The following is a 136,635-nucleotide window of genomic DNA, read 5'->3' on the forward strand; positions in this document are numbered from 1 at the left end:
GCCGAGAGCAACACAGGAGCCGGGAGACTGGGCGTGGGCCTGCGGCCCGGCGACGAAAAGGAAAAGGAGGGCGGGCGGCGGGGCCGGGGCCTCGGCGCGCGGCAGCCGCGCCCAGCCACCGCCGCCTGCCACCGCCCCCTTCCCGGCCCGCGGCCCGGGGCGAGCGGCGGCGACCGAGGCGAGGTCCCGAGCCCTCGCGGCGCCCGGCCGGCGGCCTAGCCCAGTAGAATCACCGCACTGGGGGAGAAGTCCCCGATGAGGGCAGGCAGTGTGGGGACTCTCCCAGTCTCTCCGTTAGAGGTGCGCTGTAGTCCCGGGCACCCTGGGACAGACCCGCGAGGTGCCCGGGGATCGGGGCGCGAAGCGGTCTGGCCCCTGCACCACTCCGCCCGCCCCCAACTGAGGTCCTCGACCTCCGCCCGGCTGCGGCCCCCAGTTCTCTTTGCCCGACCAATTGCCACACTTACCCCCTCCAGACCCACTGGGCAGCGGAGGGAGGGGGGCGCAGCCTCTGCGAGTCCATCCCAAGTGCCGCACGCCGAGGCCGAGCACCTCTCCAGGGCCGACCCAGGCAGCGGACCCTCGAGATTCGGCTGCCCTTCCCAGCGCAGAGCCTGCGACCCCTAGGGCGTCCCCCACCCAAGACCTGCCTTAAAACAAACAGCGTTTCCACCCAAGTGCTGTAAAACCTACCCCTAGTGGCACACATAACCTACAGTAGCAGACTCTGAAGGAGCCAAACCCCAACTTTTGTTGTGTAAAATGTATCTGAGTTTTAAATCTAGACCACGTTTATCCGTATTCAAGTTCATATTTTAAAATGTTTTTCCCTTGGACTGGTAAAATTGATATTTCAGGAAGAGGCAACATATTTATCCTAGAAAACTGGCCTTGATTCCTAATGAGGACAGAGTGTGACTAAGATGTGTTTGAGGGTTTATTTAGAGAGAGAGCCCGCCTAGTAGAGGTAACTTAATTTTTTACCTTAATGAAATGGCATTTTTATACTGTCACCATTAGAACCTCTGACTGTAGCTTGTTTCATGGTTTATCTAGACAAGTTCAGGTGCTTTGACAGTTCTCTTAGGAAAGAATGTGACCTCCCACTAATCCAGTTTGAGAGCTTGGCCCTCACTTAAGACGCTATCTGGAGAGGTAGAGAGGCAGAGGCTGACTGACTTACAAACTTTTCCTTTGCCCTTTGCAGTGGGACCCCTGGCCCAGGCCTACATTGGGGAAATGAGACTTGGTCCACCCCCTGGCCCCTGGCCCCTCGCCCCCTGAACCGGTACCCAGGGGACTCTCCAGCCTTTTTTTAGCCCCAGACTTGCCTGATTTTCCAGTTCCCAGCAACCCCTCCAGCCCTTAATTTCTTTGCCCCAGGCTGAGCTTTATTAGCATATCATATCTTTCTACCCCTTTGTTTCTCCCCCTTCCTCTGCCTTCCAATTCCTAAGTCCCCTCTGTCTGTCTTGAGTGCCCTCCCCAGATTCCCTTTTCCAGCAGGGTTCCAGTGTCTCCTCTTTGGGCCCCAGCTAAACTTTGGGTACCCCTCTTCTCCCTCCCCATCTCTGTCCTACTTGGCTCCCCTCCTTTAGTTTCTGAACCCTTGGGCAGTTTTCCTAGACTTTCCCAAGCCCTCACCAGACTTTTTAAATGATTCCTCAGAGAACTGAAGACCAGTTAACTTTCTTTTAAGATAGCAGTGGGAGGGAAAGTTTGGGGCAGAAGCTGAATAGATAAGGCCTGAAAAATAAAGATAAGAGGGTGTACCCCTCCCCCAGGAGACAAAGGAGAAGGTGGATGGAGAAAGGGAAACTGGGCCTCAGGCAGCATTAGAATGATGCTACCAGTTTAGAAACACACACACACACACACACACACTCTCTCTCTCTCTCTCTCTCTCTCTCTCTCTCTCTCTCTCTCTCTCTCTCTCTCTCTCTCTCTGCCTGTTTTGGACCAAGAGATTTTGATCACTGTGACCCATCCCCCACCACCCTGGGCTGGCATGGCCACGCCCACAGTGCCCCAAGCTGCCCGCCTTGTTGTGACTCACTTCCTCTGTATGGGCTGCTGAGGTGTCCGGAGGTGAGGCTGAGGACACAACTAGGCCTTTGGCCTGGGATTTAGGTATCTGGGACAGGCAAAGACATGGACCCCAGTTGTGGAAAGTGGATCTTGGTCTTCCCAGGTCAGGCTGGCTTGTGCAACACAGAAACCTATTTGGATAAAAGAGTAGAGCTTGGCTAGTACGTGAGCAGAGGGATTGAGGTGCCAGGAATTCTGGGGAGAAAAAGTTTTATAACAAGAGGAAATATGGCCAGGAGGAGTTTCTATGTATTCTGAAACCATGCAATGCAAAGTATTTGCAGAAAAGCAATATGGACTTAGAGTTGAACAAGTTTTCATGAGTCAACAGCTAAGACTCTGTATGTTACTGCTTATCCTCCTGCATTCCACTAAGAGGGACCCCAAGTCAGCCATGCCCTTGTGAACGAAAAAATGTTGCCTGCCATATCAGTAAACAAAGGATGTTGCAGCCAGCAAGACATCATATTACAGGGACTTCCCTGGTGGTCCAGTGGCTAAGACTCTGAGCTCCCAATGCAGGCGGCCTGGGTTCGATCCCTGGCCAGGGAACTGGATCCCACCTACCGCAACGAAGATTCCGCATGCCTCAACTAAGACCCGACACAGCCAAATAAATAAATAAATATTTTTTTAAAAAGAAAAGGCATCACATTACAGCTGCCCTGACAGTGAATCCTAAGAGAACTCAGGATGGAAATGGGATGCCCACCATCAAGCTATCAGCCACTGCAGCCACACACACACCCCCAACAATGCACCCTGAGGAGACTCAGGATGGGAAAACACAGGATACTGGCCCCAGATAGCTGAGGATATCAAAGGAATGATTTCAGTGAGCCTAGACTTTTGCATCTTTCCATACATAGAAAAGCACTGAATTCGTTAACTTGACGTGTCTTATTTTCTTTAATGAGCAGTAATCTTTTGATATTCTTTTTTTATATATATATATTTATTTATTTATTTGTCTGCGTTGGGTCATCGTTGCGGTGCGCAGGCTTCTCGTTGCGGTGGCTTCTCTTGTTGCAGAGCGCAGGCTCTAGGCACGTGGGCTTCAGTAGTTGTGGCATGTGGGCTTCAGTAGTTGTGGCACGTGGGCTCAGTAGCTGTGGCTCGCGGGCTCTAGAGTGCAGGCTCAGTAGTTGTGGCACACGGGCTTAGTTGCTCCGCGGCATGTGGGATCTTCCCAGACCAGGGCTCAAACCCATGTCCCCTGCATTGGCAGGCGGATTCTTAACCACTGCGCCACCAGGGAAGTCCCTCTTTTGATATCCTGACTGCCTGGTTCTTGTTACAAAACTCCTATATATCCTGCTCCTCCCTCACCTCTTCAGAGCAGTCCCTCAGAGCTGTCTGAGAGACTGCGTCCCAGGCTTAAGCCCTCAGTATTGTCTGCCAAATAAAACATAATTCTCAACTTTTACGTTGTGTGTTTTTTTTTCAGTCGACACCCTCATCTGAGTGATGAGGAAAACACTGAGACGTTAGGAGACCTGGATTCTGGTTCTAACACTACGGCCTCTGGAAGTCACTCAGCCTCCTTGAGTCAGTAACAAGAGGGTGGTAGACCAGGTCATCCCTAAGATCTCCTCCAACTCTGAAATTCTAAAATTTAGAACATGGGGTTGGAGGGTGATTTAGTAAATCTGAAAACAACCTCAATCTGGCCCTGGAGTTGAACAAAACAAAACCCAGGGACAAAAGGAGTGAGATTCCACCAGCTTCAGGCAAGCGTTTGTAAACACATCACACACACACTCCTAGGCAACCAGGACCACTCTTCTGCCTCCAAATTCAGGATTCAGCCTTGCAGGTCAGCCAGCAGTACCTTGCAGAGGTTTGCACTGGGGAAACAGGAGCCCTCTCTCACCCTTCATTTCCCCCTAAGCCTGCTTGGAACGTGTGCCCAAAAGAGATTCTGAAGGGTACAGAAAACCAAAGGCACAGGGACCCTGGCTGTGGAGCTGCTGTACTACAGTAACGCAGCTTAGAAGTCTCCTGCATGTGTCCTGAGGTCTGTCTCAGCAGGGTCGCTTGCGTAGATGTCTACCTGAGGCTCTTCCCCGACTCTGCCTGCCCACCAAGTTCACCTAGGAACCTGATGTCCTCGGGAGACTGTGCTTCCCAACAAGTGGGCCAAGAGAGCCCCTGGATATCTGTGGCTGGAGCCAGAGCCTCAGAGACCTCAAGTGGCCGCCAGGGGTCTCGAGGCTCTCTCTCAGTGGGTTTCGATGGCCTCTTGTGGCCAGATTGGGGATTGGCAAGAAAGAAGTTACAGAAGAGAGCCAAGGTTGGAATTCTTAGGGAGATGCTAATAACAGTTATCGTTATAAAATAACATAACAATATTAATTATTACATATTAGTTAACATTTTGACATGTGTACTTACCATTCTGTGCCCAGCTCTCTTCTAAAGTGCTTTACATGTATTAATTTATTTCTCACAATAGCCTATAATATAAACACTTATTATCTCCATTTTGACAAGGAGGAAACTGAGCACAGAAAGGTTAAGGTGGTTGCCAAGGTCACACAGCAGACCAGAATTCTAAGTCTAAGGAATCTGGCTTCAGAACCTTTGCTTTTAATCACCATGCTGAAACTGCATCCCATTTTTCAGGTTGCGAGGTAAAATACAGGATGTTCAGTTAAATTACAATTTCAGACAAACAGCAAATAATTTATTAGTATAGTATCTCCTACGAAATATATGGGTCATACTTAATACTAACAAATTATGTGCTGTATTTACTAAATCCGGCAACCCTAATTTACAAGGCACTTTTCTCTGCCAAGTGCCATCACACATATTACCTCATTTAATCCTCCCAGGAAGTCTATTCTCAGGTGCCCCAGGATTCCCCCTCCCCACCCCACCCCCACACACAGTTCATCTTCTCCCAATATTCCCTTTTTTTTTTTTTTTTTTTTTCAGGTAAAGAAAACAGAGGGACTTTACTGGCGATCCAATGGTTAAGACTCTGCAAACCCAACGCAGGGGGCACAGATTCGATCCCTGGTCAGGGAAGATCCCGCATGCCGCATGGCATGGCCAAAAAAGAGAAAAAGAAACAGAGACATGATGGAGACCTGAAGTGACTAGCTGAGGTTGCAGAACATAACAAGTGGCAGAGCTGGGACTGAACCCACATTCTCCAGCAAAAATTGGTGCGTGTTTTCCACTTTAACAGGAGAGAAAAGTGAGAAGCAGTGATTGCCACCATGGAAGTCTCCCTTTATAGCATCTCCTTAGGCCTGGTCTGCTCTGAGGAAGAGCTGCTGGTCCCTCCTCAGAAAGCCAGTGAGGACCTTCCCAGGGTGGGAGAGTGGCAGAGGATCTCTGGCTTCTGTGCCCAGCCCCCAGCAGACCTGTCTAGGGCAGCAGGAAGGAGACTGCTCTCAGACCCTAGGGAGTTGGCTGTGAGATTCGAGTAATTGTCTGCTCAGGGGCCCCTGAGGCTCCCCAAGACTGATTACCTGCTGCTCTGTGCACAGACAGCCTCCAGCCCAGCTGCTGGGGTTGTATCACCTGCAGCTAAAACAGCCCTGGCGGCCAAAAGGCAACACAAGGAATCTAAGACACAGGGACCCTGGGAGCCTCTTTCATCTCCCTGTTGCCTTTTGGAAGCACGGTGCTTCTGCCCACAGGGAACACCCTGTGCGTTTTTCTCTCTTGACTCTGATCTGCTCCTATCCCCGGAATACCTGTGCCCTTCCTTCCCTAAAGATTTACACAGTCCCGTTCCCCCCGCCCCCCACTCACTCTACTACTCTCTTCCAATCACTCCCACTCGCTACTGCTCTAATACCCCTCTGGGATGCAGGCTGGGGTGCCCTGCTGGTATGTGCCCCAACAGGTTTTTCCGTACCAGCCTCCAAATAAGCCTGGAGCCTTGTCTGACCTGCCCGCACCCCCACCCCCACCCCCTCAGGGAGCTGGAGTCAGAGGCAGAGCCAGGTCAGAAGCTGGACTTAGAGACTGGGCTTCTGTGGTCCCACCTGGCCCCGCCGGGACGGCAGTGCACAAAGCCTCCTGTGTCGGGGCTGAGCTGCTGAGAGGCCAGCGGAGTTCTCCGCATGGGTTAAGGCCAGTTTCTGGGAGGAGAGATGCTGGGTAGGGAGGTGTTGGCATGTGGGACCCGGTACAGCCTGGTCCTCTCCCACATTTGGGAGGGGCCAGAGCCTGAGAGGATAGCTGGGCTGGTCTGCTGGAGAGGTCATCTGACTGGCTGTTCAGCTTGGGCTGCACACGCACCCTCTCCTGTACCAGGCCACACAGGAGCTGGTGCCCATACACGGTACGCCACCAGGCTCTGAGGACACCCACTTCGCCCCCAGCGCCTCCGGGTAAGCACTGGACCTGGGCTCTCATGCTGCGGCTGGGGGTGGATGGAGGAATTTGTTGATCACTTGGGGGAGGGAGAAAGGAGTTTTCCTTTTCTAACATGAGTGCCTGCTTCCTTCTCCAGGCACCCATGTACCCACAAGAACACATACTCATGTCAGCTCAGAGATTGCACCTGCTGACCTAAAGATCCCAGCTGGAGACTCCGAGGGTGAAAGGCGCACAGTGGTGGAAGCTCTGTGGGCAGGGCGTGGGGCTTACTTGGAGGCTGGGGCTGAAGGTGGGGGAAAATGCGGTTATCTCCCGCCCCACATACTTAATCCTGCTGCCTCGCCTCGCCTCCCTTACACTGCCCCAGGAACACCCAGCCAGGCCATGGAAGGAAGGGAGGTGACCGCAGAAGGGGATCATCCACCTCAGACCAAGGGCTGGGGAGCCTTGGGACCAACCCTAGAGTCTGGGAGGGTTTGTTTGGTGCTAGTTCTAGCAGCATCCCTGATCAAACTTGCTTCCGGAAGGATGGTGAGTGGTGGGGAAAGTGGAGGCTCGCCTCTTACCCTCCATTTGGGCTCCCAAACCTGCCAAGCAGGTTGTTCTTTTTTTCTGCAACAAAGGAGAGGAATGGGTAAAGGGAATCCAGGCTCCGGACCTGGGGTCATAAAGCGACCCAGAAAGGCTAGGACGTTCCCCTGAATTGGCTCCTGTGTCCCTCCCCCAAGGGCATCCAGTCGCACCATGTCTGTGACCAGCGGGAAGATGGGACTATCCCTGGCTCAGGAGATCCTCAGCCACCTGGGCCTTGCCAACAAGGTAGGCGCTGCTGGGATTGTAGGAATCTTTTTTTTTTTTTTTACATCAACACAGGGGCTGGGGGGTGGGACGGGGAATAGGAAAGGGAGAGCTGGCCCTGAGGCCATGCCCAGGGCCTGGCCGGGCAGACTCTGGTACCCCCGTGCTCTTACAGACCGCAGCTTGGGGCATCCTCAGAACCTTCTTGAGCTTCAGTATAGACAAGGATGTGCAGAGGCTGCCAAGGGCCATTGCAGGCCAAGGTGAGCCCCTTCCCTCTGCACTTGGGCATATTACCTTTTAGAAACCAGTCTGTAGACCGAGAAGGAGCCCGGAAGGAGGAACTGACGATACTCCATAGAGTATCTCCTGGGCAAGAGAGAGGAGGTTTCACGCTCCTGCTAATGTAACAATCTCATATTATTTTGTAAACATAGAGCAGCTCTCTTTTCCTAGGTTTACAAACTGTCTTGTCAAGAGTAGAGGAGTGAGCTGTGGTTAGAGATAGGTTAGTTGACCCACCAGGGCACCAAAGCTAAAATTTTTGGCCCAATTAATGTCTAGGTGGCCAAATACAGATATGGATTCAGTTGCCAGAATGAGGATGGTGATAACACTAGAAAAAATAGCAAAAGAGCCACCATTTCTTAGGGGCTCCTTGTGTGCCAGGGCCTATGCCAAGCACATTACACATTTCAGTGAATCCTCACATCCTTGTTTTATAGATGAAAAAACTGAAGTACAGAGAGGTTAAATACCTTGCCCAAGGTCACACAGCTATTAAGTCACCTAGTCTCCTACAATACACATAATGATCCTATAAGACATATAACTGCCACGTATCAACTCCTGGTCTATATCATAGGTGTTGGTCTATCCTATAAGCTATAGCATACTCTTGGCACCCAAGACCACCTTTCTCCACACTGGTCAGACTTTGTTCCGTATTATCCGAACTTAAATTGGCGATCTTGGTTTGAGGAATTTCATAAACAGAATCCGGTCATTGTGCTCGTTGAGCTAGGTCTCCTAGTACAACTGTCCCCCAAAACTTATAAATAAAAAAGCTCACCAAAAATTTGAAGATGGCATAGCTTTTTGTATACTGGTCGAGAAACCATCATGCCTATTAACAGCTATTCAAGACAGTACATAGAAGCATTTATTTTATCATCCAGAGATTTCCATTTTGACAGTAGATTACTGTACTCATCCAATAAAGCCTGTACTTTTATAATGAGTGAACCCTAAGATTCATTTGAAGAGTTGTGGTTATCTAGATTCCTGTCAGAAAAACAAACTTATACCACAGCAATAAATGATTGTAAAGGATTTGGATTACAGAGTCCTGTAATCCAAATCCTTTACAATCATTTATTGCTGGTAGACTTTTGGATGTAAATGCCAGATTTATCTTAGAAGTACAAGTCAAAAAATAATACAGGCCTATTTTTCTGAAAAAAATTTTAAAAAAGGAAAAACTCAATCAAGACACTTCCAAACTATTCTTTTATGAGAGAAATGTGAAAACATAATTGTGATGAATATTTATTCAGAAAAATGACCTTTAAATGACAGCTAATTCAGGACAAATTCAGACCAATCTGAACCATAAAATGAAGGTTCATTATAAAGATCCTAGGGCAGTATGAGATGCCAAATATATTCTCAAGTAACAAGACAAGAATTATGTTTGATATAGGTTTGGTATAGAGGGTACTTGTACACCATTGGGAATATTCAGTTAATGAGTGACTCCTACCCCAATTCTATAACTACGGAGTAACAAGAGTTGGAAGAATGGATACTGGGAAGCATTTGGCAGTCTTCCTCACAACATAAAACCAATGATACATGGAATTCAAAAGAGTAGCCATCAGGGAATTCCCTGGCTGTCCAGTGGTTAGGGATCCTTGCTCTCACTGCTGAGGGCCTGGGTTCCATCCCTAGTCAGGGAACTAAAATCCCACAAGCCACAGCCAAAAACTAAATAAATAAATTTAATTTAATTTAAAGTGCAAAAAAAACAAAACAAAGAGTAGCCATCAGGCCCACTGACAATTAGGTAATGAATGAATCCAAATAAAATATTCACTTCATCATTTTTTTGTTTGTTTCTTTGTGGGAGTTTATGATCTGTGGGGTTGCCCTAAGTGTAGGTTTCAGGCAGTTCTGGGAAGGGTCTTAGGAGTCAAGTGACTGAGATAACTCTGAAAAAGAGGATAATAGGAAATGATGACAGCACCAGTGCACAGCTCATGACACAAACAGGTTTTTTGCAACCAAAAAAAAATTTTTTTTAACATTTCTTTCCGTTTTTTTTAAAATATTTATTTATTTATTTGGCTGCACTGGGTCTTAGCTGCAGCATGCAGGATATAGTTCCCTGACCAGGGATCGAACCTGGGCCCCCTGCATTGGGATTGTAGAGTCTTAACCACTGGACCACCAGGGAAGTCCCCCAAATATTTTATTATAATCAGTTATAGCTCATGATTTGAATATGTACTATATCTCTATTATTTCTAAACTGAACCCTCCATTACCATCTTTAACCAAAAGGCAAGAGGCCTGGTGCAGGTATGAGAGAAGGACAGTGATGCTGAACCCCAGGGGTCCAACCAGGAGAAACTGAGGTATAAAGATGAGGATAACAAGACGACCCTGGTAGGTCAGGATCAGAACGGGAAGTCACATGACCCTGCTCCCTATCAGAGCCCCATCAACTCAGTTTAGGGACAGGGTGGGTGTATCCTCCTTGGACTTTCTCGAACTTGTAAGTTAAAAACAGTCTTTCTGGATTTCATGCTGTAAATCTTTTTTTTTTTTTTTTAAGATTTCTTTTTTAAGATTTTTTTTTTTTTTGGCTGCATTGAGTGTTGCTGCACGCAGTCTTTCTCTGGTTGTGGAGAGCGGGGGCTACTCTTCATTGTGGAGCGCGGGCTTCTCATTGCGGTGGCTTCTCTTGTTGCAGAGCACGGGCTCTAGGTGTGCGGGCTTCAGTAGTTGTGACATGTGGGCTCAGTAGTTGTGGCGCATGGGCTTAGTTGCTCCGCAGCACGTGGGATCTTCCCGGACCAGGGCTTGAACCCGTGTCCCCTGCACTGGCAGGCAGATTCTTAACCACTGTGCCACTAGGGAAGTCCCTCATGCTGTAAGTCTTTATAGGTGGCAAGTCTCCTCTATCTTTTCTTGAGTACCTGCCCTTGGAGCGAGGTACTCAAGAGCGAGGCTCTAAGCTAGTGGCAGGGCCAGGAAAGACGTGGATGGAACAAGTAATTGTCCAGTAATATTCCCCACAGCAATCGATCTTTCCTGCCACTTCATTACCCTTACATAATGCATATTTCTTTTCCTCGACTCTCTCTTCACCAACACTCCCTAGAATAATTCACCATGCGGCCCAATCCCTAGTCTGTGAGAATGTCACTACCACCACATCCACATTCTGTTTCTTCCTCTACCAGCAAACTGAGACAATTACCAAGTTCTGATGCGTATCCTTATTTCTTGAAGTGAGACTGATCTTCTAAGTATCCGAGCTGAGTTCAAAAGAAATTTGGGAAGTCCCTCTACTCTTCCCTCCAGGTGAGACTTCGCTGGTTCTTAACCTGGAGCCCTGGAGCTTCACCCCTAACCTCCACACTGCACACAGTGGAGCATAGTCATGTCCTGGAGAACTCATGGGTCTTTGGTGAATTTAGTGCAGGACTCCAGGCACCACACAATCTCTGGGCCAGCACGAGGGAGAGGACAGAGTGCCTAAGCCATAGTAGTGGTGGGTCTTTCTAATACTTGACTTTCTTGTCTGCAGAACGCAGTGAAAGGGAACTGCCGGTCAGCCCTACTAGCCCTGTGCAGGGCTGATGACCTCTGAGACCTCATCCCCATATGACCTTCAAGAATCTGAGATTCCCATGTATGGGTGAGCCTGCAGACCAGCTGGGCCTCCAAATAAGATAACCCCTCACTTGAGCACCACATGTTCCAGCTTCTTGTGGAGTCTGGAACTCCAAGTTCCTCTTAAATCCCTTAATTTCCCTCATTTCAAAGTGATATGTGCACCTGGGTCCCCTAGCTCTGTCTTGGGTATGCGATAATGGGATCTCTTTGATAGTTTCTGCTCTACTCATTCTTTCCGTATTCTGGCCAGCACATCTCACTGATATTTGAATTCTTTTGGCAAACTTCACTGTCATTTGTGTTCCCTGATTGAAGTTTGGGTGGAGCAGGACATGGGCTGGGAGGAGGCCTTGAAGCTGGAGGTGCCTTTCATGTTGGATATTCAACAGGAGTCCTGTTTGAGGCTCTAGACAGCAGTTGTCAACAACCCCCCTCCCCTCGGTGTCTTCCCTCCCCCCCATTAATCTCTCTTCACCAGGAAATTTCAGGTAAAATAATTGAGAACCAGGAACCAGGAACAATGAGGTCAGAAATGGTTAGAGGTAGCAAGGGACCATCTGTATGACCTGAGAAGCAAGCAGAGAATCAAGCTACCCCTCCCCTGCACGGGAAGATTGGGTTATCAGGGTGCACAATCCCCAAATTCATCTGTCCAAAGCAGGAACTTGGAAACCCAGCTCACAAATTATAGTACTACTTCCAAAAGAAGACCTACCGAAAACAGATAAAAAACAAAAAAGGAAAAAGCAGGCTTTGGCTCCCCCTGCTGCTTGTATTAGAAATGACAGGCCACCCCCTCACACCTTTTTACCTCCCCCTCCCCCTTTTTGCATTCCTCAATTGAGGCAACTACTTAACCCCATAGCTGCAGGGTAAGGCAAACAACAGACCTCAGGAAAGAAGTTTTATTTCCAATCCCCTAGGAAGGCATTACAAATAATGGAGATAGAAACCCAAATTAAACCCTGAAACAAACGGATGGATACGGGTGGGCCTGCAGGAGCAGAAAGTAGGGGAGATGGGTTCTAGACAGGAACCTCACCCTGGAGCCTGAGTCTGTATATTAATGTGACTATTCTGGCGAAAGGGAGTTGGGAATCAGAAATCTTCACCCGACCAACCCCAACGTTGCCCAGGATGGCTGGGAGGAAGAGGAGGCAGCACGTGAGGGCAAAGACGTCACCAACTCTGACCTTGGCATTTACTGCCTGCTCTGATCCCCAACATTCCATAAATAAGTTACCCTGCATATCTCAAGTTGAGCCAGGGAGCAAGCAAAATAGCCCCAGCCTCACTGAGCGGGGCTACAGGAGGACACAGTCGGACTCTTGCTTCGGCCTCTGCCGACGCTCGGCAGCCGGGCGTCCAAATGCAGCTCCTCTCCCCTGTATAAGATTTAACAATCGGTCACCCATCAACTGTGGAAGAGTCCAGGACAGAGACTCTAGATGGAAGCAGGGTCAGGATTGGGAGAGGCAGTGGGGAGAGAAAGACAGGAAGGGACCCAGGGGAGAGGGACAGACAGGAGAAAGGCCCCGAGGGAAACCTTGAAGGGACGTGGCAGGAATAACAAGTGTCTGGACCAGGGGAAGCAGGAGTGGCACACTGAGGATGTGGGAACGCTGGAGGGGCAGCGCTAAGGGCAGGGGGAGCAGACCTACCTGTGGTAACAGGGCACGTGCTGCCACGGGCTGGGCGGCTTGGTGCTGTTGGTACTCCTCTTGCTGAAGTTGCTGGGCCAGCTCCAGGTCGCTAAGACCCAATGTGCCTTGCGACGGCTGCTGCTGCAGGGACAAGGCGATCAGGTAGTCCTGGAGAGAGGGGAAAGAACGGGGATGGTGAGGGAGGCTGGGGAGGGGGGATGTCCAGGCTGTGTTTAGGTTTCCAAACCAGCCTTTCCTGGGAGTTCCCTGGCAGTCCAGTGGTTAGGACTCTGAGCTTCCACTGGCAGGGGGCACGGGTTCAATCCCTGGTCGGGGAACTAAGATCCCACAAGCTGTGTGGCCAAAAAAATAAATAAATAAATAACGACAACAAAAAAAGCAGCCTTTCCTCATCCTTCCAATTCTCCAGCTCCTTCTCCAGAGCAACACATATAACCAAGTTTTTTGTTTGTTTGTTCTTTTGTGGTACATGGGCCTCTCACTGTTGTGGCCTCTCCCGTTGCGGAGCACAGGCTCCGGACATGCAGGCTCAGTGGCCATGGCTTATGGGCCCAGCCACTCCGCGGCATGTGGGATCTTCCCGGACCGGGGCACGAACCCGTGTCCCCTGCATCAGCAGGCGGACTCTCAACCACTGCGCCACCAGGGAAGCCCCAGCCAAGTATTTTACCTCTGGTGCCAGAGAATACACACCAAGTGCTGAGATGGTCCGAAAGGTAACAGAGGAGAAGGGCATGGCTGTCATATGTCACAGTCTCTAGATAATAAGATGCAGGCAGCTCGCACCTATGGCAAGAAGCTCTCTGAGGCGGACATGCTCTCTGAACCCTCCCCAGAGACCCCACACACCTGGTCCACCTGCCGCTGCTTTTCTGGGGAGCCACTCCCACCTTCTGCTCCAGGTCCCTTGCCTAGGGAGTGACTTAGGTGAAAGTCAGAGTCACAGAAACAGCTGTCTCCGTCCACGTTGTGCAGGCTCTCCCACACCACTTGCTCCTCCTGTAGAAAGCCCTGGTCGGTGACCAGTAGGTACAAGTGACCCTGCAAAGAGGAGGACAAAGTGCATTGGTGGGACAGGTGACAGAGGCACCTATCTGAGATGTACAGAGACCATTGGAATCAATCGGTGTGCTAGCTGGAACGTGTCAGTGTGAGCATGTGGATCTTTTATAAATATGCGCGGCTGTGGGGAGAAGGAAGGGCTGTCTGAGTCGTGGTCAGCTGGGTGTGAGTATGGTGGCCACTGTGGTCAAACATGGAGTCCTCGGGCTAAAGTCCCGCATACAACCCTGCTTCCTACCCTACTTCCCATGGTTCTCTGGGCTCGCCTGATGGTTATAAGGATAAATCCTTTGAGAACCAACGACCTTTCCCTCTTCTACTCCATTCCTAGAGAGCTCAGACAATTTTTAGCTTTGGAAAACTATAGTATTGTTCAAAAATTCCACTGCCCCTTCCTGGGAGAGGATTTACACTTTCTTGTCCCACTGATAGCAGGCTTACTCCTTATGGCTTGCTCTGGCCAGTGAGATGTTAGCAGAACTGACATTGTCACTTCCAGGCAGAAGCACTAAAAGCACGCATGCAGTGTGTTCCCCACCCCTCCTATGTTCCAGATAAAGGCTGTTTTGTCAGCCTGGGCCCCAAAGTGAAGATGATGTGGGACAGAGCTGCAGCCAGTCTGCAGTGGACGTGCAACATGTGTGAGAAATAAACCTTTGGGGACTTCCCTGGTGGTCCAGTGGGTAAGACTCCGTGCTCCCAATGCAGGAGCTCGGGTTTGATCCCTGGTCGGGGAACTAGATCCCGAATGCATGCCTCAACTAAGAGTCCGCATACCGCAAGTAAGAAGTCTGCATGCCACAACGAAGATCCCGTGTGCCGCAACTAAGACGGCACAGCCAAAATAAATAAATAAATAGATAAATATTTTTTTGAAAAAAGAAATAAACCTTTGTTGTGGTAAACCACTGGGGTTCAGGGGTCATTTGTTATCACAGCTTAATCTACCTTATCCTGACTGAAACACTGACCCAGAAGAAAAAGGCATGAGGGAATGACAGCATTCCAAACCCCCACCTCCTAAACCCTCATCACCTTGTGCTTAGTCATAGTGCTAAAGTGGTTGTTCCGGAAAAAGACGCTAAGTTCGCCCTCCTTGGCAGCTGTTGTTAGCTCACACAGCCCATGGTAGGTCAGCTGTGCAGCGGTGGTCTCCAGGAACTGCTCTGCAATCAGGCCTGGCAGCAGGGCACAAGAAAGTGGGGGGGGGGGGGGTGGCTTAAATGCAAAGTCCACGGTAGGATCATCCAGAAAGCCCCTGTCAAAGCCCTAGGGGTCAGTCCCACCTTGTGAAATCGCTTCCTTGAAGCCTGGCTGTATTCATTCATTCAACAGATTCTAACTGAGAAGCTACTTTTTGCCAGGCGTCGCACTAGGTACCGGGGGATACGTCAGTGAACTAAATAGACAGTTCCCCAAACTCCCTCTCATGGAGCTCACATTCTAGTGGGACATGGTGGTGGGGAGACAGACAATAAACACTAAACCTAAGTAGCCATCATTCCCTCCACATAAGATCCACAGAAGAGAAGGGAGGGAGGTCACCTTCTGTCACGAGGTTGGTGTCACTGGAGTGCTTGCAGGTGATGATCTTCTCTACCAGTTGGTTATAACTCAGTTTCCCAACGGCACTCACAGCCTCAGGACTCTGCATGAGCAGCGGGGTGGGGTGGTACCAAAAAAATGGAGATCTTTTACAGGAAGGAAGTGAAGCAAGCCCACAAAGACTGCAAACCCTACGACCAAAGCTTCCTGAAACTTTTGATGTCTGAAGAATTTACCTGTTTCCATGTTGTTTGCTTGTATTTGAATTTACCCCCCAGAAAGGTGAAAATTAAAGGAATTCTGCACTGGATCCAGCCTCTAAACCCTAATCCCCTCCCAAGCCAATCTACTCCCTACCTCCCTAAACCCCTCCACACAAAATTTTGCTTCTCTCTCAGCTTGAGCTGACTGAGTCTCACTTGCGCCCCCGACCCTCACCTGTGGATCAACAAGCCAGCCATGGTACAGAGGTATGCCTAGTAGGTCAAAGATGCTGCACTCAGGTGTATACTCAAAATCAGAGACACCTGTGAATCGCACATTGACATCCAGACCTGTGGCCAGTTTAGGCAGCACTGTCATTGCATCGTCCACATTCTGGGGTAGAGAAGAAAATAATGGATAGATCAAATCAACACATGTATATTTTAAACTTACACAGTGCTATAGGTAAACAAGGATATATGTATAGCACATGGAATTATACCTAGTATCTTAAAATAACCTATTATGGAATATAATGTGCAAAATACTGAATCACTACTCTGTACACCTGAAACTAACACAATATTATAAATCAACTATACTTCAATTTAAAAAATAAAATAAAATGGAAAAAAAGAACCTGACACAGTGTTATATGTCAATTAAATCTCAATAAAACTGGGGGAAAAAAAAGAAAATGATGGCTATTCTAGCCTCCCCTCCCCTGCCTCTACTCCCACCTCCAGAAAAAAAAAAATTTAATCTTGTTGCTTTTCTTCCCTGGTGTTCTCTTACAATGGAAATTCCTCCCTTGTCTCAACCCTTCTTTATCTTATGTAAATGAACATATTTTCTAGGACAGAGATACACCCTCCCCCTCCTGCAGAAAGAAATTATGGTTCAAGGAACCCTCCTGAGAAGCATCAGAAAGGCCTCTCTTAATAGCCTGGGTGTCTCCTTATAAGCCTGCAAACCCCCATGTCCACAGACCTTTCGCCTCACCTGCTGAAAATTAAGCTGAAGTCCTTCTGACTTCTCCTGGGGCTTGATGGATAGAAGGCAGTCTCCTACAAGACAGGATTCCTTATCAGCTTACCCCGCCAACAGTCCCAAAAGCTGCTTCCTCTTCTCCAGGAGAATGGAGGTAATGTCACAGAACCACAGATTTTCACAGTTGCAAAGGGCCTTAGTTTCTCAGAGGAAGAAATGGGCCCACAAAGGTGAAGGGTACACGCAAGGTTCCATGTGAAAGCTAAGGGAAGAATTGGGGTGACGACCCAGGACTCCTGACACCTTCACTTTTCCTTTTCATTCCCCAGCCTTGCAGAGAAACCCCACAGATTTTTACCTTCCCTGCCACATAAGATCCCCGCATGGGAGTCCCTCAACACTCTGGATTTCTGGCTCAGTAGATAGCACTGGAAGCGTTTGGGTAATTCCCCTTCAAGGCCCAGTCACTCACCAAGATGGGCCATGAGCTCATCTGATGCGATCACTTCCTTCTGAGGTGGCAGCTTCACCTGGAGGCAAGGAATGACAAAGTGTTAGCCAGGTGTGTGCTTTCCTTCATGGAGCACTGAAGGAGGAACCCATAGAAAGGCAGGGGGAGGGCAGGGGTTGTCCAGCAGTCAGGTGTGGTGGAAAAGAAAAGCTTGCAACTGGAGCAAGGGAATGAATGTGGAAAACTGCAAGGCATTCCCATTTGCTAGACAGTAGAAGACAGAGGAGTAGGACAGATCATTGTTTTGTTTCATTTTTAACGAATATCTTATCTCATTTGTTCAAGCTGGAGAAATAGGAAGAATAATCTGGAAAGTTTGGCTTGAGAAAATCAGAATGATCAAGGTTTTCTGAGCCCCCATCCAAGCTCTCTCTTACCTTCCACTGAAGAAAAAGGATGTTCATGATGGCGATGAGAGGGCAAGGGCCGTTAGTGCTCTGGGTGATGATGGGTGTCCGTTCTCCCTTCCAGGGGATCCACTTTACACAGTAGAAGTCTAGCTCAGGTTGTCGGGCCCTGGGGGACTGGGGAAGTTCTTGGGGCCAGGAGCAGGCCCCCACTGTCTCTACCTCAGGCTGTGTCCCCTGGGCTGGCCCTTCTTGGCTTGAGCTAGCATCAGGTGGAGGGGACTCGAGGTTATCCTGGCCCTGGGCTGGCAGCAAAGCTTCATCTACTGGCTCCTGTTCTCCAGCTGCCCCATCAGCCTCTTCGGCATCCTTGTCCTGAGGGGGCTCACTGGGTTCTGACAGGACCTCATGGTTTTCAGGGCTGACCACTTCCGCAGTCCTGGCCTCACCACGGACTGGATGCTCAGGCTGATGGTGTTCCATGGTCAGGAGGGGTCAACTGAGGGGCACCAAAGGACTTTATTGTCCTCAGGGACTGGGCTTAATCAAGGCTTGATATGCAAAAGAGAGAACGATCCAATAAGAAGGAAATCATTGGGCTGGAACGCAAATAGAGCCAGAAAAATCTTGGAAAAGGAATGTAGTGCAGAAGGCTCGGTTAGCGTCTGTTGGCCACTCCTGGCTACAGGTAGTACAACTTTGGGGTCAACAGAAGGGCCCCAGGCCGGGCTCTTCCACCTCTAACTTGCTGTGACCAGATAGGACCAACGAGGGTACAGGACTTTCAGGCTTGGGGGGGATGATTCCGGTGGGATTGAAGACATTGGGTGGCGTCAGCTTCCCTGAAACAGGAAGGACAAGGAATGGAGACAAGACAGAAAGGGCGGGTAAAAGGAGAAAGAAGAAAAAGAGATGGAGAAAGAAATGTTAAAACTGTACTAATGATTATTAATACAGTGATCTTTAGCTCACCCTGTAATAGGCATCATGTCAGTAAACCCCACCATAGCCAGAATGAGAGTAATTCCTCTGCCCTACCCGAACCCTGTCCCTTGGCTCTTCAGGAAACACCCTGAGCACACATGGCTTATATCTTTAGGGCCATCTTCTCTCTGCCTCATCCCAAGGGCAAAAAGATGAACAGTCATATAGTGCTTGGGGTGAAGAATAAAGAGAGTCAATACCATGCACCTAAAGGCGAAACACTGGTGAGAAAGAAGTCCTTCTCCTCAAAGGACTCCACCTTCACAACTCCAGATTTACACAATCGCAAACCACAACAAAAAGATCCTGGGAGGAGCTTCCTGTAGGCTGGAGAGGGGAAATGCAGGCCCTGGGGACTTGAATCAGAGATCAGTTCTGATAAGTAATTTCAGATTAGACGTACAAAACACACACACACACACACACACACACACACACACACACACACACACACACACACCACCCGACCCCATTCTTCCAGTAAGCTTCTCTTGACAGCTAGAGCTGGGATAGCGACGTCTCCTCAGTTCCTCTATGCTCCGAAAACTGCCGAAACCCAGAGACAGTCTCTTGCCCACAACATGGAATATAAAAATACTGATTATTGATTTCTGTAAAACAAAAAAATGCTCTGTCTCCACTCCTCTACCCGTGCATATGTTCTTTCCATCTATTCCCATCTAGGTCATTTTAGATGTCAACTCTGGACCTGTTTAACCCGCTCTCTACCAGCACTAAGCATAGACATTTAATTAACACCATGGATCGTAGACAATAAAAAGCCACAAACCCTGCCCCCTGGAAAACATTTCCCTTCAACCTCCTTACTCCCCTCACCCCCTTGATCAGGGTGAGAAAGGGGGAGAAATTAAACTTGAGAAAAGTTTAAAATTTTTTTTTAAATTTTTAAAATTTTTAAAAATTTTTTAAACTTTTTTAATTCAAGTAAAATTAAACTTGAGAAAAGAAATCTTTTCTCTTGCTTCCGCCTAACCCGAGACTATGCTTCCTTTTGTAATCCGGCAGGAATTTAGGGCTAGGGTAAAGCCTGGGGGGTGAAGTTGAGGAACAGAAAAGTTACCGAAATAAGCCTAGTCACCCAGATTGATCATCCTCCCGATTCAAATATAATTTATGCTAGCTGCATCTCATTTACATGTTGTTGATTTCGAATCATAGCAGCAAAAATTGCCTGCAGGCCTTAGGCTTTTTTTTTCCCTCTCTCTCCTTTTTTCCTCCCTTCCCAAATGACACTTAGGATGAGCCTTAGAAGCAGAAACCAGAGCCTGGGACACTTTTTTAAAAGCTTGGAGAAAAACAGCGCTTATTTCTTAGCTTTTCTGTCCAATGCCAGAAATGATCAATAATTAAGCAGGGGTTGGGCCACTAGCTGGCCAGGCCAGTGGTATCCAGGAGCTGGATACCAGAGGGAGCTGGGTCTCAGAGAATCTGGGCAAAAAGCTAAGTGGGCTAAGTCTTCAGAAGAGGGGCCAGAAGTGTGATGGAGGAGTTCCACTCTACAGGGGGCATGCCTGGTGGGTTGGGCATAATGGAGTATTTCAGAGCAGGAGAGACTCTGAGACTCATAGGTTCTCAAACAAATCAGGATTTCATGCTTTTCCTCTTTTCTTAACTCAAGTCCTACACTTTCTCTCCAGCTGGAATTATCCTCTGGTGGCGGGTAAGGGAGTCAAAAGAGCCCTGGACCCTCCCTATAGCCAGAGGCAGTAAATAGCCAAAAGTTGGAAGAAGCATATAAAAGTTGGAAGAAGCATATAAACCGGGTATGTAGCTTCAAGAAGACACCCGTGTCCCCTGCCCTGGCTCCCCAGGAACTTTACTCTCCCCTCAAGTGCCTGACTGTCCCACTCTAATCTCCCTCTCAGTCTGACCCAAATCTTCATGCAACTAATGATTTAGATTTTCCCCTCAGAATAAGGCAACCACAGTGCGCTGTCTACTTGCTAGCAAGGGAGAGGGGGAAGGTGTCATTAAAAGGAGGAAGTGTAGGGACCAAGCAGCATCTCTTTTACGTACTCCTTCTGCCTGAGCTCCTCTCGAAATCCAGACTTATAGAGACCCAAGGTGGAAGGACAGCCAGTGTCACCTCGCCAGAGCTGGAGAGGAAAAAGAGCAGTGGGGGTTAGGAGAAAAGGCGAAGGAAATGGTTAAAACAGTTTTTACCTTACAGAAGTGGGTGCTGTTCCAGGACCTAGAAGGGGGGTTCAACTCTGGCAATGCGATGGCGGAGGTGGGTACAGGGAGGGGCGCCGCCACAGTCCCAGCTGCCTTCCAGCTGTCAACGCCAGAGCTTATACAGGTTTACCCAGGTTTACGAGCGGCGGTCCTGGCTGGATTGTGGCTACTTCCGGACTCACGCCCACGACCGGGGGGCACTGGAGGAGGGTGCAGGCAGACAGGGGTGCAGCCCAGGTGCTCCCAGGTCGCTCAGAGCGTCTTCGGGATTTCTGAGTCGCCGAGTCCAGGGCGTGCGCTCCAGGCCCTGTCTACAAGCTGGTTTTCAAAGGAAGTTTGTGGGTTTTCTTTTTTCTTCTTTCTCTCTCTCTCTTTTTTCCCATCAGGACAAAGAAAAATCAGTCAAGGACAAGCTCCCCAAAGGAGGAGGAGCCTGCTCAGCACTGGAGGATTTCCATTAGGGCTTTCTGACCTGGTCAGCAGCTTGGTGATCAGCAGTGAGGGAGAGAAACAGGGAGAGAAAAACAACAGACCCTTTCTCTTCCCTCCGCCTGCCGCTGGAAGGGACGGAGCACTTGTGCCTCTCTGGTGAGAATAAGGAAGAGCAAGGGCCCTTGCTAAGTGGGGAGGAGCAGGGCTGGACAGCAGCAGCTTGTTGGATCTCTCCGGGCATGGCAGTCCTTTGCCCTGGATCCAAAGAAGCAGAGCCAAAGAGCGTGATATTTCCATATTTATTCATTTAAAGTGAAAAAATCCCGATCCTTTCCAAGTCCTTAATGAATCATTTTTTTAGTCTAGAAATGAAACCGGTTGGGCTGTGCCTGGGTAGTGCAGAAGAAGGTGTGGAAGAAGCCCCAGGCTCTGGGAAGAGTGCAGCAGGGAGAAAACCAGCTGAGCAAGCAGGAGATCCAATACCCCTGTGCTCTAGTCCTTGTTCCCACCACGGGCCACAGCTTCTCATCTGTCACCTCCTCTCAATTCCTAGCTTGGGGAGCAGGGAAAGCTGGTGTGAGGCTGGTGGTAGGAAATAAAGGGATGGATTAATAAAGAGGAGAACATTTGATGATGAGAATACCTTTATTTGCAGTACTCTGCACTACCCTGGGGCTGGAAGGTGGCAGTTAAAGGAGGTTGGAACCCTACTCTACGTTCTGAAGGGCCCTCCAAGCTCTACTTGGCTGCCGCAGGATGAAACTTCAAGCAACTCCGAAGGCTGAAAGAGCAGTTGGAACAATGAGGGAGGCAAGGAGCAAAGAACCCAGGTTACAACAGTCCAGGAAAAGAATGAGACATTTGCCGACGCTGTAGAAAAAAAACAGGCTACAGTAAAGAAGCAGCAGGAGTTGGCGAGAGACCGTAGGTATTAAGTAAAGAAGAGCGGTCAAGACTACTCTAATGTTTTTATAACATGTATAATCATGCAATTGGTGGCAGTTTGTCAGTTTGGTAAGGAAGAGAATTCGAGAGAGAGATGAGGAGCTGTTTTTGCCCAGTGTAATTTAAGATGTCAACCAGATGGGCGGTGTAATATATGGAAAGATGCTATACTTAGCCTGACTCAAGAGGGAAAGTTCAGATGCCACAAAGATAGGTTATGTGACACATATACACTGTGATCTCAGAAAATTCTCCTTCCCTCAATTCTTGGGGCCATTTTGGCGCTTCGAGACTACACTTCCCAGGACGCCCTGCACCACGCCCCATTTCGCGCCTCCGGCCCCCACTTCGCTCCTCCCGTGAGTCCCTGGGCGCAGAACTCGGCCTCCGCCGCTGGGGGCGGGGCGACGTCGGACTCCCGGGGCCCTTGCTTACGCACTTCCTCCCGGGGTCGGGGCCGAGTCGCGGTGTGGTGGGTTCGAGTCCCACCTCCCGACTCGTCGCAAGCCCCTGAACCCGGGGCGGGGCTCATTCGCCAGTTAACCTCTCCGCGGCGAGGGGCAGTGGCACATCTTGAGCTTCACCATGGAGGACTATCTGCAGGGTTGTCGAGTTGCTCTGCAGGTAACGGACCCCTGTCTGTAATCGTAAGGAATGGATCCTGGGGTCCCGGAAGGACAAAGATGTGGGACCTGGGGAGCCCCGAGGGTCTATGTGGAGGGAACGCGGAATTGTGGGGTGGGAGCTTGGGATCTGATCAGGCTTGGGGCCTGAGGAGTGAGGAACGAGAACCTATCCCTTGAGAGTGGGAATGCTGCTCAGTCACCCCACTCCTGAGCTGGGGGCTCCTGCCTTTGGGGTCTGCCCGAGAGCGAGGAGGCGGAATTGTGGGTCTGGGTCCTGCCGCTGAGCCGCTGCTCGCAGTTTCTGGGTCAGTTCCGTCAAAAGGATCGGAGCTGTGCCTGCCGCGAGGTGTGTTTGTTCCTTTCTCCCCGCCCCTCTTTCAGTTCTCCGCTCACGAGGCCTCCCGGGTCCACTGGCCTCCAGGTGAACCCCGCGGGTACGAGTGAAGCTGTGCCCACGGCTTTGTTGCCTCTGAACGGCGGTTTCTGTCTGGCGGGCCTAATTCATTCTGAATTAAAAGTGGTGGTAGCCGACATGTCTGTTGACTACAACCTGCATTCCTTTGCCTCCAGTTTTCTTCATTGGCCTTAACACACACAAATTACATAAAAATCCGCGGCCTGGACTGGATAAGCACAAAGTGTGTTTGGCATCAAAACTATAAGCATGACTCCTGAATGCTTTGTGGCTTATTTTTGGTACTCCCTGAGCGAGTTGGAATCTCCCAGCCTTGCTGACTGGTCATGCAGCCTTAAGCCGCTATCCCCTGTTAGCAGCAAAAAGCTGGCCAGAGAGAGGCTCCAGGAGGCCACCTGGCCCCCCCCCCTACTTCAAGTTACACTGCCCTTGGAGAAACCTAGACAGATGGTTGACTTTGTTTCCTTTTTAAATATCTTAAACTCTACAAACTCCCCTGGGTGATAAGATTCTGGTCTTTAACAAATCCTGAAAGTCACTGAATTCCTCCTGCAGACTCAGCTCCTGTGGTAAATGAATACCCTCACCTGAAGAATAGGAGTGAAGTTCAATTTTAACACCAATTACACCAAATTTTTCCTTGTGAAATACAGATTTGGGGAAAGTTGTTTTAATGCATAAGGCAATTTGGGACCAATTCATTTTGGTTAACTCTGATTTCCACCACAGGGAACTCATTGGAGGACTAATATAGAGTCTTTGTGGCACATTCCAAGGGCCAAGAAGTTGGATTTTGTTTCCCCCCGATAACCCAAATGACCAGTCTGTTTTCCACCATTTGGTAGAGTCCTTGAACCTGAAACCTCACCAGATAGCATTTCATTGCATGCATCTAGACTACAGCATCTGAGTATATCTTCCTCAGGAATATGAAGCTGAAAAATACTGGATTTTTTTCAGTATTACTGATATCCTGACCTTTGTCTGTCTGCATTCATCCCCCAAGGAGCAAGATCTATATCTTCCTTTTTCCAAACTTGTGAACTTGTGAAGGTGAGGTCATATCTTAGCGCTCTTATCACACAACCTGGCCGGGGCCAGGAGAAATGAGAAAATTAGACTCTAGCAATGTTAGTGGGTGAACTGGTGGCAGGACTTACAGGTGGACACCAACAATTTAGATTGCTTTTAATTATAGAAGTAGTAAATGTACATAGGGAAAACTGTTAATACAAAAAGGATATGAAATTAGAAAAAGAAAAAGATCCTTTTTCTTCTCCCTATCCAATTCCCCAGAGGCCACACTGTTGTTTCTTGTGTAAAGAAAGACATGATTTAGACAGAGACGCTATTAAGTTTGAGTGTTGCTATTAAACCACATATAACTTTTAGGAAATTGTGAATGCTTGCCTTTTACACGAGACAAACAGCTGATAACCCAGCCACCTCTCCTGCTGGTACCATATTTTCAGCATTTGATACCAGAGAAATTTTCTACAGTCTCTGCCACAATGATAGTAGGTTGTTCCATTTAAAAGAAATCCTGTTTGGGCTTCCCTGGTGGCGCAGTGGTTGAGAGTCCGCCTGCCAATGCAGGAGACATGGGTTCGTGACCCGGTCCAGGAAGATCCCACATGCTGAGGAGCAGCTGGGCCCATGAGCCATGGCCCCTGCCCCTGCCGCTGAGCCTCCTCCTCGTACCGCAAAGAAAAAAAAAAAAAAAGAAATCCTGTTTAAGTTAATGTCCTATTCATGGTGAGTCATCTTTCACTTTTAGTGGGGAAAAAAAAAATCTTTGCTTCAGGGTGGGGCTGCATTCAAGTTTAGGTGTTCATCCAGAAGCTTTGGATAATCTGTGTTGTCTACACTTCTCAGGAATGAGGCAGGAATCAGGAGTGGCTGACTATCCTTAGAAATTTGCAGTCCTTGCATCAGTATCAGTCAGTCCCATTTTCCCTGCTGGGAAGGCTTCTCTATCTCAGGCTCCTTGTCTCCTTTTTTCATTTCTCCCTCATTAACTAATTTGTAGAGTAGGCATAAGACCATATGCAGCCTTGGAAGGGAAGTAGTTGACTTTGCCAGCCCTGAAACCCATCCCCTCTCCCCCCCAACTCCATGTTGAGGCCGCAAAGAACATCAGGATACAGTCATTTCAGCTAGTGGGTTTTTGTTTTTTGGGTTGTTTTGTTTTGTTTTGGCTGCGTAGGGTCTTTGTTGCTGCGTGCGGGCTTTCTCTAGTTGTGAGCGGGAGCTGTGCGGGCTTCTCATTGCAGTGGCTTCTCTTGTTGTGAAGCACGGGCTCTAGGTGCATAGGCTTCAGTAGTTGTGGCACGCAAGCTCAGTAGTTGTGGCTCGCAGGCTCTAGAGCGCAGGCTCAGTAGTTGTGGCGCATGGGCTTAGTTGCTCCGCGGCATGTGGGACCTTGTTCGAGCCGGACCAGGGCTCGAACCCATGTCCCCTGCATTGGCAGGCGGCTTCTTAACCACTGCGCCACCAGGGAAGGCCTAGGTTTTTTTAAAGAAGAAAAAAAGTTTATATCTACTAGTGGCTCTCAGATTGTATTTCTTCCATTGGCAGCTCAGGTTTCCTCATGCTCTAAGTATAGCTATATTTGCCCTGAACTCTTCCTCTGATGGTTAGAAAACTGAGGCTTGTGCTTTCAGCCAGTGGGGGATGGGGTGGGGGATAAGAGTTAACATGTTTTTCCTAAACAAAGAGGAGAATGGTACCTTGTAAGTTAGGCATCCATATACCCGACTTGCCCAGGACAGTCAGTTTATTGAGACATAATCATTAATTGCACCCCTTTTCATTCTCAAAAGTGTACTGGTTTGGGCTTCCCAGGTGGCGCAATGGTTGAGAGTCCGCCTGCCGATGCAGGGGACACGGGTTTGTGCCCCGGTCCGGGAAGATCCCACATGCTGCGGAGCGGCTAGGCCTGTGAACCATGGCCGCTGAGCCTGTGCTCCGCAACGCGAGAGGCCACAACAGTGAGAGGCCCGCTTACCACAAAAAGAAAAAAAAAAGTGTACTGGTTTGAACAACAAAGTATATAGTCACCTAACTTGTATGCTACGTTAAGGATTTGTGATACATGCCCATGAAAAGATAGCGAGTTCCTTAAGGTAGTAGTTAAGTTCTGTATGAGAATGCCAAGTGCCAGAAGCTGGAAGTGCAGGGGAAGGGACTGCTGTGGCCCAGGTGCAGGGAAGGCTTCACAGAGAGAAGGGGCTTGCGGTTGGGCTTGACGACAGCAAGGGCTAGAGAAAGGAGAAGACGGAAAGGAGCTCATCTGTACTACTTGAGAGTAGGCTCTTGTGTGCGATCTCATTTAATCCTCATAACAACTTCATGAAATTGGTTACAGTAGTCTCCTTATTTTTATATGAGGAAAAAGAGGCTTAGCGAGGCCAAAGTCCCACAAGAAACAGAGCTGAGATTCAGCTCCAGTCTGTGGTCTTTTCAAATGGCAGTTCTGCTGATTTCAGACAGAGAAGAACAAATAGTGCAAAGGACAGCGCTGGGAATGTGCACATCATGTATTGTGGGTGGCGAATGGACCAGTCATGGTGGGGTAGTGGTGGGTGCTGACAGGGGAAAGGAATGCCACCACCTCCCTTGGTTGTTCCTGTTCCAAGATTGGCTGAAAGTCCCAGAGTATTCCTTTTGTGTTAGCTCCTTTTGTTTGCTGTCTGAGCTTGACTGAGCACAAGGGGTTAGTCATTCACCTTCCTCTGGGGGTCATTTCTCCTCCCCTCAGAGCCGTGAAGTTGCATTTGGTCCCTACTTTCTGCTTTTCTGCTTAATCTTCTCTTGGTGCTGGGGATCTGACTGATCCTGATTCGGCTGCCACTTGGAATGAAACAGCACTAACATGAGTTTTGGAAAGATTCTCCGAGGGCCTCTTCAAGCCCAGCAATAGGCCTCTCCCCCTTGCTCTGCCTTTTCTCTGTTCCTCTTCCCTTTATTCTCCAGAGTCAGGGCCATATGGCCTCTCATGTTTGTATAGTTCCCTCTCTAGAGAACATGGTGCCCTCCCTTACTGCTTCACTGATCAAGTTATCTCAGCAGCCACTTATCTCAAGTGCTTTGTTGCCACTTTGGTCCACAGCCATCTGGGCAGTTCTTGGTATCCAGGAAACAGAGGGGCCTTCTCTGGTATCAGGAGGACGAATTGCAAGTCAGAGGAGTTAATATAGGCCTTGGGTCTTGGGTACAGAATTCTCATATTGTGTTGGCAAAGAGTTTAATATTGAAAAGAATCTTCCCACTCCCATGCTGTTCAGTATGAATGGGTCTTGGCTGCCACCCTCTTGAAATAGGCTTAGAGAAATGGGCACAGGGGAGAACCCAAGGGCAGACTTTCCCCAGAGGCCCTTTGCCCAAAACCTTGACAGATAACCTCTGTCTTTTGTCCTTCTCTCTAGGGATGGGAGTAGGAGATGGAGAAGAGGGTGGTTTAAAAATAAAAACCTTTCTAGTTACGAGATAGGACAATTTATGCCACCAGAAGTCTTCTAAAATTGTCCCTTTCTGGCTTTGGCTTTCTGGGCAAGTGAGGGGAGTGGGTAACAGCCAATACAAGGAAGATGATTCTAGGTTCTCTTTTTTCCTAAAGTTACATTACTTGATAAACTTCCTTGTTAGGTTTTATTCCTCTGAACACCTTTCCCACTTTTCTAAACTCTTCTATCTAGCAAATCTTCCCTGATTGAAGAAGCCAGAGTGGATTTTCACCTTTCTGGAACCCAGTAGTTCTCAACTGGGGGTGATTTTGCCCCGCAGGGAATATTTGGCAAAGTCTGGAGACATTTTTGATTGTCATGACTGGAGGGGCTGCTGGCATCTAGTGGGTGGAGTTTGGGGGATGCTGCCAAACACCCTGCAATGCACAGGACAGCAGCCCAGTGCTGAAATCAAGAAACTAGTGTGTTGCTTTTGTCTCATTCCTTCCTCTCTTTCAGAAGTAGGCTGAGATAGAAATTCAAAAGTAAACTGGTAAGATAGAATCCTTGTGCCTAAGCTGAGCCATGGACTGTATAGTCTCATTCCACCTGGCCAAATGCTTCTACTCGGAATGAAATAATAATTCTTACAGTGCCTACCCCTTGGGTTGTTTTGAGGATTAAATGATCAACTAATGCATGTAAAAAGATTAGAACAGTACATGGGGGACTTCCCTGGTGGTGCAGTGGTTAAGAATCCGCCTGCCAATGCAGGGGACACGGGTTCAATCCCTGGTCTGGGAAGACCCCACATGCCGCAGAGCAGCAAAGCCGGTGCACCACAACTACTGAGCCTGCGTTCTAGAGCCCGTGAGCCACAACTACTGAGCCCGTGCGCCTAGAGCCCATGCTCCATAACAAGAGAAGCCACCACAATAAGAAGCCCAAGCACCACAATGAAGAGTAGCCCCCACTCGCCGCAACTAGAGGTAGCCCTCACACAGCAACAAAGACCCAACACAGCCAAAAAAAAATTTTTTAAATACATGGCACACTCAATAGATATTTTGAAACAAAACCCCTCTCTTTGCTATTGTGGGCACCTTTAGGTGTTTTTGTTGTTGTTGTTGTTGTTTTGTGGTACGTGGGCCTCTCACTGCTGTGGCCTCTCCCGTCATGGAGCACAGGCTCCGGACGCACAGGCCCAGCGGCCATGGCTCACGGGCCCAGCCGCTCCGCAGCACGTGGGACCCTCCCGGACCATGGCACGAATCCCCATCCGCTGCATCAGCAGGCGGACTCTCAACCACTGCGCCACCAGGGAAGCCCAACACCTTTAGGTTTTAATGAATTTTATTTAAAATTCTGGTAGGGAGATGCAAGGGAACAAGATTAATAATAACGACAGATATGCCTCCCTCCTCAGAGTTATCAGCAGAAACTTTTCAAAGCTTTAAAAATAAAAGTTCCAGCAGCAGCAGCAACTGTTCTTGCTTTAATCTGAACCTGCTGGGGAAAGTGTCTGTTTCTTGCGTGTGAGAGTGTTGTTTATATCTGGTTATGGTTGAAGCTCCTCTGGGTAGGGGGAGTTTTCATGGACTAGATATCTAAATAATGAACTAGATCTTATTTTTACCTTTATTTTCAAAGTCTGTTCACCTATTCTCGTGATTTAGAAATGCAAGGATTCTTTTCCCTATTTTAAAAATGGGAAAAAAGTACAAACCAGGGTTGATATGGTTTGAATACATCAGCTACCCCAGATGCTTTACTTTTGACTTCTCCTCAAGTGCCCAGAGAAGCACAAGAATCAGAGAATGATTTACTGCTGTTCTGAAAGTTAACATTCAAGGAGACAGTGTAGTAGAGAGGAAGGAGCACTTTTCCACTAACTATAGATATGTGTGGAATGCTTAAAGCTTAGCTAAAACACTTATGCCCTCTTAACTAATATCCTTATCCATGAACTGAGGACCCATAAGATTATATGACCTACCTCCTCTGTGAAGATCAGTGAGAGGATGTGTGTGCAGCCCTACATGAGAATAAGGTAACTAGAAATGGATGGAGATGCTTTTGTTAATTTCCCACTCTCCTGCCTCTCTAGGAGTCCCGACCCATACATGTTGTGCTGGGAAATGAAGCCTGTGACTTGGACTCCATGGTGTCAGCTCTCGCCCTGGCTTTTTATCTGGCAAAGGTGAGTACCTAGGAACAGAGTGCCTTAAAATGAAAAGATTTGGATTCAAGACCCAGCTCTGCTACTGAACAGCATTTAGCCTTGGGTAAGTCAGATCTCTTAACTTTGCTGAGTCTCCTGTCACCAACTATAAAATCTGAAATGATAATATTTTGCAGTGTTGCTGTGAGGATCAAATGAACAAATGTATTTTGAAGAATTTGTAAACTATAAAGCAGTATTCAAACAGTTAACTATTGAATTCCTTATGGGTATCAGTGATCTGTGTATGTTCCTCATGCCCATGTCAGCTCTGGAGGACTGATATTGCCTTCTCTCCAGCATCTAGAAGTAGGTCTTTTCCGTGAGTTGTCTTGTTGACCTTCATGCTATTGCCAAGAAGGAGAGAGGGGAAGGGTCATGCTTTTATTTTGATAAGACTGGGTAACTGCGGCTTTGAGGAAGGCAGTGACTTACCCAAGATCATGTCTCCCTTGGTCCCAATAGTCTTGTGACTGACTTTTCCTATCCTGTTACAGAACATAGCCATACCTTCTTTTCACTTTCCTCTCTAGACAACTGAGGCTGAAGAAGTCTTTGTGCCAGTTTTAAATATAAAACGTTCTGAGCTACCTCTACGAGGTGACAATGTCTTCTTCCTTCAGAAGACTCACATTCCAGAGTCCCTCTTGATTTTCCGGGATGAGATTGACCTCCATACATTGCAGCAGGCTGGCCAGCTCACCCTCATCCTTGTTGACCATCATGTCTTACCCAAGTAAGTGGAAGAAAGTTAAGCTGATACTTACCATGTGCCATGGGCTGTGATGAGTAAGGTTTTTAAAGAGTAGAAGAAAGAATGTTTTCTCATAGGATCTCACAGGCTAAGCATAGTTGATGGGTGATATCAGATATAGAAAGACAATAAAAAAATATTGTCAGTTCTCTAGTTATACAAGTAATAAAAAGAAATAGAAACACGGAGAGTTCAAACTAAAGGATAACTCAGAAATATTGTAAATCTACCTTTGGTATCATTGTTTTAAGATATCATGGCAGATTTATTACAATAGAAACCTTTGAATAATGGTTACAACGGCATTTTTAACTTTAAAAAGTTAGCAACATCATTTCCTCCATAAAGCAATATTTCTTTAATGCTATTTAACAAACATACACACCTATAATAATCCCATCCCTAATTTAGGACTGGAAAAAAACTGCCAACAAAGCAATACGAGTACAAGACCTTCCCAAGTGTGTCTAGCTCCTGCTAATAGTAATATGAATATTTTTTCCTTAAGCACACTGGTTATAGCAGGACATTGACAGAGGACAGCCTAAGGGTACTAATCCATCTATCCACTCACTCATTAATAAACTTCTATTTAGAGGACGAAGGTGAGGTAGAATCTCTGTTCTCAAGAAGTTGTCAGTCAGAGGAGGGAACTAGGTAAACAGGTCATTGTAATGGGTGTTAGAGGTAAGTGGTGACCGTCACTCTAGGGGACAGTAGTTACATGAAGGATGGAGTGGTTAAATATGCAAGAGGGGAGTAGAGAGGAGTGTCAGGAAAGGTTTCCTAATGGAGTTGATCCTTGATCTCAGTCTTGAAAGACTAGGTATTTGCTTGGTGAATGAGGAGTTGAGGTAGTTAGCAAAACGCAGGCAGGTATGAAATAGCATGGTGAGTTGGGAGAACTGAGGTTTGTTTTGCATAACTGGAACATAAAATATGAGGGAGGAGTAGGACATAAAAAAGATAAGACTAGAGAGGTAGGCAGGGGCCAGATCATGGAGATCTTGTAGGCCTTGCCAAGGAGATTAGACTTTATTTTGAGCAGTGGGGAACTATTGTTAATTCTATTTATTCCAGATCCTAGCAGAACCAAATTTGCATTTTTCAAATGCTCTTTCAGGTAGTCTTATAGAGGACAGTTTCGGAGGGCACTGGAAGCAGGTGTTTGGTTAAGGAACTATTGGAGTAGTTCAGATGAGAGAGATTGAGGGCCAAGAATAAGGCAGTAGCAGAGGGTTGGAAAGGAGGGAATGGATGGGAATTGAGCCAGAAGCCACAGGTGACCTGCATGAAATTTGGATATTAAGTGAATTGAGGGAACAGGAGAGATTTAGATGTTGGGTGTCCAGGTGTCAATTGGAAAGACAACCCTAAAGGATATCAGATATGTGGGTGAGATACTGGTAGCAGATACTTCGTCAAATTCACCTATACGTGTTTAAAGATGGCTTTAGTTATAATATTTAAGAGAAGAACTGAGAGGAGTGAGGCAGAGGTAGAAGTGATCAAAGGTCTAAGTGTCTGCCTATGATGTCTGTTTTCTTCATGAGTGAGGTGCAGCTGGAGTGCCCCTACCTATCTTTCTTTCTCTTTTCCCCCACACACCTCCCCCATTTCCCACACAGGAGTGACGCAGCCTTAGAGGAGGCAGTAGCAGAGGTGCTAGACCATCGGCCCATCGATCAGAAACACTGCCCTCGCTGCCATGTTTCAGTTGAGCTGGTGGGGTCCTGCGCTACCCTGGTGGCCGAGAGAATCCTGCAGGGGGCACCAGAGATCTTGGACAGGCAAACTGCAGCCCTTCTTCATGGTGAGGGTGGCTTGGGGGTTGGGACCTGATTAGTTCCTTTATTCCCATGCCAGAGAAGGGAAAGTGGAGAAGTCTAGACTCTTCCAGCCTGACCACACCCTCTCAAAGCCATTTAGTAGATATGAAGGCGGGGATTCTTTCAGGGGGCAATTAGGCATTAAAAAGGCTGTGGGATACTTTGTCCTTTGAAGGCCTGTGGAATACTTTGTTGGAGAAAGCAGAAAGGAAGCTCAGAACAACAGACCTAGAAGCTGCCTATTAGTAGCATTGCATAATGGAAAGAGGACTAGCCAAAGAAGCAGGAAATGAATTCTAATACCATTTCTGCCCAGGAAGTAGTTATATGACCTTGAGCAAATCTCTTAACCTTTTTTGTTCTTATTTTCTCCATTTGTTAAAAAAAAAAGAGAGAGAGAGAGAATTGGATTAGACTATCTCTTCTAACTGGAATTTGGCCTGTGGAAGAGAGATCATCTCTCTCTGACTAGGTTTCAAAATCTCCAAGAATTGAGATATTTACACTTCCTTTCTACCTTTTCCCCATTTCCCTGACTACATTTTAGTTTGGATTTGGGATGTCTTACTCAGGACATTGTCCTAGTTTGTTTTGTCTTCAGTGAGTTGCCGTACAGTCTCCTTTGGTATTGTGTCCATTTGGTTTGAGGGTTATGTGTGTTCTAGTTGTCAGGAATGGAGGGCCACAGGATTTGAGTTCTGCCATCCTCCTTCTCTGCAGGAGCAATCATCCTGGACTGTGTGAACATGGACCCTAAAATTGGAAAGGCAACCCTAAAGGACAACCAATATGTGGAGAATCTAGAGGCCCTCTTCCCAAATCTGCCCAAGAGAAATGATATCTTTGATTCTCTGCAAAAGGCAAAGTTTGATGTATCAGGTATGAAATGTTAAACTGGTGGACAAAAGCCTTGTTCATTATGTTCTTGAATACCGTCAAAACAATTTCAGAGCGTGCATAATGATTTAAGCTTTATACCAGAAAGAAGCTAGGTAGTGTGTGAGTCTGATCATGAATTAATCAGTCATTTACTGGATTGTTCTATCCTGGCTATTGGGTGGATGAGAAGGAATATATTAAGAGTGTCAGAGGTTTCTAGTCTAATTAGAGAATACAGACATATAAATAAAGTATGCTGAGGGAATACAGTCATCCCTTGGTGTCTGCAGGGAATTGGTTCCAGTATCCCCCACAGATACCAAAATCCTCGGATACTCAAGTCCCTTACGTAAAATGGCATAGTATAATGAATACAGTCGGCCCTCCTTATCCGCAAATGTGAAGCCCGTGGTACAGAGGGCCAACCCTACTGAATTATCAGAGTGAGATCTAGATAAATGGTTAGGGAAGCAGAAGAAACATTTAGGGTGAATATACAAAGGACGAAGGAAGAGAACAAAAAAACTTCCATGATTTGTTACCCAGCTACCGCCTGTTGACATTAAAAAAAAAGAAAGAGGGCTTCCCTGGTGGCGCAGTGGTTGAGAGTCCGCCTGCCGATACAGGGGACATGGGTTCGTGCCCCGGTCTGGGAAGATCCCACATGCCGCAGAGCCGCTGGGCCCATGAGCCACGGCCGCTGAGCCTGAGCGTCCAGAGCCTGTGCTCCACGACGGGAGAGGCCACAACAGTGAGAGGCCTGCATACCGCAAAAAAAAAAGAAAGAGAGGTCCCGCTTGTACTTTTAGAAAAGTAAAACAACACAGAATGGGGAAAATCAGGAGTAAAAGCCTCTCTTCTTCCATTTACCCTTCTCCCCAGAGTCCCTTGCTCTAAAGGTACCTATTGTGACCCAGTAATCGAAAGTAATTTTTTATTTAGAGTAAATTTCTATTGGGACTTCCCTGGTGGTTCAGTGGGTAAGACTCCGTGCTCCCAATGCAGGAGGCCCGGGTTCGATCCCTGGTCGGGGAACTAGATCCCACATGCATGCCACAATGAAGATCCTGCATGCCACAACTAAGACCCGGTGCAGCCAAAATAAATAAATATTATTTTAAGTGAATAAATAAATTTCTATTATATAATTACATCCTGAGTTACTAGCCCTGTTCATTGCCCCAAAGAGAGGCTGTGTTTTTCCTCTTCCTTGACCTGTCTTGGTGTCTTCACCTTCCTGGTCTTGGGACCCTGGGTTCTCTTGGTTGTCTTGTTTCACCCTTAGTCTCACATCCACTTTCTAGGACTGACCACAGAGCAGATGCTGAGAAAGGACCAGAAGACCATCTCCAGACAAGGCACCAAGGTGGCCATTAGTGCAATATATATGGATTTGGAGGTAAGAGCAAGATGTAGGTGTGGGTGGGAGAGGAAACCTTTAGTTTTGTATGTAACCTTGCCACTCACTCCTGGCTCACCTCCAAAATGTATCTTACCCCTCCTTTTCTCCATCTCTACTCCACAGTCCATCATCTCTCACTGCACTACTGTAATGGCCCCCATGCTGGTTTCCCTGCCTCCACTTTTGACCCCTGAAAACTGTTCTCCCCACAGCAGCCAGAGTGATCTCTTTAAGACATGTCAGATCCAGGGGAGTAACCTGGTGGTCTAGTGTTTAGGACTCAGCGCTTTCACTGCTGTGGTCTGGGTTCAGTCCCTGGTCGGGGAACTGAGATAAAAAAAAAAAAAGATATGTCAGATCCTATTGGCCCCCTCCCTTTACTGCCTTTTCATTGTACTTCTAATAAAATCTAAAGGCCTTACAGTGGTTTATAGGGCCCTCCTTTATCAGGCCTTTGTCCTTTTCTCTGACTTCTTCATTCCAGCCCCATTCCTACACTCACAGTACTGTAGCCACCCCAGTTTTCTTTCTGTTTTTCAGAACCATTAAGTTTACTCTTAGCTCTCAACTCAGAGCCTTTGCACTCCTTTTGCAGAGCTGGCTCCTTCTTTTCATTCAGGACTTAGCTCAGGTGTCTTCTCTTTCAGGAGGTTTTTCCTGACCACCCTAACTAAAGTAATATCCTCCATGCTCAAAAATCTCTAAATATTACTTTTTTTTTTTTGTACATGCAGCTTGTGGGATCTTAGTTCCCTGACCAGGAATTGAACCTAGGCGCCCTGCAGTGGAAGTATGGAGTCCTAACCACTGGACTGCCAGGGAATTCCCATTTTGTTTTCTTCATAGCACGTAGCACACTGAAATAATCATGTTTCATGGTTTCCTTGTTTATTGTCTGTATTCCTCTGCTAGTTTATCAGCTCCACCAGAGCAGAGACCCTATTTCTTTTGTTTCTGCTGTATCTCCAGCACCTTTGACAATGCCTGGCGCATAGTGGATGCTCGATGAATTTTGTCGAATGGGTGAAGGAATATAACTCTGATAGTGGTATTTTAATACCTGGCTCCATATCTTATTGGTTTAAATCACTCATCTGATCTGAACATGTACTCTCATAGACTGCACAGCTTTCTCCTAAATAACATGTAAAAATTTTTACTAAATAATTAACTGAAACAGAATAGCATGGCCTCTTCCCTTGCTACTTATAACCTAGTTTTGTAACCAAACATAAGAACACAAAAGGCTTGCCAGAGTACCATAATCATAGTACAAATTGACACATTAGAAATGCTAAGGATAAAGAAAAGCCTGATCTAAAGCAGCTGGTGGTATTATTCATTGGAGGAAATACTGCGTGAGATTTTGGAGAAGAATATAGATAGATAGACAAAGAATGAAGAGCCAAGGACGGAGTTGTCATGTGTCTGTACTTATTTGTATGCGCCATTGTTCTGTTTTAGAATAAAAATATCCTCAAGGCAAAGACCTTGCTTGATTGATTGTAAGAGCAGGATAGCCTTGGACATACCAGGCACATTACGTACATTACCTTTTTTTTTTTTTTTTTTTGCATTACACGGGCCTCTCACTGTTGTGGCCTCTCCCGTTGCTCCGGACGTGCAGGCCCAGCGGCCATGGCTCACGGGCCCAGCTGCTCCACGGCATGTGGGATCTTCCCGGACCGGGGCACGAACCCGTGTACCCTGCATCAGCAGGCGGACTCTCAACCACTGTGCCACCAGAGAAGCCCCATTATCATTTTTTAATTCTTAAAACAATCAAGTTTGGTAAATGATTTATCCTCATTTTACAGATGAGGAAACTTAAGTCCAGGGATCCTTGATCATATAGCTGATAGGTAACACAGCTGATTTTCAAACCAATTCTGTCTAAACCCAAAGCCTCATTCTGTGAGGCTCATAGAATGACCTCATAGAAAGGCTCATTCTCCTCATTCTATATATTGCCTTCCAGCACATAAACAGCACAGAGTAAACATTAGATACCTTTTTTATGGAGTACAAGTCCCAGGTTAACATGCAAAGAAACCCTTCATAAGCATCTTCTGTTGAGGGTGATAATGAGGATCCAGCGGCAGCCCTCATCCCTGTCCATTTCTTCTGTTTTAGGCCTTTCTGCAGAGGTCTGGCCTCATTGCAGATCTCCATGCCTTCTGCCAGGCTCACAGCTATGATGCCCTGGTCGCCATGACTATCTTTTTCAACACTTGCAATGAGCCGGTGCGGCAGTTGGCAGTTTTCTGTCCCCACACAGCACTCCGAGTGACGGTGAGTCCCTGTCCCTTCTCCAGCCTGAGGACCCTACAGAGTTCTGCCTGTACGCACTGTCCTGTGCTATAAAGACCTCTCCTTCATTCTTGTATTTATCCAGAGGTCCTTGATCTGTTTCCAGAATCTCCACTACCCGCTTTTTTCCATTCTCTCTATGTGTGAATATCCTTAATCATACTCTTGTTGAGAAAGGGAGATTCCAAAGAGAATTGGAGACACAATTCCTGCTTAAAAGAAATTAAAATCAGGTTAAAAGGACGTGTTGTAAATCTGGAGTTAAAACTAGATTCTTGGTTTAAGCATTAATTCCTCACCCCTGAAAATCAATTCCTTTCTTTTTACCTTATTGCCTTGAAAATTGGAAACAGATGAGAAACCTTTTCTACTACTTAAGCAGTTTGTGCTAACTCTGTAGAGAAGTGGTCTAGGAGCAGGTTTGGTTTTTTTCCCTGATCTTCCATTTAGCCACCTTTCCCACCTCCTCCCTTTCTTTTCCTCTGTTGGTTACTGATAAGCCCAGGGAAGAATTTAAAAGTGGACTTAAGGCAGTCCAGGGATTCTTCGGATTTCTTAGCAGCGAGGACTGCTGAAGACTGGTCTGAATACAGCTGGATAATCTTTTTTGTGCATGAAAGGCATGTCTGCCCCTTCCCACCTCTCTTTGTCTTTATCTTCTCCTCCAGGAAGCAAATGTAATTTCATTCAGTGGAAAGTAGTTTGGCATTGTGGAAAGAACTACAGCCTATATAAAGGCAGATATATAGGCTTTTCTGTCCCGGATTTGCCACTTACTTGCTCTTTGACCAAAGGCAAGTCAGTTGACTTCTGATTCTGTAAATGTCATATTACCACCTACTAATTAGTGTGATGTAATCATTAAACATAATATTATATGTAAGGTTCATTGCTGGGCACAATGCTCTCTTACTAATCATGTCATGAAGGAAAGGGTGCTTTGACCATACGAAGTACCTCTCCCCACCTTCCTAAATCTCCCCTTCTTCTCCCTGCCATGGTCCCTCTGGAACTCTGTAGGTATCTGATAACTCTACCATTGCCCAGGCTTCCTCTGTGCTGGAAAATGGTAGTCCTCTTTTCACGGTCTGCCCTACCATTTCCTCTCTTCCTCCTGTGTTAGAAATAGTATAATATAGTAATTTAGAACACCAGCTCTGATAACAGACCTGAGTTCAAGTATCAGCTTTGTTTCATTCAAACTTGACCTTTGGCGACACATAGTAATCAAACTGACAACAATTAAAGACAAACTATTAAATGCAACAAGGGAAAAATGACAAATAACATACAAGGGAACTCCCGTAAGCTTAACAGCTGATTTCTCAGCAGAAACTCCACAAGCCACAGGGGAGTGGCACGATGTATTTAAAATGATGGAAGGGAAGAACATACAACCAAGATTACTCTATCCGGCAAGGATCTCATTCAGATTTGATGGAGAAATCAAAAGCTTTACAGACAAGCAAAAGCTAAGAGAATTCAGCACCACCAAACCAGCTCTACAACAAATGCCAAAGGAATTTCTCTAAGTGGGGAACACAAGAGAAGAAAAGGACCTACAGAAACAAACCCAAAACAATTAAGAAAATGGTAATAGGAACATACATATAGATAATTACCTTAAATGTGAATGGATTAAATGCTCCAACCAAAAGACACAGGCTCGCTGAATTGATACAAAAACAAGACCCATATATATGCTGTCTACAAGAGACCCATTTCAGACCTAGGGACATATACAGACTGAAAGTGAGGGGATGGAAAAAAGATACTCCATGCAAATGGAAATCAAAGGAAAGCTGGAGTAGCAATACTCATATCAGATAAAATAGACTTTAAAATAAAGACTGTTACAAGAGACAAGGAAGGACACTACATAATGATCAAGGGATCAATCTAAGACGAAGATATAACAATTATAAATATATATGCACCCGACATAGGAGCACCTAAATACATAAGGCAAATGCTAACAGCTATAAAAGAGAAAATCTACAGTAACACAATAATAGTGGGCGACTTTAACACCTTCCTTACACCAGTGGACAGATCATCCAGACAGAAAATTAATAAGGGGGCTTCCCTGGTGGCCCAGTGGTTGAGAGTCCGCCTGCCGATGCAGGGGACACGGGTTCGTGCCCCGGTCTGGGAAGATACCACATGCCACGGAGCGGCTGGGCCCGTGAGCCATGGCCGCTGAGCCTGCGCGTCCAGAGCCTCTGCTCCACAACGGGAGAGGCCACAACAGTGAGAGGCCCGCGTACAGCAAAAAAAAAAAAAAAAGAAAGAAAATTAATAAGGAAACACAGCTTTAAATGACACAATAGACCAGACAGATTTAATTGATATTTATAGGACATTCCATCTGAAAACAGGAAGATTACACTTTCTTCTCAAGTGCACACAGAACATTCTCCAGGATAGATCACACCTTGGGTTACAAATCAAGCCTCGGTAAATTTAAGAAAATTGAAATCATATCAAGCATCTTTTCCGACCACAACACTATATGACATTAGAAATGTTACAGGGAAAAAAACATAAAAAACACAAACACATGGAGGCTTAACAATACGTTACTAAATAACCAAGAGATCACTGAAGAAATCAAGGAGGAAATCAAAAAATACCTAGAGACAAATGACAATGAAAACATGACGATCCAAAACCTGTGGGATGCAGCAAAAGCAGTTCTAAGAGGGAAGTTTATAGCAATACAATCCTACCTCAAGAAACAAGAAAAATCTCAAGTAAACAATCTAAACTTACACATAAAGGAGAGAAAGAAGAACAAACAAAACCCAAAGTTAGTAGAAGGAAAGAAAAAGATCAGAGCAGAAATAAATGAAATAGAAACAAAGAAAACAATAGCAAAGGTCAATAAAACTAAAAGCTGGTTCTTTGAGAAAATAAACAAAATTGATAAGCCTTTAGCCAGACTCATCAAGAAAAGAGGGAGAGGACTCAATAAAATTAGAAATGAGGGACTTCCCTGGTGGAGCAGTGGTTAAGAATCCACCTGCCATAAATGCCCATTGACAGATGAATGGATAAAGAAGATGTGGTACATATATACAATGGAATATTGCTCAGCCATAAAAAGGAATGAAATCGGGTCATTTGTAGAGACGTAGGTGCATCTGGAGACTGTCATACAGAGTGAAGTAAGTCAGAAAGAGAAAAACAAATATCGTATATTAACGCACATATGTGGAACCTAGAAAATGGTACAGATGAACTGGTTTGCAGAGCAGAAATTGAGACACAGAAGTAGAGAAAAAACGTGTGGACACCAAGGGGGGAAAGCAGTGGGGGGTGGGAGTTGTGATGTGGTGAATTGGGAAATTGGGATCAACATGTATACACTGATGTGTATAAAATGGATGACTAATAAGAAAAAATAAGTAAATAAAAAAAGAATCCATCTGCCAGTGCAGGGTTTGATCCCTGCTCCGGGAAGATCCCACATGCCACAGAGCAGCTAAGCCCGTGCACCACAACTGCTGAGCCTGTGCTCTAGAGGCCACAAGCCACAACTACTGAACCCATGTGCCACAACTACTGAAGCCAACACGCCTAGAGCCTGTGCTCTGCCACAAGAGAAGCCACCACAATGAGAAGCCCGTGCACCACAACGAAGAGTAGCCCCCACGTGCCACATCTAGAGAAAGCCCACATGCAGCAATGAAGACCCAACGCAGCCAAAAGACAATATGGTACTGGCACAAAAACAAATATAGATCAATGGAACAGGATAGAAATCCCAGAGATAAACCTGAGCACTTACAGTCAACTAATCTATGACAAAGGGGGCACAGATATACAATGGAGAAAAGACAGTCTCTTCAATAAGTGGTGCTGGGAAAACTGGACAGCTACATGTAAAACAATGAAATTAGAACACTTCCTAGCACGATACACAAAAATAAACTCCAAATGTATTAAAGACCTGAATGTAAGACTGGACACTATAAAACTCTTAGAGTAAAACATAGGAAAAACACTCTTACACATAAATCACAGCAAGATCTTTTTTGACCCACCTCCTAGAGTAATGGAAATAAAAACAAAAATAAAGAAATAGGACCTAATGAAACTTAAAAGCTTTTGCACAGCAAAGGAAACTATAAACAAGATGAAAAGACAACCCTCAGAATGGGAGAAAATATTTGCAAACGAATCAATGGACAAAGGATTAATCTCCAAAATATATAAACAGCTCGTGCAGCTCAATATTAAAAAAAACAACCAACCCAATCCAAAAACGGGCAGAAGACCTAAATAGACATTTCTCCAGAGAAGACATACAGATGGCCAAGAGGCACATGAAAAGCTGCTCGACATCACTAATCGTTAGAGAAATGCAAATCAAAACTACAATGAGGTATCACCTCACACCGGTTAGAATGGGCATCATCAGAAAATCTACAAACAATAAATGCTGGAGAGGGTGTGGAGAAAAGGGAACCCTCCTACACTGTTGGTAGGAATGTAAATTGATACAGCCACTATGGAGAACAGTATGGAGATTCCTTAAAAAACTAAAAACAGAATTACCATATGACCCAGCAATCCCACTACTGGGCATATACCCAGAGAAAAACATAATTCAAAAAGACACATGCACCCCAGTGTTCATTGCAGCACTATTTACAATAGCCAGGTCATGGAAGCAACCTAAATGTCCATCGACAGATGAATGGATACAGAAGATGTGATACATATATACAATGGAATATTACTCAGCCATAAAAAGGAACAAAACTGGGTCATTTGTAGAGACGTGGATGGACCTAGAGACTGTCATACAGAGTGAAGTAAGTCAGAAAGAGAAAAACGAATATCGTATGTTAACACATATATGTGTAATCTAGAAAAATGGTACAGATGAACTGGTTTGCAAGGCAGAAATAGAGACACAGATGTAGAGAACAAACGTATGGACACCAAGAGGGGACAGCAGGGGCGGGGTGGTGGTGGGATGAATTGGGAGATTGGGATTGACATATAGACACTAATATGTATAAAATAGATAATTAATAAGAACCTGCTGTATAAAAAATAAATAAACTTTTAAAAAAACAGAAACAAAATAAACTTGACCTTCGGCAAGTTACCTAATCTAAGCCTCAGTTTCCCTACCTGTAAATGAGGGTAACAGTAATACCAACCTGTAAGGTAGTTGTGAGGATTAAATGAGGAAATTAATATTTGAAAATGGCCAGACATGGCGCGATGCTTGGCATACTTCCCACCCCAACTTGATCTATTTATTCTTTCTGCCTGTATTCTTCTCCTGACCTCAATATAGTAGATGCTTGTCCCATCTCAGCTAAGGATAGAGTTCAAGTTTTTGAGCACAGGAATACCCTTGCAAATAACAATATTCGAGGAGGTGGGAGTCCCAGGTTCTGGTTCAGACTCTACCATCATCTACATTCAAGGCACATAATCTCTCTGGGCTTTGGTTTACTTATGAATAAAATGGAATATATCATCTCAAGTGTTTCTTCTGTTTCTAAAATACTGTGTGTATTAGTTGATGTGCCTCTGTTGCAAGCAATAAAACAACCCTAGATGACTTAATTTTAAAAATATATTTTTTATCCTCTATAAGAGAAGTCTCTCAGAAGTCTCAGCTTTTTGCTTCACCACCTTATATACCACCTCCCCATCTTGTCTCCTTTTTAGGTCTGTGGAGTCCTGGAACGCTCCCACGCTCCGTCCCTGAAGCTGACCCCTGCCCCAAGCATCCACCCTAACCTCCAAACCTATCTTCAAGGCAACACCCAGGTCTCTCGAAAGAAACTTTTGCCTCTGCTCCAGGAAGCCCTGTCAGCATATTTTGACTCCACGAACATCCCTTCAGGACAGCCTGAGACAGAGGGTGTGTCCAGGGAGCAGGTAGACAAGGAATTGGACAGGGCAGGTAACTCCCTGATTCCTGGACTGAGTCAAGATGAGGAGGAGCCTCCACTGCCCCCCACACCCATGAACAGCCTGGTGGACGAGTGCCCTCTGGATCAGGGGCTGCCGAAATTCTCAGCCGAGGTCATCTTTGAGAAATGTAGTCAGATCTCACTGTCAGAATCTACCACTGCCTCCCGGTCCAAGAAATGACTGTTGGGAGGGGAGGGGGAAGTGAAAGAGGTTGCTTGAACCACCCTGAATGCATGTTTTGAGATGTTTCAGCAATTTTGTCTTCAGTTTTCCAGGATCTGGTATACTGTTCTCATAAACCTAGAAGGAGAAAGAAGTAAAAGAAAGCTGAGCTGGCATTCTCCCTTTTCCCCACAATCTCTACCAATCAAACAAATTTTATTATTTAATTTAACTCCTTAAATCTGCACTGACTCTCCTCTATTTCATTTGCCAGGGTCATGATGTGATAACATACACAGTTCCAGCAGAGTGGCACAGAAAGAATGTGTACCCCAAAAGTGCCCTAAGTCAGGCTTTTTAACAGAACCAGTATTTCTTATGGAACCAAACATTCATTGTCTCCAGTGTTCATTTATTCTCTTATTAATTCAAGTATTTATTGAACACAATACCTACTTTTAGCTTCTTCCAGTTTTTAGCCTTTAGTTGATTTTCACCTCCATCACTCCTCTTTCTGCCCCCAATTAGGTGATGGTGTCTCATTCCCAGTTTGCTAAATTTCTACTCTGAGCTTATTGTGACTGTTTCGGGATAGTTTGGGAGCAGATTGGAGGCAATTATCTTCTGTCCTGATCAGCTGGCCTGACTCTCAGTTTCTTTGGATCCCTCTGACTCAGAGCCACAGGGACCCTGAAGAGACCCAGAAGACCCCCCTGGTTCTTGAGAGTTCAGGAGACACCTGGGAAAGCCTTAAGACCTCATGGGCACTCTTCGCAAAAGACAGTAGAACTACAATGAGACCCCTGGCTCTGTCGATTTCTTATCCATCTGATTTTCTCCTTGGGCATTGTAGAAGGAAACACGGAGTTCATACCAACTGCCATCAACTGTGTGTCTTTTGTCCAGACACTCACTCCTCTAGATCTCATTTCCCCGTCTGCAAAACTGATGTTTCCTGGTTTCTGTGATCTGCCTGTTGCCACACCGTCCTTTCTTGCCTCTGCTTCTCTGGTTTTTTGTTTGTTTCTTTTTCCCTGGGAGTGCTCAGGGTCACTGAATTGTCTGTTTATTTGTGATTGTACCAAGGTACTCAGCCTCATGTAGCATGTACAGGGGTATGATTCATACCATAGTGACCCAGCAAAGAGCTCCCTTCCACTGACTTGTTCTGCATGTGTAGAGTCTCCCTTTTCTCTTCAGACCAACCTGTTCCCCCTTTTCCTACCCCACAGCTCTGCTCCCTGTAAGTTTTCAGCAGTTTCGCTGAACAGTGGGGTATGTGATGGTTTTGGCATGATGTCTTCATATGAGGGAAACTGACTTCACTTTGAGGGGATGTTTGTAGCCATTGGAAGGTAAAATAGTGGCATGATTACTGAACCAAAGGAATTTATGTTTTGTAACTTGGGTACTTTGATTTTGCATTTTGTTAAAGTATTAAATACTTTTTTCCTGTTTGGGGCCTTATTGTCTATTTTTACAACTATAATCAGGCCTTTCCCTCTGATAATTGTTTTAACCTTCTCAAGATTCATTTCCCTTCTTTCTGCTGTACATTCTGTCTTCCTTCTGTTGACTCTTTTTAGGAATAAGGAGCAACAGTCTTATGTCTCCCCTCATCCTCAGCCTTTCCTTTAATTTGTTTCTTCCAGTTAAGTGTAACATACTTACACATAACATAACATACTTCTGTGTCCTTGATTCTGCTTATGCTTGAAAAGTAGGCCCACGATAGTCTTAAAACTAAAATGGTTTCTACCATTACCTCTTTTTTTTTTTTAAAGCAGCTTCCAGAAGGTTTTAAGGAGTCTAGAAAATTGCCTTCTTTGACTCACCCAAGACTAGCCACTTTAGAATACGTAGTCTCCTCCCCAGAACCCGCCCAATAGGCACGGTTTCTCTTTTGTGCAGACCTGCTTCTTCGGAAGGGAGGTGGCAAAACCTGTTTGAAGGTGAGGTTACTTACCTCCCTTCCACCCTTCCCTCCTCCTTGGAGGCAAGAGCAACAACAGCTGAGACAGAGAAAAAGGGGATACAGAAGTGTTGGGGAGCTGTTGCTCCCCGACAACTCCAAGTGTTTAAAGGCGACAGGAAGACTTCTGAAGATGGGAACTATACAAGAGGCAGGAGAAAAGACATTGGATCTCGGGTAAGGAAGACTCTGGCTAACTTGATTGGAAGCAAGGAGTGACTAGTCTTAAGGGACTTTCCCACCGTCCAGCTCTTTCCAAGTCAAATCTCGGGTTCCTAGAGGAGATAAGACTGTAAGAGAATTAATTTGCAGAGAAGGGATGGAGGTGGCTTTAGGTAGGAAATATCAGTAAGGTATGGGAATTAGGGAACAAGGGATTCCAGGATAATTCCCTATTGCTTTTTTTTTTTTAAAGGAAGTTTCTATGTTTTGTTTTTGATAAATCTGCCCCGTTCTCCGGTTTCTAATACCCACCCTCCAGAATGGCCATCAGGAAAGCTGACCCAGAACTAAGTTAAGGTCCAGGTTCTCCTTCCCAGCAAATCTCTCTTCCTCCTTACCTTCTTCCCCTACCCCTCCACCGTGGTTTCCCCTCACCACTCCCTAGTGTGGTGGAGGAAAGGCAGGCCTGACTAGATGACATCTTCCCCAACTTTGCCCAGTGACAGCTGGGCAGGTCTGTCGGGCTCCAGCCAATTGTAATGTGAAAAACCTCTCACCCCTACTGTGCAGGTGGAGCAACTGCCAACAGGTAAAAATAATTAGCTTTACCTTCCATGCCTCCTCTGCTCCTAAACCCAACAGTAGGGGTGATGGCTTTCTAACAAGTGGTGAAGGTGGTAGAAACATCTAGGAGACCAGAGATCTGACTTCTTTTTAAGGCCTGCCCTCTGCTCTGTACCTTCATTACTGCTCTTCATTCCAGTTCCCTTAAGACACTGCCTAGTTTGTCTCATAATAATCTTTTTTTCGGGAGACTATAGGGTCAGGGAGAATGCAGAAACAGCAGTACTAGGAGCATCCTTGAGACTTGGGGAACTGGAGCTGAAGGAAGACTGGCAGGATGAAGAATTCCCTAGGTGAGGAAGTATGAGCGAGGCTGGGAAAAGGGAGGGCTGGTCACAAATGGAAGGCAGCGATGGTAAATTGGGACTTGAAGGAAAGAGGTGGAGAAAAGAAAGAAGAGGTGATATCATGGCGGGGACACGGAATTGATAAGTTGATACCAGCTTAATGCCTTTAGCCTATATTTCTTCCCCCTTTTCATCTTTCCCCTCTAGATTGCTTCCTGAAGAGGCTGACCCTTCTGGAGATCCTCATAATCCTGAAAGAGACTCACAGGCAGGTAGGTAAATTAGAACCCAGGCCTCCCTGATTCTAGTCCAGGGAAGGGTTATGCCACCCTGTCCCTTGTGGTTCTACTTCCCAAATGTCCCGTGTTAGTCCTTCTTTAGAATTCACCCCATATTATCACTTACAGAGACCGGAATTCTAACATCCCCCACCAACACAAACCCATCTTTCTCTTCTTTTTTTTCCCCTCCTCCAACCCCAGGAACCCCCAGCACTTTAGCCCTGTGTGGCCAGCGCCCCATGCGTAAGCGTCTTTGTGCCCAAGAGTTGCGACTGAATCTGACTAAGGGGCCTGGAGATAACGGAGCCTCTCCCACCCACTCTGTACCTTCCTCTCCTGATGGCAGTTCTGACCTGGAGGTAGAAGAGTTGGAGACACCTTCAGACTTGGAGCAGCTGGACAGTGGACATGAATTTGAACGGGAAGGTGGGAAAGAAAGCTGAAGACTGAGCTGGTAGAAGTAGAGGCCAGTGTTAAAAAAGCTCAGGATGGATTTAATGGGACGGAAGTTAGAACTAATAAGGTGGGGACCAAGAGGTAAGACCAGCAAAATTTCATCAGAATGGAAAGGTAGAGCTTATTGGTCCAATGTGAGAGTAGTCAGTATAGGGGGAGAAGGGGGTACTTCATGTATTGAGGGCAGTTTTATTGAATAACTGTTATATTGCTATCGATGAGCTAGAACTGAGTTATAAAGATGAATAAGATAATCCCTACCCTCAGGGAATTCTCTGTTTAGTATGAAATAAACATATATACAAATAAGTGCAGTTAAAGGTTATGATCTACATATGTATAGGGTACAGTGTAAGCAGGGAGAAGGCAAAGGTCAGTTCCACCTGAGAGGTGTTAAGAAAGACTTCACAGAGGATGCCATTCTGAGCTTATCAGGTAGTTGGAGAGACATTCTAGGTGGAAGAAGCAAATTGGGCAGTAGCATGGCATGGTAGGGAATTCAGAGTATTAAGTATGACTATTTAGGTATTAAGGAAAACTTTGTTTCTTCTCTACTCACAGCACTTTTGACACCAAATGTATGGGTTTTCCCCACACCAACCAGTTCTCCAACTCTCCAGACACAAATTGGGTGTCCTACAATTCAGTCATGACACTTAACTGGAGTTAGCACAGACACCACAGGTTAAGAGCTCACCCACAGGACTGCCCCAGACTTCAGACACCAATCACACGTCCAGGTTGTCACCTGTGCATCTGACCGACAGGCGATAAATCAGAGGTGCATGCCACCCCCTCCTCAGGTTTGATAATTTGCTAAAACAGCTCACAGAACTTGGGAAAACAGTTTACTTATTAGATTACAAGTTTATTATGAGAGGATACAGATCAGGAACAGCCAGAAGGAAGCAATACATAGGACAAGTTATGTGAAAGGGGGTGTGGAGCTCCGTGGGTGCACCACCCTCCCAGCACCTCCACGTGTTCACCAACCCAGAACCTCTCAGAACCCCTTCAGTTAGGGTTTTTTTATGGAGGCTTCATATGTAAGTATGATTGATTAAATCACTGACCATTAGTGATTTAGCACAACCTCCAGTCTCTCTCCCCTCCTCAGAGGTCAGAGGGTAAAAGTTCCAAACCTCTAATCATGTGGTTGGTTGGCCTGGCAACCGGCAGCCACCCATCCACAGACGTTTTCCAAAGTCACCTCATTAACATAAACTTCTGTGGTTGAAAGGGGCTTGTTATGAATAGGAAAAGATACCTCTTTTACCTTTATCATCAGGAGCTGTTTTAGAAGCCAGGAACAAAACCAAAATATATATTATTATACCACAGAATATAATATATATTCTGTGGCTGGGAGGTGAAGAGAGAATGAAAAAAGACTGTGTTAAGTAGGCAAGGGACAAATCATGGAGGTCCTTGCTGCCACACTGAGTTTAGATTTTATCCTGTAGGCAATGGGGAGTCCCTTGAATGGTTTTAATCAAGGGACTAACATCAGATTTGATGGCTTTCAAAAGATCGAAAACAACCTAAAGGTCCATAAATAGGATGTTAGTTCTACAATATTACAGTACATCCATACCATGGAATACTAGGCACTATTTTTTAAGATGAAGCAGTTCTTTTTATTGCTATGGAAAGATCATGCAAAATTAGTGAGTATAGTGTATTGTATTTTATGTATATTGCCATTTGAGTGAAAAAGGGAGAGAAGAAAAGAAAGCTTGCTCTAGCAGTGGTGTAAAGAGTAGAATGGAGGAAAACAGACAAGAGGCAGGGAGACGAGTTAGGAGGCTAGTACTAAGGCCAGATGAGAAAGGCTCAGAACCTGCACTGGGACACTAATAGTGGAAAGAATGATAAAAGGAGGATATAATGGAGATAGATGGAGGAGGATCTGGGGTCCTGTTGGCTTGACGGCTGGTAGAGAAGAAAGAGTCTCGGATGACAAAGGGTTTTTTTCTCTCAGGCAACTAGATGGATGGTGTCATTCATCAAGAAAGAATATGAGAGAGAGGAGGAAGAGAATGAGTTTGAGTTGCACTTGGAGTCTGGTGACTTGGAGATGACAGAGAAACACAAAGTAGTTATGTCTACTCTAGGCATTTAGGGATATGGGTCTGGTGGTACGAGAGAAGTCTGGGTTAGAAAGGAATCATCGCCTTACTGGCAGTAATTGAATACGTGGGAATAAATGAGATCACCCAAGGAAGGAAAAGCATGGGCAGAAAGAATCTGGAAAAATGGCAAGGGCCGTCAACCTACCATAGTGTAAGGTTACCTCCAGGCCTTTGTCTAGTGAAAAAGTGAAGATAATGAGTCACAGGAAAGAAACCAGCAAGGGGTTGAGTTGATTGGACAAACTAGGGCTAGAGTCATGGGTAAAAAATGAGGAATTAGATGTTGAGGTAATAAACTCTAAGAATCTGAGGAACTTACAAGGTACTAAAGGTATGTATTCTGCCTTGTTGATCCTTCCCCATCCCTCTTTTTTAGATGAGCTGCCCCAGGCAGAGGGCCTGGGGGCCAGTGAGGTAGCTGAAAGGCTGGGCCAGGATTGTATGTGGGATGTGGCTGGAGAAGATGGTCATCGCTGGAGGGTATTCCGAACAGGACAGCGGGAGCAGCGAGTGGACATGACCGTCATTGAGCCCTATAAGAAAGTCCTATCTCATGGAGGTAATGGAGGGGTAAGAACTGTGACTTCTTAAGTAAAATGCCGAAGCTGGAAATTCAGTCATGGGTTCAGAATCCTTCCTGCAACTTCTAGAGACCCTCAGAGTCTCTCAACCTAAACAGATGTACTGTCCATCAATGACTGAATGAGTTTTCCCCTTCTCCTCCTCAGGCTACCATGGTGATGGCCTCAGTGTTGTTATCCTCTTTGCTTCCTGTTATCTACCCAGAAGCAGCATCCCCGACTACACCTATGTCATGGAACACTTGTTTAGGTGAGGTGGAAGGCGTAAAGTGCTCCAGAGTGGATGTTAGAGAGGGAAACATTAAAAAGAACCCCTTCTCTGATCAGTAACTGATTGTAGAGTCTACAGTAATGTGCCTCTCTCTCTCCACAACCCCAAACGCATACCTTCCCTGACAGTTTCATCTCCCCAGGTATATGGTGGGTACTCTGGAGCTGCTGATAGCTGAAAATTACCTGCTTGTTTACCTGAGTGGAGGCACAAGTAGGGCCCAAGTTCCACCTCTGAGCTGGATACACCTGTGTTACCGCACCCTGGATCGGCGGTGAGCCTCTAGGACAAGAAGGCTACCACGCTCTATCTTATCTTTTTCTTTTCCATCTTGCCATTCTTTCTTCCATTCAATCTCTTCCACTTTTTTTTTACCACACCACATGGCTTGCAGGATCTCAGTTCCCCGACCAGGGATTGAACCTGGGCCCTGTCAGTGAAAGTCCGGAATCCTAACCACTTGGCCACCAGGGAACTCCCCCTTCCACTTTTCTTTGTCCCTCTATACCCTTTTCCAAGCCTCTCCTATCTTCTGTCCTCTCTTGGAGTCATGGAAATCTAGTTTCAAATCTTGCCTTTATCACTTACTACCTTTATGACTGTGGACAAGTCACTTAACTTTCTGGGACTCAGTTTCCTTCTCTGTAAAATGTCAATGATAATACCTTTGCCACTGAGTATTTGAATCAAATAAATCAACATGGCGCATTGCCTGGCACATGGAAGGCAGCCCTTCCTTTTCTCATAGTCTTGCCGTTTATTTCACTTTTCACATCTCCATTGTCTTCTTCTCTTGTCTGCCTTCATCCCTGACCCATATGCCTTTTTTCCTTGATATCCCTTTTCTTGTTTCCTTTCTTCCCTCCATTTTCCATTTGCTCACTTTTCTCTTCTTGTTCCTTTTTTTTTTTTCTCCTCACTGGTCTTCACCTGGTCATGGAGGGATGGAGGAATGTACAAAAGGAACTATGGGAGTGTAGGGCACAGGAAAGAAGTGGGGTAGAGAAGGCCAGGCTAAGGTGTTCCAAGAGGAGAGTTTCCTAAAAATGAAGAGGCTAAGCAAGATGGATGGAGCTGAGATTGCAGTTAAAGGAATGGGGATTCGACCCAACTATCAGAGAAATCTAGAAATTAGAGAAGAAGAGAAGGAAGTTAAAGTACAGAAGGTAGCTCCACCTGATCTTCAGGCATGAAGGTGGAAGGAGAGTTGAATGGTCTCATGTTCTTCTTCAGGCTCCGGAAAAACCTGACTGCCCTGGTGGTTGTCCATGCTACATGGTATGTGAAGGCATTCCTGGCACTGCTTCGGCCCTTCATCAGGTACTGGCTTGGGGGGCAAAGACCCCGTTTCCACTCTCCCCATTTTCACAATCAAGATTAAGAACTTCTTGTCCCACCCTGACTCTTTCTAGCCTTAACCACTTTCTACTTATTATGTTTCTCTTTGTAAGGATCTCCAGGAGCCCACTTCCCTGTATAAAACACACTTGGTTGATCCTCTCTTTTTAGTTCCAAGTTCACACGGAAGATCCGTTTTCTGAACAGCCTTGGAGAGCTGGCCCAACTCATCTCCTTGGATCAGGTCCACATCCCAGAAGCTGTCAGACGGTGAGTCCTGGCTTAAGGATAAAAGTTTGGGATGGGATGTGTAAGAGCCAACTCCCACTTTCTTTTTTTTTTTTTTTTTTTTTTTTTTTTTTTTTGCTGTATGCGGGCCGCTCACTGTTGTGGCCTCTCTCGTTGTGGAGCACAGGCTCCGGACGCACAGGCTCAGCGGCCATGGCTCACGGGCCCAGCCGCTCCGCAGCATGTGGGATCTTCCCGGACAGGGGCACAAACCGGTGTCCCCTGCATCGGCAGGCGGACTCTCAACCACTGCGCCACCAGGGAAGCCCCCAACTCCCACTTTCTTAATGCCTTGTTGGAACAAAGGAACTAAAAGACAGAGGCTCTGCTTTCAGAGGCTTCACTGTATCTGGGAAGACTCCATACATGCAGGACACTACTGTACCCAACAAGAACAAATGAAAAAAATTAATCCTATAAGTGCATCAAGGAATAAAGGAGTAATCACAGCACAGAATTTAGAGGAAATTCAGACCAGCCCTAGAAATTAAGAAGGGATATGTTGGCAGTGAATAGGAGAGAATATCCAGTGGGGGAGTGTTGCTAGAGAGCAAAGGATCCTACATGATGACTGACCGAAGCATCTAATCTACCTCTTCCAGTTCACCTGGCTTCTCTCCCTAAACCCCTGAGTAAAACCCAGTCTGCTCCTGTACCACTTTTTTCCCCTCTCTTTCTCCTAGGCTGGACCAGGATCTCCATGGCTCAGGAGGGACCTAGCATAGGACTGGAATAATGAGCTTAAGAACCAAGCGAAGATATTGATCTGCTTACACCCTAAACACTGAAACATCTGAGCTGTTTTGTAAATCATCTCATCCTCAATCCCAGTACCACTGGATCTAAACATCTCAATGGGATGTCGTTCCTTCCATGACCCTGACTTCAAAGCAGGGCTCTGAGGTCCAGAGCCTGATGTGCTGGGTGACTTTCATTTCAGCTGGAGGGGTGCATGTTATGGCATTTTATATAGGAAAGTGCAAAGCTGTGCTGCTTTAGCTGTAGAACCTTGGGCAAATAACCTCCTCTCTTTGAGTCTGAGATCCTTTCCACCTGGGGTATTCTAGCAGTCTGTGAACGTGACGGGGTGGATGGGGAGGGCAGGGCTCCTGCTGGAAGCCAGGAGTCAGTGCCCTAAATGTTGAAGAGCCATTCTGTTTCCCTCTTTCCTTCAGTAGTCACGTCTGCTGCCTGTGAGCCTGGGGAGGGGCATTTTCAAAACCTGTATTTTGTCCTCTTTCGTAAATTCAGATCTGTAGCGATTAATAAACTGCGATGAGAGATTCAAGCGCCGCGCCGAGGAAGTGAACTACTCTTTCCTCAACCCCTTACATCACAATCCGTCTGTCCGTCCTGGCACAGGAGTTCTTGCTGCAGAGTGTCCCTGGGATTTTCAGCTGAGCCCCTGCGCCTGCCGGAGCTGACCCGCGGGGAGAGGGCCTGGGGGAGGGGCGTGGCGCGCGCGTCAGAGCCCCCCTCCCCTCCCCCAAGGGCCTAGGTTCTAACGACCCGGTGGGTCGAGAGCCGAAGGGAGGGAGAGAAGGTGGGAGCCCCGTCCTTCCTCACTAGCCTCCCTCCCAGCCCCACACCGCCCAGCCCCATGGTCCCCGCTGCTGGCGCGCTGCTCTGGGCCCTGCTGCTGAGTCTGGCGCCCCGGGCGGGGGGGGTCGAAGGCCTGACTTCGACCGCGGGACAGTTAACGCTTCGGGGGCCCTATGACCCGCAGCTACCGGACCACCGCCCGGAGCACCCGGAGCGTTGTTTCCCAGAAAATGAGGGTAACATGGAGGATGAGGATGACGTCGTGGCCGTGGCCGACAGCCTGGCAGGCCCGGCCGCTGCCGAGCTCTTGACCTCCACGGTGTCCACAGGTAGCAGGTCGCGATTGTCGGCGAAGGAGGATGGGTCTTTGGAAGAGAGGGTTGTGATTTACGCTAGAAAGAATAACACCGAGTTGGAGACTCGCAATACGACTTCCAGTACACCTGGGGGGCCTAGCCCAGGGTTTACAGCGAATGACCAGGATTCCGAAATCAGGATGAGTTCAAGCCAGCGGCCCTCCGCCTGGAAGGCTAATGTGGACCAGCTGCTCTCTGACACTACCCTGAACCAGTGGTCAACAGCACGGTCCACCCCAAACCAGTGGCCACCACCCTTGCCCACAGCCATGCCAGCTCCCGAGGATCTGCGACTGGTGCCAATGCCCTGGGGCCCATGGCACTGCCACTGCAAGTCTGGCACCATGAGCCGGACCTGGGCCGGGAAACCGCGTGGCCTTTCGGGGCGCCTGCGAGTTGGGGCGCTGAGCCAACCCCACACTGAGCACCGGCCTTGCACCTACCACCAATGCCCCTGCAACCGCAAGCGGGAGGAGTGCCCCCTCGATGCAGGTCTCTGTCCTGACACCAGCTGCACCACTCAGACCACCACCAGGGCCACCACCACTACTCTTCCCCTACTAGTCAGCCGACTCAGACCCACCCCCTTCATCCCCAGTCTCAGGCCCAACCCAGACCTTGCTTTTTGGAAAAGGGTCAGGACTGGGCTGGAGGATATTTGGAACAGCCTGTCTACAGTGTTCACAGAGATGCAACCAGTAAGTGTTTAGTGATGAGCCAGCATCTTTGTTAAGGCATCTGAAAAGTCCTGATATCCAGAACCCTGTTGCTAAGCCAGCGTGTCTGCGTGAACTATTGCTTATGTTTGGTTATTGATTCATAAAATGCCTTGGCTGTTCACATTGTTGTTAGCCATTGATTCCACCTATCATTTCTTGAGCAACTGCTGTTTGGCTGTTAGGCAACATGTAGGTCATTAGATGATTATTGACCAAACTGTTAAGATTGTAGATACATAAAGAACTCTGGATGTGGAGATAGTTGATGGATGTGGAAGATTTCGTAGTTTTCAGCTTATTAACGCAGCTTAACAGTAACAGCTGCCAATATCTGAGGTCTTATGTGCACTCTACCTGGATCAGTCCTCACAACAATACTATGGTATTATTCCCACTTTACAGATAAAGAAACGGGGGGTTTACAAAGTAGCGGAGTCACAGCAGGATTTAAACCAGGTTTGTTTGACACTAGTGCCGATGATCTATACCACTGCTAACCCAAAGAACTGTCCTCCTGGGATTATTCCCAGAAACTTAAGAATTCTCAGGGAAGGACTGTCCTCTACTTTACCAAAAGAGCTACCAAAGTTCCTGATCGACCTGATAAAATATTCTTAAGGTCTCAGGATGACAGGACCTTTGGGGAAAGGAGAAGGACAATAAAATGTATACTTGGTCATTCTGTCAGTTTCTGGTTTTGTCTTTCTCCTTATTGTGTCTAATACCATTATTCAATATAAAAAAGAAGCATAAATAGTGGGCAGCAGTCAGTGTTAAGGGAATGAGAGTTTGTGGGGAGAGGGAGATGAGACAAGGAGGGGAAAAGAATATGGATGTGGTTTTATTTTCCCTTTTCTCTATTTCGTTTCCTTACCCAGATAAACAGAAATCGGAGGTAACGGCCACTTCATCCACAAGAGGAGGTGTCAGCATCTCAACCTCTCCTCCCCATTCAATCCCAGCACCCACTGGATATTTTTAGTACAGAAAAACAAAACTAGAAAAAAACATATTGTTTGGTCTTATGTCTTTCTACAAAGGTACCTACCTGAAGGTGGGGAGACCATAAATCTCTTGAACCTTAAGACTGAACTGTGTAGCTAGCAGCATCTGGCTTGGTCCCTTCCACTATCCCCCAGGATAAAAATGTTGACATTGCTCATCTTCTTCATTTCCAAAGTTGTTTTTAAACAAGTACTTCTTTAAAGACTTGAAAAATCTCAGATGAATGCCAAGAAAAAGGAACAGGAAGAACAATGGGTTGAGCCCTTGGGAGGTGATGGTTATCTTCTCCTTGCCTTCAGGACACTTGGCCTTCTCTCCTCAGAAAGGGCAAGGTCGGCACAAAATTCCATGACAGCCACTTTCTAGGAGTTGCCTTCATTAACCACGTCTACCCTTTAACCCAACACACACCTGTAGTGATTACTCTGGGACTATTTTGCTTAAACTTTTTTTATTTGAAAATGTATTTAAAAGTCCAACAATTTTTAATATAAATTATGACTCTCAAACCCATTCCCATCACTCTAAATATTGTTAAAGTGATGGTAGCATACACATTAGAGAAGGTAGCTAAAGGTGAGAGAGCACCAAAGAAAAGATTGTGTCTAAAGAATAGGCAGTAGAGGGACTTCCCTGGCGGTCCAGTGGTTAAGACTCCTGCTTCCACTGCAGGGGGCGTGGGTTCGATCCCTGGTCCGGGAACTAAGATCCTGCGTGCTGCGTGGTGTGGCCAAAAAAAAATAGGCAGTACAATAAGGCTCAAGATCAGGGTGACCGGAGATTCCAGGAGTTCCCCCATCTTTCTGCCCTATCCTGTTAACCCTTTAGATCTAGTATAACCCTTAGGCTATTCAGCTACTTTAGGCCAACAAGATGAGCTACTTTCAGAGCAACTAGCTAGACTGGAATTGGGTACATTGGGAATGTATCTCTATAACCAAGCTTAAACACTTAAAAACAAATCTGCAGGAAATACACTGAAATTAGAACCTCAGTCACTATAGGTGGGGGCAAACTGGATGGATGGTGGAGTCAGCAGAGTGGATCTTAGTTCTCACATTCCTGACTCCCACTACCATCAAACAGGATCCTTCCTGTTACTGAGCTAATGAGATCCCTGCCTTCTCATCTCAGAGCAGACAGGAGCTCATCTGTTCTGCCCTCCTCATCACCCTGCAAGGAAGGGGCCAGAACAAATCACCTGAGATAACTGAAAATGCCTGAAGACCCGACTCCTACATTATTTTCCCACCTAAAGCAGACTCTTCAGCCAGGTGGGCAGTGGGACCTGGTCTTCAGACAAAACTCCCTGAGTCTTATTTGTGTCTGGTTCTAGGACTAGGGCACAGAAACAGAGCTTAAAATTTGGAGAGGATAAGCTGGGGTATCTATGGCTCTACTGTTTTTCACTCCCTCCCTTCCCCAGTCCCCCCATACCCTGTTCATGTCTCCACACTGCAGGAACCCCTCCTCCAGACAGCATAAGGATGGAGAAGCACAGTACACGTCCATCACAGAGACATGAACCCATGCAAGCACAAGCGACACACTGAATAAAGTGTTTGGAGATTATGTGCAGCCCTATGGAGCCTACTTTACACAGGGCCCCAGTTCATCCATGACTCAGGCTTAGGATGAACAAGTGGAAATCATTTGAGAGAAAAATATCAAGTGGCTCTCAGCTGGGGGTGATTTTGCCCCCTCGGAGACATTTGGCCATATGTGGGGACATTTTTTGTTGTTATAACTAGGGTGGGCCAGGTATGCTGCTAAACATCCTATAATGCACAGGACAGTCCCTCACTACCAGGAATTATCCAGCCCAAAATGTCAAAAGTGCCTAGTTTGAGAAAACTTGCTCTAGAGGTCTTCCGGCTCTCATGCCAGAGGATCTTAAGATCACTCAAGGATGATTGTTTTCAACCTATCTATTTCACCACCACTCCCATTCTCAGTGATCAGTAAGTCTACCCTGAGACATAACTCCTAGTTTTGCCGCATTCTGGGTTTCTCTCCAAGATCCCTCGCCAGCAGGGAGGTGGGCAGAAGGCATATCCCCAAGACTTCAGGTTAAGACCCACCTCTTAACTCTTATCCAGTGGGAAACAATAAGGCTCCTGACAGGGATGGCATTAAGGATAGAGGTAGTAGCAGGATGGGGGTAATTAAGAGAACTCATCTTAAATTGAATTTTTAATTAATTTTTAAAAAAAAGGAAAGATCTTAGGAGCCAGCAATGCTACAGAAACATAGGGTTAGAGGCCTACCTAGAGAAAGACCCTGGTATTGGCAGAGAGATACTGAGGGACTGAGTTTCAAGTCTGAGATCTAAAGAGAAAAAGTAGACTAGCCAGTGGTCACCCTCCCAGACCCTGCTTGACGTCTGCTTCAGTTCATTCCAGGATGAAAGATAAGGGCAGGTAGGTAGGGAGCTTCTTAGCAAAGCCGGCTTCAGCTTTGGTAATCTCACCTACCCACCACATTTAAGGAGTTCCAGGTTAAGAGTTTACAAACATATGGCACCTAGACCGTCATTCAGGAGAAGGGAACTCATTCCAAGTTCCCAGAAAACTCCTATCTCAGATCTGATAGTGTCCAGGGCTTCAGCTGAGCTCCTTCTGGCCAACCAGTAGTCACTTGGTCAGTCCTGCTGCCTTGACCCCATCTCCAGCAGGGGCTACAGCCAGAGGGAGTAGAGGGAGTCCAGCCCCCAAGCCATTTGAGGCACAATTAGATAGGGAAAAGAGGGGCCCTGGGGTTACTGATTCTAAGAGGGAAACTGGTAGGGCCAGCATCTCTTCTGGGCTGGACAGGGTGAAGGCTGGACACACAGTGGAACCTGATTAAAGGAAAAAAAGAAGGAAGATTAGCCTCGAAGAAAACCTTAGGGAGAGGGTACCACCTGGTTCACACTTAACTATTTCCACAGTGTGCTCTTTTTTTCTGTTTCTACCTGTCTGCACATCCCTTTCTCTCTGCCTTTCTGGATCCTACCTTTTTGACTTTTCCATTCTAATTTTCTTCCTCCCTTCACTTCCCATTCTTGCAGAGGATCACGGTTCCGAGGCAGGGGGCTGGAGGTGTTGGATGGGTTTCTCTAATCACTCACCAGTCGTATTGGAGCTACAAGCCCCTAGAATTGCTCCACGGTCTGTCTCGGTTTCCCTTGGATCTCATCTGCTCCTGAACCGCACCTGTCTGTGAAAAAGCACACGTGAGACCCTCTCCTAAATCTTCATATGGCACAGTAAAAGAGCTCCCCTGTGCCCTCCAGGGAAGAGGCTGACCCCATCTCCTTGACAAAATCAAATCAATCTGAAAAGGTTAAAAATAATCTCTATTTCTCCAAGGGAAGTAAGTCTCAATGCCTCCCTTCACAATGACCTTCACGAGGATGAGACAAAGTGGGTCTTTTACTAGTAAGATCCTCTCACAAAGGACTCTCCCATATTTATCTGTGTTTCATAACTGGTGAAAAGATTCCTTCACTACCTCCAAGCCCATTTCCCTTATTTTGAGAGCAGAAATGCATATTAAACATTACTCAGGATAGAGGTGCTCAGCCTTTTCCCTGTCCCAACACTCCCAACCACAATATGACTTACTGTGGCGCTGAGATAGCAGTTCTTAGTTAATAGAAAGAAGGGTTATGGTTTTTGGAAAAAGCCCTCCAAGTAACTATTAAGACATATATATCCTCCATCCAATGAAGAAAAATCTGCTAATTGTAAAGATGAGGGAGCCTAGGAGAGAACTGAAATGTCAGATCTCAGATTTATGCAGCCTGAGACCAGGACTAGAATCCTAGCTTCTAGCTTCCCATCGAGTATTCTGTTATGCCTCCAGCTTGAACTTTCAAAAAAGGGCACAGTTCTAGGTCACAACCTCATATCAACCTCTCCCCATTCCCTTGTTACCATGGCAAGTCCATCTCCAGCACCCATCTCCCCAGAGCCAATGTGAGTCAGGTGGACAAAATTCATTGGTTCCCCAATCATGGTCCGGTCAATCCGTCTCCTCTTCTTCTTCTGATTGGAGAAGACAGGGAGTTACATCACAGTGGAGGAAGGGAAGAGTTGCAAACCACTAAGGGAAAAGCTAAGGGCCTGGTGGGAAAGGGGATACGGCATTACAACAGGGAAATCACTAGGGTATGAAAGGCAAGGTTAGAACAACATAAACAGAGAGAGGACACAGGCAGGGTGGTAAGGGCAGTGGCCTGCAGAGTGAACACTGGACAAAGAAAGGACATGTCAAAGTCACCTCTGGCTGATGAGGAAACAGTGGGGAAAACTGACAGGTATTAAGCTCCACCTACAACCCCTGTCCAACTCAAAATGGACAGGAAAAAGAAGAGATAGCTAGGACTGTTCACTTCCTCCATCACCCAGTCCCCTTTATTCCATGTACACACCTGCCAGGCCACAGAAGCTATCCTGACAGAGAAGGCGGCAAGAAGTGTGCTTTTTAGACGGCGGATCCTAGACTGATGTATCTATGTCCCAGTATACGGTAACTGGTTTCGGTGGGGTGGGGTGGGGTGGGGGAGACTTACCGGCTGGGGTTTCTCTACCACGCAGCAGCCCAGTTTGTGCCAAAATTCACTCATGTTCCCCGATGGTTCCAGTTTCACGTCTCTGCCTGAGGCCCCAGAGGGCTCTTGCTCTGGTGCCTTGACCGCCCACTCCTCACTCCCCTCAGGTGTAACAACACCCTGGGTTTACTCAGCTGGACAGGTCTAGAGAAAGTGGAGTCCTCGGAGCCCTTAAGCTGAGCGGTGAAGGTCAGTGTCTCAGACCCTGAGAGACTAGCAAGGTCAGAGAGTGGGGTGGGCAAGCAGGCACGAGGTTACGTCTTCCACAGACCTGGAACCCTGGATGAGCAGAAAGTAAAGAGAGGAGAAACTTTAATGAGAAATCCACTCCCCCACTCTTTTTTTTTTTTTTTTTTCCCCCCACTCTTTGAGAAGGCTCCTGATGAGCCCATATCTTCTTGCTCCCCTGTAAAGGCCCTAGTCCTACAACCAACACTAACCTTCTCCAAACATAAGAACCTCCAAGTCTGACTCTCAGAGAAAGGCAAACAACCAAAAGGGCACCAAAGGGTTACGGAACAGTAGCTGCTGGTACCGACGGAGGGGAGAGGAAGGGGGCTAGAAGCTAGGAAGAGAGGAGGGGAGGGGACTAAATGATACTGGCAGAAATGAGCAAAGTTTGGGGGTGCTACAAGCTCCACCTCCCTTCTCCCTGGGCTTAAGGCAGAAGGGGAGGGGCGTTTAAGTGACTTTGAAGAGGAAATGGTGGTTTTTTGTTCTCACAAACAAGGCCTCCACCCCTGACCCTCCCTTTTTCCTTACCTTACCCTGAACACCTAGATTTTCTTTAAGACCAAGAGAGGCCTTGACTACCTAGGTCCTAGGTGACCAACTGCAGCAGGTTGGAACCTAAGACTTTCTACAGTGAGGAATTTCTTCCCTCTCTGTTCCCTGCCCTTGTTCTTCCTCATTTCCCTCAACTGAGATCCAACGCCTCCCAGAAGCCATTTAACAGTTTTTTTATTACTTGACCTTGAGATCCTTCCTGAGGGCTGCCTACACTCTGTTTTATCTGTGTTCTATGTCAATGCACTCCTCTGTGTGCACCTCTGTTTGCACATATGTTGCATGACCCCATGTCCACATGTGTGTCTTGTGGAGATCATCTGTGCACAGGTTGTAGGTACACGTGCCAGGTATCTTCTGTCCCATGAGGAATCTTTTTCCAGCCTCCCCACCCTCTTCACATGTCCTGTCGTGCCACTCCACTCTGCCTCACACCCCATAGGGCCTGGGCCTCCCTCCCTCCCTCCTCCCCTCATGCTGTGACCTGTTCTCTCTTCCCTCCTTACCACTTCCACCCCCAATCTTCATCAGCCAACCAGACATGAGGAACTTTCCAACAGCATTAGTGTCCAAGGAAGAACTTCCTCCCCTCTTCATTACTGCCAGCCAGGGTAGGGCACATATAGGTTTCCTCTATTTTCACTGCATTCCCCTAGTGCTATAAGACAAGCAACCTCAAAGATTCCAAACAGGGCAGTTTCACGCACATTACACTTTAGCCTGAATAGGAATCTCCCCTCCCTCCAAGATTGGAACCCTGATGCTCTGGCACCCTACACTGATCTAAGAACTGAGAGGGTTTCTTCTCAGCCTTGAGATGAGATCACAGAAACACTGAGACACAGCTTCTGAGGGATGGAAGGACCCGGGAGTCCAGGCTTTCTCTTACTTCCCTTCCCACCACTGGAGGGGAGGAGTAATGAGACAGGGCGGAAGTCAGAACACGGCTGTCCAGAGAGGGGAGCTGTGGTCAGTGGGGAAGTCAGTCAGTCACAGGGTTTGTCGTGCTGGTGGTGGTGTTGGGTGGTAAGGGTTGGGGGGGTGGGAGGGGATGAAGAAAACAATGAAGAATCAGAGGAAACCCCCAACACTACCAGACACGCTGTACTGAGACCGGACTCTCCCCCAACACCCTCCTTGCTCAAAGCTGAGTGAACAGAAGTGGATGGTGGGAGGGAAAAGGAGAGAAGAGGGGGAGGAGGAGAGAGGGAAAGGGGCAGTGGAGGGAACAAGGACGTTTCTGTTCCTTTTCCACGGACCTGGCCAGGGCTGGGTGGAGGGAAAGTGTGTGTGTGGGACTTGGCATGAAATGACCAATGATGGTGAGAAGTGACCAGGAAATTCCATTCCCTAGGACACAGGACATAAGGGTCTCTGAAACCTGGGGGTGGGGTCAGCGTGAGGAGAAGACTGGGCAGGGTGAACGTGGTGGTGGTGGTGGTGGTGGTGAGGGGGGAGGGGAACAGGCCAGAAAAGGAAGTAAGAGTGATTGGCTGCCACTCTCCTTTAAAATATCTAGCGAAGAGTGGGTTGAGGAAAAATGAAGTCCTCAACTGGTCAGCCCAGGAAGAAGAGGCACCTGAACCCACTACTCACTATTTCAACTCCACAATTAAGGGGAAGGGCTGGGTAAACAGCAGGAAGAATCAGGATTAGATCGTATAAGGCCATACCCTGACTGCCAAGTAGTGCTGTGACTTGGGCCTGAGTCCCAAACAGGAAGGGTGAAATACAGAGCTGGAAAAGACACCAAGGTCACAGGAGAGCTTAAGAGTTTTAAAACTATTGGGGAGTGAGCAGGAGAATGGATGGGAGAAAGGTTCCAGGGAGGAAGGATGTACAGAGGTAGTTCCCTGGTCCTGTTCTAGCCCCAAACCGGTTTTCCCGGTCCCGCTGACTCCAGCCCCAAGGCCTCCTACCCCGCTGCCTGACAAGCCTTCACAAGAAGCAGCTGGAGAGAAAGAGAATTGAGAAAATGGAGCGGGCAATTCTGGCTATGAGCCCAGGGCTGCAGCTGGTCCCCTATGGAGACCTCCAGACATGAGGGCTGCTGCGGGGCTCTAGAGAAGTGGGGGTGGACCCCAACTTTCAGTCAAGTGACAGGCATTTGCCCCAGCACCAACTGTGCCCTTCCCCAGGAAAGGTCTTGTGGAGGCTTAAGAGGAAACAGGGCTAGGCCCTCAACTCCCCCTGCCCAATAGGTTCAGTCACATAGGCTCCATTTCTGCCCACCCCCGGACTCTACCCAGAAATTCTCTGCTCCTCCCAAGTTTGAACTAGGATTGGGCCTCTCTGTGAATCCTTCCGACTTTGTCACTGTCTGGCGTGGCTGCTTGTCTCAGATTTAGACCTTCCCGGACCAGCTCTGCTTCAGTTTGCTGGCACACGGCAGCACCGAGGTTGGCGAGTCTCAAAAGAGACCTTTTTCCCACCTCCCGTCTCCCCCACAACACTCCAGACCCGTCTTCCCTTCTGCTCTTCATTGGCCTCACCTGCGCACCGCCGGAGCACGGACAGGGACGGCTCCTCACCCGGCGCACCCCTTTTGCCACCGACCCAGCATCTCGACAGCCGCGGACGCCCTCCTCCCCCACCCCCAGCATCCGGTGCGTCTCCGCCTGACTGGGCAGGCGGGGCGCACGGGCCGAGGGACCGAGTCCGAGGCCTCACCTGCTCTGCTCCGGCATCCAGGCGTCCGGCGCCAGCTGGTGGGGGGGCTCCCGCTCGGTGCCCGCCAGCGTGGGGCTCCCGGGCTCGCTCCTCGGCGCGGTGGGGGAGCCGAGGGCGGAGCAGCAGAGGTGCGGCTGGCTGAGGGCGGAAACGGCCGCAACGCGATTACGAAACCCGTCCGGCTGGGAGCCGGGCACACAGCTCCCCTCTGGACTGAGGTGGCGCTGCAGGACGGAGGGACGTGGGAGGGGCCTCGGAAGCCCCCGAGGGCCGCCGCCCCTGCCGGGAAAACCCGGGAAAGCGGACCCTCGAGGAAGGCCTGGCACGCAAGCTGGACCCTCCAGAATCGTGCGTTCTGTTTGCGCGTCAGGTGTTGCGGGGCGAAAGGAAGCGGAGCCCCCAAATCCTTCGGCCCCAACCGAGTTCAGAGATTGGCAGAAGCACACGCATCCCCGATGTTCCTGTGCCCTACCGCAAATGCAATAGGGCTAGGTTTATTTACCCATTGTGAGGGTGGGAAGGCAAATCGGGAGGTACCGAGGGAGAATTTTTGTGATTCTCAAAAACACTTCGGGTGACCTGAAATCCTTAAATTGGGGAATAAAGGGACACTCCTCTTCTCCACGTTGTCTAGAGTCAAGACTTTTAATCCATAAACCTAAAATTAGAGGACAGTTAACTACTCATTCATTACACCCTCAGTCTGCACGGGGGAGCTGGAAGAGCTCGGGAATCAGACCAATAAGCCTACGGAGATGCTTTAGTCCTGTCTCCCTCCCTCAAGTGTTCTGGAACCTATCTTTTGAATTAGCCGAGTCAGGCCGGGAGGGGGCGGGGAGTCCTTCCGCCATTCTTAGGAGGGGCTGCATTGCAGGGGGAGACTGAGCAGACTGACTCAGTCACTGAACAGAGAGGGAGTGAGAAGACAAAGCCGTCAAAGCCCCAACAGCTTTCTTGTTCTCCAGCCCAGAGCAGACATCGGAGCCCTCGAAGTACTCCCTCCATCTTTGGAACACGCTAGTAATTCACTGATAACAGGTAAACGAAACCGGGGCGGGGGTGGTGGGGCGGCGGCAAGGGGCTGAAAAGATAGTCGGTGCTTCTAGTTAGGTTGAAGACCCCAAATGAGGATGGGGTTGGGGGACAGTTCAAGAGGAGCGAAGGCGGCGCTGTGAACAATAGGCAGTTATTCACAGTTTTACATCTTTGCTAAGATCTCCATCCATGCCTTATAATCCTTTACACAGATATTAATTTCTAACAATTTACATGTAGTTATTTCTCAACATTTATCTCATTTCAGTTGTCAGTTTGCCTATAACATTGTCCTGGAGATAATAAAATTATTAATTTTATTATCTTCAGTTTAGTAATCTACATCTTCCTTTTCAAGCTGTCAATTTGTTCTCCCAGCTTTTTGATGAATCTCTAGTCCTACTGTACCACTCTAGCCTCTACTTCCCTGTATCTTCAAATGTTTTCTGTTGTGTTCCATTAATGTGTCTACCCTCACCCCAAACTTATTTGTCTCCATAGGAAGGAGTTTGGAGGGAGAGATACGCGATAATATTGAGATAATATTGAGATTAATCCTGATCTTTCTTTTAACAGTCTCCTCCCATTCCCAAACCTTTTCTCCAAAGAAAGAGGCAGTTTGAGGTAGGAAGGTAGGGGCTTCTGTGTTGGAGAACTGCCTGATCCCATATTGAAATCAGTACAGTCCACAAGAGCTAGGTATGGGGGCAGATTCTGGAAAAGGAATGCTTATTTGCAGCAGAATGAGACACATATAATGAGATGCCAGAGAGGTTCCATTCCCCTCCACCACCATCCCTTGTCCTCCCCTCTACAGTGGCAGCATGACACAGCAAGGCCCTGTTGGGTAGGCCCTAGAGTCCCACTGAGGATCTGGACAAAGGGTATCTGGGCGTGTCTTTGTGGCTCAGAGAGAGCCACTTTATGCTATGTATTTGCTAATTATGTACCTCTAAGACTAGACAGTGATATTTAGAAATTACCTTTGCCTAAAATACCTGAATAATTTAAAATGAAGGATAGTGGGAAGCATTTATTGAGCATATATTGTGGTACAAGGCACTGTCCAAGCCCTTTAAGATAAGTAAATGAGAGATATAAAGATAGATGAGCTATGGGTAGAAAATATTTGGGGAAGAAAAAGCTAGCTGAAATGGGACCCTGTGCAAATTTTGGGTATTTGGGAATTAAATCCATACTATATTAAATTTAAAATGTTCGGGTATTTTAGCATCAATTTTCGGTGTAGTCAATGTTCTTGACTTGATTTTAAATGCTGTATATACTTGATTGAGTGCCTTTCCGAAATGCATTTGGTACTCTGTACATGTCTCTGAATCAATGGCATGGCTAGAGATTTTGGACCTTTTAAGTTAATATTTTGTACAATTTCCTTTACCTTTTTTAATTGCAAGAGAAGCTCTGCCAGACATTCAGAATTGTCAGGACTGTTTTTATACATATACTGGTTGAAGAAAAGGAGTCAGTTTGTCAAAGAGCTTTTTCCCTTTCTCAGATCCTATCTTCCTCTCTTCTGCCTTTGCATTTTCACCATTCATATCAGAATCACACTTAACCCACTGAATATCTGTTCTTCAGGAACTAAGAATTCTTGCAAGTTTTGGGAATATTGGTATAGGATTATAAAAAGCTGCAGGCAACTATCTATGTATAACACATCAAAAAAGAATCAAGACTGGAAATTATGAGACCCTATCCAAACTGACTGGATAATTTCTAAGGCGTTTTCTAGTTTTAAAATTCTATGCTTTTTTTACCCCCTATGATTCTATTTTTTAAAGAGCCTATTATGTGCCCAGCATTATACTAAGCTCACTCTGGAGGGGACTGGTAAGGGAAGGGATACAAAAGAAGCCAGCTAGATTGGCAAACAACTAGTACTGTTAGTTTAAAAAAATCCCCATGGGAAGAAGTCAATAATGCTGCTGACGCCTAAGGTTTGCTTCTTACAATCTCTACAGTCCCAGACTAAGCCAGGGTTGGCTGGTTGATAGGAACAACATTTTTTGTAGCTTTCTGTGCACAAGCCTCTGCAAATTACTGTGGAGATGATCAGGGCTGAATATCATAGGATGATGACCTCACCTTTTCAACATGCTCCCCCACGCTTTTACAGTCCCCGAATTACCCTCCTTTTAAGCAGCTTGTCTGCTGAGTAATGCTCAGCTCCCAGGGTTTATTTTGGAGCTTGAACCTAAGAAGAAAAAGAGTAACTCTAACATTAAAAACATCCTGGTCTACCCACTTACCACTCCTAAAGCCCCTACACTCACACATAACTGTATTCTAGATTAAGGCCTACTTTTTCTGCCACATTATATGGGGGCATTGTGGAACCTACTTAAGGCCACTATTTAGGAGTCTCAAGGCCTGGTGAGAGCCAATGGACTCTGTTGGAGGAAGGCCTTGTGAAATGGGGGTTCTATTTTTGGAGACAGTGGAATGTTCTTTCTGCTCCTTTGGGAACATTTCAACTAATGCTTCTTGCCCCTTCCCTTGGTTAGTAAGCAGCAGGGTGGGGGCTGCAGGGAGATATAATAGTCTAAGTTCAGGGTGTGGGTGGAACGGGCAGGAAAGGTGAGAGAAGTACTCATTAAAACATGGAAAAGTATCTAATTCTGTTAAAAGACTTTCTCCTTCCAATCTAAACTTTACTTTCCTTACCTGAAATTTCTAATCCATTTGCTCTATCATCAGGTGTATTCTAGCACTGGGTCAGAGAAGCAATCCTGTTATGGCATAGAAAAATTCTTTTAGCACCTGCATGTTGTTCTGAAGGGGAGGTAGGCTAGAGAGAAATAGGCTGTTAAGTTTTATCTGTGGGGTTTTAAATGGGAGTGGCAAGGTATTCATTGTATTAAATACTAAGGGAAAATTAGTCAGCAGCCTTGAGTGTCTTTTGTGTTTAAAGCCCAGCACTTGTGAAGAAGGTACAAAGTAGACTGGTTTTTACCCTTGGGGAAACTCTCAGTTCCTTGAAGGAGATAAGATTATCCCTATACAAGACATATAACAGTGATCTGTAACCCCAAACTGATATAGTCAGGTAAAACTCTACAGGCATTGTGGGAGATACTGGAAGAAATAGGGTAGATGGAGCTGAGTAAGTTTAAGGATGTCCTCCAGGAAGAGGTGAGTTTACAGTAGGGTTTAGAAAGCAGGGAGGAAAATATAAAGTAGAAAAATCATGGAAACCCTTTTCAGAGGTACCATGACCTATTAAACAAAAGGCAGGAAGAAATCAAGAATATGAAATATAATAAGAGTTCAGGGGAAAGATTCCTCTAGGGACTTGAATGGAGTGTTGAAACTTGGATAGTATTTTAAGGTGGAGAGTGGAGAGAGTTAAGACAGGAATAAGCATAGCTGTAGCAGAGAACGTACTACTGCTAGGAAGAATGGGGCCAGATTCTGGAAGGCCTTGAAAACCAGACCCAAGCAGTAGGCAGTAAATAAGTCATTCCAAGATGGGGAGGAGTTAGGAAATGGTAGAAAATGGTAACAGAGGAAGATTCCTGAAGCTTGTCCTAGGGAACCTGGACTATGTACAGAGGCAAATGGGGATGTAAAGTTTCTCAGTAAGGAAAGGCCATGGGCCGCAAAGAGGTGGCAATACCATGAAGACTGATAAGTGGTTTCTTTCTAGGAAGTTATGAGGGACCCTGTGAGTAGCCAGTACAGCTCCTTTCTTTTCTGGAGGATGCCCATTCCAGAACTGGATCTGTCGGAGCTGGAAGGCCTGGGTCTGTCAGATACATCCACCTACAAGATCAAGGACAGCAGCGTTGGCAAAACAACGGGGCAAGCAACCGGAGCAGAGCAGGAGAAAAACCCTGAAGGCGATGCCCTCCTTGAGTACAGCACCTTCAACTTTTGGAGAGCTCCCATTGCCAGCATCCACTCCTTCGAATTGGACTTGCTCTAAGCCCAAGACCTCTCTCCCACCACCTTGCCCTCCTTTCCTGCCCTTTCAAGCCCCTCCTTTCCACCCTTTTACCCTATCAGTCTTGCTCTCTCCCCTCTATTGTGTTGAGGTGGTGCTGATGAATCTGCCAGAGTTGTGATTTATTTATTTATTTATTTATTTATTTTATTTATCTTTCTTTCTTATCAGTTTCTTTCAAAAACCCTCAAGCCACAAAGTAAAGGGTTCAAGCAATGGAGTATTGGGTCACAGGGATTCCTTTCCTCCCCCCCAGATATTAATTCCAGAAAACAGGCCTGATGAGGGCACCAGAGAGTAGTATGGAGTGCAAAATGGAGGACTGATTTTTTTACTTCATTTTAATCAGCTTCAGAGATTGCTCAAACCTTCCTAATTTCTTGCTCCAGGCCAGTAAACACAAATATTTCTTCAAGTGTTGATGAAAACCCTGTAAGTTTCAGTTTGAGATTATCTGCTCTAAGACTGTAGGATTTCTAAAAGGCTAAGGTGGTCCTGCTCCTTCCTGTAATACACTTTTTCTCAGAGAAATTGGGGATAAAGGTTTAAAACAAGAGGAAATAATACATTATGGGAGATGACAATAGGGGAAAGCACTGAATCATTTCAGAAATAGATATGCTCTCTCAAAAGGGTTTTCCTTCTTCAAGCTTACTTTACAGTTTTGCTCCTGTGGGCTGAAAACTCTAGCTAAGGAAAACCACTGGGATTTCAAATCTTAAAATGCAATCCTGCTGACTATTACGATAATTTGTAGGGTATTATTCAGTTTCTAAAAGGCCTAGGGTTTGGTCCTTAGTATTTTAGTTTTGCCCTCCTGCATTTGCAATGTAGAATAATGATCAAATGGGCCTCAGGCACACTTCTTCAGCTACCTTGATACCATGAAATGAACAATCAACTCTGACCCTACACCTTGTCTCCACTCCTTCTGAAATTATTGCTGCTGATTTGTGCTGCCATTTAATCACTTCTTTAATAAAGACATTCAATCCCAGGACTGGATTCTAGTTTTCTCTCTTCACAAGGAAGCAGTATAGATCTCAAAAATTAGCCTTGCTTCCAAGTTCAGCTTATATATTTTATCTAATATTCAACTTTGAGGAAGGGTTTGAGTAGCCTTTATACATTAAAATGATGAATTTCAAGTTGAACAGATAGATAACAAGGGTGAAATCAGCTTGAAATTATTTAAAGTATTTTGGGAGAAAGCTGTAACCAACCACTCTTGTGCTTGCCCACTGACTACCAGTATTTGAGGTAACAATTCCAGATGCCTCAGAAGGCACCTATGGCATTAAATCTGCACTGCATTATCTCAGCCTGGGTGCCTAACAAAATAAACGAATTAACCCAAATACATTATCTGCTTACTTATAACTCACCTCATTTTAAAAAAAAAAAACTATTTGGACTAATTTACAAGTAGTTTATGGGTGCCTACCATATGAGACAGAGTCGGACAACAGAGAGGTTGTAAACAAGAATGAGAATGATTTTGACCTTCAAAAAGGGAAGCTGCAAATACCAATTTGGGCAGTATGCCGTAAATCCTTTAAAGTACATGAACAGGATCTAGAGAAATTCAGAAAAGGGGTGGATTAGTAGTTTGGGATTAGCAGATGTAAGCTATTATATATAGAATGGATAAACAACAAGGTCCTACTGTATATAGCACAGGAAACTATATTCAATATCCTGTGATAAACCAGAATAGAAAAGAATATATGTACAATTGAATCACTTTGCTGTACAGCAGAAATTAACACAACATCGTAAATCAACTATATACTTCAATAAAATAAATTACAAAAAAAGAAAAAAGTCCAGAGAAGGAGGTATCATGTAAATCTTCCCCGTAGACTTTGAAAGGCCCACCATCAACGACAAAAGCCAAAATCGAATAAAGAGTGGAGCAATGATATGTCCTCTATTTTTACTTATTTTTGAAGGTCTTCCTTCCCGACTTCTCGCTGTCCTTTAGTTCAAGGAGAACGGTGGGTGGAGATGGGAATCAACTGTTTGGTAAATAAAGTACTTAAATGGATTTGCAAACTCATGCTCCATCCTCTTCCAGGCCCCCCACAAAGAAATGACTCTGTTGTTTCAATATTCGCGCTGACAGCTTGGCTCTGGGCTCCTTACATTAAGGCTGTATCTGGAAATGTGGCCGTCCGGCACCAGAGCTCAATTCATGCGCAAAGCCAGCAATGTCCCAAACATCCTCACCCGAGGTTGAGACAGAGAAATAGGGTTTTCTCGTCAACCCTAAGGGTGGCCCCCTAAAAACAAGCAAGAGAGAGCAGGACCGATGCAGAATCCGATTTCTCAGCGGTTTGCGGGGTTCTTGGCGCCAAAACAAACCATCGGGTCCGTCCCCTGCCGGAACTATAAGACACGTAATCGATAATACTCCGCCTCGCTAAATAGTCCTGTCTAAAATGTCTCGAATACACACTATTTTACCTCAAAGCCCTTCCGGGAATAGAAAATGAGGTTCTGGGGTACATCACCCTTCTGTTTGAATGCAAATGTGGCTTTTCTAATCATTTTATCTTCATAGATTCCTCCGCCAGAAATTATATTCGCCGTATTCACTTCCGGGTCCGCCATTTTGCTGCCTCCATTTCTCCGCGAGGGGGGGGGTTAAAGGCCCCCAAAATATGCATATGTGAAAAGGTCAAAAAGTAACCGTCACTGACAGGGAGTCTTAACGAGAGAAGGAAACAGGACCAAACTGGCGGGCTCGGTGAAAACACAGCCGGCAACGTCCCGGACGAGGAGGTGAGGGGGAAGAAGAGATGCGTGGAATCGGGGGGTGTCACGGCTGGGAGGCAGGCTGCCTTGTAAAAGTTGCACCGCTTCTCAGCCCAGCCCCGGACTTCTGGGTGCAGACGGAGCGGTGCCCCTTCACCAGAGCCGGGGCGGCTGGGGGAAGGAGAGGAAGGGGATGCTGCCGGGAGGAAGGGGAGGGGACTGGGAGGAGGTGAAGAATGGGGTGGGTGTAAGATCTGGGGCTGGGGAGCTGGACCGAGGGAAGCAAAGGCCACAGAGGTGACCACTAGGGGGCAGCGCGGAGCCCGGACCGGGGGCTACCCCCTAGGCTGAGACCGTGGCTCCCTGCTCCTTCTTCCAGAAAGACAGAACATCGCTGTGAGGCACGGGAGGAGTTATGATACAGGAGAAAACGGAGACCCTAATTCTCTGACCCCAGTAATAGCCTAAAGATTATTAGTGAGCTCAGTAATCTGAGCAAGAGCAGTAAGGGCCCCGCCTCCAGTTCTTGCACAGTTGTTTGTACAGCTGGCGGCCCAGTGGGGACGTGTGCAATAGAAAAAGAAAAAAAATGTCGTCAGATCATGGATTCTTCGCTTCCATTTCTCCTTCCCGTTAGCTTTCTCCTATTCTCACAGAATTCCTTGAGCCACTTGACATCATCTTATTCTACTCCCCCTTCCCAGGAGGACTTTTCTCTCTCATCTCTCTTTTTAAAACATCTCGGGAAAAGGACATTCTATGACTTTCCTTTTTTTTTTTTTTTTTTTTGGACACGCTTTGTGCGCTGGTGGGATCCTAGTTCCCCAGCCAGGGATTGAACCCTGGCCCCGGCACTGAAAGAACCAAGTCCTAACCACTGGACCGCCAGGGAGTTCCCAGTAGAGGTGTTTGGGTCTTGGTGATATACTTTTTATTTATAGTATAATTTGAGAAAATGTGAGAGTCATTTCTGCTAATAAACCACCTAAAATTTTGTTCTTTTTTTTTTTCACTGTTTCTATCAGTTTATTTTTTTTCTTTTTTTTAAACTTTTTATTTTATATTGGAGTATAGTTGATTAACAGTGTTTGTTCTTGTTTTAAACTATTAGTTGGGACTTCCTGGCAGTCCAGTGGTTAAGACTGCGCTTCCACAACGGCGGGCATGGGTGCAGCCAAAACCAAAAACTATTAGTAGGGACTTCCCTGGTGGAGCAGTGGTTAAGAATCCACCTGCCAGTGCACGGGACACGGGTTTCGAACCCTGGCCCGGGAAGATCCCACATGCCGCGGAGCAACTAAGCCGGTGTGCCACAACTACTGAGCCTGCACTCTAGAGCCCGCAAGCCACAACTACTGAGCCCGCGTGCCTAGAGCCCTTGCTCCACAACAAGAGAAGCCACTGCAGTGAGAAACCCGAGCACCGCAAGGAAGAGTAGCCCCTGCTCGCCGTGACTAGAGAAAGCCCGCGTACAGCAACGAAGACCCAAACAGCCATAAATAAATAAATAAATAGTAATAACTAAATTGAAAGGCAGGTTTGATATTTTAAAAGAAAGATAACCATGGAGGAATGCAAATATAAGTTTTTTGTAAGAAGGGTATGCTATCATTTTTTCTGTTACATTTTCTTAAGTTGTAAAAACTTAGATTATAGACTTTCACACTATTAAAATTCATCCTCTGCTCCAGTCCAGTCACAGGGCCTAGACTATATATTCATGTTGAACAATCTCCCCTAGTGGTCTCCTGGATACCCATGTTTGAGCACAATATTCTATGATATAGATTGGAATATTAAATAAAATAAATCTAAATCACATAGTGGCTAGATGATTCTCAAAATTTTTGGTTTTCAGGTTTTAATATTCTTAAAAATTATTAAGGACTCCAATCTGCTGTATCTGTTGCTATTTACTGTTTTGAAATTAATTGTTAAATGTTAATTAAAATACAATAATAAATCCATTACATGTTAACATAAATAACAAAATTTTATGAAAGTAAATAACTTCCAAGTTAAAGAAATCATGAGAAGAATGTCATTGTTTGGGAATTACCTGGCAGTCCAGTGGTTAGGACTTGGTGCTTTCACTGACTGGGTTCAATCCCTGGCCGGGGGGAACTAAGATCCCACAAGCACGGCCAAAAACAAAAAAGAATGGCATTGTTTTATATTTTTGCAAATCTCTTTAACTTCTGGCTTAATAATTTTCATATGTATTTCTTATTTTCATATCTATTCTACATTCAATCTTTTGCAATATGTACTTGGAGAAAGGAGGAGTATTTTAATAGCTTGTTCAGGTAATTGTGGATATTCTTTGATGTTACAACAAGTGGCAATTTCTTAAAAGTTAGTTGCAATGAGGAATCTGAAACCATGTCAGTGAATGTTTTATACTTGATTACCTTAAAACCCATTGATCTGCTTTCACTTTGAATGAATCTTTTTACCGATTTTGTAACATGCATTGGTCATTTGAAAAATACTGGTTCACCCAATAATTCCCATCCTCCAAATGTTGATGCATTTTATACAATATTAAAAAATCACATTCATTAGTATCACCACTACTTTTATGAGAAAAGTTTATAGTAAGCTATCAGCTTATGGAGGTGGATATTCCCAAAATTCTGTTTTTTGCATGGAAGCTGAAATTATAATTGATAATTGGCAGTAAATACTGCCGATTGTCTTCCTTGAAATGGCAGACTCTGTTCATTTTTTAAAATGAGAAATTACTTTTTACAATATGGACAAAGCAGTACAAGTTGAAAGGAAACATAATAAAAATTAAATTTATCAAGAATAGCTGTTTCCCTGTTGTTTGGAAGATTTGTAGTGAGTGGTGATTATATACCATTCAGACAATTCTGCATTGAATATAGGAACTTCTCACTATCCTGGGTATCCTTTATACCCAGGCCAGTTTCTAATTTACAGTAACCATCATTTGGGGGTGGGGGGCGCTGCAGTGGGTCTTCGTTGCTGCCCACGGGCTTTCTCTATTTGCAGCGAGCAGGGGCTACTCTTTGTTGCAGTGGGTGGGCTTCTCATTGCCGTGGCTTCTCTTGTTGCGGAGCACGAGCTCTAGGTGCACGGGCTTCGGTAGTTGTGGCTCATGGGCTCTAGAGCACAGGCTCAGTAGTTGTGGCACGCGGGCTTAGTTGCTCTGCGGCATGTGGGACCTTCCTGGACCAGGGATCAAACCCGTGTCCCCTGCATTGGCAGGCAGATTCTTAACCATTGTGCCACCAGGGAAGTCCCAGTAACCACCCATTTAAATGACCATTTTGCATGCTCTTCAGACTTAATCTCCACCATTTATTACCTTTGATTTCATGTGTTTAGCAACAGTTTTGTTTTTTCTTTTACCCTGAATAACTGAGAGTTGGCTATATGCCTTTTACAGGGAATAAAAAATCTTTCCTACTCAGATGCTTTTTTTACTATGAGCTTTCACAAAGATTTAATAATGCCCAAATTATTAAGTGAAAAACTGTAATGATTTTAGACATAACTATACTTTTAAACAAAGTATGTAATCTGGCCAAGCTGATGACTTTGTTTAAAAAAAAACTCTAGGTGTTGCTGAGACACCTTCAACAGGTGCAGTGACGTCTCTGTTCATTTTTGAAAAAGTGTCTGCCATGTACCTGAGTCTCAGTATCCTTGGTTTATCTATTCATTTTTTGTTGTAATGTACTATTTCTACCCATGGTTGTTTCAAAGGGGTGAAATGCTGTTTTATTGATTCCTTAAGCTAGAAAGGCAGTAATGTGTTTCACATATTTCCAAAGTATTTTTTTGGAGATTGAAGGTGAGGGAACTATGGTTTAGGGCCAGAAACTTCCCAAATATCTGACTGTTTGTGTTAGATGAAGTAGAAAAGAAGTGCCTTATCAGATAGTCTGCTTGAGAAATATCTTACATATATACAAGAGGTCTGCTAAAAACATACATACAAGAGGTCTTCTAAAAACATTTTACAGGCAGCTTTCCTTGTGTCTGAGTGACAGCTTCCCAAAAATTTGTGTTCCTATGCATAAAGATGTCTTTGGTGGACTTGGGGAAGAGGTTGCTAGAAGCAGCAAGAAAAGGCCAAGATGATGAAGTGAGAACATTGATGGCAAATGGTGCCCCATTCACCACAGACTGGGTAAGCTCTCTTAATTATTCCCAGCGTGTGCTGTTACCAACCTTTTTCATAAAGGCTAAACAGTCTGTACTGATTTTTCTTCATTCTCTTTCTGCCTCAGTCTCCTTACAAGCATTTCATTTTCTTTGCCTTATCTGAATATGTGGTTATCCTTTTAGTTTCCAAATTGAGAGAATCTCCTGTGGATATATGGGTGGTAATTGTAAGATACTATATACTTGTGATTTTCTATAATGTTTTTTTAAAAATATTTATTTATTTTTGGCTGCATTGGGTCTTCGTTGCTGCTTGCGGTCTTTCTCTAGTTGCAGAGAGCGGGGGCTACTCTTTGTGTGGTACGCAGGCTTCTCATTGCGGTGGCTTCTCTTGTTGCGGAGCATGGGCTTTAGTTGCGTGGGCTCTAGTAGTTGTGGCCCACGGGCTTAGTTGCTCCGCGGCATGTGGGATCTTCCTGGACCAGGGATTGAACCTGTTTCCCCTGCATTGGCAGGCGGATTCTTAACCACTGCACCACCAGGGAAGCCCTATAATGTTTTAATTTTTAGAGTATTTTCTAAAGGTTTACTTCTCCCTGGAGTGTACTTGGGTTATAGGCTGTAATTAGCTAGAAATTAAACAAAATCAGTGTACTGAGTGCATTTCTAAACTAATGAAACTCCTTGTTTCCTTTTCTCTAAAATGTCCTCATTAATAAGGAATAGCCTAGCCATTTTGTTTCCTTTACCACTGTTAAAAAACATTAAAGAGAAAGGTGTAATTTCATGAGTTCAGACAGTCAACTTGGAGAGCAGAGTGTCAGAAGATCCAGGTCCCGGTTATAACATGGGTTTGCTTAGTATTCATAGATTTTGTAAGCACTGCCTAATTTTAACAATTCGATAAGCACTGTCCTCTGTTCTGGGGTGATTAATTCATAACTTCAGAAGCCAGCAGTTTCTTAGCACTTCACAAAAAGGAAGAAAGGAAACCCATGAGATTAGCATTTCTATAAATAGGCCTGAAAAGAGCAATGTGAATTAAATCCAATCAGGTAAAGAAAGTGAATATACGAAAAGCAAAGAATAAACGAAATAGGTTTTAAAATAGAGAGCATAACACGAAAAAGGAATAGATCTCTGGCCAAAATGGATGCTGATAGATAACTGTGATTAGTAACAAGACTTACTTTGAGATGGTACAGACTTGCTTATTGCTATTGACACACCATTGCTATTTTTTTCTGCGGGGTACGGGGGGGGGCACTTCATCTCATCAGTATTTTTGCTTTGCTTTACTGTGGTAACAAACTTCTATTTCAACCAATTAAATTTGTACCCTAAATTTCACATGTAACTTTCTAGTCTCTGCCCTTTTCCTAGAATTGTTTTGAACTTGCCTATCCCTTCCCTTTATCCCTGACTCAGAATGCTCTTTTCTATCCATTTTTTTAAACCTTCTTCTAAGCCCTATTTAAAATCGTACCCTTTATGGAATTTTACCTGGTAAGTCTACCTGACTTAAATCCATTATACTTGGCGCTTCTTTAATTGGTTGTATATTTATTTGTCCATTAGTGTATTAATTTTAATGAAATAATTTCTTCAGCTTATCTGTCCAGCCAGATACTCTCTCCAAGGACAGGAACCTAGGCATCACCTGCTGTTCATTTGTATCCCTCCAGTAATGATTTAGGACTCTGCATACAGTTGATATTAAATGAGTATTATTTTCCCACAGCTTGGAACATCACCCCTCCACCTTGCAGCCCAGTATGGTCATTATTCCACAGCAGAAGTGCTCCTTCGAGCAGGCGTTAGCAGGGATGCCCGGACCAAAGTGGACAGGACCCCCTTGCACATGGCTGCAGCTGATGGACATGCACACATCGTGGAACTACTTGTTAGGGTAAAGCAAGAAGAGTGAGGGGGTCTATATTGTAAAAGAGACAAATACCTCCCTGTTTTTTTACTTCAACGGGTGGTAGGAAACTAGGTTGGGAAAGATTAAGTTTAGGACAGTTTATAGCATTGAATTGCATCTCTTTCAAGAGTCATCATGGCTATGAGGATTTTATTTCTAAGTTTTTCAAGTCTAAACAGACTTTATTGATCTTTCTTCATTTTTCTTCTGTAGGTGTTCTCTGATCTTATGCCTATTTTTTCAGGCACTCAGCTCTCTGTTAATAAATGCAACAAAAATCTGTTCTTTTCCCCTTCCTCTCCCATCTGTTATAATTTCCAACTATGTCCTTAAAAGGTCCTCTCATTTAAGGCATTGTGTCTATCAGCATTCAGGAGAATTTGAATTCAGGAGACATGTTTTTCCCTCTGATATTTCTTAAACATTTCTAAATTTGAATATGTGTAATCTCTATGGAAATCCTCTGTATATGGTGATGGGATATTGTACCTGTGCTACTGTAACCAGTGTCTCTTTGAAAAACATTACTTTTCTATGACAGAATGGTGCAGATGTGAATGCCAAGGACATGCTGAAGATGACAGCTTTGCACTGGGCCACAGAGCACCACCATCGAGATGTTGTAGAGCTACTTATCAAATATGGAGCTGATGTCCATGCTTTCAGCAAGTTTGATAAATCTGCCTTTGACATAGCCCTGGAGAAAAACAATGCTGAGATTCTGGTCATCCTTCAGGTCCTGTTCTTTTTATACACCACAGTATACTTCAGTTGAAGTTAAGGATTTTTTGTAGGAGCTGAATCAAAACTGAATTTTCTCTATCTTATCAAAGTAATACTTCCATTATGTCTCAATCTTGTGACTCAGTATCATTAGTATCTTTAAAAAAATAATAATATTCTATAAAGCCCTGAATTATTCATGGTGATTGAAGAACAATGTTGTGGCCAGTACAAAAATAAGTTTTTATTTGGCTTTAGAATGTTTTTTCTCCATGAAAATTTCCCTTTCTAATTAAACTTGACTTGGGATAACATTAAAAACCTCTTTATGTTTTATGAATATACATCAGCTCTTGTGAGATAGTACATAGCTCTAAAGCATATTGAGTCATAAGGAAGCCATCTCAGAATTAAAAATCAGCTGTGATGATATCATCCATTGATTTCCGAAGCCAGCACTGGTATATCAGGAAATAACAGGATGAGATTAGTAGGACATAGCCCTGTCCTTGGAGTGTTTACAGTATGATGAAGGTAAAGACAAGATATAAAGCATTACAGTACTATGGTGGTAAACAGATATCTAGTAAGTATTACAGGAGGGAGTATTGATAATGCTTAAGGCAAGGATTAAAGTATATGTAGGCTCTGAACTGAGTTTTTTTTTTTTTTTTTTTTTTTTTTTTTTTTTGAACTGAGTTTTGAAGGAGTAGTAGGCAGAGGTGTGAGAAGATGATATTCTAGGCTAGAAAAAGCAAATCAAAGACAGAGGTAGGAAAGGACATGGAATATTCAGGAAAGAGTAAGTAGCTCTGTGACCAGAGATTGGGCAAGAGAAGCAGAGTTTGGGAGTGGCAGGAGCTAAGGCTTGAGAGGCTGAGTTCTGAACATAGGGTTGTTAGATGGCATGCAAAAGAGTATGGACTATTGGGCTTCCCTGGTGGCACAGTGGTTGAGAGTCTGCCTGCCAATGTAGGGGACACGGGTTCGTGCCCCAGCCCGGGAAGATCCCATGCGCCGCGGAGCAGCTGGGCCTGTGAGCCATGGCCGCTGAGCCTGCATGTCTGGACCGCAACAGGAGAGGCCACAACAGTGAGAGGCCAGCGTACCGCAAAAAAAAAAAGAGTATGGACTATTTTGTGGGCAAGGGGGATCCAATAGAAGCTTTTAAGTAGAGAATTGATACGATAAGATTTTTTAAAACAATGATTGTTTGGAGTGTGGTACAGACTTGAGAGAGAAGACACTTAATGCTGAAGACCTTCATTAGGCCACGCAAGAGCCAATGAAGGCTTGAATTAAGGAAGTGATAATGGAGGGTAAAGAAGGAATTTTACAGTAATCAGAGAATGGATAATCTGTTTCAATTGAAGCTCTTAGCAAGGGGATAATTATATGTAAAAAAATAACCATTTCTACTGTATTATCAGTGGTTGGTTGGTTTTTTCTGACATATGGTTCCCTATAGACTGGTTATTCTCTTCAACTTTCAATTCCTTGTTTAGAGCCCTTTTATAATTTGACTTTTTTTTAGTAGTGATCATGTTTGTAGAAAACTGCTTATGAAAGTAAAAAAATAAAATAAAGATAAGCATCTTTATACCGAAATTGTGCAGATATCTCTAGAAGCAGAAGTGCAGCATATGGAACTAGACTTTAAAATCCGGCACTCATTTATTTGCTTGTTATATATTCTCTTAGGGATTTCTTCAATGGCAGAATGGAATAAGTAGTTGGACAAAACTCTGGAGAATATTGTTCTCTGTAGATTCTCTGCAGGGATCTCCAGCTAACACATTGTCTTGTACATAATTGATCATAGAATATTAGTGCTGAAAATTACTTTTTAGGCCAACCCCTTTATTTTTCAAATTAAAAACCAATATCCAGAGAGGTTAAGTGAGTTGTCTAGAAGTTTTTGCAAATAATAACGCCTTTTTTTTTTTCTAAAGTAGAGATAAGCTTGGGAAAGCAATCTAATGTCTCTGTTGCCCTGGTTTGAGAAAAAGCAGTCGTCTTAATGAGAACTGTGAGGTCCCTGGGACATTGTGCTCCGGAACTAGTTCTGCTTGACAGAGCATTGTAGGGGGGCTGTTCAGTAACTGTATAACTAAGGCTGGTTAGTAAGTGTTCTGACTTTGAAATATCTTGCATTGTTTTATAGGAAGCAATGCAGAATCAGGTGAATGCTAATCCTGAGAGAGCCAACCCTGTGACTATGGGTACCCCATTCATCTTCACGTCAGGAGAAGTTGTCAACCTCGCAAGCCTTGTTTCTTCAGCCAGCACCAAAACAACCTCAGGTAATGTTCTGATAATGTGACATTTATCTTAGACTTAAAATGAACAGAATTACAGGTTTTCTTATGAGATGAATAGGTACCCTGTCTGATACCCACTCCTTTATTAAAACATTCCTCAAATGGAAGATTTATAATAGATTTAAAAGCTAATGCACTGGGCTTCCCTGGTGGCACGGTGGTTGAGAGTCTGCCTGCCGATGCAGGGGACGCGGGTTCGTGCCCCGGTCCGGGAGGATCCCACGTGCCGCGGAGCGGCTGGGCCCATGAGCCGTGGCCGCTGAGCCTGCTCATCCGGAGCCTGTGCTCCGCGATGGGAGAGGCCACAACAGTGAGAGGCTCACGTACATCTTAAAAAAAAAAAAAAAAAAAAAAAGCTAATGCACTTATTCTTTCTAAGGGAAGGGAAAATCATACATTGGGATTGTACATAAGTGTTTACCATGTTAAAAGTAAAATATTCTACAGATTAATCTGTTGAAGGGTTATGTCTGACCCCTAAATGAAAATATACGGGTGCTTTAATATGGTACTGCTAAGGAAAATAGTTAAATATTTATAGTCTAAGGCAGTAACAAAGCAGAATAAACATAAATGGTTGTTGGAATGCTGATATATAAGAGGTACATGTGATTATTTGACTAAAGTGTAAGAGTCTTGATTTGTTCTTGAGAACGTATATAACAACAAAATAGCAAAGAAAAGCACTTGGTGTTGATCTTTTGAGACTTGTATGTTTTTAACAAAAATATCTATCTAAAAAGGAGCAAATCCACTTTGCTGTACAGCAGAAACTAAAACAACATTATAAATCAACTATAATAAAAAACTTTTAAAAATAAAAAGGAGCAAATTGAGTTTATTTTCAACATCTCCTTACAAATACTTGTTTTACAATGAAGGAACTTGTGTCCTCATTTAAATAAATTTTCCTACTGACTCTTGGTTTCTTTTTCTGTTTCTACTTTCATTTAAAAATACACAACTGTATTCATAGTTAAGTTTGTAAAATATCAAAGGAAGATCTTGAATGAGGTATTATTATTGAGAGGCATTGTAAAATAGAAAGAACACACTATACATAGAATTTTGCATTCAGAACTGCTTTCAAATACTGATTTATTACTTGGCTAAGATGCTTGACCTTGGAAAAATTACTTCTCTAATCCTTCTGTACTCATATATAAAATTGGGATATAATAATCTACTTTATGAGGTTGTTGTGAGACTTAGATTTTGTATTTCAGTACCCATTTTATAGCAGGGCTTCAATAATAGCTAATGTTAAGTGGAAATATAACTTCTCAGTGAAGGTTGAGTCCATCATGCCCACAAGGGGGCAGTAGTGACCTTCATTTTATAAACTATCAACTGTTGTTTAAAATCAGTTAATCAGAATATTCACAGCCATTTGGATTTGTTGTGGTTCAGGCCTCACTGATTAGAACAAGTGCTTTTTTAATCCAAAAGTTTTTAGAAGCCAATAAAGTTATATGTTCACAGACACGTATTGAATAAAAAGAGCTAGAGTTAAGTCTTTAGTCTAACTACTGAAATTCTGCAGGTTCTTATCTGGAATGATAAGCAAAGTTGAAGACATTCAGGATAGAGATTCTTAGTCTTGATTCCCATGGACCTATATCATGCTTGTCGTGTTGCTTTTGGCAAACCTACTCTTCTTTCTCTCTTCTGTATGTTGACAACGGCAAATTGAAATTGCTAAACCGTCGCATAATTAGAGCTGATCTCTCCAGTGTCATCTTACTCATGAAGCAGTTCTACCTAGCTATTCCCCTTTAGGGAATTGGCCTATCTGATGCTTAATCAGTGCAGATAAAAGAAAGGGAAAAGTTATAAGACAAATTCAGGTTGTGTTATTGAACTGGGTTAAAGGATTTTCTTTTCCTGAATGGTGGGGTAGGCCTCTTGTTTCCCATCATCCAGTAATATTTTTAAGAATTAACTGAAAGGACCTTAAAAAAAAAAAAGAATTAACTGAAAGTATCATAGGATTATCATTTTGGTGGATTTTTTTTTTTTTTTTTTTTTTTTTGCTACGCCCCACACCATGTGGGATCTTAGTTCCCCGACCAGGGATTGAACCCATGCCTCCTGCATTGGAAGCCCGGAGTCTTAACCACTGGACTGCCAGGAAAGTCCTTGGTGGATATTTTTGATACCAAAATCCAGATTATAAAGTTTGCTTTCAATTTTCCATTTGTGACTTAAAGATATCAGTCATCAGTGCCACCATCAAACTGCAGTGATTTGGGAAGGCAGACTAATTTAAACATTAATCAGAGCAAAACAAAGTTATGAAGATGAATTTCCTGTTTCTATAGAACCATAAGATGCACTCCAAAGTCAAATATAAATTGCCTTATATTGGTTCATAAAGGGTACAGGCTTTGGAATCTAATAATTAGGTTCTAATCTGGACTCTGACATTTACTACTGCATGACCCTGGGCAAGTTACTTAATTTTTCTGGATCTAGTTTTCTGAGGTTGCCTAGCCAACCATAGCACACTACCCTAATCCTGGTCTGAAGAGCTTATTTATTTATATAAGCCACATTCTGAATAGGTAAAAAGTTTTCACTAACAATGCCATTTCCCTTCCAAAAACAACAGCAACCATGCACTTTTCACTTTATTTGATGTGGGGTCTTATATTAAAGAGAATGAAGGAATTAACATTATTTAACAATAAAGTACTTTATTTTCCTAGAACTCCCTGGGATAAGTCTAAAGAGGTAATTTGCATCATCTCTTCAGTTTCAACTGTGTATGTCAGAATATTAAACCTAATTTGTCACATATGTTCTTCATTTTGCTATTGAGGGGAAGTTGGGTGAGTCATTATGTTTGAATCAAAGGGAGAGCACCCTTAGGTTGGAATCATTTTATGCTAAGAAGTATATAATGCCTTTCTCATGAAGCAGTTCTACCCAGGTATTCTCCTTTAGCTTTGGTGGCCTACCTGATGTTTGTCCTGGAACTTTAATTATAACAGCCTTGCTTGTGTGTGTGTATGTGTGTGTTTTAACTGTGGTAAAATAATAACAGCCTCTTTTTTTTATTGTTAGTGACTTACTGTCACATATATTCCAACCTCCATGAGGCATATATCTAAAAATTGCTTATTCCTTGTTTGTTTCATCTGTGAGTTTTATGTCAGCACTTGGTACGATAGTCTGAGTGATAAGAAAAACATGAGCTAAGCAGGAAAATTAGGGTATAGGCTATAGCTGAATCTTGCTCTTACTGAAGTCATTAGATAGACACAGGCTCCTTTCTAGAGGTCAAGCACTGTGTTCTACTCAGACCATATGGTTCCCTGAGTTCCATGAGAAATTAAAATAAGGATATTATTACTATCTCTACCCTTATCTTCACTCCCACAGTCATCACCCAAAAGCTTTGATTAAGATAGTTTGCAGCTATGTGTATTATACAAGTAATCCACCTTTTTATGGAAAAATCTTCTGAAATTTAAATTTATAAACCAGTTAAACTAACTAGATTAATCATATCAGAAAAGGACTTTAAGGTTTTTTTAAGTACTTTATAGATAATTGACTTTCTTTAAGCATAGTAGTAGGAGAACTTAAGAGTACATTTAGGGCTTCCCTGGTGGCGCAGTGGTTAGGTATCCGCCTGCCAATGCAGGGGACATGGGTTCAAGCCCTGATCCAGGAAGATCCCACATGCCGCCGAACACCTAAGCCCATGAGCCACAACTACTGAGCCTGCGCTCTAGAGGCCTCGAGCCACAACTGCTGAGCCCGCGTGTCACAACTACTGAAGCCTGCACACCTAGAGCCCATGCTCCGCATCAAGAGAAGCCACCACAATGAGAAGCCTGTGCACCGCAACAAAGTGTAACCCCCATTTGCCACAACTAGAGAAAGCCCGCGTGCAGCAATGAAGACCCAATGCAGCCAAAAATAAAATAAATGAAATTAAGAAAAAAAAAGAGCGCATTTAAAAAGAAAATAGGGCTTCCCTGGTGGCGCAGTGGTTGAGAGTCCGCCTGCCAATGCAGGGGACATGGGTTCGTGTCCCGGTCTGGGAAGATCCCACATGCCGCAGAGCGGCTGGGCCCGTGAGCCATGGCCACTGAGCCTGTGCGTCTGGAGTCTGTGCTCCGCAACAGGAGAGGCCACAACAGTGGGAGGCCTGCATACCGCAAAAAAAAAAAAAAAAAAGAAAAGAAAAGAAAAGAAAAGAAGTTTATCAGTCACATTTCAGTCAGGTGACAAAGCTACATATGGTATAGTTTTATTATACGTAATTTTATTGTACATATAAAATAAATATATCTATTTTATTATACATATATAATAAAAAATATATATATTATAAGTATATAATTTATAAGCTTATAAACTTAATTTATAAACACTTTTTAGTAACAATGGAGTAACTACCATGAGGAGAGGAGAACTCAGGAATAGCCAGTAAGGGGAGCAGCCACTACTTCTGTATGACAAAACTTAATCTCATGCCAGATGACAAGAAATATTTATGGGGTCCAGCTTCAGTATCACAAGATACGGCAAAGAAGGGTGGATTTGCAGCCAAGAAGCAATTAATTCACAACTGGTACAATAAGTATCTCTGAAATTATAGTGAAAGAGGGAAATGAAATTCATGTTATAAAGGTTTGATTTATGCAAAACTGTTGAGTAATACTTTCAGTTCATAAAGTTAGGAGTGCCTATTGCCAGATCTAATACAGTTCCCTCTTGGAACTTAGCTGTAAGGATATCACACAGATACAAGAGAAAAAGATTATGAACAAATTGTTTTTGAAAAGCACATCATGACTTAACTAAAGTAGGTAATTGTTTAGCCTTTGACATTCAATATGTGAAACTTCAGGTTTTTAATGTCCTTGCACTTGAGGTCAGTCCTAGTCTTCTCACCTCTCTAGCTGATGAATAGAAGTAGCATGGTTGAATAAAGCCCAGGAGGGGCCTATTCCCTCAACACTGCTTAGTTTGGGGTGAGGCATGCTTTGTACCCTTACTGCCTGGTGCCAAGGAGAGCTCTGCATAGCCAGCCTAGGGAGTGGGTGGCACTCTTGGTCTGTTAGCTACTGATGCTCAGCATTGGCAATGCCAAGGGAATGATCAAATGAAGGGAATGTAGTGTGGCCCTATACCAAGCATATTACCTTAATCCACTTTAAAGAGAAGACTTTAAACCTTAAGAGTTTTAACACCATGATAATTGGTTTTTGTAAGTTTGTATTAGAGAGCAAGATTAAGCACATTAGAGTGAAAATCTGAGGTTTTGATTTAATAAGCCATTTTTAGTTCATCTCAATTTATTCTCTCCACTGGACCTCATTTGCCTTTTTTACCGAAATAGGTGACCCCCATGCCTCCTCAACAGTACACTTCTCAAATTCTACCACCTCAGTGCTGGCCACCCTTGCAGCTCTTGCTGAGGCATCAGCCCCGCTCTGCAACTCACACAGAGCCACAGGTAGGTAAGGGATATCTGCTGGATGAATCACCATTTCTTCTTTTGCTTTTGAATCTCCAGCAGATTTAATTTGCATGAAATGTTAAAGAATTATGGTTAGAGACAGCTAGGATAAAGAGATGTAGAGTCTTTGAGCATCAGAAAGAAAAATCGCTAAGTGATATAATCAGTCAGCCGAATAATATCAGAGAATGACTAAGTTATTCCTTTGTAGTTTTGCAGCTTCAGGTTTGTTTATCCTGACTCCAGTTGCATCAGATTGAAATGTTTAGTCTTATATTAGCAGAGTTTTGGAAATACTCTATGTTATGCTTTGTCTGATGCTATCATAGAATGATTCAAAGTAGCAGCCTAAATATCTTGTATTAAAGCATCAAAATACATGGGACTGCTACCTGGCTCATTGTTATATTCTTTGTACCTCAGGTTGGCTTGCTTCTATTTTCACTGGAGATGTTATTTTGGCATTTCCAGTGGATTTGTGAAGATACATTCTGTATAGTGCCCTTCTTATTTTAAAACAGAAAGGTTTCAGGTCACTTAGCCCGAGCTAGTGACCCACAGGGAAAAGGCTTAAGGCTTCATATAGGTAGGGGACAAATAGTCATAGGTAGGGCTAAATAATCATTTAGGAATCTTTCTGGAAACCTCTGGCAGTCTGCTCCATCATAAATGAAAGCAGATTGTTGATTTCTTTCTGCCGTTGATACTTGGATGCTGAGAACATTCCTCCAATCCTATTTTTCCAACTGACAACAATCATAAAGATCTCTACTCAGATGTGTATGAGTGAACAGCATGGCAGAGGAAAAAGCAATGTATTAAACTTGTGCTTGTTATTCTTTTGATTCGTTCTTTGATGTTGGATAAATCATTTAACTTCTCCAGGTCTCAGTCTCCTCATCTCTGACATGATGGTTGGATTAGATTACCTATCAGGGTCCTTTCAGCTATAACATTTAACTGTTCTTTGTTTCTAAGAGGTGTGGATGCTCTATTTCCACTGAACTGCCTGAATGTGTCTCATATGGATAGTCCCTACCCCACTTATTGCAAAGTTCTACTTGTGACTCTTTAGATATAGAAATTTCATAGTGGTAGGAGCTGTTTCCCCTAATAGTTATTGGGGATACTGACTAACCAAACTGAAAATCTTTATTCAACATGATACATGTAAAGCTCTTAGAAAGGTACCTGGCACATAGTATCATTGCTGTTAATGTTATTGTTGATCTGTCAGATGAGAGAAGCCATCTACTATTTTTGTCTATCAGACTTCTTCAATGTTTTGACTTCTTGACATTTTATTTTGTTAATTCACTATTAAATGCCTTTATTTCTTATAGAAATAGATCTCTATAGTTATTTTTCTAAGCTCTCTAAAGTTGTTTAGACTTTCAAGATGCTTTCTGAAAAAGGAGTTCTGAGATCAAATATGTTTGGGAAACTCAGCATATCTTATTTTATATTAGAGAGTCACAATGCTCATTAGTCTATTAGGGTCTCTGATACTTCCTACAAAATAAACACAAAAATTTAAGCATATTTAAACGAGCATTTTGAAAATGTGTTTGTACATAGAACCTATCTTTAGTGAAAGCTAACATGTCAATGAAGACATTTTATTTATTTATTTATTTATTTTTGGCTGTATTGGGTCTTCGTTGCTGCACGCGGGCTTTCTCTAGTTGCAGTGAGCGGGGGCTGCTCTTCGTTGGGGTGCACGGGCTTCTTACTGCGGTGGCCTCTCTTGCTGCGGAGCACGGGCTCTAGGCGTGCGGGCTTCAGTAGTTGTGGCACGTGGGCTCAGTAGTTGTGGCACACAGGCTTAGTTGCTCCGTGGCATGTGGCATCCTCCTGGACCAGGGCTTGAACCCGTGTTCCCTGCATTGGCAGGCGGATTCTTAACCACTGCGCCACCAGGGAAGTCCCTGAAGACATTTTAGAAAGTACTGTTCTAATGCATTCCCTGTTTTCTTTTTTTTTAAAAAATTTTTTTAAATTTATTTTTATTTATTTTATTTTCGGCTGTGTTGGGTCTATCATTGCTGTGTGTGGGCTTTCTCTAGTTGTGGCGAGCGGGGGCTACTTTTCATTGCGGTGCACGGGCTTCTCATCGCGGTGGCTTCTCATTGCGGACTACAGGCTCTAGGCTTGCAGGCTTCAGTAGTTGTGGCACACAGCTTCAGTAGTTGTGGTGCACAGGCTTAGTTGCTCCACAGCATGTGGGATCTTCCCAGGCTTGAATCCATCTCCCCTGCATTAGCAGGTGGATTCTTAACCACTGTGCCACCAGGGAAGCCCTCCCTGTTTTCTTTTCGCCTCTGACTTAGCATTGTTTACAGGAGCTTGCTTTTGTGAACTGTGTTGAATCTAACTTTTTTTTTCAAGTTTTTCTATCCCTGATATTATCAGTTTTAAGGGGGCTGAAATTACTGTACTTCTATTTTTTTTTAAAGCTGAAATGTTATGTTTCCTTTTGTCATCTGTAGCTAATTCAGAGGAAATCATAGAAGGAAATTCTGTTGACTCATCAATCCAGCAAGTGGTGGGGAGTGGAGGCCAGAGGGTCATCACCATAGTGACTGATGGAGTCCCTCTGGGTAATATCCAAACTGCAATCCCTACTGGAGGCATTGGCCAGCCATTTATTGTAACTATGCAAGATGGACAGCAAGGTGAGTTATGCCATTTAGACAATTGTTTATTAAAAGATACTTTAGACGCTCAACACACCTCTAAAAATGAGGCATTAGGGGGACTTCCCTGGCGGTCCAGTGGTTAAGACTCCACACTTCCAGTGCAGGGGGCGTGGGTTCGATCCCTGGTTGGGGAACTAAGATCCCACAGGCCACGTGGTATGGCCAAAAAAAAAAAAAAAATGCATTAGGGCAAGTAGTGGGAATGGGAGAAAGCCAGATGCCAGATGGGACAAAGAAGCTCTGAAAAAGGAAAAGAAACAGAAGCCAGGCTGGCAAAGGCTATTTCTCCTCATATATATAAAATCTGTGAGTAAAACCAATAATCTGGTAGAAAAAAGAGCAAATAATGTCAACTAGTAGTTCACAGAAAAGAAAATAGGAAAATAGGGAAAAAATAGGAAAATACGTTCAACCTACTTCTTTCATGCAAGAGAAATATAAATAAATACTGCAGCAAGATACCATTAAAGCACTATATTGTCAAGGGTATGGGGAAACAGGCAATCTTATAAATCACTGGTGAGAGTGTAAATTACTGCATCCTCTGAAGAGCAAATTGTCAATATGTATCAGTATTGAAGATGCATATACCTTTTGGCTAAAAAGTTATTTTTCTATGAATTTATATTCACACACACAGAAATGACATATATACTAAATTATTCATTACAGCATTATTTGTAATCATCAGAGATTACAAAGAACCTAAGTAGAAGTCATTAAGGAACTGGATAAATAAATTATGATACACACTACCCATGCAATGGAATACTACGCAGCTATAAAAAAACAATGAGGAAGATTCTTGTATACAAGTATGGTCTGATCTCCAAAATATATTAAGTGACAAGAGCAAGATGCAGGGGTGTGTAGAGTATGCTACATTTGTATTTTTAAAAAAGGGAAATATATGTATATTTGCTAAAATGTTCATAGACTTAGACTATCTCTGGAAGAACATTCAGAAATAACATTGATAATATTGGTTCCCTTGTGGCAGGGCACCTGGGTAGCTAGGGATGTATAGGAAAGACTATCTCTGGAAGAACATTCAGAAATAACACTGGTAACATTGGTTCCCTTGTGGCAGGGCACCTGGGTAGCTAGGGATGGATAGGAAGCTTTTCAATGTATATGCTTTTATAGCTTTGAACCATGTGAATGTATTACATATTTTAAAAATACATAAGTAAATTTTTTTTGAAAAAAGAAAGAAACTAATCGTTACAACTTCATTTCTCAGAACTACTGAAGGTTGAAGAAGGAGGTTTGGTATAATTACCTTTTGTGTCATCAAAATTTTGATTTGGCCTAAATAATTATGGGGATTTTATAATTTTCAAATTATTTGAATTGATGGATCTTTGCAGTATGGGAAGAAACAATAGAAATTAAACCTTTATAATTCGGGCTTTGGTATTATAAGTTCTTGGAGCTTATTTGAAAATATACCACTGATATTTTTGTGGATATGATTATCATTTAAAGTTTTGGGGGGCTCATTGAGTAAGTGAGAGCCTCTGCTTGTAATGGAGTTAAATAAATGAGAACGAAGTTGTTTTAAGGAAAAAAATAAAATTTGAGGTTTTGCCTAGATAAACTACACTACTTTTTAAAAATTTTTTTAAAAAAAAATTACTTACTTGTTTATTTTTTTTGGGCTGCATTGGGTCTTTGTTGCTGCATGAGGGCTTTCTCTAGTTGCAGCTAGCGGGGGCTACTTTTTTTTTTTTTTTGCGGTACGCGGGCCTTTCACTGTTGTGGCCTCTCCCGTTGTGGAGCACAGGCTCCAGACGCGCAGGCTTAGCGGCCACGGCTCGCGGGCCTAGCCGCTCCGCGGCATGTGGGATCTTCCCAGATCGGGGCACGAACCCGTGTCCCCTGCATCGGCAGGCAGACTCTCAACCACTGCACCACCAGGGAAGCCCTATCGGGGGCTACTTTTTGTTGCAGTGTGCAGGGTTTCTCATTGAGCCCGGAGCACGGGCTCTAGGTGCACGGGCTCAATAGTTGTAGCTCATGGGCTCTAGAGTGCAGGCTCAGTAGTTGTGGTGCACCGGCTTAGTTGCTCCGCGGCATTTGGGATCGTTACTGACCAGGGCTCAGACCCGTGTCCCCTGCCTTGACAGGCGGATTCTTAACCACTGCGCCACCTGGGAAGTCCACTACACTACTTTTTACAGATGCATTTAACCAGGCCCAAAGAAGGAGAGCTGAAATTTTGTGAATTAATGGTAAGAAATTTTTAATCCCAGACAGAATTTCCATTTCCACTTAGCAGATATCCAAGCTGCTTTCTGCTGCTATCAGTTGATGAGTGTTCAAGGAATACAAGCTAATGTTAAAATCATCCAAACCAAATAACTAGGTAAATCTGCTTTAAACAAAAATCACAATGCATCCTAAAACCTAAGTATAATTTTAACTTTTTATTTTGAGATAATCATATAGTCATTCATGTATAGTTGTAAGAAATAATACAGAAAGATCCCATATACCTATCACCCAGTTTCCCCCAATGGTAACATTTTTTATAACTCTAGTACAATATTACAGACAGGAAATTGACATTGGTACAATCCACCAACCTTATTGAGATTTTTTCCAGTTTTATATGCATTCATTTGTGAGTTTGTGCTCTATGCAATTTAATGCATCAGCACCACCAAAGTTGAGATACAAAACAGTTCCATCACCAAGATTCCTTTTGCTACTCTGTGTTCCTGTGTTATAGCCACTTCCCTTCCCACCTCATTCCTAACCACTGGCAACCACTAACTAATTCATCTGTTCTCTATCTTTATATTTTTGTCATTTCAAGAATGTTATATAAATGGAATCATACAGTATATAACCCTTTGACATTGGCTTTTTTCTCTCAGCATAATTTCCTTAAGGTCTATCCAAGTTGATGTTTGTATCAATAGTCCATTTCTTTTTATTGCTGAGTAGTATTCCATGGTGTAGATGTACCATAGTTTGTTTAACCATTTGCCTACTTAATCTGTCTCCAGGTTTTGGCTATATCTGAGTAAAGCTGTTATGATCAATCGTGTACAGGTTGTATGGGAACATAAGTTTTCAATTTTCTGGGGTTAATGTCCAAAAGTAAAATTTCCGGGTCATATGGTAAATGCATGTTTACTTTTGTAAAACACTGCCAAGCTATTTTCTACAGTGACTATACCATTTTACATTTCCACCAGCAATTTATGAATAATCCAGTTTCCCACATTCTTGCCAGCGTTTGGTGTTATCACTATTTTTTTTTTAATTTTAGCCATTCGGATAGGTGTGTAGTGCATCATGTGTGTTGTGTGCATATGTGTGTTGACCCTTTTCTCACTTATCTATGAGAAGAGAAATAGTTAAATTAGACACAGCTAATGGCAAACTGCTTTCATGAAAGGTTTCTCAAAATTCTTATTTAAGATATCAGACCTACTTTAGATAAGTTATTTCTGCAGAATTGTAAGCTAAGTGGTCACAGCTTCTGATCTACAGTCAGACATTTCTATATAAAAGCCTCAGAGTTGGGTCTTAACTGCATGGCTTCCAAACCTGCAAATCTTCACCCTTCCTTTCTGAGGTCGTCTTAGTGCCTCTAATCTTTTTGGTTTCTCTCTGTAAAGCCATGCCTTGCCTGTTGATTATAAAATCCAAAGAGATATGAACAGTGAGATATCAGAGAATATATTTCAGTTTAGATGATTTTTTTTTTTTTTGGCTGCGTTGGGTCTTCATTGCTGTGCGCGGGCTTTCTCTAGTTGCGGTGAGCAGGGGTTACTCTTCGTTGCGGTGCACAGGTTTCTCATTGCGGTGGCTTCTCTTGTTGCAGAGCACGGGCTCTAGGTGGACGGACTTCAGTAGTTGTGGCTCACAGGCTCTAGAGCACAGGCTCAGTAGTTGTGGAGCACGGGCTTAGTTGCTCCACGGCATGTGAGATGTTCCCAGACCAGGGCTTGAACCCGTGTCCCCTGCATTGGCAGGTGGATTCTTAACCACTGTGCCACCAGGGAAGCCCTATATTTTAGTTTATTGTCTGATTCAAAGTAAGCAAAGTCTCTTTGTTTTACTATGTATTCATCACCTCCAATTGGTGTCCTTTGGCTTATAGTTTTAACTGTACCTGCTGGTCAGGTTGCAGAGGAGACTGTCATTGAAGAAGAGGCAGAAGAAGCAGAGAAATTGCCACTGACTAAGAAACCAAGGATAGAAGAGATGACAGACAGTGTGGAGGAAAGCAAGGTAATGTTTTTAGCAGTGGTGGAGAGAAGAGAAGGCAAAGATTCAAAAGCCAGAACTTTCAAGGCCCATACCCTTCTTTTTTGTCTACTCTCAGGAATTCTTACCTGTGGCGGTTTACTTTTACAGGAAGGCACTGAAAGAGAGCTACTTCAGCAGCAACTCCAGGAGGCTAATCGAAGAGCCCAGGAATACCGACACCAGCTCCTAAAGAAAGAGCAGGAGGCAGAACAGTACCGCCTCAAGCTAGAGGCCATGGCCCGACAACAGCCCAATGGAGTTGATTTCACCATGGTTGAAGAGGTGGCTGAGGTAGATGCTGTAGTCGTTACAGAGGGGGAGATGGAGGAGAGAGAGACAGAAGTGACTGGGGCAGTAGGGACCACAGAGCCTCATACTGGAGTTTCCATGGAAACTGTTTCAACTTAATGTGCAAGGGCCACAGCTTGTGCTGTGTCTATCTTTTTCCTCTTTTTAAAAGAAAATACAAAGGACAAACATTGTATAAAAATTAAAAATGTCCTAAAGAAGAAAACTATAGCAGGGTACAGAGTTTGGGCTCAGGAAGGCTCTCTATGCAACTGGAAAATTCAAAGCCAAATTTAGGGAACAAGTCTTCTGAGGGACCAAAAGAATAAGGACCAAATTTCTCAGCTCACATCATTGCTTGAAGCATAGAGGTAAAAGAATGCTGGATGTTGCAGATTGATTGTTTTTTAAATAACTGACTTTCTATCAAAAGATTTTAAAATAATATTCCTAATATGGACACACTCAGAGCCTTTAATATTATAGTTGTACCATCAAGTGACCTGAAACTGCCTTAGATTTATGATGTGTACCTGTTAGAGGAGAAACCTAATTGGAAGGAGGGATTAGACACAAGTTTTGGGGAAGAGAAAGAAATATATTCCACTTCCAAAGGAGCAGGCAGGCACTCCCCACTATCCTGAGTTAATTTCACTGAAAAGAAATGTGTGATTGCCTGACTAAATTTGCATCCATTGTGTGTCCATAGCTCAGATGCCAGTTTAAGAAACTGAAATAGAATTTTTAAAAACTGGAAAGGAGAGAAGTGTATATAAATCCAAAATCCTCCAGGCTGTGCCTCTACAATGCTGGAAAGTTGCCAGAAAGAGGCTCGTGGGGTTAAGAAACAATCTGGTCCTGAGATACCAACTTTGCTCTGGCTGGATTTTATGAAATCGCAATCAGGAGGGTAGTCTGTTGTCAGAACAACTTGCTTCCAACCATTTATTTATGTAATATCAAGCTTTAATATCAACTTTTTAATTTCATAAAATTTGTTGAGTTTTCTAAGTGTGCCTTTCTGTGGAACTTACATGGTATCTTCTCATATGCAAGAAAAGACAGGGGGAGAGATGAATGCTGAGGATGTTGTGTAGCTTTCTCCATCTGATTTGGGTTGAGTAAATTGCTCTATTTCCTTAAGGTCGGGCCTTGTGCAGAGCTTTTGTGCCTTATAGTTGCTCAGTGTGTGCTGGCAAAGGGAGTGAGAACTACCAGTGCCGTAATGTAAGGAACCAAAGATTCTGACCAGATGCTTCGTCACCTGACTCTCTTCTCTCCCACTATGCCTGCTCCCTTTGCCAATATACTTTTGAAAGTGTTTCATTGCTGGGATTTCTTGGAGTTTTTTTTTAAAAAAGGGAATACGGATGGAGAGAGAGGGGTTATGGAGAGGTCATCATCCTGGACTTGCTTGCTTGCTTTGTTGTAAATTAAAAGCAACTAGAGGGAGCTGTGCCAAGTAAACATTTGAATGACTGTTTAGAATATGGTTTTCTTAATTAGCAATCATGGGGAAAACATACATTTTTAATTTGGAATAAAATGTGACAGTTAACATGGTTCTGTTTACCTTGATTAGTGAAGTAATTTGCTGTTTTCCAGAGGTGCAGAATCATTTGGGGCTTAAAATAGACTGAAAACATAACTCCCCAAACCAAATTTAACAAACAGAATTGGCTATTAGAGGTTTATAGACAAAAATATCAGTTATGAAATTAATCTTGGCTACGGGCCAGCGTAGCTAGGTTTTCTCCATGGACCAAGTACTAAGCACTTCCCAGATGATCAGAGATTAGTCTGCACTGTTGGGGATGATGGAGAAATGCAGTGGAGGAGCCTAGGTGAGGGAGAGGGTAAAATTGTGGTATCTGCTGTCAAGTCGTCCTATTTCTGTTTGCAATATTTTTCCTTTTTCTGAGTCCCTTTGTGAATCAGGTGCTAACAATAAGCTGCTATTGTGTGCCATTTCAAAGCTTTAGCTTAACTATAGAGGGACCAAGTGTTATTTTAGATGTGTTTTGTGTGTGTTCTTGGTGCATACATTGACTTTAATTCCTTCTTTTATTCTTTCCTGTTCAGGGAGTGGAGGTTAACTGTGTAGAAAATATGCAGGCCCAACCACCTCACTCTCTGAGGTAGCTTCTTATTGAGGGCTTCTTATTGAGTTTCCATCCAACACTCTCTTCTGAGCATACAGAGTAGCTACTGTTTGGGGGAACTGTTTAGAGTTTCTTATTATTTTGTTTTTGTAAGAGCCTATCATTCCCACCCAGTAAAATATCTAATACAGCCCAAGTCATTTTTGATGATGGGCTCTCTGAGATAGGGAGTTAAAGGGGGGGGTTGGGATAGGGAGAGAGAGAAGGGAAATGTCTAGAAAGGTGTAGGTAGCAAAAGGGCATTTGTTTTTATTTACTTGGAATAGACCTTTTAGCATCCCAGAGAAGGGAAATAGGGCTTGATCTCTAATTGTATTGCCATAGAGAGAATGGTAGGTCAGGATGCCTTGAAGTAGTTAGATTAAATATGAAAGACATGAATGGCCGTACCATTGTATGATTTTGCATATTTTTCTGGATCAGCCATGGAAGTTGGAAAAATTTTCCTAGATCTTCTGGGTTTGGGGATTCCAACTGGCTTATTGGTAAGGTTGGATTACAGAGAATCAAACAGACAAGTGGTTCAGAGATGGTACTTGAGCAGGAGAAACCTGAAGCCTAGGATGATTGCCTACTTTAAAATAAAGCTGCTTTAATAATATCAGTATTAATATAGGAATATTAGACCCTACATTTATATTTTGGTTTTAAGCTTTCCCCTAAAAAGGAGAAAGAAATAAATCTTAATATTTCTGTTCTTGTTCCTGGCTTCAGGGAAATTACTTACCAATGTATAAATGTACATTCCCTTCCTATCACTACCTCTGTGGGATCCCTTAATTGTAATGCCAGAGTTGAGGTCTCTTAATTGAAATATGGGAGAACTTGGCTTTAGGTTTTCTGTATATTGAACTCAGCACCTTAAAAGATGTTCTTTTTCTCTGTCAGATCTGTGTTTCATAATTTTTGCCTTTGCCTCTCCCCCTTTTTCAGCCTTAGCACTGCATTATTAAAATGTTTGTATCTGCTCAGTAATATTAGAAATCTGTGGCATGCAAAATGACTTTCTTTATATTGCTGTAAAAGAAATGAATTTAACAGAGGGCTCTCCAGTTGAAGTTAGGTATTTTGTGACCAGGCATTTAACACCCCTTTGCTGCACGTATATATTGTGTACATTTATAAACACATATGAATTTTCCCACTTTTCTCTTTGTTTATTTGAGGTTCAACTCTAAGGTACCTGGTAAAAGCTGGAAATATTTTTATTTCATTAAAAACATTAGAGAGGGTTTCTTTCAATTGTGTAAAGACACTGAGGAAGAAAAAGCAAGCATTACTTTGGCCCTTTTTCTGAGGCATGCTCAACTGGCAGTAATGAGAAACCTGAGGAGTGAGGCCCTAGGGAGAGCTAGTACCTAGCTTTGCAGAGATTTCTTTAGCATACAGTGTGATGACATTGGTAAACTGAAAGATTCAGAGCAGGGTAAGGGGTAGAGATGGAGCTGCCTTTCCACAGAGCAAACCTCCTTTCAGCTCCTATGGTAGCTATTTTGACTGGCATTTGTATAATTTCTTACACCTCTGAAAAGGAAAGAAACCCTAGATAAAGTTCCATGGCAGAAGGAGCAGACATTCTATACATCTGCTTCCCAGTTTAGGTATCTCACCCTTTTAAGGAATGATCATTTTGAGAAAGCTTCTGTGGGCTCTTTTCCTAACAAACAACATTATAGACCCTCAGAGCTAGAAGACATGAGGCATGTAGTGAACTATTCCCAGAAGTTTAATATTGAGTGGGAATCGGTTTTTGTCCAGATTTGTTGGAGAATGGCCTCCTGTTCTCTACTTGTTATATAGACATCTCTGTATGGCCAGAAAAGGAGCTTTAGAATGGAATACATATTAAGACCGCCTATGTGCTGCTCTAGGCTCTTATCTATTTCCACTTTATGTGATACTTTCCCCTTATGAGTTAGTACTCTATTTCCTATGCCAGTATATTTAACAAGAGACCAGGAGCAAGAAGGATGTAAATTCAAATTAAGTAGCTTTGAACCTCTGGTGCTGCCTTTTTTTTTTTTTTTTTAAGCCTCTCTTAAGATTAGGAGGTGGGGTGATATCCCTAGACTCCAGACTACTACATAGCAATTTGGCTTGTTAATGGCAGGAAATTGTGATTCCCTGTCTCTCTCCTCCCCTTTCCCCTCTAACTACTTCTGCCTCTGTGACCCCATTGTTCTTATCTCACTGAGTCTTTCCCAGGCACTAGAATTTAATTAATAGGTCATTTCTAATCTATGCGCCTTGTCTTTCCTCCTTCTGTCCCCTCCTTCCCTACCACATATTTTCTGTTTATTCTTAAGTGGTTTGTTTCTGAGAATTAATCTAGGTCATACCCTATATCCTGTGCTTCCTAGTTGGTCTCAGGCATCTTGCTCTATCAACAGTGTAATGATAGCAGCAGCTCCCTTCTCTGGCTTTGCCCTGTGTACTGTCCTTCTGCCAAGGCCATTTGTGTTGGGGGGGAGCAGAGAAAGGGTAGGTGGGGTGCCTAGCTTCTTCTCAAAACATCTTCAGTTTTTCGGGTTGTCTGACAGCTTTATGTACAGTATGTTTTAAGAAAACTTAAGTATAATTCTCTTTTTTATTTAGGATTTTAATTAAATAGGGTTTGATTCTGATGAGCAAGTTTGTGTGTGTGTGTGTGTGTGTGTGTGAGCATTTGTGTGTATGTATACCTATACAGATCTACATTATATATACAATTTTTGTACTATCATTTAAAATAAAAAAATGTTTCTTACTAAAAAGTCTTACCATTTCAGGTGTCATTGAAATTTTTTTTCCATCTCCTGGGCAAAAATTGTATCTACTGCCTGGTCACAGATAATCCTTAAGAGCAAGTTTTCCCCGTCCTACTGAGCTAATGAGGGTGGAGCAGTGGGAGGGTGGTTTTGGTGGGGGGAGCATCTTCTTTCCCCTCTTTGGTGCCTCTTCTGACCCATTCACACTCTCTACCTTTTCCTTATCTAGCTACTCCTCAGCTGGTATTCTTAAGAGGCAGAGCAAGTTGAGGTAAGAACTGAAGTGAGAATGGAGAGAACTTTTGACTGGCTTATTAATTTACATCTTCTTTCCTTCTTTTATCCCCCACTCCATTCCCTAAAAGCAAACAACCAAGAGAGGAGAATAGTAGCTGAAGTAAATGATTCTGTGCCTTGTGTGGGAGTTAAGTCAATGCCAAGATAAGGGGCGGGGTACGGGAAGAACATCAGGCCCAGGGAGGCTTGGACATAGTGCATTTGCTCTGCTGGCTTCTAAGCTACTCTTAGTTAATAAGGTGCTTGTTGTTATCTCAGTCTAATTCAGCACATATTTATTAAGTAAATATGCGTAGCAGTCTGGTTGTGGCACAATCCCTGTTGATAGCCAGGGTTGAACGGACCCACTTGGCTGGCTACTTGAGTGTTCCCGTCTAGTGTATAGTGTTCTCAAAAACTGCTCCATCGGCAATAAAGATGCCTTTCTCAGATAAAGGAGGGTAGGACTTCCCTGGTGGAGCAGTGGTTAAGAATTCACCTGCCAATGCAGGGGACACGGGTTCGAGCCCTGGTCCGGGAAGATCCCACATGCCGCGGAGCAACTAACCCTGTGCGCCACAACTACCGAGCCTGCACTCTAGAGCCTGCGCACCACGACTAATGTAGCCCACGTGCCTAGAGTCCCTGCTCCGCAACAAGAGAAGCCTGCGCACTGCAAAGAGTAGCCCCCGCTCTCCGCAACTAGAGAAAGCCCGCCTGCAGCAACGAAGACCCAACACAGACAAAAATAAAAAAATTAATAAAATTAATAAATTTAAAATAAATAAATAAATGAGGGTAAAACCAAAGTCAAGGACATATAAGTGTCAGTGTTCAACATTAGAATCTCCAGGTAAGCTCTCAAAGTCAATATTTAGGAAATTGAACGCTTACCATGTACTAGGCTGCATGTGGATAATTGCTTTTTGGTAAACAATACTGTGTACATATTAACTATAAGGTGCATCTGACAGGTACCTCATAAATGTATATATGGTCTTTGCTCTGCCTAGAGAAAAAGAGCAGGAACTCAAAAAGCCTTGAGAAGCAAAGAACTGAAAGTGTTGAATTAAAATCCTAGCGAGAGGGTTTCCCTGGTAGCGTAGTGGTTAAGAATCTGCCTGCCAAGGCAGGGGACACGGGTTTGAGCCCTGGTCCAGGAAGATTCCACATGCCGCGGAGCAACTAAGCCCGTGCGCCACAACTACTGAGCCTGCGTTCTAGAGCCCAGGAGCCACAACTACTGAGCCCACGTGCCACAACTACTGAAACCTGCGCGCCTAGAGCCTGTGCTCCACAACAAGAGAAGCCACCTCAATGAGAAGCCCGCGCACCGCAACAAAGAGTAGCCCCCGCTCACCACAACTAGAGAAAGCCCGTGTGCAGCAACAAAGACCCAGTGCAGCCAAAAAAAAAAAAAAAATCCTAGTAAGAAAAATCATCAAGCATATGGGAAAGTTGGAAGGGAATTGGAGATTTAGGAACCTAGAGTTCTCTGAAGGGTAAATATTCTTAAATGATGGAAAAAACCATGAACTAGGTCAACTTGCCTAAGATTTTCTCTCTCTGTGAAGGTGAGCCCTCTACTCCAAGATCAGTAGGTAGAAAATACAAGAGAAGGTTGAAGTGGGAGCAGCCTAGTGATAATTACACCTATGTAGGAGTTTCTGCAAGATGTCTGATAGCTAACAGTAAGTTTAGACTATAGGGGACCCCTGAGCCAGGTGTGGGGCTGCACTCTGCTACCATAAACAGTCCTAAAGTTTAAGAAAGTTCTTACTGTAAAGTAAAATGATATTTTAGAGAGAGGCCAATATCATAAATAATAACATGCTTTTAGTTTGTGCTACGTGTCCGTCAATGAGCTAGGAACTTTGTATGCACACAAACATACCTATCTTGCAAGGTGTGTATTATCTTCATTATGTAGATATTAAAAAACAGGCTGTGACTTTGCCCCAAGCCCCTCAGCTTAAAAATTTTTTTTTCTTTCTAAAACTACAGTTTCTACATAGAGTTAGTAGTGTTTTTTCCTCTGTAGTTTATCCTTTAGTCACAATACCGTCTCACTTGACTTTGGGCAGCTTAATTCATCTCAAATTGCAGTTAAGAAACTGGAGAGAAGTAAATTCTCCAAGCAGCCTTTCTAGCAAAATCCCCAAAGTAAGTTTTGCTCCAAAACTAATTCAGGAGGCATCTCCATAAAGCTGCTGGTCAGCAACACTTGAGCAAGGAGAGTCAAAGATAACCTCTCTTGCAGGAAATGGATGGGGTCTTCATCTCTAGGTGTGCTGGATTCTTCTGTCTTTCCTTTAGGTCACTTTCCTCCTTACTGTATCTCGTTCTCTATCCTGGGAGGCTAACCTGTATGAATTTCATCAACGGGTTCCCTGTGCTTTGGCTTCCAGTTGGATTCAGTCAGTAGGGAGCTCTGGGCAGGAGACTGGATGGAGACAAAAGACTGAAATCAGTGTATTGATTTCCCAGGTTCCCTCCCTTGGGGTCACCTGGGCCTAGCTGTATCCTTTGATTAAAGGCCACTGCCCCACTCAATGCAATCTCTCCTTCCAAGTCTCAGTAGCCATTACCTCCCTTTGTCCTTTCAGGTGTAAGGCTGTTACTAGCCTCCAGTTACTGACCTATCCCTTGCCAACACTTTTTAAAAGGAGCCCTTCATTATTTTGAGCGTGTCAACTATTTTCTCTTGGGACCCTAATACACCTGGTAAAGATAGGTGATCTTTTGGATTCATAGACTTCATATTTTATCCATGTACTTCAATCTTACTCTCATACATGTGACCTTAAATTCTTATGAGTCAACAGTTCTGAAGGGTCAACTGCTGGATTAAGTAACAGAGAGTGACTCACACCTGTGTGGTTCCCAAGTGTGGGGTAGTAGCATCAAGGAGACATAAATCTGAGAGATAATAATAGCTCAGGCCCCTATGACTTAGCTACCAAAGAACCCAAGATGCTGAACAGCTTTTCAAGTTTTGTGACTGTGGAACCTTCTGTGTTTCAGGTCCCCAAAGCTTTATACAAGCTGTTGGACTCTGCCTACTGGGGCCCTGGTTTCTCCATAACCTCCCAGGATACCTCTGAGAAATCAGCTTAGAAATCCCTCAGGATGACAACTTTATCCTGTTGGCACATTCTATTTTTTCTAAAGACGAAGTTTGAGCTAATATCCTAATTTTAGAAAAAGACTATCAGGGCTTCCCTGGTGGCACAGTAGTTAAGAATCTGCCTGTCAATGCAGGGGACACGGGTTCAAGCCCTGGTCTGCAAAGATCCCACATGCTGCGGAGCAGCTAAGCCCGTGTGCCACAACTACCGAGCCTGCGCTCTAGAGCCCGCAAGCCACAACTACTGAGCCCACATGCCACAACTACTGAAGCCTGCATGCCTAGAGCCCATGCTCAGCAATAAGAGAAGCCACCGCAATGAGAAGCCCGTGCACCACAACGAAGAGTAGCCCCTGCTCACCGCAACTAGAGAAAGCCTGCATGCAGCAATGAAGACCCAACATGGCCAAAAATAAATAAAATAAATAAATGTATTTTTTAAAAAAAGACTATCAGCAGATTCCTGAGTTAGGATCATGTTTATCCCTGTGTTGATAGTGATAATAATTTCTTTCAGTTTATCCCTAATTTATTATTCACTGCTGTCAGGATGAGGTGTTTCAGGATGAGTGCTAATGAATTGCATTCTTAATAGTCTATTTTGGGCAAATAACCGTTTCCCACAAAGCACTTAATTTAAGCCTATATATTTATATGGTGCTTTATAAACCCCATGTTGGCATATGTTCTTTCCATACTTTACAAAAGAAATTGAGGCGCGGAGAGGTTAGTGGAATTGCCAAGGTCACCCATAAAATTATTAAGGGGCAGAGTCCAAGGACTGTTGCTCTCACTGGCCCTGAGAAGGTTCTGAGAGTCCAGCTTAGGCATTCTTGGCTAGAGAAGTTGCCATAGTGTTTTTGTTTGTTAATATTTATTTATTTTTGGCTGCGTCAGGTCTTAGTTGCCGCAGGCAGGATCTTTCATTGCCACACGGGCTTAGTTGCCCCACAGCATGTGAGATCTTAGTTCCCCGACCAGGGATTGTACCAGTGTCCCCTGCACTGGAAAGTGAATTCTTAACCACTGGACCACCAGGAAAGTCCCCATAGTTTAGAAATACTAATAAATGAACATCCTTTACAATTAAACTGAAACCAGGACTTTAACCTGTAAATTGTTAAATTTCGATTGTACTTCTCTTTTGGGTCCACATTTGAACCTGAGGATCTTTTACCCCTTTGTGACCACCTTCAGGGCAAGAAGTGAAGTATCTGTGAGACTTGGCCCTTAGAGGGCTATGAAAGGTTGCAGTCTTAGAATTTTTCTTTGTCCTGGCTTGGTTTGAAAAGGATAATGAAGTCAGGTGACTGGAAAGATTCTTTACTTCTTCCTTTCTCTCCTCCACTATCTAGCAACTATCAATGATTTCAAAGTATCTCGGTTTAAGTAAAGCATCCAGTGAGAAAAAATTGAGATCTAAAGGACCTCTCCAACCCGGTGAAACAAGCTCCAAGCAGAAAGCGGGTAGACTCTGGAGGACAGCCAGATTTGGTGGAACAAGCTATCCGATGTGTGAGAAGTGTTCAGAGGGCATTTAAAAACCTTAAGGGTAAAATCTATAAACGAAGTTTGTAAGGATACAAAGGGAAACGTATTGCTGAGTAGAAGCAGATCGCAAAGTTAGGAATAATAGCCCAGGGTGAGTTTGAAGGAACCGCCATCTCACAAGATACCATGTTTTCTCCTTTAGAAAGGGTTTTCACGTACATTATCGTACTTGAGCCTCTCAACCCCATTTTTCAGGTGAGGAAACGGAGGCTTAGGGTAGAGCTTTGACTAGGCAGGATCACAGGCAGTAAAGGGCGGAGCTAGAAACCATCTCAGGGTTCTTCAAACTGTTCCCAGCGGATTCCTGTCGAGGGCTTTTAGGCAAAAAACCCGGAGAGGAACTGGCGAGGCTTCCTTAGCTGCAAGGCGTGGTCTGGCCTCCAGGAGGCGCCAGCGGCAGGGCGGCCTAGGGCTCCAACCCGGTGGATATCTCCGCCACGCGCCGGTAAAAACGAGACTTGTAAATCCGCAAAAGCAGCCACCGCCCGCGCGAGGTCTTTAGCTCCAGGCAGTGGGCGGGGCAGGCCGTCCTGCTCGTCCCTCTCATTGGCCCCCGGGAGTAACGGACAGGTATCTGCACCCAGCCCGGGCCAGAGGAACCTCACGACACACGCTAGCTGATCTTCGGCGCGCGGGGCTCGAGTGCGGCCCGGGAGTCCGCGAGAGGAGGCTACGCATGCGTGCAATAAATACGCTTCTTGGCACCCCTCTGGCTCCGCGAAGGGGAACTCCTTAGGGAACTGCTGGGGCAAACCCCTAACTTCACCAGTACTTTGCTGGGTTTTTTTTTGCAGCCTACCCCTCTTGCGACCCAGGTTCTTCCAGCCAAATTCCCTTTATGACAAGATTTCCTGATGTGAAACTTCAGTCACTTACGCTGCAGCTTCATTTTATTTCTCCAAAAATACCCTCCCCCCACCCCATAGAGCATTCTACGAAAAAGTCCCTCTTATCTCGGTCCAGAAACGTGCTCGGAGTACCCTCCCTAACCCCACCTAAATTCTACCCGGGTTCTCCTGGGCCCTGGTTCATCTCCACGCACCATTTCTTAGCTTGCCTCCTTCAGGAAATCTTTCGTGATAAACCCCGGTGGGAGCGCAGCCATCCCAATTACTCGGGAGAGAGCTCAAGGCCAAGTTGAAGGCAGAGATTCTGGAGAAAAAGGGCTCAGAGCAGCCGACCGACTCCCGCCCCGCCCCCTCCGCGAGTAAAGTCAGGCAGTGGCTCGGGGACACAGCTGTATTGGGAAGGGGAGGCTCCTACACAGTAGGAGGAGGCACGTCCCAGGAGGCCCGAGGACTCTACACAACGGGCATGGTGCGGCCCGCCCGGGGCCGAGTCTGTGGAGGCCCGGAGGGGCGAGTTAAGGCAGCTTGGCTGAGGGAGGTGGGGGAGTGGGAGTGTGCCAGTTCCCCCCGAAAAGCTGGCTCACTGAGGGGGCGAGCTTCTCACCTCCCACTCCTCTCTCGAGGACAGGGGGAAAGACAGTCGGCAGTCAATAAATAAACCCGGGGCGGGTGGGGACCCCGGGAGACTCTCAGAGTCCAGGAAGGCTGGAGGTGTGGAACAAGGAGAGAGGGAGGTGATCTGTCCTTGGAGATGCGTCCACGCTCACGGCCTCTGAGGGCATGGGCCTCGAGGGTACCATTTGAGGCCTTGGAGCAGCTCCCTTTAAAAGTTAAAATGGTTGCCACTAGGGACGGCCGACTGCGAGGAAGGCCCGACGAGGGGAGGCTTCAGGGGCACCTGGGGCTTCTCGACATCCACCCTCTTCAGGGCGCGGCCCCGGTGCCCCTCAGGCCGGCCCAGGTACAGGAGGTGTCTCCCGGTACCCCCGGAGTACCTGGAGGGGCCTCCCGAAGGGACTCGGGTGAGCAGCGCGGGGGGTGCACGGTGCGTGGAGAAGGGCAACCTCCGGCTGCCGCCCACCCCGAGCCGGGGAGCTGGGGCGGAGAGAGCAGGCCGGGTGGCGGGGGCCGGGCGCTTGCCCTCCGGGGGCACGTCCAGCCTCCGAGGCGTGGCACAGTCCCGGGGGAGCAGGCAGGGGCCGGCAAAGAGGGTGGGGGCCGGGGCGGGCTCGGGCGGCAGCGCCCGCGAGGTGAAAGGGGCGGCGGCCGGGGGCTCGACCTCCTTCCTGGGCGGCTGCGGGCCGTGCAGATAGCGCAGCAGTTCCTCCAGGGTGGTGACTTCCACGGCCTGCCCGGGACAGCCGGGCGGCGGCGGCCTCACCAGCACGCGCGGCGCGGGGCCGCCCGCCGTGTTCCCGCCCCGGGCGCGGCCCCGGCCCTCCTTGGCGTTGTTCCCGTTCTGGTTCCACTCCCAGGGACCCCCGGCGTGGCGGAGGTGCTTGACCGGCAGCTCCGGCGTGGACTCCGGGGTGGGCAGGCAAGCCAGCTCCGGCGGGGTTACGCCCTCAGGAGGAGGCAGGAAGGTGGTGTAGAGCTGGGGTGTCTGTGCACCCCCTCCGTCCTTGGACGTTGGCTGCGGCTCTGGGCCCGCCCCGTGCAGACGGGCCAAGCTGCGAAGGGATAGAGGGCGCGGGAGCCCCGCAGTCTCGATATCCTTGCTCCGACGTCTGTGGGCGCGGCGACAAGCGCAGGAGACCAGGAGGCCAGAGACCGAGGCGCCCAGGGCGAAGGCTGCGGCCACACAGGCCAGGAGGAGTGGGATGGGGACGGCGCGGGAGACTGAGGCTGCCGGGAGGTCCCGTCGCACGCCTGCCGACCGAGAGGAAGGAGGGAGGAGGGAGGCTCAGGGAAGGTGGGCCAGCGGGATGGCAGGTTCCGAAGTGTCGCCTCTCTCCTGCTGCTGCTCAGCTCCAACGCAGCTTTGACCCTCTTTAGGAATCACCTCCCCTGACCCCTCAACACACACAACCCACCGAACTACCTTTCACACGCAAGCTAGAGCTTGGGCCTGGGGAGTCCCCATCCCAGCTCTGGCCCCTGTAGCCATGCCAAGAACAACTGCCAAACTCTGCCCGTGCTGAGGGAGGCGGGGCTGGGAGGGGAGGCTCCAAACAGGCATTATTAGTGAGCACCAAACAGCGATCAGTGAGGGGCTTAGAATTCTTCAAGAATCAGCAGCCCCACACTTCACTCCTATCCCTCCCAGCCAGCCCCCTTACCCTGAGTGTGAGCTCCAAGAGTGGAAGACTGGGGCCGGGGGTGGGCATCACTGGGGGGGCTTGGGGTCTCAGGGGAAGGGCCAGGACTCAGAAGCACTGGTGACAGAGACCAGGTCAGAGCCAGTGAGGCTCCTGCTCTCCACCTCTGATACCCATTCAGCGGGTTCCCGCACCCCCTTTGGAGCCCAAAGGTCCAGAAGTGCAGCCTTCATTTTCCTCTGGAAATGGGCGAGGGCTCACTCTGCAAAGCACTCTTTCATTTATTTGTTCAAAAACTATCTGTTAAGCACCCTATTATGTGCCAGGCACTGAGCTATATGCTAGGTATTTGGAGGGTGCTAACCCTTTTCTGAGACTCTCTCAGGGTGTCCAGGGTGCTGGTCTGCTGCTGCCATGGGGCACAGACTTGGGTGAGTGTGGGCTGAGCAAGGTGAAGTTGGGACAGTAGAACTCACCATAAGCAGAATCCCCTGTGCCAGACTGACTCCCAGTAGCTCCATCTATGAAAAAGGGAGAGAGAGGGTGAAGATAGGGGCAGAGGGAAGCTTCATGAAGAACTGATGGGCATGACTGTACCACAGAAGGAGAGAAAGACAAAAGCCCACACCTGGGATGGTGTCTATGGCCATCAGAGCCATGCGCAACAATGGCTACAGCCACCCCTGCCGCTTCTGTTTACCTTGGCAGTCATCATGCTCCATGGATTCCTGGTTCCCAGCTGGATGCACATCAATCCTAGGAGGAAATGGAGGTGGCTCAGTGCAGGTATACATCTTGCCCCCATCCCCCACCCTAGCCCTCAGCTTCCTCTCTTAGTGGGAAACTTTCTCCTCAGGAGATCCACAAGCCTCTCACTTACCCACCAGGTCCCCTGATATCCACACAGCCTCTGGAGCTGTCCCATCCACAGTATGGGTCCTGAGAAGCCAGACAGCTCCTAGGGAAAACTGAGTCATGTGAGGCTGGGACCCTCTCCACCCTAATCACATTCCATTCCCCTGCCTCTTCCACTCTCACCCTGGCCTGCAGGAGGCTCTTAGCCTGATACTCCCATCCTATCCACCCCAATCCCTAGTCCAGTCCCTGGTTACTGCCCACCTGCAGAATGCTTGAGATACCCACCCCCAAACCATCCCCTGCGTTTCCCTGCCACCCACTATGCCTGTGTTCCTGTGTGCCTGCAGGCCCAGAGCCCACCCAGACAGGGCCTGACCTCAGGTCCCTCTCACCTCCGACAGGCCCCATGCCGGGCACATCGACTGAGAGGGAGGTAGATGATACAGCCAGAAAAAGCCACAAAGAGCCTGTGACCTTCAGTGTCCAGCTCCAGCCCTGTGACCCGCCGTGCTGTTTGGGCTGCCCGCTTCCCACTGCACCTAGGGTGAGGCCAGAAGGAATCAGAGATGGAGCAGGTGAGGCTCCTTTTTCCCTGGGTGAGTTAAAGAACAGAAGCGGGGGAGGCATACAAGCAACTGAGTACAACTCATAGGGCTCCTCTGCCCCAACACAGTGTCCAGCTTCTCGCCAAGGCCCTCTCTCTTCCCCACAACTTCCAATATTGGAGTCCCCACCCCATCCCCATATCCCCATCTACCACTCCACATCCCATCCCTGCTCTGCAGGGGGCCTGCTGGACAAAGGGCTCACCGGGAGGGGCTGTAGGCATCGATCTCTTCCAACAGAATGGGCTCAGGGCCCCCAGATTGCCCCCATGGGGGCAGCACCTTCAGCACTGTCCCATCGTTGGAGCCAAGGAACAGGACTGTGGTATTACTGTAAGGACCAGCCATGCCATCCACAGCTACCTGGGTCAGTAGGGCCCTGGAGGGATAGGCCTCAGGTCAGGACAACCTGACCAGTGGAAGCTTGAGTGTTTCAAGGACAGCTCATGTGTCTGGGTACCCCCTTCTCTGCCCTTCCCCCAGCCCAGTGTTTCCTTCTTAGCTCTCTCCCTTCCACTTTCACGGGTTCTTCCTCCTACCAATATGATTTACCTTGTGGGGTCAGGGAAAGAGTGGCTGAGGTGGGGAAGGCAGTGGTCAGCATTTTCTAGCCCCATACCTGCTGGTGAAGGTAAGCAGAGGTTGATGGGTGGCAGGTGGCACGGCAGGGTCCAGGAGTGGGTGAGCCTTGATGAAGGTCAGGACATCATCAGGGAGGTCTCGAGAAGAGGGGAACAATGCAGCTACACCTACTCCTGCACAGGATCCTGGCCTGGTGGACACAAAGGAAGAGGGAGCCTTAGGGCAGGGAGCTGGGGCTTAGTTAGGCTCTGTGACCACCACCTACCCACTGCTCCCAAACATGATTGGTAACCCTTGTTCCGCCTACACGCAGACATTCACACTACTGCTTCCCTTCCCTGCTGCCAACCCTCTACAGCCCCCTCCCCAGGCCTTGGACACCTTGCCCTCTCCTCATAATCCCATTTGGGGAGCAGACACTGCTTGTTTCTACCTCCACAAAGGCCACGCCCACCCTGCGTACCTCGGGGAGGGGACCCTGTCCTCAGACACAGGGGTCCAGGCCCCATCCAGACTCCTCTGCTCCTTGAACTTTCCCTCAAACCCACGCTCAATATCATCCAGGTAGAAGGCACAGACCGCAGAGCCGGGGATGCTGAGGGAGCCAGAAAAGGATGCGGGCTAGGTGTTGGAAGGGACAGCACAGTTCCTCCTAGGTAAGACATGGCAGCTCCCCTTCATATACCGTATTAGGGCGGAGCCTGAGAGGGTGGGGCAGCCCCTGGGGGCCACGCTAGGAGAAAAACGGTGGGCAGAACAGCAAACTGGCTTTGAATGGAGCTTCCGCTCACTGCCCCCATCAATAGGCGTTGAGAGAGGAACCTGGATGCTGGTGGGGCAGGGGACAGATTGGGCCACATTGGTTAGTCTGGTACCAACCTATTGGTCTGGGTGGTGAAGACCCCAAAGAGAGCAGAGCGGCCATACAAGTTGACAGGCCCTGTCAAGGCCTGTAAGACGTCAAAATAGAAGGTAGAGTCCCCAGGGACAGAGCAGTTGAGCCGCAGCTTCAGGAAAGATGTCCAGTGGCGGTCCAAGGCCCGAGGTGAGCCGCCCATGTCACGCTTACACACACGGGCCACACGGGAGAACTGTACCTGTGCGTGGGAGAGTTGGAGACGAGGAGAACGGTGAGAGAGAGCCCCAGGGCCAGCAGGGTGAGAGCAATGTGGTGAGTTAGAGCACCAAGAGACAAATGTTAGGGGCACAGCAAAGGAAGGGTGTGGTCGGTCAATGTGGGTCAAGGTGAGGGACCTAGCAGGATGCGGGGGCAGAGGCCTGGGGGCTACTCCAAGTTGGGGGCCTCAGAGTCCAGGGGATTGCGTTGTGGAGATTAGGGCCAGGAGCCCCTAATCTCCCCTGAATGACTGGCTCCTCACCATCCAGCAGAGCCCTCTAGCTACCCACCCCTGGTGCCCACTTCCTTACCCTCCCCAGCCGGGCGTCCTCCACAGAGACTTCTCGGAAGAAGAAGTAGACATGGTCTCCATGCTCCAAAGCGTGGACAAAGTGTGGCTCTGAAGGGGGAGTGACAGGAAAGGTACGGAAGAGAAACTACACCTGTTCAGAAACTCCTGGCCCCCCACAGCCTCTCCCCTCTGCATACATGCTCACCATTACCACCATCTGCCTGCCATCGACCGCCCCCTGCACCTCCTCCCCAAGAGCAGCCTCCCTGCCCTAGGCCCGCCCTGACCTCGGAGCCACTTGGAGTCGTACTTGGCGGAGCGGAGTGGGGGCTGAGGCCCAAGGCTTCTGTAAACCACAGCATCACTGGCCTGGAAATCCGCGGCTGTGGCTGAATACAGGCTGCCCTCTGGAGGGGTAGGGTGGGGTCAGGGGAGGGCTCAGGGATCCATATCTTGGCTCTCCTTGGGCCTCCCACACCCCTCCCTTGGCCTGACCTTGGCCCCTACCTTAACCCTCCACTCAGGAGCATGGGGGAAAGACCAAATTAGGAAAGGGGCTAACGTGGGAGTTCCCTCCGGCCACAGGCCTGCTGCTCACATGCCCAGGTGCATACCTGCAAAGACGGCCACGTTGGACTGGGTGGCATCAAAGGGGCATCGAGCCTGCCCGCTCAGCTCCTCACCCTCCTGCTGCAGCGAAGTTATCTGGAGGCAGAGGAAACAGGTTCTTGGACCCCTTGGGGTGTTGCGAATCTGGCTCCATAGCCCACTTCCTCATGTCCCCTTGCCTCCTTGCTCCACCCCTTCCTGACCCCTCCCCTCTGGGCACTCCTGTTCCCCTACCCCTGCTGGTCCATCCCCACTGAACTGATTGCCCAGCTTGGGTTCTTCTCCCACTCCAGTCCTGATGCCCCGCCCTCGCCTTTGTACCCCATAGCTGCGGCACACGGGGCTGAATGAGTTCGTTCCACAGGCAAGGAGTGTCTGGGAGTCCCAGGGAACGAGAACACGAATGTAGTTGTAGCACTCGTCCTAGAAAATCCAGAATTCTTGGTCAGTGACCGGGCTCCCCGGGACTGGGACGGGGTGGGGGTCACATGAAGTAGGGCTGCTCCACTTGAGCCAGGCAGAGCAGTGTGGGGTGAAGTCCCAACTAAGCTATCTACTCCTAGTCCTCTGGCCTTGGGCAAGTTCTTTGGCCTTTCAGAGCCTCACTTTCCTTTTGTGTGAGGTGTGTAAAGGAAGCTAAAAATCATGAATTCCCTTTCCTGTACATTTTCCTCTGTGGACCAAGATGAGAGAAGTGAGGGGAAATGGGCACAGTGGAGGCCACTTAGACAGAGCCTAGAGGCAGGGTCATCTCCTTCCCTCAAGATTCTCATCCCACTCCTCACCGTCAGCTTCCCCCGCACGGCACAGTTCTCCATGTCTTGACTCCTCCATGTTAGATACTGGTGGGAGAAGTAGAAGGGGAAAAATCATGGGGCAACCTGGAACCACCTCACATTATGGCTCCTCTTGGAGTCTTCTACCTACCCACTTGATCCCGGTTAGACCTTTCCCAGCCTCATCTCCATGCCTCAACCTCCTCCCACACAGCCCCTCACCTTGTTGGGCACTAGCCCCTCCCCTTCTTCTTGGGCTTGAAGATCAAAGGAGAAAACGTGATCCCTGAAGAGACAGGCAAGGAGGGATCAGAGCCAAGCCATGGATCCCCACCTGAACTCCTGAGCCTCCCACCTTGCCCATGTTCAGCTGCTCAGGGACAAACAGTGCCCTCTCTCCTCCCCCTTACTCCACAACTTGGCAGTTGTGCTCTGGGTCCTAGCATGCCCATGTCCCATGGCTTATACACCTGCATGTGTCCCCTGCAAGATGTTGCAGTGGCCATGCAGGTCCCATGCCTGCCCAGCAGCAGGCCTGTCAGCCCCACAATGGTGCCACAGCCAAGTTTACCGCGCAGCCACTAGCAAGGTCCGGTTCAAGGTCAGGAATCTCTGAAAGTCCAGCCCAAGTTCTGCAACCACAGCGTCATCCTCCAGGCCCCGGAACCAGGATAATGGGGAAATACCTAGAAGGCACAGAGAGGTGGGTGCTGAGGGCCAGCCAGAATACCATGTACTCCCTCAACACCCTCTCCAACCAGATGAAACCCAGCCACGGACATAAAATGGATATGTGAGATGAGTTGTGAGGTATTAATAAAGCTATTAATAAGGCTATTAATAAATGTAATACCAGCTAACTCTGAGCACTTAACCTCTGCCAAGCATTATGTTAGCATGTTAGATGCATTGTCTCACTTCAGACAACAACCCTATGAGGTAGGTACTAACATTGGCCCCATCTTACAGATGAGGAACCTGAGGCTTAAAGCCATTAAGAAATTTGCACAGCTCATTTAGCTTGGAAGTGGCAGGCACCCCAATTGAGATCCAGGTCTGTCTGACTCCAGAATTGAGCCCAACCCCTTCTTGGAACTGCCTTAGGGCTAGCAATTCCCTTTCACTCCCACATTGTACACTGTCCCATGTGGACCATTTACTCACCCCATTTCTCCCAGCCCTCTCTTTGCACCCTCCCCTCAAGGCTCTTCACAGGCCACCTCAGCCCTCCAAGGTTTCTGCCTCCTCTGACCAACTCCAGCATCCACCTGGCCTGATCATGGAAACCACAGTCATCAGCGTTCAAAGGGACCCCAGAGTTCAGAGAGAGATGATTTAACATTCATATGGTGCTTCGAACCACGTCTGGCACATGTGTTTACTGCTCTTATCCCCCAAAAGTTACTCCCAATAACCTAACTGCCATTCCTTCATCCTTAAAATTACTCTAAATCCTGCATATATAACAGGAACTTGCAAACAGATAAAGGTCCTTCTCAGAAAAAGTTGGCTGGTGGTTTCCCTCACGGTGGGACCTAGACTTGGTAGTGATAACGTGGTGGAGAGGGAGGTGAGAGGTGTTGGGAACCACTGAATTAGTCCCAAGCCTTCATTTTGTAGCTAATAATAATAGCAAACATATATAAATCATTTACTTTGTGCCAGACAGTGTTCTCAGAACTTTACCTGTATTACCTCATTTAATCCCTAAATAACTCTATGAGGTAGAATACTATTATTAGTAGTTTTTTTTTTTTTTTTTTTTTTTTTTGGCTGCACTGCATGGCTTGCAGGATCTTAGTTCCCCAACCAGGGATTGAACCCGGGCCACCACAGTGAAAGCACCGAGTCCTAACCATTGGACCACCAGGGAACTCCCGGTAAAATACTATGACTACCTTCATTTTGCAGATGAGGAGACTGAGGCAAAGAAAGGTTAAATAACTTGAAGAGCTCACACAGCTAGTGAGCAGCTTAGCAGGGATTCAAACCTGCTAAGGTCTGGTCTGGCCGAGAGTCCACATTCTTTATCACTGAACAATGCTGCCCGGAAGTGAAGGAAGTAGGCCCGCAGATGAGAAGTGACAGACCTGAGGTGCCAGCTCACTCTACCTGTCTTCTCTCCTTTTCTGGTCAGGCTCTTAGCTTCCTTGAGACTGAGAGCCTTCCTGCACCTTGCCACCCACACAAGGGGTCTCAGTGTCTACCTGCCAAGACTGAGTGCTGAGCTCATATAGAGGTGGTGAGGTACCAAGCACTCACCTTGCAGGTCAGAGGTCAGCAGAGGGAGGGGGTCCTGGGGAAAGGCAGCCTGGGTGTGGGGAAGTGAGAGCAGCAACAGCAGTAGCAGCAAGGGCATGAAGCGGGGCTCACGGGGCATCCTGTGTGGGGCAGCTCAGGCCCCAGGGGGTGCCCCCTCACCCATATGCTGGCCCTGAAAGAGAAGACAGAAAAGTGGGGGAAGCAGGCAGACCCCTTCCCAGGTCTATCACCAGAAGACCCAGTGCAGTAGGGAGAAGAAACCTCTCTCTGGCACTGCCTCAGTCCCAGCCAGCTGTCACTGTCACTCAAGGTCCTTCCCTGTCCAACTGGCCCAAACTGGCTGGTACGAAGCCTGCCAGCATGACCCCAGGTAAGGACAGGACCCGCCTGCTCTCCCTCCCAGCCTTCTCACTCAGCCTTTTCTCCTCTCTCCTGACTGGGCCTGGGACATTCAGTAGGTGACACCTCGTGGCCCCCCTCTTGCTAACCTCTTCTCAGCTATAATTAGACACTGAAGCCTTAAAATTATAAATAGTGACTCCTTGGCACTGGGGAGGAGGAAGAGGGCACCATGTCTGCCTCCCCCCTCCCTCACGGACCCCCATGGCACCCGGGAGCAATTTAGGCGCTGTGCCCTGGTAGAGGCAGCTGCGAAGCAGCCATCATTGTCTAGGGTTGAGGAAGAACAGAGTGGGGGAGGCAGCCTGGGGGTCTTTGTCCTGGTCTAAGCTCACGCTTCTGGGGCCCTTCCCATGGCTAGGGAGAAGCTGAGTGAGTAGGGAGGGGAGTGGGGGAGGGGGGCTGTCTTAGCCAAAAATGAATCTGCATCAAAGCCAGATCAGAGGCTAAATTTAGCTCTGGCCGCAGCTGTCTGCCCGACCACTGTGCCCCCTCCCAGCCTGCCTAGCCCCCTGTTCCCTCCCTGACTCCAAAGAACCACTGCATGTGCTTAATGTGGGGAAGAGCAGACCCACCCGCTACGAGGAGCCAGGCATAGAAGGGGCTATACTGGTGAGGAGATATGGCTGAACATGTCTCTCCTTCCCTTCCCTTCCCTCTTCGGACTGCCTTGGAATGAAAATATAAATAATTCAATGACAGCCAGGCGATTGTAGCCCAAAGTCCAGGAGAAGATAGATATGGTGGCAGGGACAGTGAGACAGCCCTCCTTCCCACCCATCAGCTTCCATCAGCCTCCCACAGCCAAGCTGACCCTGGCTGGAACCCACAGTGGGAGGTGTACACCAGCTTCCTGCCTTCCCCTGAAGTTGAAGTGAAGGGCTGAGTAGGCTCGGGAAATCAGGTCAGGAAGGGTGAGACTCCTTCCTTTCTGTGAACAGACAGTTATCCTTCACTAATCCTTAGTTGCCTGTCCTACCATGTCCCCTAAAGAAGAGACCCTGGGCTTCCAGGCTTAGCCCATTCCATCTCCCCAACAACTCCACTCTCGGAGCCAGGACCCAAGTGTACCCCATCCCCAATCCAGCATCACTGATGGGGAGGCTAACGCCAGATGGGGTCCCAAGAGAGCTGGAGGAGGGGAAGGGGTAGGAGCACCTAATGATGACCCCTTCCCCAGGGGCAGAGCAGTCAGCTAGCTAAAGACCCTCTGGTGCTGAAAGGCCAAGCCTCCCTCTGCCACCCCCGCCCCATGCTTCCGATGTTGGTGCTCCCAGGGGAAGAGAAAGGGACACAGCTTGTCTCCTATCCTCCCCCTCCTGCCCACCCCCCCACAGGTTGCCCTGGGCAACTGGTATCTTCACCCAGGAAACAACTTCAGTCTCAGGCAAGTGGGGAGAACAGTCAGACCCTCTTTCTGCTCCCAGGCCATGCCTGTTTCCATCCCCTGCCCTCAGAAGCTGTTGCCCTTTCCTTACCTGGGGTGGTGACTCCTGTGGGGGTTTGAGGGGGATAGGAGACCTCTGACCTGATGGAAGAAGGGACAGAAGGAGGGAAGAGGCTGAGCTATACCTCCTTACCACATCCAACAAAAGTGAATGTGAACATTCAGGAGAAGTCTGATGAAGCTAGGGTAGGGGAGATGCTGCCCTGGGAGTGGGGGGCACATTGACATTGAGCCTGATTACAAAGGTGCTGGCTGCTTCATGCCCAGAGATGTGAGGGCAGGGGCTGGGGCTGGCCCCTACCCAGAAACTCCTGGAACTGCAGGACCAGTCTTGGGAAAAGGGGGGACTGGGAGAGTTTGGAGGGCATGATGACCACTCCCACATTAAAACCTTCAGAATCCAGCAGCCTTCTTAGCAAAAGCTCCCTAGCTGGGGACAATAGAGGCTAATTTGCATCTCATTTGCATGTTCTTCATTTCTAGGCAAAATGCTCTGATAGCAAGCACCCCCCAGCCCCTTCCTTCTTCCCTGAGAGCAGTCCCTGCCTCCCTCCCACCCAATCTCTCTCCACCCTACCCCCACCTTAGACTGGATTAGTCCAGCCTCTAAAAACACTCGGTTGGCCATTGCATTGGCCCCCTAGACTTAACTATGACATATCTTTAAGGGGGCTTCCCATAGCTGATTTTAGGGAGCAGCATCTGAGCGGCCCCCATCTGACCCCTGGCTTGGGGAAAGGCTTACCCTGCCGGGACCAATCCCAGCTGCTTCATACCCCCCATTTGGAGCGAATGGGGGAGGCCTGGCCGGCTCTTTCTCCCCTTCCTAGGTTCTCCCCTTGCTGGGAAGAGGAAACAGCCCTTCTGTCTCCTCCTGGCCCCGCAGCCACCTCTGGGGAGTGGCCCGGGTCAAAGCCAGATTCTAGCGGGGGCTGGGGAAGGGATGGAGAAGGGGAGACTGGGCGGGGGACAATAGCAGGAAGCCCTCGGGCTGGTCGCCCGCCCCAGTCCACCTTCCTCTAAGGAGCGGGGGGCGCGCCAAGGAGCCTCACGGAACGGGCACGTTCCCTTCTCCAAGACAGTTCCCCCCCACCCTTAGCTCTCAGCCCCAGGCTTGCTACCTACCCTCCCTCCCACCCAGCCCCCAACGAGGATAATCCAGGTGTCTAGAGCCTCGCATGAGGTGGGCCTGAGGCCAGGGGCTCTACGTGTCTCCCCCTCACTGGATCTGGGGCTCCGAGAGGGGCGGGTAGGAGAGTCTGGGCCGGGACCGGGTCCCAGAGCCACGTTAGCGGGAGGAGGGGCTGGAGGGGCCTGCAGGCGCAGACCGAATGGGGATGGGAGCGGGGGTTGGGGAGTGGAGGCGGGTCTCCGAGGCCAGGGAAACAGGGCCAGAGGCTTGGAACCGATGAGGGAGGGCCTGGGGCCAGGGCTGAGCGGGTCCTTGGGCTCGAGATGCAGTCGCCAGCTGGGCTCTCCTCCTTGGGAGACCTCGGTCTAACAAAGCCCCAGGGCGAGTGGGGTGAAGGAAGGATATGGGCACTAGGACTGGTGTTTCTCAGGGGCCCCATTCCCGACTCTATGCCCAAGCCAACCCCCTGGGAGGTGCTCAGACTCCCGCTTGCACAAGGACAGAGGTGCAGCTGTAACACCAAAGTCTGGAACGACGTGTTCCCCTTCCCATCCCTGCAGGGGCAACGAGAGGGTCCAGTTCTCCACGGGTCTCGAAGCCTTAATTTCTCTGCTGGAGAGGAAAGAGACCAGGTTTTCCGCCCTCTGTACGGTGCGCGCCTCAAATAATCCCTTTCGCGCTCCCCAATCCAAGGGATGCGACTCAGAGAAGCCGGGTCGCAAGAGGTGCCCAGACCCTGCGCCCCACAGTCCCGTGACGGGGCTCGGCCACGGTCCCCTCTTCCCTCCACGCACCCCAACTCCGCTGACCCTCTCCGTCAACCAAGCACACATCGCTCTGGCACCCTCCCAGGCGGGTCCCTCTGGCACTTCGGAAGCTTGCCCCCAGCCTTAGGCGCCCCGATCCTCCCCGACGCCCTGCAGCCCCAGCCCTGCTCCGGGGTACTTGCTCCGAGATCCGGGTCAGTGGAATAGAGATCTCAGCGGGCGGGCAGCGGCCGCGCACCGCGCCGAGTTCGCAATCGGTGGTTGGGGCTCTAGCGAGACGTGATGAATGTCTGAATTGGATGGAGCTTGGATCTGGGCTCCCGGGCGCTGTCAGGTCGGGTGAGCCCTGGGTCCCAGTCGCAAACCCCACTCCCGCCGCGGCTCCGCGGAGGAAAACAATGCGACCGCCCGGAGCTCTGGGCCGGGCCCCAGCCGCCCCGCCCGCCTCCTGGCCGGACCCGCCTCCGGCCCGCCTCGGGGTCTGCACAACTAATCCGACTCTCGGAGGCCGGCTAGACACCGCCTTCTCGACACCTCTCCACCAATAGCCCTCGGAGGAGGAGGGGCGCCAGGAGCACCGCCCACCGAGAAGGCCTGGCCGGGAGGTTGAGCTGGAGACCAAAGCCAGGCGCGAGATCCACGGACAGTCGCTGAGACCCGGACAGAGGAGGGGGTCACACGCTTTAACATGGAGAGGCCCTGGGGAGAAATCTCACAACAAGAGAGGAAGGAACAGCAGCTGGGAGGAGAGACAGGAAACCCTAGGACCTCGGCTGGGCTGGGCTGTCAGAGCCGGCGTGACCCTCCCTCTTTCCTTTCTCCGCTCCAATGTCTTTGGCTACCTTGCTCCTGGGTACACCTCTCCCCTACTCTGCCCCCAAACCTCTGTTCCTCCTCTCTACTCTTTTTAAATCAACCCCTTTATTTCTTCCCATGTGCCTCCTCTGGTTCATCCTGACCCGGATAAGGGAGGCCTAGCATGCACTTGAAGACTCGAGGCCTGGAAAGGAAAGGAAGATGTCGCCAGGAAGTTTTCCTTACCCCCATCATCTCCCCTCCCGCCCCTACTGTCAAAGCAAGATGGGGTTGGGCCAGTTGGCTAGGAGCTAAGGAGCCAGGAAGCCAGGGTGGCCAGCAGTGAGGATGTTGGTTGATGGAAGAGGACAGGTGAGTGGGGCTGAAACCAAAAGAGAGATGTGGAGATGGGGACCAACTGACTCAGAGAGTCACACAGGAAGAGGAGCAACACGGAGACCTGAAAGAGGGAAAGTAACCAGCTGCCCCAGCACCACATAGACTTACTGCCCCGCAGACAAGGATTAGTGATGTCCGGTCTTTCCTCAGAGAGCCCTGGACATCCCTCCAAACAGCAGAACTAACTGCTCCTTCTCCATCCCCACCCTCCATAAAGACTCTTTGATTCCAGGAATGTCAGTGGGGAGGAAGAATGAGGCTACTTCAGACATCACTGCTTGGCTCCCACCTGCTCAGATTCTTCCCTGTGTGGGGACTGGGACAAAAGACGTTCTCAAAATTCCTAGGATAGTGGGTGGCATGGGAGACATTGACATTATTGGATAGTTTTATATCTAAGCGGGCACACACACACACACACACACACACACACACACACACACACACACGGCCTGGTCTCTGGACTGAAGGAAAAGAGGGGCAGGGGTTTGCTACTTCCGGACAGTCTTTAATGGACTGAGATCAGGGTGGGTAGCATCACTGACTGGGCTAAGCCCCAAAGTAAGCAAGAGATATAAACATATACACACACAATCACAGAGACAGAAATGGAAGGTGAACCAATGAGATAAACAGAATCAGAAACAATGGAACAATACTTACACAAAGTTAACTGCAGGGGGGTCTTGGGTCCAATGTAATTCAGTGGTCAGTCGGGGCTGTTTTAAAGGCTGGAAAGAGGTTTTTGGGAGAAAGACACCTCAAAATATAGAGGCACTCAGAGATTGAAAGAAATGTCCCCAGCTCCTAGCACAGGGCTTAGATATTAAAATATGTGCTTATTGAATAGATTAGTGAGTGGGAATTAAGGTATAACTCATTTAAAGTTTTAGGGTCCAACTAAAATCTCAATTCAATCCAATACATATTAAGCACTTACTTCAACTACAACCCACTGTGGGATATAGTCCCAGTCTTTAAGAAAATGACCATCTATTTGAACTAAAACAAGACTTATATGTACTAAATGATTAAAAAGCAATACCAAGGGACTTCCCTGGTGGCGCAGTGGTTAATGCCAATGCAGGGGACACCGGTTCGAGCCCTGGTCTGGGAAGATCCCACATGCCGTGGAGCAACTAAGCCTGTGCGCCGCAACTACTGAGCCGTTGTGCCACAACTACTGAAGCCCACGCCTGTGCTCCACAACAAGAAAAGCCAATGCAATGAGAAGCCAATGCACCACAACAAGGAGTAGCCCCCACTCGCCACATCTAGAGAAAGCCTGTGTGCACCAATGAAGACCCAATGCAGCCAAAAGTAAATTAAAAAAAAAAACAATACCAAGTCTCAAAAAAAAAGCCCCCCCCAAAGCTACATTGAATATAATTCATAAATGAAAGAAAAGACAATAAGTGCTCTTCATAATAACTGCAGGGAAAGATGTTGGATACATTTTATCACGGAGGCAGGGAGAACTTTGGTGGGAGTTGGCTTGGTGCAAAAGAAAGGAGAAAATCTTCCAAAGAAGATACTTTCAGCAAAAGCTTTTACTTGGTAAACATGGAGCCTGAAGCATGGATAGCAAAAGGGCCTGTGTGATTAATATGTAAGAGAGATACTAGTTAGAAGCAGAGGACAGGGGAAGAGGGAGACAAACTATGGAAGGCCTGGAATACCAAGGTGAGTAGGTTAAAAAATTTGATAGGAAAAGGACATAATTTCGAGTTCTTGAATAAAGGTTTTACTGTCAAAATGCTTTATTTTAGCAAGATAAGGAGACCTTCTGGTGAGAAAACAGGAAGGTTCAAGGATGAGGGGAGAGAGGCAGTGAGACAAGGATGGTGGCATTGGGTATGGAAAGAAATGGAAGAGACTTAGAGCTGTTTCAAAGGACAACTCCTACTCCCCAGGGTCTTCTGGAGAAAATCACAGTCCCACAGATTGGAGCCTTTAATAAACTCAGGATCTCCAAGCTTGGAAAATTACCCTCTCCCAACCCCTACAAGTAGCTGTGTGAAATCCTTTCTCAAGTTCCTTTCCTCACAGCTTCCTTGCTCATCTTAGCAGAACCCACATCCATCTTCAGAGAAAAATAGAGATAATAAAGTGAGCATCCTACCCACATTTTGCCCTCTAGAGCATTCTCACATCTCTCTCATCCCAGCAGGTGGGGCGTCTGTACTGCTTGTCTAAGGTTCACCTTTCGGCTTTACTGTAAGCTCCATTCACACAGGGCCCAGCAGTCTAGTCTCTCTCACCGCAGTTATCCTTTGCAGTCAGCACAGTGCCTGGCACATTGCAGCTATTAACTAGTAACACATTGGTTGAACAAATCTGACTCTATAGCTCCTACTTAGGTGCTTTATGCCACGTGTCTTCAAATACTTTCTCCTTCCTTTATTTCTAATCTCTCCTTTTTTACTGACATCTTCCCTTCTGCATATAAACATGCTCAAATATCTCCCATGATCAAATGAAAAAAAAATTCTAAACTTTCTCTTAATCCTTGCCTGTATTTAGTCAACACTCAATTTCTCTTTCCTTCACAGCTAAATTTGTAGAGTCATCTATTCTTGCTGTACCCATTTTTCCCCCTTCTCAATCACTTCTCAATCATTTTCGTTTTGGCCCCCCATCACTCCATTGAGATTGTTCTCATCCAGGCCACTAATGACCTCCTTGTCACATTCAATGAACAGCTCTTCAGTCTTTATCCTTTGGCCCTCTTTATGGCATTTGGCCCTGTTGACCCTTCCTTCCTTGAAATACTCTCCTCTTTTGGCTCCTGAGTCCCCCTTTCTTTCAACAAAGACTAGGGACTTAATAGATACATTTTTTAAATGAATGAATGGCTTCACTTCTATTGATGTGGCCTCTCTTTCTCAGCCTTTCTGACGTCTCCTTAAATGTTGGTGTTTCCTAGGTCATGTCCTTAGCTACCTCTTCTTGCTCTACATACCCTCACCGGTCAAGATAATCTGCACCAACAGTTACAGTAACTATTTATATGTGGCTCCCCATAAACTTTATAGATATTCAATCTCAGTCTTTCTCCTGAGCTCTAAACTCACTTTTGTAATTGCTTATCGGATACTTCCATTTGGATTGTCCATAGGTACTTACCACTTAGTCTAAGGACAGGAAGCTTGTCTCTTATCTTTGTATTCCCAGCACTTAAGTCATAATGCCTGGCATATAGTAAATAGAGGAAGAAATAAATGCACCAAAGATGAAAGCTACCTCCAGCTATGTCAGGCTGAAGTCTTGCTTAACTGCTTCAAATCACACTGAACTTTTTCTTTCTGAACTGATATGGGAGTACTGGTCCTAACCATGGTAAAACCTCAGCTGAGCAGAAACATAGGAATGTTCCATTCTGAGTATTTTTCCAGATAGTTTGATTTTACCAAATTAAGTGCAAAACATTTTCATGTTAACTGTTTCAAATAGGGATTATTCAAAAAGATGTTGTTAATTTCCTGTGGATTATATAGTGGAAAGACCACAACTAGGATTCATTAAGATCCTGACTGACCTTGTAAGATAAACCACTTTATCTCTAAGGCAGAGTCTCTCACCTGTGAGTGAACACTTTACCTGCCTGCTTACTTCTCAAGATGAAGTAAGATAACGTAGGTGAAATGTTTTGTAAATCTCAAAGTGTTTCACACATTCAAGACATCATTTAACCAGATTTTTGCTTACTCAGAGGAAGCACTGTGAACTTAATTGTCCAGGTGAACAGTGAGGACCCCAGAGTCTAGAATATATGTAGTTAAGACTGTTTGCTCCTCCTCCACATGGCCAGAAACGCTGCAATTTTCAATTGTCGGCTTTTTTGTTTTCCTTCTCTTCCCTTGTTATTTGTGTTAATTCTCATTGTTATCAGTGTTCTTGCTTCTAAAAGCTCCTCTTTCCTCTTTTAATTTGCTACTAATTATATGCTGTGGGTTCAGAGAAGATTGCTAGAAATGGGTATTGATTAAGAGAAAATAAAAGAAAGACTTCCCCATGAGTGAAACAAACGAACATTATTGCATGTGACTGTTATGTTGCTACCATTTCCCCCTTATCTCCTGGTTATTGGATGTGTTTTGAATTTCTTCTTTCAGCAAATATTTATTGAGCACAGTAGTGCTAGGCACTAAAGCATAACCCCTGCCCTTATGGAGTTTACAGCCTAGTAGGGAGGCAGTTAATAAAATCACAAATTACAATAAAGAGTAACTATTATGATAAGGGAGGTATGCGGTTCTACAGGACTATGGAATACAGGGGTGCTGTGTAGTTTAGGGAGTCACGATGGCTTCACAGTCATGATGGCTTCCGATGACTTTCCAGCTGAGACCTGAAGGATGGGTAGGAATTAACCAGGCAGGGCAGAGGTATCCATGGGAAGAAAGTTCCAGGCAGAGACACAAGAAGTGGGAAAGTCTAGAGTACGGGAAGAGGGAGAAGGAGAGGGAGAGAGAGAAGCCAACCATGATGCATATTGGAGGAGCTGAGAGGATTACAAAACAGCTAGAGCAGAGTATAAGGCAAAGCTGGAGAGGTAAACAGGTAAGGAGCTGGTAGCAGAATTCTGGATTCAGAAGGTATTACTGTATTTGCATCTTCTTGTACATTAATTCCTCTTTTATTATCCAATTAGGTTATATATTTCTTTTAAAAAGGACTTTCACTTTTCCTGTGATTTTGGTAGTGCCACCTACTATTGTTCCCTGAGTGTGTGATCAGTGAATTAATAGAGCGTATAGGAATAGAATGCTGCCACATTCATTATAAGGTTGAAGTTATTACCTCCTAACCTTGTGAGGTAGTTGTCAGAAAAACCATAGGCTTGGAAATCACACAAGTCCTCAGTCTGCCGTTTATTAGCTCTCTAATTTGGGAACAGGTTATCTAACCTCTTTACCTCAGTCTTTTTCATCAGCGAAAAGGAGATAGTGACATTTAGTTCATAGAGGTATCAGAGGATGAAGTGAGATACTTACATAACATCTAGCAGAGTGCACCCAACAAATGCCAGCTCCAGTTCTTTCCTCTTGCTTCCCTCCCCTGAGCTCGCAGACCATTCTTTTCCATCTGCCCCCACACCTTGCTCCATAAACATTACCTCTCCTTTGCATTTTCTAAGCCTCCCTTTCCACTGGCTCCTTCCTTTCAGCCTACAAATGGCCTCGAACTCCAAGCTAAAAATAGTCCCTCTGTCAATCCAGTTTCCCATTCCCTTAAGCTACCTTTCCATTTCTCTTCATCCCTTTACCACCATACTCCTTAAAGGAGTTGTTAACATTTCCCAAACCAAGTTGTATCAAGGACCCTCAGCTCTGGAACCTGGGCTGAGAGAGGTGGGAATAAGAAAGGAGCCAAGACCCAATCACTGTCTCCAAGGAGAAGAACCAATGGTTTTGGAGTCACTGGTATGCTGACTGCCTCCACTCCTGAACTTCAATCTTTACTCTTCAACTTTTCACAACCGGACAACGTTCCAATTCTTCCCTTTCTGTTAGAACTTCTTATAAAACCACCAGCTCTCAAGGTCTCTCACTGGTTCTCATACTGTGCTTAAGCAAGCTATACCAGTGATCACTTCCTTTTAAGCATGCCCTTTCCTCAGCTAAAATTTCACTGAAGCCTCTAACCTAGTCCCACTGGGCTAATGATTTCACTCCCCCGATCAAAAACCTTTAATGTCTCCCTACTGTCTACAGCAAAAGTCTGAAGTGTTGAGCAACTCCCTTAAAGCCTTTCATGATCTGGTCTTTTTCCTTCTTCACTTTTTTTCAAACAACCTATGCTCCAGTCATACAGAATAAATCACCACTTCCTGAACATGCCCTGTATTATCATTGTTTGCTCTATGGCTTATGCTTATCTCCATTATCTGGGAAGCAGAAGCATTTCTTCCACACTCTGCCTAGTAAGTAGTTAAATCCATCCTTCTAAGTCCACCTCTTCAGCCCTCCTATCAGAAATAATCTAAATTTCTCTTTACTCTCATAATTCCTTAAACTTCTGTTACAGCTAATGACATCATTTGACTTGTATTACAGTTATGTGTGCTTACATTTATCTCCCTGACCAGGCTGGGAGATAAATGTAAGCACATTTCTTTTTTTTTTTTTTTTTTTTTGGCCGTGTGCGCATGTGGGGTGTTAGCTAGCGAGGCATGCGAGATCTTAGTTCCCTGACCAGAACTGAACCTGCACCCTCTGCGTTGGAAGCATGGGGTCTTTTTTTTTGGAAGCGCGGAGTCTTAACCACTGGACTGCCAGCGAAGTCCTTGTAAGATTCTTTCTTTAAAAAAAAAAAAAACTTCTTTTTATACATTTATTTATTTTTGGCTGCATTGGGTCTTCATTGCTGCACATGGGCTTTCTCTAGTTGCGGCGAGTGGGGGCTACTGTTCATTGCGGTGCACTGGCTTCTCATTGCGGTGCACCGGCTTATTGCGGTGGCTTTTCTTGTTGCTGAGCATGGGCTCTAGGCGCTTGGGTTTCAGTAGCTGTGGAACGCGGGCTCAGTAGTTGTGGATTGTGGGCTTAGTTGCTCTGCGACATGTGGGATCTTCCCGAACCAGGGCTCAAACCCGTGTCCCCTGCATTGGCAGGTGGATTCTTAACCACTGCGCCACCAGGGAAGTCCCTTACCTTCATTCTTTTTTTTTTTTTTTAACATCTTTATTGGAGTATAATTGCTTTACAATGGTGTGTTAGTTTCTGCTTTATAACAAAGTGAATCAGCTATACATATACATATATCCCCATATCTCCTCCCTCTTGCGTCTCCCTCCCACCCTCCCTATCCCATCCCTCTAGGTGATCACAAAGCCCTGAGCTGATCTCCCTGTGCTATGTGCTGCTTCCCACTAGCTATCTATTTTACATTTGGTAGTGTATATATGTCCATGCCACTCTCTCACTTTGTCCCAGCTTACCCTTCCCCCTCCCAGTGTCCTCAAGTCCATTCTCTAGTAGGTCTGTGTCTTTATTCCTGTCCTGCCCCTAGGTTCTTCATAACCATTTTTTTCTTTTTACTTTTTTTTTAGATTCCATATATATGTGTTAGCATATGGTATTTGTTTTTCTCTTTCTGACTTACTTCACTCTGTATGACAGACTCTAGGTCCATCCACCTCTCTACAAATAACTCAATTTTGTTTCTTTTTATGGCTGAGTAATATTCCATTGTATATATGTGCCACATCTTCTTTATCTATTCATCTGTCGATGGACACTTAGGTAGCTTCCATGTCCTGGCTATTGTAAATAGAGCTGCAATGAACATTGTGGTAAATGACTCTTTTTGAATTACGGTTTTCTCAGGGTATATGCCCAGGAGTGGGATTGCTGGGTCGTATGGTAGTTCTATTTTTAGTTTTTTAAGGAACCTCCATACTGTCCTCCATAGTGGCTGTATCAATTTACATTCCCACCAACAGTGCAAGAGGGTTCCCTTTTCTCCACACCCTCTCCAGCATTTTTTTTTCCCCCCAGCATTTCTTGTTTGTAGATCTTTTGAGGATGGCCATTCTGACTGGGGTGAGATTAGTATATGTGCTGCCGAAGTGAGCACTACCTTCATTCATAACGTGTTAGAAGCTATAAAGCACAGTGAGAGCGCTGCCTCTAGTAGTTCAATGATGTGCTGACACCTGCTGGTCATATCTAGTTCGGCAGCCCTGACCCCAGCACCTTCGTCTCTCTTAAGTATTAAGGGTGGGGAACCCCCTTACCCAGCCAGACGCTGAAAGCGTATGCTCGTGGTAATGTCTCCCCACAGCACCACCCACCCCTGGACACTCCAGGGACACACTCCGACCTCCTGATCTCTAACTTGCCTCTGGTGTCTCCAGTCTAAGCTCAGTTCAATCTTCACAACTTTCCCCACGGACCCCCCACCCCAGCAATCTGTACTTAACATTTTCCCCATTACCACAGACATATAAGGAGAACAAGATCTCAAGGAACTGGGCAGCAAGGATAGAAAGAGGCAGACAACTTGGGAGCAGATGTACAATTCCTCTTCCTCACCTCAAAGAATCAAGACTATTTCCTATAGAGTGCTATTCCTTTTGACCTTTTATTTCTAGGAGGCTGTCGGGGTCATAGAGCTTCTTGGTGACAGTGTGATGAAGGGAGGTTGAGCACAGAGTAGGTAGGCGGGGCTTAGGGGTGGGGCCAGGCCAAAGGGCCTCTCACTTAGGAGCTTCTCCATTCTGTCAGCTCTCCCGGAACATCCAAGGCAAGACTGGCACCCAGGGCGCAGCAGGTGAGGGACCAGGCAATGACAGAAGGGTAGGCTTTAGGGGTGATGGTGGCAGAAGAGTCCTAGCTCTGTCAGCCTGAGCTTTCCATATTGTGAGACTCTCATTTGATAGAATTCTTGAGCCCCCAGTGGGGAGGTCCAGCTCAGTTCTTCCTGGGGCCAGGCAGCCTCAGTAAGACATGGTTTGGTTTGGGTGGGGGCAGGGCTGAGGGATGGCGGTGGATAAGGGTATGTGAGAGACTACTGAGAGGTGCAAGGAGATCTTAGGAGACATGGAGGTAGATGTAGGGGCCAGCAGGAGAGCATGGCCAGAGGGCCACAGGGCAGGACTCAGACAAGAGAAAACAGGAGACTGAAACACGGAGAGGGGGAGAGGACAGTGGACAAAACGTGAGATGGCAACGGGGGCAGTGGAGAGCTGGGTAGCAGGAAGGCCAAGGAGGAAGGAAGGCTCACATGGAGCAATCTCCTCTTCCGGATGTACAGCCTGGTCCAGAAAGCCCCAGGCAAAGCCGGGAGCAGAGCAAGGTTCCAGATTCCCACTGGACCGATTCAGCTGGGGGAGAACCACCCCTCCTCCCAGTTACCCACCTCCCCTGCTTCTTCAGACTCCTATTTCGTTTGGGGGAGAGGGCAAGGCTGCTCCTCACTGCGGTCAGAGCCACATCCTGCAGAGCAGGGGAGGGGGAAGTAAGAAGCAAAACAAGCAGAACCACCACAGGCGAAGACCATGGGGAGAGCGCCCTGGATACTTGCAGCTGATGTGCCACCAGGAGGTCCTCAGCACAGTCCCAGCAGAGAACCTGAGACCTCTAGGACTGTCTTGAGGTGCTTGTTTTTCATGATTCCTCAGTGTGCTTCAACCTCATTGAGCGCATTCCAAGGGAAGGAGGCTTCTTTGGATTATATGGTTCAAAGCCCGCTTTTATCATTTGCTAATGACTTTAGCCAAGTTGCTTAATTTTTCTTAGTTTCATTTTTCTCGTTGCAAATTGGGGATACCTACCTTACAAAGGGTTGGGGAAACTGAGATAAAGCACTTGGCACATAATAGGTTCTCAATAAATGTTCATTATTATTTTTGTCAGGACTCCCAGGACCCCTATATTTCTCATGTCTTTAAAGGCAGTACTGCACACTAACTGACATGGGCTTTTGGCGTCAGAAAAACAGTTGTGTTTGACCTTGGGTAAATTACTTAACGTAAGCTTCAGTTTGCTCAGCTGTAAAACAAGGATAGTAATACCTACACCTCATAGATGTACGGTACCCAGGCAGTGTCCAAAAAAGGCAGCTGTGAGAACTATCTGCCAGGTAAGCTTTATCTTCTCCATTGTAATAGCAACAGCCTACTTCCCCTGAGGTCTTAACTTGTGGTGCGCTAGCGTCCGGTGTGCCCTCATTCCTCCAGCCAAAGCTATTACTGCTCCTCTGGTTGTAGAGATCATGATTTCCTACAGTACAAAAGGAGAAAAAATGGAAACAAAGCACAGAGGACTGAGGGGGCCCAGGGGGAGAAAGATGACAAATAAAGATGAAGATGAGATAGGAACCAAAGAGACAGAAAGGGGAAAAGCCATTTCTCTCTAAGGAAGCCTGTGGCCTTTCTTCTAGTGACGACCACATACCCTCCCATCTAACCCTTCCCTAGGAATCATGGAGTCCTTCAGTTCAAAGAGTCTGGCGCTGCAAGCAGAGAAGAAGCTGCTGAGTAAGATGGCAGGTCGATCTGTGGCTCATCTCTTCGTCGATGAGACGAGCAGCGAGGTGCTAGACGAGCTCTACCGTGTGTCCAAAGAATACACACACAGCAGGCCCCAGGCCCAGCGGGTTATCAAGGACCTGATCAAGGTGGCCGTCAAGGTGGCCGTGCTGCACCGCAGTGGCTGCTTCAGCCCCAGCGAGCTGGCCTTGGCTACCCGCTTTCGCCAGAAGCTGCGGCAGGGCGCCATGACCGCACTCAGCTTCGGCGAGGTGGACTTCACCTTTGAGGCTGCTGTGCTGGCCGGCCTGCTGACTGAGTGCCGGGATGTGCTGCTGGAACTGGTGGAGCGCCACCTCACACCCAAGTCACATGGCCGCATCCGCCACGTGTTTGATCACTTCTCTGACCCAGGCCTGCTCACGGCCCTCTATGGGCCTGACTACACTCAGCACCTTGGCAAGATCTGTGATGGGCTCAGGAAGCTGCTGGATGAGGGGAAGCTCTGAGAACCCTGACCCTGGCACGTTCCTTCTTGGCAAAATGGCTGACTGAGAAAAAAACAGATAATGGGCTCTCTAACCCTGCTCATCTGCACTAATGCTTTTCAACCCTCAGGTTTCAGTCTTTCCCAAGAGTGCCTGTGACTCTGAGACCACCCCATGCCCAGCTGCTGGTGGAGAAGAAGCGATGCTGAGGGTTGAGGCCTCTCTCCTACTCCAGCCCCAAGACAGGAAACAAAACTGCCTGAAAAAGATGAAGCGAAACTTGGATCTCTATTTTCCCCACAAGGGACCTTTCAAACAGGGAAGCCCCCTCCCCTCAGAACCAGGGGAAGAGGGCGTAGCCCATCTCACTCCTCTGGGGACACTAAAGACAGGCGGCGCAGGGAGCCTTTAGAGATATCCTAGACCTTCAGTTCTAGGCGGAGTCTGGACAGATACCAGAGACTCTTTTCCAGAGGGCAGGAAGAAGGGGCTAGGGCAGGGGAGAGTCTCACAGAGGAAATAAAACTATTAAAACATGCACAGGGCTCAATGTTTAATCTCTCCAGCTTCTTGTATCTTATGATCATCACAGAGGAAAGAGGTATATAAACACCACTCATCTCACCTCTCACCATTTCCATACAGGAGACTGAGGCATATTTCCAGCATCACCGGGGTTCCCTTGCCTACTTCTTCTGTTTAAGAAACTCAAAAAAAACTGTACCGCAGATCAGTGCTACAAATTGCAAATAAATATGCAGTGAGGAGCAAGACATAGATCAATAGGCTCTGGTCGGGAGAGGATATAAGAAAAAGACTCCCACAACTGTCCTCCTCTTCAAACTCCACGGCAATTCTTCTTCCATCCCTTAGCCTCACACAGGCTGAACAGAGGAGCAGATTAGAAGGGTGAACTGGTGGCATGGAGAGTTCAGGACCCTACATAGCTGTTTTTTTCTCAGAGCAAGAGTTGTGAAAAAGTTATAGTGACCTGGTTAGTCAAGACTGAGCCCAAATTCTTCCATTTGAGACTGGGGGCGAGGCACAGTCTGCCATTCCCTGCAGCAGTGCTAGATCACTGATTGCCCGTTCTCAATAACACGGCTGGCTAAGAAGGCGGGGAAGGTGGGCCAGGAGTCACTGGCTCACTTACTGTTCCTGGGGTCCCCTCATCCCAGGGCTATAGAAATCCCGTTTTTCAGCTAATAGTGGGAAAGAATAAGATATAGCAAATAAATAATACTTCAATATAGCACCAAATAAATTAGGTAACATAGTTGGAGATGGGGAGGAAGTTCGGGGCTGTGAGAGTCCCTGCCTCCCTGCTCTAAGGCCAAGGAATGGTGAAAGGGATGGGAAAGGCAGCAGGGATGTTAAAAGAGCCTTTTGAATCTAAAGGACAACCCTAGATTCAGCCCCAGAACTGAGAAGGGGTCTATTTCCCATCCCCTACCCTTGCCAATAGAACTGCTCCAGACCAAGGAACTCCTGACGGACAAGTAGGCTCGGAAGATGGCAGGAGTAAGGGAGGTGGGCTGGGAGGCCATGTTCCTGAGCCTCACCTCAGGCTCCTCTCTCCCTCAAGTTGCTCCTTCAACATCTGGCTTCTCTCAATCAGTTCTGGAGACATCAGAGTTTGAAGATTTCATCCTCCTGGTCCCGAAGTGTCCGGGTCCGAGAGGTCCGGGTCAGCGGCACAGGACCTAGGACTGCTCGTTGCTGCATCCGAGGAGAACTCAGGTGAAGACCTGAATCCTCCCCAGGTATCCTGCAGGTGAGGAAAGGGGGAAAGAGTGAGAGATCAAGGGAAGAGGCTGAGACTAGGCTGAGCGAAGAAGTACGTGGGAAGCTGTCCTTCTCTAATATACATGAGCTGGTTGCCTTAAGATGGAGTCTCAGTACCCTCTGGATAAATCCTAATCCTAATGCTCCTTCATGGACCATCAGAGCAGTAAGAACAGTCAACTATTTCACTCCACTGAGAACACAGAACCATTACCCAGTGCCTCTACGCATTCCAGCAGCCATAGGCTCTGCTCATTGTCTTGTGGCCACCTGAGGGAAAGGTTTCACCTTGCTTCTGCTGACACTGGAATTACTTACTTTGTGTCTGGTCAGGTATGGTTGGGGGAACAGAGAGTCTATGGACGGACTTAAAAGGACCCATTCAAACTTCCCTGGTGGCACAGTGGTTGGGAGTCCGCCTGCCAAGGCAGGGGGCACGGGTTCGAGGATCCCACATGCCACGGAGCAACTAAGCCCGTGTGCCAAACTACTGAGCCTGTGCTCTAGAGCCCACAAGCCACAACTACTGAGCCCACGTGCCGCAACTACTGAGGCCCATGCGCCTAGAGCCTGTGCTCTGCAACAGGAGAGGCTGCCGCAGTGAGAGGCCTGTGCACCGCAGTGAAGAGTGGCCCCTGCTCGCTGCAACTGGAGAGGAGGGCCGTGTGCAGCAATGAAGACCCATTGCAGCCAAAAATAAATAAATAAAATAAAAATAAATTTTTAAAAAAAGAAATAGAAAAAAAAATTTATAAAAAAAAAAAGGACCCATTCAAGACTCACCCACTTTCTCCCTTTTTCAGTTTCTGGGCAGCAGCCTTCTTTGACAAGCTGATCTGTGAATCAAGCTTCTTAAGGAAATCAGAGGCAGAGAGGTCATGAATGGGGGGCTCCTGGCCAGCTGTGGGAAGGACTTCACCATTGGCACGTCCCGAACCTGTCTCTTGTTTCTTCCTCTCAGCTGAGTGTGGCCCAACTTCATCCTTAGTTGGCTGTACCTCTTCCTCTCCATCCTTCTCCTCCTCAGAATCCAAACCATTGAACAGGTCTCTGGGCTCTGTCAGGATGGGGATGTAGAGGGTTTTCTTCAGGAAGATCGAGTCATTAGTATAAAGGCGGTTTGCACGCTTAATCTGTTCCATCTTTAAAAAAAAGTCACCACAGTTAATGACAGTAATAACAATCCATCTTATATTTGTATAGCACCTCATGCTTTTTAAAGTGATTGTACAAAGTCTTATCTGACCCTCTAACAACCAAAACTACAGTGGGCTGATATTATCCCTATTTTATTGATCAGTAGCTTTCATACTTTTTGGTCCTAGGGCCCCTTTACATTTAAAAAAATTATTGAAGAAAAAAGCTTTTACTTATGTTGATCACATCTATCAATATTTAAGATATTATAAAATTAAAACTGAAAAAATTTTAAAATACTTCCATTACATATTAACATAAATATTTTGATGAAAAATAACTATATTTTCCAAAACAAAAACAACAAACATGTAGCAAGAACAGAGGCACTGTTTTACATTTTTGTAAATCACTTTAATGTCCGACTTAATGGAAGACAACAGGACTCTCATATCTGCCTCTACATGCATCTGCTGCAGTAACACATGTCATATAGCCTCTGGAAAACAGTACACTCGTGAGAATAAAAAAGACAAATAAAGTCTTGTTATTATTACCATGAAAATTGTTTTGACCTTGTGGATCCCTACAGCGTCTTAGGGACCCCTAGGGGGTCCCTTTAACTACTGTTAAAGATGAAGGAACTGAGGTTCAGAGAGGTTAAATTACTTGCCTAGCAAGTTACTGACAGAGATAAAACTAGAATTCTGGGCCTTTTTACTCCTTCCAGGAATGCTTTTCTTATTATATTAATAATTTCACTGATCAAATATTTATTTAGTACTTATTTATTCATCACTGAACATAGTGACTGACATCACCATCTCTATCTACCTGCCTCCCAAGGTAGAAATATCAATGTCATCCTTAACTCATACTTTTCTTTCATGATCCAGACCTAACAGGTCAACAAAAATGCTGTAAAAATCTCTCACATCTGGTCTCATCTTCACATTCACTGCCATTGACTTAGAACAGACTCTTAATATTTCTCATCTGGGTACTGTAACAGTTTTTGTTTTGTTTTCTATAAATTTATTTATTTTTGGCTGTGTTGGGTCTTTGTTGCTGTGCGCAGGCTTTCTCTAGTTGTGGTGAGCGGGAGCTACTCTTCACTGCAGTGCGTGAACTCTTCTCACTGTGGTGGCTTCTCTTGTTGTGGAGCATGGGCTCTAGGCGCGCGGGCTTCAGTAGTTGCAGCACGCAGGCTCAGTAGTTGTAACTCGTGGGCTCTAGAGCAGCACAGGCTCAGTAGTTGTGGCACACGGGCTTAGCTGCTCTGTGGCACGTGGGATCTTCCTGGACCAGGGCTCGAACCCATGTCCCCTGCATTGGCAGGTGGATTCTTAACCACTGCACCACCAGGAAAGCCCCAACCCACCACCTTGCTTATAAACCTCCTATGGCTCCTCATTGGCTCAGAGATAAAATCCAAATTAGCAGGACTTCTCTGGCAGTCCAGTGGTTAGGACTCAGCACTTTCACTCACAGGGCCCGCGTTCGATCCCTGGTCAGGGAACTAAGATCTCACAAGCCACGTGGTGCGGCCAAAAAAAATATCCAAATTGGCATTCAAGGGCATTCTCAATCTAGCTCTCATAGGAAGTCCACCCACACCTCCCTTCTTCTGCCACTTATACATTTTGCCATCCTGAACTTTTTATTTTTCTTCCAACATTTCATGATCTTTCACCTTTTTGTGTCTTTATCTGCCTGGAATGTTTCTCCACTACTCCCTTCTCTCCCTGGAAAACTTCTCATCAACTATCATTCCCTTTGTGTTATCTTCTTCAGGGCTCCCAATGCATACTGTAAATATTGCTGTAATAATACCTACCCTATCATATTGTTATTCATCTCTGCATATTTGTCTTGCCCAAACTGTGAGTCCTTTAAGGGCAGGGTTGGTGACTTGCCGTCTCTGTATGCCTAAGGCACTCTTCGGCATTGCACAAACTTGGCACACAGCAGAGGCTCATTAATGCTTTATGAGTAAATAAACTAGATAATAAAATATAGGAACCACAGACACAGTATGTCAGTATTTTATTATTTGAGGCCAGGCAGCCAGTTTTACTAAAAATTCATCCCATAATGGCACCAGTTTGGGAAATCATAATTCTTATATCTGTCAAATATCAAAGCTGTTTCCACTCTAGGGCAAGACTACTATAATAAAGTTGACTTATAAAATCTTATGCTATAATGAGTTTAAAAATAAAATTGGATTGATCTAACAATAAAAAAAAGTTTAAAATGGCTTGCAGTTTTGTACTTTTTCTTCGCCAAGTGCTTTGATGCTATTCATTTTATTTTGCCTAGATAATATCCTAGGTCTCTTTTGTCTCGATAATATCCTAGGTCCTTTTCTGTTGCTTTTATTATTTCCTAGCAGTACCATATAAGGGGACATTGTTCCACTTCCATCGAGCCAAGAGCTAGAAAGGTCATTAGAGAAAAAAAAAAAAAAAGGTCATTAGAATCTAGTTACTTTAATAGAGCAATTCAAAGTGAGGATTTTAGAATGAGACAACCTGGTCTGAATCTTAGCTCTACTAATTAGACTAGTTGTATTTACTCTATGGCAAATTATCTCTCTAAGCTTCAGTCTCCTTATCTTTAAAATTTTATTTTTATTGAAGTATAACTGACTTAAAATATTTTATTAGTTTCAGATGTACAGCACAGTGATATCCCTTACCTTTAAATGGAAATAGTTACATCTACCTCATAAAGATTTACAGAGAAATATGAGATAATATATAGCGCTTGGCACATACTAAGTGTTCCTTAAATGACAGGTAGGTAATAACTTAGGTAATTGATTTATCTAAGTTTTGTTTGTTTGTTTGTTTGTTTTGATTTATCTACGTTTTAAATTTAATACATCTTCCTCATTTTACAAATGATAAGAAACTGAGGGCCCAAACAGGGGAAGTGATTGACTATTCAGTCACTCAGCTAGTAAGCAGCAGAATGAGGCCAGAACCTAAAACTCTTCTTCACTAGACTACAGAGGTTTTCTGTACTCAGAAAGGTACAGGGCTGTAAGAAAACCTCAAAAAAAAATTGTTGATTCACTAGCAGCACAGTTTCCTTCATTGCATGGCTTCTGAGCCTCTGCTGGGATGAAAGCACTGCTCAGTACTTTCACATCTACTTCCTTTGTTTAGGCCATCCCTCTACTTGAAATGTTCACTTTACTATACTCCCAAATCTCCATGTGTGGAAATCGTAGCCATAATTTCATTCATTCAAAAAACATCTATTAAGCTTTTATGTGCTGGGGACTATGCCAGGCTCTAGAGATATAAAATTGAAAGGAAATAGTTCTGTCCCTTAAAGAGAGTACAGGCTACCAGAAAGACAAAGATGTAAAAGGTGTAAACTACTGGATTACATAGGTTTATAGAGAGGAGCATAGAGGAAAGAATGTCCAAGTCTTTCAAGGCCCATTGCGATGGCTCCCTTAAAATCTGCACTGACGTCCCCTTCCAAATAAAAATCAGTCTTCTTTCCTGACTTCCCCCTCTTTGTTAACACCTCTACGAACTCACCACATTCTGTCACCTACAATCATTATTTGTGTCCCTGTCCATATCTCACTAGACTGTAAATTACATGAGGGCAGCAACTATACACTTTATTTATGTTTCTGTCTCCCAAGGTGGTTACCACAGTGCTTTAAACATACCAAGCATTAAAATGTTGACTAAATTCAACAGGATATGGAAAAAAAAAACCTTTATCAACTTTAAAACAATGTATTTTTACATCTACCAAATACACCCTATGCAGGAGCTGAAATGCTTGGCATAGAGAGTACCTGTTTTGTACCAAGGAGACCACCTTCCAGAAAAGAAGAGGGCAGAGCATTGAGGAGAAAAAAGAACAAGAACAGACAGGCACGTAGGGAACTTAGGACTAAAAACTAGCTCTCCACTGTTTGCTGTAAATGTTTAATCACTCTCAATTAGTGTTGCTATGTGGTTAACAGTACAAGCTTTGGAGTCAGACAGACCTGTTTGAATTTTCACTTCAACACTTTAGTTATTTGACCTTGGTCAAACTGGTTAACCAATCTAAGTCTCGGTTTCTTCACCTGTAAAAAGGGGACAATAATTGTGTGCTTGACAGGGATGTGAGGATCAAATGGGCTAATAGATGTAAAGTCTTTAGTATAGTGACTGGCATAATAAATAGGAGTTGCTCCCCTCCATTGGGGTAGTGGGACAGGATTTGTCCCAACCAGACAGTGCAACACTGAGATGGGAACACAAACCAAAAGACAAAGGTGGACCAGACTTACACCACAATTAATTTATCAAAATTAGTTAATTTAAACACAATTAAGAAAATTTCAGGGGAAGTTGCCTAGAGGGCCACTACCTACTCATGAGAAATAAGTCTCTTCTAAGTGGGTGTCTGCGTCCCAATCCTGTTAGACTCACCGTCACCCCGTATTTGAGTGCTAGTCCAGCCAGGGTGTCTCCGGGCGCCAACTGATGCTCCAGGCGTCTTTCCCTCACCGGGGAGCAGGCAGACTGCACCAGGCTTCCATAAGAACGAGCCCGGCTCCCTTGAAGCAGTCCTGACCCGCCAAGGGGGGCCTGTCTAGAGGGAGAAGCCATCTCCTCACCCTGCGGACAACTGGGATTGCAACTGCGGGAGGCCTGTCTAAGTGACCAATAGTGACGGGCCCGGGGTCTCTAAGACTTAGAGGATTCCTTTCCCCTTCAGTCTTCTGTCCTAAGTCTCCCCGCCTCCCCCGGCACTACGCGACCTCACAGCCCTCGCTTCTCCTCCCTCCAAGCCCCTTTCCCACCAATCTGTACTCCGACTATTCAGTCTCTACCTGAGTCTCTCCTTAGCACCCCTCCGACTTTCGATTCCCCACGACAACTCGCGACATTGACCTCTGACCTTTGAATTCTAGACAACCTCCTCAACACTCAGCTCAGTTTGCCCCTAGGTCCGGCAGCCCGACCTCCCGGCCCCTCAACACCCCGACTCCGCCCCGTCCCGGGGTGGGCCGGCTAGGGTCGGGAACAAATCAGGCCCACCCCAGGTGGGCTGTGGCCGCAGGAGAAGCGCGTGATGAAAGCGAGAGTCTACAACACACTTTCCCCTCAGAGATCCTCAAAGGTACCCTCCACATCAAATTAGTCACACCCTCAAATTCGGGCTCCACATCTAGGTTCTTGTCCCTCCAAACCCTCGAATCTGTCAAGATGCAGGGGCCTGTATCAAGCCCAGCGGCAAGTTCTTTGAAAAAAAGACTTCATTTCCCTAAAGGCTCCGCGCCGCCGGGGTCGCAGGGCACCATAGGAAATGCAGTCCCCATCCGCAGGCAAGGGGCGGGCTTCCGGGATCGCGCAGTGCATGCGTGGAAGAGCGTCCCCGGAAGTAAGGGGGCCAACCGGAAAGAGACAGGAAGGAAGGTAGCAGTCCCACTCTCGCTACGGTGGCCTGAAAGGAGTGCCGAAGGCGGAGCCGTAGAATTGATCGTTTCTGGGGCTCACAGTCGCGATGTCTTTCAAGAGGGAAGGGGATGATTGGAGTCAACTCAATGTGCTCAAAGTAAGCGCGA

General features: G+C 46.1%; 11 protein-coding genes across 33 annotated transcripts in view; 7 read left to right on the forward strand and 4 right to left on the reverse strand.

Moving 5' to 3' along the window:
- Window positions 1-12,021: 12,021 nt before the first annotated feature.
- MINDY1 (MINDY lysine 48 deubiquitinase 1) lies at window positions 12,022-20,955 on the reverse strand. Of its 7 annotated transcripts, XM_065878475.1 has the most exons (10): window positions 20,622-20,955; window positions 17,484-18,295; window positions 17,068-17,125; window positions 16,608-16,672; window positions 15,840-15,998; window positions 15,402-15,504; window positions 14,892-15,034; window positions 13,644-13,835; window positions 12,792-12,941; window positions 12,022-12,515 (listed from the first exon to the last, which is right to left on the reverse strand). In XM_065878475.1, exons 2-10 carry the CDS (start codon window positions 17,934-17,936, stop codon window positions 12,435-12,437), a joined length of 1,404 nt encoding a protein of 467 aa, XP_065734547.1. In that variant the 5' UTR covers window positions 17,937-18,295; window positions 20,622-20,955; the 3' UTR covers window positions 12,022-12,434. The 7 variants fall into 7 exon arrangements, with proteins under 7 accessions (XP_065734547.1, XP_065734595.1, XP_065734567.1 ...); XM_065878523.1 differs by lacking the exon at window positions 20,622-20,955 and having other exon boundaries at window positions 12,435-12,548; window positions 12,816-12,941; window positions 17,484-17,983; XM_065878495.1 differs by lacking the exon at window positions 20,622-20,955 and having other exon boundaries at window positions 12,435-12,548; window positions 12,816-12,914; window positions 17,484-17,936.
- A 1,493-nt stretch (window positions 20,956-22,448) lies between these two features.
- PRUNE1 (prune exopolyphosphatase 1) lies at window positions 22,449-44,451 on the forward strand. Of its 3 annotated transcripts, XM_065886067.1 has the most exons (8): window positions 22,449-22,634; window positions 29,604-29,696; window positions 30,251-30,453; window positions 32,100-32,284; window positions 33,021-33,179; window positions 34,484-34,578; window positions 36,715-36,873; window positions 42,586-44,451. In XM_065886067.1, the coding sequence occupies exons 1-8, from the start codon at window positions 22,596-22,598 to the stop codon at window positions 43,012-43,014; spliced, it is 1,362 nt and encodes a 453-aa protein (XP_065742139.1). In that variant the 5' UTR covers window positions 22,449-22,595; the 3' UTR covers window positions 43,015-44,451. The 3 variants fall into 3 exon arrangements, with proteins under 3 accessions (XP_065742139.1, XP_065742147.1, XP_065742155.1); XM_065886075.1 differs by lacking the exon at window positions 36,715-36,873 and having other exon boundaries at window positions 22,596-22,634; window positions 42,586-43,014; XM_065886083.1 differs by lacking the exons at window positions 22,449-22,634; window positions 29,604-29,696; window positions 32,100-32,284; window positions 33,021-33,179 and having other exon boundaries at window positions 30,378-30,453; window positions 42,586-43,014.
- A 527-nt stretch (window positions 44,452-44,978) lies between these two features.
- On the forward strand, window positions 44,979-52,647 carry BNIPL (BCL2 interacting protein like). The gene is made up of 10 exons (XM_065889467.1): window positions 44,979-45,145; window positions 45,952-46,047; window positions 46,249-46,313; window positions 46,524-46,748; window positions 49,287-49,469; window positions 49,639-49,741; window positions 49,905-50,036; window positions 50,996-51,082; window positions 51,272-51,370; window positions 52,072-52,647. The coding sequence occupies exons 1-10, from the start codon at window positions 45,102-45,104 to the stop codon at window positions 52,106-52,108; spliced, it is 1,071 nt and encodes a 356-aa protein (XP_065745539.1). The 5' UTR covers window positions 44,979-45,101; the 3' UTR covers window positions 52,109-52,647.
- A 341-nt stretch (window positions 52,648-52,988) lies between these two features.
- Window positions 52,989-54,904, forward strand: C1H1orf56 (chromosome 1 C1orf56 homolog). The gene is given in 4 exon segments (XM_065897439.1): window positions 52,989-53,074; window positions 53,076-53,167; window positions 53,170-53,984; window positions 54,884-54,904. Coding segments are annotated over 4 exon segments (1,014 nt in total).
- Window positions 54,905-57,190: 2,286 nt separating this feature from the next.
- CDC42SE1 (CDC42 small effector 1) lies at window positions 57,191-63,167 on the reverse strand. Of its 2 annotated transcripts, none has more exons than XM_065887803.1 (5): window positions 63,061-63,167; window positions 59,566-59,883; window positions 58,928-59,038; window positions 58,120-58,208; window positions 57,191-57,849 (listed from the first exon to the last, which is right to left on the reverse strand). In XM_065887803.1, the coding sequence occupies exons 2-4, from the start codon at window positions 59,617-59,619 to the stop codon at window positions 58,134-58,136; spliced, it is 240 nt and encodes a 79-aa protein (XP_065743875.1). In that variant the 5' UTR covers window positions 59,620-59,883; window positions 63,061-63,167; the 3' UTR covers window positions 57,191-57,849; window positions 58,120-58,133. The 2 variants fall into 2 exon arrangements, with proteins under 2 accessions (XP_065743875.1, XP_065743882.1); XM_065887810.1 differs by lacking the exon at window positions 63,061-63,167 and adding an exon at window positions 62,883-62,941.
- A 776-nt stretch (window positions 63,168-63,943) lies between these two features.
- Window positions 63,944-69,059, forward strand: MLLT11 (MLLT11 transcription factor 7 cofactor). The gene is made up of 2 exons (XM_065890516.1): window positions 63,944-64,098; window positions 67,763-69,059. The coding sequence occupies exon 2, from the start codon at window positions 67,769-67,771 to the stop codon at window positions 68,039-68,041; it is 273 nt and encodes a 90-aa protein (XP_065746588.1). The 5' UTR covers window positions 63,944-64,098; window positions 67,763-67,768; the 3' UTR covers window positions 68,042-69,059.
- A 1,450-nt stretch (window positions 69,060-70,509) lies between these two features.
- Window positions 70,510-93,027, forward strand: GABPB2 (GA binding protein transcription factor subunit beta 2). Of its 11 annotated transcripts, none has more exons than XM_065872224.1 (9): window positions 70,672-70,843; window positions 74,833-74,978; window positions 76,695-76,862; window positions 77,419-77,613; window positions 79,765-79,903; window positions 85,278-85,394; window positions 87,887-88,072; window positions 92,214-92,344; window positions 92,471-93,027. In XM_065872224.1, the coding sequence occupies exons 2-9, from the start codon at window positions 74,871-74,873 to the stop codon at window positions 92,768-92,770; spliced, it is 1,344 nt and encodes a 447-aa protein (XP_065728296.1). In that variant the 5' UTR covers window positions 70,672-70,843; window positions 74,833-74,870; the 3' UTR covers window positions 92,771-93,027. The 11 variants fall into 11 exon arrangements, with proteins under 11 accessions (XP_065728318.1, XP_065728338.1, XP_065728296.1 ...); XM_065872206.1 differs by having other exon boundaries at window positions 74,871-74,978; XM_065872201.1 differs by lacking the exon at window positions 70,672-70,843 and adding an exon at window positions 75,150-75,183 and having other exon boundaries at window positions 74,871-75,005; window positions 76,693-76,862.
- An 11,157-nt stretch (window positions 93,028-104,184) lies between these two features.
- On the reverse strand, window positions 104,185-112,838 carry SEMA6C (semaphorin 6C). Of its 3 annotated transcripts, XM_065873386.1 has the most exons (18): window positions 112,721-112,838; window positions 111,030-111,144; window positions 110,681-110,744; window positions 110,468-110,524; window positions 110,004-110,105; window positions 109,688-109,778; window positions 109,361-109,480; window positions 109,093-109,181; window positions 108,544-108,761; window positions 108,128-108,259; window positions 107,702-107,854; window positions 107,288-107,461; window positions 106,870-107,016; window positions 106,500-106,577; window positions 106,320-106,375; window positions 106,096-106,140; window positions 105,641-105,736; window positions 104,185-105,230 (listed from the first exon to the last, which is right to left on the reverse strand). In XM_065873386.1, exons 1-18 carry the CDS (start codon window positions 112,836-112,838, stop codon window positions 104,185-104,187), a joined length of 2,901 nt encoding a protein of 966 aa, XP_065729458.1. The 3 variants fall into 3 exon arrangements, with proteins under 3 accessions (XP_065729458.1, XP_065729474.1, XP_065729465.1); XM_065873402.1 differs by lacking the exon at window positions 109,361-109,480; XM_065873393.1 differs by lacking the exon at window positions 105,641-105,736.
- Window positions 112,839-125,858: 13,020 nt separating this feature from the next.
- Window positions 125,859-128,661, forward strand: TNFAIP8L2 (TNF alpha induced protein 8 like 2). Its single transcript, XM_065874981.1, has 2 exons — window positions 125,859-125,936; window positions 127,585-128,661. Exon 2 carries the CDS (start codon window positions 127,590-127,592, stop codon window positions 128,142-128,144), a length of 555 nt encoding a protein of 184 aa, XP_065731053.1. The 5' UTR covers window positions 125,859-125,936; window positions 127,585-127,589; the 3' UTR covers window positions 128,145-128,661.
- On the reverse strand, window positions 128,660-136,308 carry LYSMD1 (LysM domain containing 1). Of its 2 annotated transcripts, none has more exons than XM_065874963.1 (3): window positions 135,497-136,308; window positions 130,692-131,050; window positions 128,660-129,891 (listed from the first exon to the last, which is right to left on the reverse strand). In XM_065874963.1, the coding sequence occupies exons 1-3, from the start codon at window positions 135,674-135,676 to the stop codon at window positions 129,753-129,755; spliced, it is 678 nt and encodes a 225-aa protein (XP_065731035.1). In that variant the 5' UTR covers window positions 135,677-136,308; the 3' UTR covers window positions 128,660-129,752. The 2 variants fall into 2 exon arrangements, with proteins under 2 accessions (XP_065731035.1, XP_065731043.1); XM_065874971.1 differs by having other exon boundaries at window positions 129,753-129,891; window positions 136,168-136,203.
- A 192-nt stretch (window positions 136,309-136,500) lies between these two features.
- SCNM1 (sodium channel modifier 1) overlaps window positions 136,501-136,635 on the forward strand; it is a 2,399-nt gene continuing 2,264 nt past the window's right edge. The window contains exon 1 of the mRNA XM_065889254.1: window positions 136,501-136,625. Within this exon, the coding sequence (XP_065745326.1) occupies window positions 136,575-136,625 (51 nt within the window). The 5' untranslated portion in view covers window positions 136,501-136,574. The remainder of the gene's footprint in view (window positions 136,626-136,635) is intronic.

The sequence above is a fragment of the Phocoena phocoena genome, chromosome 1 (assembly GCF_963924675.1).
Source record: "Phocoena phocoena chromosome 1, mPhoPho1.1, whole genome shotgun sequence".
NCBI classification, from domain to species: Eukaryota; Metazoa; Chordata; class Mammalia; order Artiodactyla; family Phocoenidae; genus Phocoena; species Phocoena phocoena.

What these genes read in the sequence shown, in the direction of transcription:
- CDC42SE1 (XM_065887803.1), bottom strand. Translation starts at nt 59,619, where the DNA reads ATGAGTGAATTTTGGCACAAACTGGGCTGCTGCGTGGTAGAGAAACCC. An exon ending in TGGTAGAGAAACCCCAGCCG is followed by an intron (nt 59,039 to 59,565) that starts GTAAGTCTCCCC and finishes TTCTCCAATCAG; the next exon opens with AAGAAGAAGAGGAGACGGAT. An exon ending in CTGGAGATGGACTTGCCATG is followed by an intron (nt 58,209 to 58,927) that starts GTAACAAGGGAA and finishes GCTTTTTCACAG; the next exon opens with ACAGGTGCGGTTCAGGAGCA.
- LYSMD1 (XM_065874963.1), bottom strand. Translation starts at nt 135,676, where the DNA reads ATGGCTTCTCCCTCTAGACAGGCCCCCCTTGGCGGGTCAGGACTGCTT. An exon ending in CACTCAAATACGGGGTGACG is followed by an intron (nt 131,051 to 135,496) that starts GTGAGTCTAACA and finishes TTTTTTTTAAAG; the next exon opens with ATGGAACAGATTAAGCGTGC. An exon ending in CTGAAAAAGGGAGAAAGTGG is followed by an intron (nt 129,892 to 130,691) that starts GTGAGTCTTGAA and finishes CCTCACCTGCAG; the next exon opens with GATACCTGGGGAGGATTCAG.
- BNIPL (XM_065889467.1), top strand. Translation starts at nt 45,102, where the DNA reads ATGGGAACTATACAAGAGGCAGGAGAAAAGACATTGGATCTCGG. An exon ending in CAGGATGAAGAATTCCCTAG is followed by an intron (nt 46,048 to 46,248) that starts GTGAGGAAGTAT and finishes TTTCCCCTCTAG; the next exon opens with ATTGCTTCCTGAAGAGGCTG. An exon ending in TACCGCACCCTGGATCGGCG is followed by an intron (nt 50,037 to 50,995) that starts GTGAGCCTCTAG and finishes GTTCTTCTTCAG; the next exon opens with GCTCCGGAAAAACCTGACTG.
- GABPB2 (XM_065872201.1), top strand. Translation starts at nt 74,871, where the DNA reads ATGTCTTTGGTGGACTTGGGGAAGAGGTTGCTAGAAGCAGCAAGAAAA. An exon ending in CAGCACCAAAACAACCTCAG is followed by an intron (nt 79,904 to 85,277) that starts GTAATGTTCTGA and finishes TTACCGAAATAG; the next exon opens with GTGACCCCCATGCCTCCTCA. An exon ending in CAACTCACACAGAGCCACAG is followed by an intron (nt 85,395 to 87,886) that starts GTAGGTAAGGGA and finishes TGTCATCTGTAG; the next exon opens with CTAATTCAGAGGAAATCATA.
- SEMA6C (XM_065873386.1), bottom strand. Translation starts at nt 112,838, where the DNA reads ATGCCCCGTGAGCCCCGCTTCATGCCCTTGCTGCTACTGCTGTTGCTG. An exon ending in CAACGTGGCCGTCTTTGCAG is followed by an intron (nt 109,481 to 109,687) that starts GTATGCACCTGG and finishes CTACCCCTCCAG; the next exon opens with AGGGCAGCCTGTATTCAGCC. An exon ending in GATGCCTACAGCCCCTCCCG is followed by an intron (nt 107,017 to 107,287) that starts GTGAGCCCTTTG and finishes GCCTCACCCTAG; the next exon opens with GTGCAGTGGGAAGCGGGCAG.
- PRUNE1 (XM_065886067.1), top strand. Translation starts at nt 22,596, where the DNA reads ATGGAGGACTATCTGCAGGGTTGTCGAGTTGCTCTGCAG. An exon ending in GTTGTCGAGTTGCTCTGCAG is followed by an intron (nt 22,635 to 29,603) that starts GTAACGGACCCC and finishes CTGCCTCTCTAG; the next exon opens with GAGTCCCGACCCATACATGT. An exon ending in GACCATCATGTCTTACCCAA is followed by an intron (nt 30,454 to 32,099) that starts GTAAGTGGAAGA and finishes TTTCCCACACAG; the next exon opens with GAGTGACGCAGCCTTAGAGG.
- MINDY1 (XM_065878466.1), bottom strand. Translation starts at nt 17,936, where the DNA reads ATGGAACACCATCAGCCTGAGCATCCAGTCCGTGGTGAGGCCAGGACT. An exon ending in TCCTTTTTCTTCAGTGGAAG is followed by an intron (nt 17,126 to 17,483) that starts GTAAGAGAGAGC and finishes CCTTGCCTCCAG; the next exon opens with GTGAAGCTGCCACCTCAGAA. An exon ending in ACCAAGCCGCCCAGCCCGTG is followed by an intron (nt 12,549 to 12,815) that starts GCAGCACGTGCC and finishes ACTCTTCCACAG; the next exon opens with TTGATGGGTGACCGATTGTT.
- MLLT11 (XM_065890516.1), top strand. Translation starts at nt 67,769, where the DNA reads ATGAGGGACCCTGTGAGTAGCCAGTACAGCTCCTTTCTTTTCTGGAGG.
- TNFAIP8L2 (XM_065874981.1), top strand. Translation starts at nt 127,590, where the DNA reads ATGGAGTCCTTCAGTTCAAAGAGTCTGGCGCTGCAAGCAGAGAAGAAG.